The 144,179-nt window shown below is 46.2% G+C and overlaps 2 protein-coding genes across 5 annotated transcripts; one reads left to right on the plus strand and one right to left on the minus strand.

The window, feature by feature from the left end:
* Window positions 1-1,760: 1,760 nt before the first annotated feature.
* On the plus strand, window positions 1,761-57,973 carry AFG3L2 (AFG3 like matrix AAA peptidase subunit 2). Of its 4 annotated transcripts, none has more exons than XM_077270165.1 (17): window positions 1,761-1,939; window positions 4,462-4,552; window positions 4,710-4,766; window positions 5,406-5,524; window positions 7,668-7,820; window positions 8,407-8,481; window positions 9,379-9,503; window positions 19,450-19,720; window positions 21,788-21,925; window positions 39,023-39,176; window positions 39,405-39,512; window positions 39,597-39,722; window positions 44,468-44,578; window positions 49,312-49,427; window positions 51,082-51,282; window positions 55,393-55,587; window positions 55,662-57,973. In XM_077270165.1, the coding sequence occupies exons 1-17, from the start codon at window positions 1,796-1,798 to the stop codon at window positions 55,902-55,904; spliced, it is 2,427 nt and encodes an 808-aa protein (XP_077126280.1). In that variant the 5' UTR covers window positions 1,761-1,795; the 3' UTR covers window positions 55,905-57,973. The 4 variants fall into 4 exon arrangements, with proteins under 4 accessions (XP_077126280.1, XP_077126281.1, XP_077126283.1 ...); XM_077270166.1 differs by having other exon boundaries at window positions 5,409-5,524; XM_077270168.1 differs by lacking the exon at window positions 1,761-1,939 and adding an exon at window positions 2,014-2,238.
* Window positions 57,974-59,293: 1,320 nt separating this feature from the next.
* On the minus strand, window positions 59,294-80,688 carry TUBB6 (tubulin beta 6 class V). Its single transcript, XM_077270170.1, has 4 exons — window positions 80,533-80,688; window positions 70,694-70,802; window positions 61,673-61,783; window positions 59,294-60,673 (listed from the first exon to the last, which is right to left on the minus strand). The coding sequence occupies exons 1-4, from the start codon at window positions 80,587-80,589 to the stop codon at window positions 59,610-59,612; spliced, it is 1,341 nt and encodes a 446-aa protein (XP_077126285.1). The 5' UTR covers window positions 80,590-80,688; the 3' UTR covers window positions 59,294-59,609.
* Window positions 80,689-144,179: the final 63,491 nt, after the last annotated feature.

Raw genomic sequence — 144,179 nt, forward strand, 5'->3', positions numbered from 1 at the left:
CATTTAAAAATAATGACGTGGGGTTCCCTGTATTTATGATAACCAGCCAGGCAAAACAGACAGCTGCTGGCTGCAACCCTCAGCGATCAGCTTCAGCAAGGCTGTTTATCAAGAATAGTTGGGTCCCCACGCCATATTTTTTTAATTAGTTAATGAAATAATTTTAAAAAAGAAGTGGAGTTCCCCCCCCCCTCCATTTTTGACAACCAGCCAAGCTAAAGCTGACAGCTGGTATTAGGCTGGTAAGTGGCCCTGGATATTGCCACCCAGCCTAAAAATAGTAGCCCAGTCGCCCAGAAATGGCACATCTGTCTTCTCCGCACCTGTGATATGATTCTGTCATGCAAGAGAATCGGATCACAGTAAACTAACACTTGGATGAACCGAGTGTCATTACCATAATCAATGCAATTCTGTTGGAAGAGAGAATCATCGCTTGTGTGGCCCCGGCCTCAGGGCTTGTATACATGGCCGTATTGTCGGTCGGAGCAATGTTATTCCATGGGGCTGTGCACATCTCCGGTATTTTCCCTTGGACAGTGGCTGTCTGATAAAAAAAATCACAGCATGCCCAACTCTGATCCAATATTCAGATCGCGTGTGGAAACCATCAGCCTGCACTCCGATAACATGTGACTGTAGTCCAATCTTCACGGAATGACCAAATGGAGAAGATGGAGACATTTGTTTCTACACCTCCTCATCCAAGAAAATCAGAGCACACAATGATCCCATGATCACACCCAGTCTCTCGGATGAGAGAATACACGCTGGTGTGCTCAGGCCTAATGAGAAATCACTTAAAGACAGCAAGATTTTTGCTTAGGGCAAATACTTGCCCATAAGCTCGGGAGCCAGTAATGACAGCCCCGGGGCCCACAGGACAAGACGGTCTAATCAAGACAATTTGCTTCTTGCAAGTGTCTATAGTCCACACTGTACACCAGGGGCACAAGCTGCTGACTGACAGCACTGATCACAGGGGCAGCTGACACATAAGACAATAGGAAGTGGGCGGGATTAGGGGCAGCTGTCACATAAGACAATAGGAAGTGGGTAGGATCAGGGGCAGCTGTCACATAAGACAATAGGAAGTGGGCGGGATCAGGGGCAGCTGACACATAAGACAATAGAAAGTGGGTGGTGATCAGGGGCAGCTGACACATAAGACAATAGGAAGTGGGCGGGATCAGGGGCAGCTGTCACATAAGACAATAGGAAGTGGGCGGGATCAGGGGCAGCTGACACATAAGACAATAGGAAGTGGGCGGTGATCAGGGGCAGCTTTCACATAAGACAATAGGAAGTGGGCGGTGATCAGGGGCAGCTGTCACATAAGACAATAGGAAGCGGGCGGGATCAGGGGCAGCTGTCACATAAGACAATAGGAAGTGGGCGGGATCAGGGGCAGCTGACACATGAGACAATAGGAAGTGGGCGGGATCAGGGGCAGCAGTCACATAAGACAATAGGAAGTGGGCGGTGATCAGTGGCAGCTGTCACATAAGACAATAGGAAGTGGGCGGGATCAGGGGCAGCAGTCACATAAGACAATAGGAAGTGGGCAGTGATCAGGGGCAGCTGACACATACGACAATAGGAAGTGGGCGGTGATCAGGGGCAGCTGTCACATAAGACAATAGGAAGTGGGCGGGATCAGGGGCAGCTGACACATAATACAATAGGAAGTGGGTGGTGATCAGGGGCAGCAGTCACATAAGACAATAGGAAGTGGGCGGGATCAGGGGCAGCAGCAGTCCCCCTGACCGCACTCTGCAGTGGTCAGTGCTGTACGATGCCGGTGCGGGCCTGTATAGACAGGCTATTACTACGATGCACACCGATCACCCCGGTAATACACGTGACTTCCGGCACGCAACTAAGCCTTGTGGTTAGTGGTTACAACAATCATGACGTCACGCCAAGGAGAGATCACATGGTCAGTACTGTCACCAGACGGCACGCCCACGTCCCGGAATGTCATCAAGCCACGACCGGTAACACAGGTCTGTGATTGGCTGCTGGCGGTGACGTCAGTGGTCCGCGCCAGTAGGAGCCCGTGGAGGTCGTATTGGGAGAAGTGATGGTGCTGACATAACGTGACGGCTGCTCGGCGTCTACAGACGGGTCATGGCTCACCGCTGCCTGCTGGTGCACGGGCTCTGCCGTCCTCTCACCGGGGCGCTGCTTCCCGTGCTACCGCACAGCCGGCGGGTGGGGGCCTGCTGCTTGAGGAGAGTGAGTCCCATTCCTACTCTTTCCTATAGCGCTACGAGACATGTCAATGGGTTGATAGTGGCGCCCCCTGGTGCTCGTTAGAGCGGCCATTGTGGTCTACACTTTACACTTCTCTCTGCTGCTCTTGAGCTCTGGGGGTCTCATGCACCCACTCCTCAGTGACTGTGGGAGATTGGGGCACACCTGAGCCTCAGGAGTCAGCCACTAACACTACAGTCTGGGCACACAAGCCTCTGTTCTGTTCCATTACAGCCTACCCTCTCCTGGGCCTTGGATCTGGGTGTAAGGTGTCAGCTCTGTGTCTCAGGAGGGTCGGGGAGGACACGGTGTACGGCACCACGCCCTCGTGGGCGGGCGTCCCCTCTGGTAGTGGGCGGGCGTCCCCTCTGGTAGTGGGCGGGCGTCCCCTCTGGTAGTGGGCGGGCGTCCCCTCTGGTAGTGGGCGGTCGTCCCCTCTGGTAGTGGGCGGGCGACCCCTCTGGTAGTGGGCGGGCGTCCCCTCTGGCTGGTGCCATCCACAGTGCGATACAGTAACAGCCACAGTGAAAGGTTAGTGGGCCATGGGGCCACAGCAGTAAACGATCACTGCAGCCCCTACATTCTCCGGATTGGCAGCAGTCAGGGCCACTGACAGATCAGTGTTCTGCCCTTTTCTAGTGTAATACTCAGAGATGGTAATACCCCTGTGTGCGAGCAGGACCTGATGTTGCAGATCTCTCCAGTGCTCTTCTGCTTTGTGACATGTTGATTTCCTGATGGAAATGACAAGAGTTATTAGTTGTAGCTGCTCTACTAACTACTAGTATATCGGTATTCTTGGAGGGTATAGATCTGTTGTGATGTCATTGGATGTATATATGATTTAGACCTAGGATTTCAGAGATGAATTTATAACTCTGGTGGTTACTTTTGGAACACAGCATTTGGCTGGTTGAGAGTCGTCTCCCTCGCGTGGGATTTTGGAATGCAATACATGAGCTTTCCTAAATGTGATGTGGAAACCTGTATGGAAAGCTTTAGGAGAAACTCCAAAAGGTTTCACACGTTTTCCTGTTTTGATCAAATCAGGGAGTCAATTGATCGGAGGCAAGGGCGCACAAGCAGGGTCTGTTAGTGTACGGGCTTGTCTGAATCTCAGATGCCCAGTCATACGTCTATATTACAACCACCAATATAAGGGAAGTGGGAATGGATTAATACATTACATTGCCTAAGAAAGAAGATATTTAATTTGGCATTAACAATGTTGTAAATTATGGATTCTGCTGAATTCCTTTCAGACTGGCCCTGTCCAGTTTACTACACTTTTAGAAACAAAGGAAGCTTAACACAAAGATACCTTTACAAGGCCCTGTGTTATTGCTTTTATGAATAACACTTATAAAGCTAATACTAAAATACAAAATTAACAAATATATATTCAATAGTTTAAATAATAATCAAAGAAAAGTAGAAATTAATTACCATAACAAATTAAAGTTCAGTTCCTGAAGTAAGGCTACGTTCACATTTGCGTTGTGCGCCGCTGCGTCGGCGACGCAACGCACAACGCAAACAAAAACGCAACAAAACGCACGCTAAAACGCTGCGTTTTGCGACACATGCGTCCTTTTTCGCCGAAAGTTGGACGCAAAAAAAATGCAACTTGCTGCGTTCTCTGCGCCCAACGCTTGAGGCCAAAAAAACGCATGCGTCGCAAAACACTGCCCAACGCATGTCCATGCGCCCCCATGTTAAATATAGGGGCGCATGACGCATGCGGCGACGCTGCGGCGCCGAGCGCTAATGTGAACGTAGACTAAGGCTTCGTACAGACAGTGTGTCTGAAAACGGAGGCAATTTGGGACACATTACACTTCTTGTTTAAAAAAAAAAAATAGTTAAAAACTATGTCTGCTTAAGATGAAAACTTACCATGAGAAAAATTTTGAGAAGTATATTAGCCTACAGTCTGTAAGGAAAATTATTATATAATTAGTAGGGTTAAAAAAAGACACATGCTCATGAAGTTCAACCAAGGGATGGGAAGGAATATATAGAATAGGGCTTAGACATAGCCGTAGTGCATGATCGAGTCTGCCCTAAAGAGCTAGTTTTTTTTTTTTCCTGCTGACCCCGAGTGTCGATTGAATGGATAAAGTAAGTGGGTAAACAGCTCTGTTATCTGTCTGTAGTAATCAGCTGTCTCTAGGAGAATTGACATGAACTGTCTTTGTTTTTCAGATTCAGACTCAAGCCAGGGATGTCCGAAAGAACGCCTTCCTGGCCAATGTTCTAGCTGCATACCAACGCCTGTGCTCTCAGCCCCCTAAAGGTTTGTTCTATTGGTCTATGTGCTGGAGGGAGCACAGCAATCACTACATTCATCATTGATGAGCGATTGCCCAGTCAGAGCTGGAATATAGTATTACGTTATTCGTAATCCGATTTATTAAATTGTTTGTGCTTCACTCGGTTTTTACTTCTTTCAGGTTTTGAGAAATACTTCCCAAATGGCAAAAACGGCAAGAATGCAAATGATACAAAAGGTAAATGCTCCAGTGTTATTATGGATCATCTGTTTTTGTAGGTTATATCAATACCTGAAGGAAAAATATATATGTATACAATACGGCATGATACAAATATATGACCATCTTTGTAACAAAGCTCTTGAAACTCATATTGCGGAGAAACCCTAAGATTCTACAAGGAGCACAACTGTGTATCTACAGGATAAATCATAAGTGTCTGTGTGAATGGAGATTAGTGTTTATTTCTAGTTTTCTGTGTAGTTTTTCATACACAAAGTGAGACATTTCTCAAGAAAAATGCCCCTGAATTCTGGCATAATTTGTGCCAAAAACTGACTTTCATGACGTGCGCCGTATTTGATATGTTTTAAACCCTTTTTCCAACTTGAACGCCTAGGGGTGTGTGGATTCTGAATGTGTGATACTTTGTGCCAAAATTGTACCATATCTTTCTGCCACAAAGTAAGCCAACTAATAGTCAATGTCAAGTTAGACCAGGCAGTCTTAAAATTATCTAACAGCATAAAACACTTTGATCACTTTTGTGAATTTTAAGACTGTCTAGTCTGTTTGCAGTGTCTAAATACTATACATCTTTGATAAATATGCTCTAATAAGTTATTACTATTATTCCTTTTTTTTCTTTATATGAAGTAGGTGCTAAAGAAAATGAGAAGACTTCCTCAGGTGGAGGTGGTGAGTCAGGTGGAGGTGGCAATAAAGGTGGAAAGAAGAGTGGGAAATCGGATGATTGGTGGTCAAGAGTGCAAAAGGTGAGCTCCTTTTCAGCTTTATCAATTTTGAAAAGCGCAGAACGTAGAAATTAATGATTTAGTTTCCTAGGGATTAGTGATGAGCGAGTATAATCGTTGCTCGGGTTTTCCTGAGCATGCTCTGTTGATCTCCGAGTATTTGTAAGTGCTCGGAGATTTAGTTTTTGTTGCCTCAGCTGCATGATTTACAGCTGATAGACAGCTTGAGTACATGTGGGGATTCCCTAGCAACCAGGCAACCCCCACATGTACTCAGGCTGGCTAGCAGCTGTAAATCATGCAGCTGTGTCAACAAAAACTAGATCTCCGAGCGCTAACAAATACTCGGAGACCACCTGAGCATGCTCAGGAAACCCGAGCAACGAATATATTCACTCATCACTACTAGGGATTCTTCTGCAGTCACTGTGTGTGTGAATGTGACTGCAGATTACAGAATTGTGAGTGTTCAATGCCTGAGTTCCCCTTGCAAATAGGAGGTTACATTACCACAAGTATGCGATTTGCATAGTTGTGGTCACATGCTGACTACATTCTCATCTGCTTCTCTCAATGTTTGATTCAGCTCTAAATGTTTTTTTTTTGCCTTTTCCTTTGCACATCACTATATTGGAAGGGGATTTTCTGGGACTTTGATATTGTTTGCCAATCCTTGGGAAAGGTCATTAATCAGATATGGTGGCTGTAAGTTCTTGCTGTCATAGACTTGCATTGAATAATGACTTCTGGCTCGCCCAACCAACACTGTAGCGATCTAGCAGGTCACAAACAGAAGCCTGGTAAAGAGTACATAATGCCAAAAGTTAGGCCATTGATGTTGATGGCTTTTCCTAAAGAATGATGTTTAACCCCTTAGTGACGGAGCCAAATTTTTGAAATCTGACCAGTGTCACTTTATGTGGTAATAACTCTGCAATGCTTCAACAAATCACAGTGATTCTGAGATGGTTTTTTTCGTGACACATTATACTTTATGATAATGGCAAATTTCGGTCGATATGTTGTTTTTTTTTAAAAAAATATCAAAAATTTGAGAAAAATGTAAAAAAAATTAGCAATTTTCAAAATTTGAATGATTATCCCTTTAATCCAGATGGTCATACCACAGCAAAACATTAATAAATAACATTTCCCACATGTCGGCTTTACATCAGCACCATTTGTAAAACGTTATTTTATTTTGTTAGCATTTTAGGAGGTTTAAAAATGTAGCAGTAAATTTTCATTTTTACAAGGAAATTTACAACATTTATTTTTTAAGGAACTATCCATGTTTGAAGTGCCTTTAGGGGTCTCGTATATTGAGAAACCCCCAAACGTGATACCATTTTAAAAACCGCACCCCCTGACACATTGAAAACTGCAGTCAGGTAGTTTATTAACCCTTCAGGTGCTTTACAGGAATTAATGCAAAGTGGTATGATATAAATGAAAATGTGTATTTTTACCACCTAAATGTCTGTAACTTCTGAACAGATTACTATAGCTGTCAGACTCTAAGGCCGCTATTTGGTCGTGAATTGCCATCGCAAACATCAGAACCACGCAATCATGATCTGAGCGCACCAGTTGGGATAAAGACGGAGCCCCCACACACTGTTAACCATTTATAATGATGTAGTCACTATTGACAGCAACATCTAAGAGGTTAAACAGATCTGGACGGTGACAACACTGATCGTGGCTGCAGCAAGTTGTCAGCTATAGTGTACAAACGACAGCTGCTGGATTGTCACCTGTATGGGGATGTTATTCTATTATATCTCTGGTCAGTTAAAAGACGTATTGGCAGTCATTAAGGGGTTAATGTCAAAATCCCAGGAAACCCCTTTAACCACTGCTGTTTCTGCCAACAGCCAATGTCATTGATGTACAGTTATTTATAGGGGTGCAAAGGAAAAGTGGAGCAGTTTCCCATACTTAGTATTTAAATTGCTGATTTAATTTGCCAAAAAAACTCTTAACAATTAGTTCTGCAATCTTGTTGGTTTCTGTTGATGACATTATTTTTCTTGCACTAGCTTTGACATATTTTTTCTACTGTCTATATAAGGTTTGCAAAACGACACCTTAGTAAAAAAAAATTTTGTTTACTGTTTGCTCAAATAAGGATTTTTATGACCTTTTAATCTCTGATTTACAGGGTGAATTTCCTTGGGATGATAACCAGTTCCGATACTACTTTCTAGCATGTACTGGATTTTGGGCTTTTGCTACTTACTACATCTTCTTCAGGAAGGTTCCCGTAGAAATCACATGGAAAGACTTTATAAATAACTACTTATCGCAAGGCCTGGTGAGTGTGGAGAGCCTCACCTCTGCAGGGGTCAGACTAGAAAGAACTTACTGGCATCTTCATAGTCAGCACACAGTCTACAAGCTAAACATGAGATCATCAGAACATGTATCATTCATACATCCAGGTAGATTCTGTTTCCAAAGTGCAATGATACGAAGTTTGGTGGGTTAAGTTTCCTGCCAAATATTGTGTCCGTACATCTCCGTAGAATGTGTGCTGCAAATAGATATGAGGGTCGCTTGTCATGTTTTTTTTTTTTTTTTTTTGTTATGGCATAAGCTATCAAGCATACCGCAGCCTTTCAAATTTGGCAGAGAGGTTAAACCGTATATGGGCATTTTCTAGCCGCTTACTAATTCCTGCTATTCACACTGTGCTGTGAAATGTATTAATTACATGAGGAACACCAGGAATGGCTCAATGCCTAGTGCTTACAAATGATGCTCCAGGATTTTTTTCCCATGAGAAACACAAGTATTTACTAAAGGAGACAAGTCGGGGATCTGACAGTTGGGGAAACCAATTATTTGTCATTTCCTTTAATACCACAACAGAGTATATCACTGTTCACTTTCTTTCTTAGGTGGACCGTCTGCAAGTTGTAAATAAACGTTTCGTAAGGGTTGTGCTTATTCCAGGAAAGTCTAGTATGGAAGGGGTAAGAGATTTGTGATTTATTATAGGAATGTGTCTAAGTAACTTCCGTTACTTAATTTGTAGTATTGGGTGCTTGTTTTCTCCCAATATGTTTTTTTTTTTTGTTTGTTGTTCTTTTAAACATTTAACTATTTCTTGCCTGGTCGTTGAGTATGTAATCCAGGATGGGCATAAGTTAAAGGAGATCTACCAAATTACATTAGTAAAATTTAGTTTCTGAATATCTCATAATTTGCGTTATAGTTGGTCAAGTCAAGAAGGCTGTAGCTCACATTGGTCTCTATTAAAAAAAAAAAAAAAAAAAAAGGTATACCCTTTAGGGTATGTGCCCACGATCCGTAATAGCAGCATTTTGGACACAGCTCACCAGCGCTGCATCCAGAACGCTGCGTTCTAGGTTACAAGCACAATGGATTTGATTCATAGAAATCCCATGGCCACTCTGCTTCTATTTAACGCTGCGTAACCTCATCCACAGTGTGGGTTTAAGAGCCGCAGCATGTCAGTTATCTGCAGTGGAGACACTAGTCTCTGCTGCGTAGTCTCACCCCTAGCCATTATTTATATGCGGTAAATCTGCATGGTTCAGTTAACACATGCGGATTTACCTCTCTGATTAGAACATAGCGTTTTGGATGCAACAAAAATATGCTGTGTCCAAAACGCTGCTAAATCCTGATCATGGGGACATATCCTTAATGGCGGGGCATGCAACTAACTATATAGCCATAACACTATAAGACGTGTAAACATGTGCAGACGGGTTCCGCTGAACTTGTCTGGAGATATTTTACAGCCTTCTTGTTAGGAATACGATCAGTATGTTTGGTAACCACAGTTTCTTGAGCAGTTCAGTTTGTGATCTGTTGTATTTTTTTTTCTCTGTTTTTACATGTAGAAATATGTCTGGTTTAATATTGGCAGTGTGGACACATTTGAAAGGAATTTGGAAACGGCACAGCAGGAGTATGGTATAGAGCCAGAGAATAGAGTGCCTGTGGTGTACACAGTGGAAGGTGATGGGTAAGTTTAAGTTCCCTGTCTGGTTTTGGACTCCTCATATTTAACACTTCAATTTTTCCTCATTTAATGGATGAAAAATGTCTAGCTATATTTTGTGATATAATGAATTATTCCCAATGCACACATTTGTTATGTATCTAAAAAAAAAAAAGCGTGCCTGCTCTTTGGATGCTAAGAATCATAGTTTTTAATACCTATGGAACAAAACACATAGGGAATGGAACAAAACACATAGGGAAGATTTATTAAGTAACTTGTTGTTAAAATTCCATTGGCGAAGAGTCATCATGTACAGTGCTCATCATAAATGAGTACAGCACAACAGACTTGTCAGAAAACCTTTAGCTTCCTGTCAGAATCAACTTTTTTTTTTTTTATGGGATACCAAACTACAAAATACACCCACAATTGTGGGCAAACAAAAATTGTTATTTTGTGCACCAAAAAAGTAATCTTCCTAACATATTCCAAGACTATGTTGCAAAATTGAGTATATCCCAATGAAAGTCATAGGACCAAAACAAAGGTTTAGGCAACGTGCACACGTTGCGGATTACTCTGCGGATTTTCTCCTTCGCCTCATTGGGGGACACAGACCATGGTGTATGCTGCTGCCACCAGGAGGCTGACACTAAGTATTACAAAGAAAGTTAGCTCCTCCCCTGCAGTATACACCCCTCTGCTGGCTCCCAGCTAACCAGTTCTTGCTTAGTGTCCGTAGGAGGCACACGGACGGGTCTGCTATTCAGACCCAAAGAACTCTTTTTTTCCGTTTTTTTACTTTTTACTACGGTCGAATGGGGCGACGGATTCTTTCATGTTCCGATCTCCTCGAACCATCAACAGGCGAGCACGGGAGTTTTACCTCTCCGTATCCTCTCCTGCGACGTGGGAAGCCACTGCCTGAGCTGATTCTAGGGGCGACGGGCCCCTTCAAGGGCACCGATCTCCCCCCTCCCTTATCAGACGAGCACTGGAGTTTTACCTTCAGTATCCTCTTCTGCAGCCAGGCCTATTGCCGGACATTCAGCCCTGTCCACCAGGTTTTACCCTCGGCTGTACAGAGGCACCTTCCAGCGTGGCGTCCGAGCAGCCCCCACTGCATCACCACTGAAAAAGCGGATGATGGAAGGAGGCAGACGGTTCCTCTCCACCCCTCTTCTGCAGGGATGGTGGATGGAGGCTCCCCAACCCTGCATCGGCCTATCTACCCGGGCACAGCTCCTACCTGCAGCATCTGCCATGGTCCCCCTCCATATTGGGGTAAGTGCTCCGTGAGATTTGGGTGTTCCGAAGGTCAGAGGAGGGCTCCATAGCGACTGGGTCCCCACAGAGCTTCGCGGCACTTTTCCCCCTCAGTCTGCGGGTGCGCGCCGGCCGAAGCCATAACTTTAGTCCCCGGCTTCGGCCCTGTTTAGGCCGCAGCCCGGGAGGCCCCGCCCACCGCTTGCTCCCTTCTAGCGGCTCCGCCCCCCTATTCAGGCGCTTCTCGTTCCAGACGAGATCTCGGCGGCCATCTTCCTCCTCCTCCATTGCGGTCACTATTTCTTCTGGAGGGGGCTGCGGCCGGCGGTTTTTCAGCGCTGAAGTCAGCGCTATTCCAGTCGGGGGGACTCAGAACCTGAGTAAGGTGAATCGCCCCCCCCCCCCCCCCCCCTTATATACTTAAGGCTGCAATTTTCTGGTGCTCCTGCACACTACAGAATGTATAGTACAGTATGCTGGCTTGCAAACGGAGAGCTGTGAGTTCCCAGCACGGAAGCTCTCATGACTCATTCCCTGGTGACTCATTCCCTGGTGACTCATTCCCTGGTGACTCATTCCCTGGTGACTCATTCCCTGGTGACTCATTCCCTGGTGACTCATTCCCTGGTGACTCATTCCCTGGTATTTGCTACTCTGCCTCGGTAGTCGCTGGGCCCATAGGTGCATCCCCAGCTTTCCATGCCTTTTTATTAAACCCAGGACCAGCATTCCCTGGTCTTAAGGGTCCCCTAGTTTTAAAAGGGTCACATCCCCAGCATTCTCTGCTCTGCCAGAAGCCGGTCTCTTTTTCCTTAGTACTTAATCAGGCCAGTATGCCCTGGTCTTAAAGGCACAGGGCCAGTAGGCACTGGTCTTAAAGGCACATGGCAAGTGTGCCCTCGTCTTAAAGACACATGACCAGCATCCCTGGTCTTAAAGGAGCATGACCAGCTTTTTTTGTTCTTAAAGGCACATTACCAGCTTTGCTGGTCTTTAAGGCACTTGTTCCTACATTCCTCTCATGACCAGTATTCCTGGTCTTAAAGGCACGTGACCAGCATGCCCTGGTCTTATAGACTCGTGACCAGTATTCCCTGGTCTTAAAGACACGTGTCCAGTATACCCTGGTCTTAAAAGCACATGACCAGTATGCCCTGGTCTTAAAGGCACGTGACCAGTATCCCCTGGTCTTAAACGCTATAATCAGTATGCCCCGGTCTTAAAGGCACATGACTAGTACGTCCTGGTTTTTCAAGGCCATGACCAGTATGCCCTGGTCTTAAGGGCACGTGACCAGTATCCCCTGGTCTTAAACGCAATAACCAGTATGCCCTGGTCTTAAAGGCACATAACTAGTACGTCCTGGTTTTCAAGGCACATGACCAGTATGCCCTGGTCTTAAAGGCACGTGACCAGTATCCCCTGGTCTTAAACGCAATATCCAGTATGCCCTGGTCTTAAAGGCACATGACTAGTACGTCCTGGTTTTCTAGGCACATGACCAGTATGCCCTGGTCTTAAAGGCTCATGTCCAGTACGCCCTGGCTTTTAAAGGCACACGACCAGTATGCCCAGGTCTTTAAGGCACGTGACCATTATGCCCTGGACTTAAAGGCTCAGGACCAGTACGCCCTGGTCTTAAACGCAAATGACCAGCATACCCTGGTTTTAAGGGCACATGACCATTATCTCCTGGATTTCAGCATGCCCTGCTTTTAAAGGCACATGAACAGTATTTCATCTTACAAAAGGCACAAGACCAGTATTCCCTGGTCTTAAAGGCTCATGGCCAGTAACCCCTAGCCTTAAAAGCGCATGACCAGTATTTACTGGTCTTAAGGGCACATCATCTATCCTAAGCTGGTCACCCTAACTGAGCTCTGGAGCACTCACATGCTCCCTCTCCTACAATGGGAGCCGTCGGCTAGCAGGGGCCGCAAGTATTCTAGAAAAACGTACAGGTTCTAGAAAATCTCCATCAACATTTGACGGTGATGCACTGGAAGACCTCTAAGTAGGATACCATACCTGGTCGGAATTTTATGGGCGACGGGTCCCTTTAAGGGCTCCGATTTCCCCCCACACCTTCAACAGACGAGCACACGGAGTGTCGCCTCCATGTAGCTTCTTCTGCATCCAGGTCTATCGCCACAACCTGCCCTGTCCACTCGGAAACCTCAATTCTGAGGATGTACTGAGGCACACATTTGTGGCGTCCCAACAAGGAGGTTTTTCCCCCCTTTGTATCAGATGCAAGAAAGTGGACGATTCCTCTCCACTTCCCTGTTAAGAGATGGTGGATCGAGGTTTTTTATTTATTTTTATTTTTTTCCTTATTTTCTTCTCTGCACGATGGCAGAGACCTGCTGGTCACAGTCCCGCATTCTGTCACTTGACAGACTCGCCGGGCAGAATTTCTTGCGGTATTCCTACCAGTATCCTGACCGGTGTATCATCAATTACGATTCCACAGACGGTCGGATAGCAGGTCTAGTTAGTTCCGTCCTGTGGTTTCGGGTTTAGCGCTCTACCCTTCCTTAGCCGCCACATGGGTTGCTTGACCAAAGGGAGAGAATGAAAGTCTCCGGGTCCCAGACCTTATCTACTTCGTTCCACAGTATAGCTGGCCAATCAAATCTTCTGAGCGGGAGACTAGCAAGGGATCGTATCTCTTCTTCAAGCTCAACCAGCAGTGGAAGCATTGGCCAGGACAGTCTAGATCTAAGGGATCTTGGTTCCAAAATGGAGGGAATGAAAAGTATCTCCATTTCTGGACCCCAAACTTCTAACAACCTTTGACAGGGCCCTCTCTTTTTTCGGATGGAGTTCCTCCGCTCAGCCACTACTTCAACAGAGAACCGTGGTTGTTTTCTGGCATCCATCGTCATCCGGGATTCTTCCCTCACATACCTATTTCTCCTCTCTACTATAATCTCTTCGCCTTTCCATTCGCGAACAATATTTTCACGACCTGGCCCTTCTGCCTGGCTACCACACCAGAGTGGTCGCAAGGGTCATGACGGTTGTCATGCGCTTCTTGCACCTTAGAAACATGGTCGTCCTGCCCTACTCGGTCGACTCTCTAGCCGCTCTACAAGGACTACGCTAAGTCGTCTATATCACTTGCAATACCCTCTCTCATGGGCTAGCAGCTAAACTTAGACAAGTTTTTTCCTCATTCCCAGCCCAGCAGATCCTCTTTGACGATGATCCTGCACAAGAAGGATGGTAATTCTCTCTCTCGAGTCAAGGTCGTGGCCCTTCAACACGGAGCTTGTGCACTTGATCACTCATTCCCTCGGTTCATTCAATTAGCTAGGAGGGTTCCGAGCAATAAGATGAAAACGGAAGTAGTTTTCTTTTGCTCCGCTCGTTTTCAGCAAGTCAATCAGGCTTTCAAAAGGTAGTTTCTAAGCTCCTTCCTCATCCAGAGCCTTCTTCTGGTCCAATGGTTATTAGGGATACCAATGCCCGTCTTCTTCTCCCGATCATTTCTCTGGGGATCTGAACAGTACGGCCAATCCCACAGCAGGTCCACTGCCCTTAGGCGGGTCAACCATCCGTCTTCAATTTGGATAATGCCACGGCTGTGCCATACGTCAATCATCTCGCAGGTACCCACAGTCAAGCGCCATGGCCGAGGTACCTCGCACTCTCTGATGGGCCGAGATCTATCATTCGGTGATCTCAACAGTACATGTCCCTGGAGTAGAACACTGGGCGGCTGACATATTCAGCCGTCAGGGTTTTCTCCTCAAGTGAGTGGGAACTTCACTCGGAAGTCTTCCTTCACATCTGCCTTCACTGGAGTACTCCAGATGTAGGTCGGATGGCGTCCAAGCTGAACGCCTATGTACTCCAGTTCATGGTTTGGCTGCAAGATCCAAGTCCATCGCAGTGCATACTCCGTTTCTTCCACGGTACCAATTTCCATAACTCCTCTTCCACTACGTCTGAGACCTTTTTGGAAGCGGAAAAGGCCCCCAGTGATCCTGGGAGACCCGCACTGACCATGTCAGGTTTTCTCGCTTGCGGTACTAGTATTTCTCCGTCTTATTTCGTCAAAATTGGAAATATGGACCTTCTCGCAGGGAGTCTCCACCTGTAGTTCTTCCCTACCGCGTACCGTTAGATCTGGGGGACCTTAATGGTCCTGGGGATCTTACAGTACACTCCTTTTTCGATCCAGAAAGACTTTACGATAAGGGAACGTCACTCCCCTTTCTTCTATGCGTTCTTGTCATCCTGATGAGTCTTCAGAGCTTCCCACTCTGTTCCTTTCAGTCTTTTTTCCTTATTACCATCTATGCATCGTTGCCCTCAAGCCATCCCATTCCCTCGTTGCCAAGGTGGTTTTGTATTCCCACTGTTGCAGGGGCATCGTCCTCTCATCTTTCGGCTCCAGTCCACACAACGGAATGGGTTCTCCATAATCTGGAAGAAGTGAGTGCTCCAAGTGGGTACGTATCGAGGACGGCGTCCTTCCAAAGGTTGGACACTTTGCTTGGGCTTCTCGATGGTAAGTAGGCTTCCCGATGGTCACCGGAAGGGTTTAGCCGGGTTCATCGGCCACGTTAGCCTGGTGGATTCTTTTCACCATCCAGGAGTCCTTCCGTGCTAGATGTCAGCCTATCTCCCTGTCTCAGGTCCGCATGCATTCTTGAAGCACTATAATTCACACACTTCCTCAGATGTGAGTCTGGGCAGGCGGACTTTGCAGGCCGCCTTGGCGCACTTGTAAGTAGCGGTTACACGGCCTGATCTGATGTTGTCCCCACCCAGGGACTGCTTTGGGACGTCCCATGGTCTGTGTCCCCCAATGAGGCGAAGGAGAAATAGGGATTTTTGTGTACTTACCGTAAAATCCTTTTCTCCGAGCCATTCATTGGGGGACACAGACCATGGTGTATGCTGCTGCCACCAGGAGGCTGACACTAAGTATTACAAAGAAAGTTAGCTCCTCCCCTGCAGTATACACCCCTCTGCTGGCTCCCAGCTAACCAGTTCGGTGCAAAAGCAGTAGGAGATCAATAACATATAAGCGTATAGCATGTCACATTATATATGAGAGTATAACATATCAAATGATAAAAACAAATACAACTAATAATAGGGAGGGAGCTGTGTCCCCCAATTATTAGTTGTATTTGTTTTTATCATTTGATATGTTATACTCTCATATATAATGTGACATGCTATACGCTTATATGTTATTGATCTCCTACTGCTTTTGCACCGAACTGGTTAGCTGGGAGCCAGCAGAGGGGTGTATACTGCAGGGGAGGAGCTAACTTTCTTTGTAATACTTAGTGTCAGCCTCCTGGTGGCAGCAGCATACACCATGGTCTGTGTCCCCCAATGAATGGCTCGGAGAAAAGGATTTTACGGTAAGTACACAAAAATCCCTATTTTTCGGACTGATTTTGGTAAATCCACAGATAAGGCTGCTTTCACACTAGCGTCGGCACGGGGCCGTCGCTATGCATCGGCCCGACGTGCCGACGCGCGTTGTAAGTGATGCCCGACGTGGGCAGCGGAAGCAGTCTTATGACGCTTCTGCTGCCCCATGGTAAGGTCCGGGGAGGAGGGGGCGGAGTTTCGGCCGCGCATGCGCAGTCGAAAATGGCGGACACGATACGCAAAAAAAAGTTACATGTAACGTTTTTTTGTGCCGACGGTCCGCCAAAGCACGACGGTTGCGACGTGTGGGCATACGTCGCAATGCGTCGCTAATGTAAATCTATGGGGAAAAAACGCATCCTGCGGACAACTTTGCAGGATGCGTTTTTTCTCATAAACGACGCATTGCGACATATGCAAAATAACGCTACTGTGAAAGTAGCCTAAGCCACACTGCGGATTTTGTGCGGATTCCACCTGCGGTTTTACACCTGCGGATTCCTTTTATGGAGCAGGTGTAAACCGCTGCGGAATCTGCACAAAGAATTGACATGCTGCGGAATAAACAGTGCTACGTTTCCGCTTGTTTTTTTCCTTGTGCGCTGCAGATTTTGTTTTCCATAGTTTTACATGGTACTGTAAACTCAGGGAAAACTGCTGCGAATCCTCAGCGGCAAATCTGCTGCAGATCCACAGCAAAATCCGCAACGTGCGCACATACCCTTAGACTACAAAATTTTAAATAACAAGAGTCAATAAGTTTTCCCAGTTTTTTGTGGTAAAATTAGGTGCCTCGGCTTATACTTGAGTATATACGGTATGTGTATATATGCATTTATATATTACATACATACATACATACATACATACATACATACATACATACATACATACATACATACATACATACATTATATTTGAAATCGCCCAATTTTCCCCCGTTACAAAATTCTTGTTTGCAGTTAGAAGTGATCAAAATATGGTATCTGTCCCAAAAATGGAGTCGATAAAAACATCATCTGCTCTCCGTGCAATAAAATAGGCCCTAACTGCTCGATCGACAAAAAAATGAAACCGTTATGGGTCTTGGAGAATGATTACAGCATTAAGGCTTTATTTATTTTTTTTTATTTTTTTTTATTTTTTACTACTAAAGTAATAAAAAACAAATCTGGGCAAGCTTGGTATTGCTGTAATTGTACTGACTAAGACAGTTGTGATGCAAGGTCGTTTTTACCACAGAATGTACACTGTAAAAACAATTTGCTAATCTACAATGTCATAATTGCATTTTTTTACAGTTTATACACACTTGGAATTTTCAGATTTTAATTAATAAAAAAAAAAAAAGTTGCAGAGTTGCTTCTTTCATCGACCATTCACTGTCTGTGCAGCTGATGGAGGCATCCGAGTACTGCTCTCATGTGTTTCTTTGTGCCCCATAGCCATCATATAAGACCTTATCACATGTGCTCAATTGCTGTTTTGACAACACTTCTCCACACTGCAGTTGTTTGGTTATTGGGGTGTAATATGCGGTCTGAGACCCCTGTGATTGGTGGGAGTCTTAGCGAGGCCCTTAATATACAGTTGTGGCCAAAAGTATTGACACCCCTGCAATTCTGTCAGATAATACTCAGTTTCTTCCTGAAAATGATTGCAGTCACAAATTCTTTGGTATTATTATCTTCATTTAATTTGTCTTAAATGAAAAAACACAAAAGAGAATGAAGCAAAAAGCAAAACCTTGATCATTTCACACAACTCCAAAAATGGGCCAGACAAAAGTATTGGCACCCTCAGCCTAATACTTGGTTGCACAACCTTTAGCCAAAATAACTGCGACCAACCGCTTCCGGTAACCATCAATGAGTTTCTTACAATGCTCTGTTGGAATTTTAGACCATTCTTCTTTGGCAAACTGCTCCAGGTCCCTGATATTTGAAGGGTGCCTTCTCCAAACTGCCATTTTTAGATCTCTCCACAGGTGTTCTATGGGATTCAGGTCTGGACTCATTGCTGGCCACCTTAGAAGTCTCCAGTGCTTTCTCTCAAACCATTGAGGAGACCCAGCTTTCTCACACTGGGCCCTACATTATGCTGCAAAATTTGTTGGTAGTCTTCAGACTTCATAATGCCATGCACACGGTCAAGCAGTCCAGTGCCAGAGGCAGCAAAGCAACCCCAAAACATCAGGGAACCTCCGCCATGTTTGACTGTAGGGACCGTGTTTTTTTCTTTGAATGCCTCTTTTTTTCTCCTGTAAACTCTATGTTGATGCCTTTGCCTAAAAAGCTCTACTTTTGTCTCATCTGACCAGAGAACATTCTTCCAAAACGTTTTAGGCTTTTTCAGGTAAGTTTTGGCAAACTCCAGCCTGGCTTTTTTATGTCTCGTGGTAAGAAGTGGGGTCTTCCTGGGTCTCCTACCATACAGTCACTTTTCATTCAGACGCCGATGGATAGTACAGGTTGACACTGTTGTACCCTCGGACTGCAGGGCAGCTTGAACTTGTTTGGATGTTAGTCGAGGTTCTTTATCCAACATCCGCACAATCTTGCATTGAAATCTCTTGTCAATTTTTCTTTTCCGTCCACATCTAGGGAGGTTAGCCACAGTGCCATGGGCTCTAAACTTCTTGATGACACTGCGCATGGCAGACACAGGAACATTCAGGTCTTTGGAGATGGACTTGTAGCCTTGAGATTGCTCATGCTTCCTCACAATTTGGTTTCTCAAGTCCTCAGACAGTTCTTTGGTCTTCTTTCTTTTCTCCATGCTCAATGTGGTACACACAAGGACACAGGACAGTGGTTGAGTCAACTTTAATCCATGTTAGCTGGCTGCAAGTGTGATTTAGTTATTGCCAACACCTGTTAGGTGCCACAGGTAAGTTTCAGGTACTGTTAATTACACAAATTAGAGAAGCATCACATGATTTTTCGAACAGTGCCAATACTTTTGTCAACCACCTTTTTTATGTTTGGTGTGGAATCATATCCAATTTGGCTTTAGGACAATTCTTTTTGTGTTTTTTCATTGAAGACAAATTAAGTGAAGATAATAATACCAAAGAATTTGTGTTTGCAATAATTTTCAGGAAGAAACTGAGTATTATCTGACAGAATTTGCAGGGGTGTCAATACTTTTGGCCACAACTGTATCTACCACCAGTCCAGTCGGCAGATGATAAAGGTTTCTTCCACAATTGACATTTTACTATAGCAAGAGATTTAATCTTTCTTACAAAGACTGTAATGTATATGATGGGTGTTAACCTAAATATTCATTCTGTCCATAGGTCCTTTTTTCTGAACATCCTTCCAACATTCCTTATTCTTGCTTTCCTTGTGTACACTCTGAGGAGAGGTCCTACTGGAGGAAGGACGGGCCGCGGTATGGGAGGGCTCTTCAGTGTCGGAGAGACAACTGCCAAAGTGCTGAAGGATGAGATCGATGTCAAGTTCAAGGATGTGGCTGGATGTGAAGAGGCCAAGCTTGAGATTATGGAGTTTGTCAACTTCCTAAAGAATCCAAAGCAATACCAAGATTTAGGAGCAAAAATTCCAAAGGTGAATGCATTGGGTTTATATGAGAGAGAATTTTTTTTAAGGCTGGAGTCACGGACGATATTCGCAGAAATGTTCCCAAACAGTGATCCGTATGTCATCCATGTGCAACGCGAGGATGCGTTTTAGTTTTTTTTCTCTCATCAAAGTATGCGTGTGACAACCATATGGCAAGATTCTCTCACCGGCTTGCAAAGTGGACATATAATGCATCCATGGCCTCAAATATTCTTGAAAAAAAATAAATATATATAATATATTTATTTCATGCAGAGCTAGATAGCAGAATAGCCTATAATTCAATTGTTCGGTTCTGTAAAATCACTACCGAACCCGACAGGATATGAGGCATGGTTTACATACTGTAAACCATTGCATATCCGTTAGATTTTTATGTGTCCCTCACTAATAATGTTAGGTGTGTGTGTGTAAAAATTTTCCAGCTGTAGGTGTTAAATTAAAGGATTAATTAACAGAAAAAACTGGCGTGGGCTCCCACGCAATTTTCTCCGCCAGAGTGGGAAAGCCAGTGACTGAGGGCAGATATTAATAGCCTAGAGAGGGACCATGGATATTGCCTCCCCCCCCCCCCGGCTAAAAACATCTGCCCCCAGCCACCCCAGAAAAGGCACATCTGTAATATCTTTATTGCACTCTCAATTCAAGGGAAGCCCTCGTTCTTCTGGAAAAAAAATTCAAAATAAAAAAGCAACAATATCCCATACCTGTCTATCATACAGTCAAGTTCCACGCTGCAATCCATCTCAAGTGGTTAAATAGTTTACAACCGGGAGCGGTAATGCTACCGGCCGGGCTGTAAACCACTGTGTAATAAATGAAAAGCTGCCTGCGCAGCCTCCCTGCCTGACCGGACATGAACGCATTAGCGTGGGAAAATTTCAGAACATTTTCCCACGCTGTCAAGTTCACCGCGTCAGGCGGGGACTCTGCGCAGCCTCCGTGACGTCAATGGTAGTATATACTATGTGTAGACATTTATTTTATCTATTCTATTCTAACCTGTCAGTGTGATTTTACTGTACACTGCACTGAATTGCCGGCTTTTCTATAGGACACCGCTGCGTATTTCTCGCAAGTCACACTGATGGTCCGTGTGGTGTGTGAGTTTTTCTCGCACCCATAGACTTTCATTGGTGAGTCTCGGTCGATATACGGTGCAAATCACAGCATGCTGCGATTTCCCTTGCATGTAGAATACAGCCGAGAAAACTACGGGTGATGGGAGCTGCCCCGTAGATTAACATTGGGCTGAGTGCTATGCGATTTTTTTTTTTATTTTTTTTTTATATAATTTATCGCATAGCACTCGTCCGTATTCCTCTCTAGTGTGACTCCAGCCAAAGAGCACAACTTTGTAGCCTTTGTTACTTGTGGCATTGTGCTCTTGTTACCTGTTAATAGCTAAAAAAGTAGTAAGTTGTACCAAAGGGTTTCTCAAGACTTTAATATTGATGGCCAGTCCTTTAAAATAAGATATCAGTATTTGGGAAATCAAGACCATCTCCCAGTCCCCCTGCCAATAAACTTCATAAAGGAGCTGGGGGGCTCGAAAAAGCTTATCCTCTTGTTCATACAGTTATGAATAGGACGTAGATGCTTGTGACTGCAGCTCTGCCTGGTAATCTAGCTATTAAAACCTCTATAAGCTATAGTGATACGCATGATGTTGGGTCATATAAGGCATCTAAACATATTTGGTTCCTCCCATATTAGAGAATCGCAGTATATTATGTCATACACAAGATAGGGGAGGCGATGAATGTGCTTCCATTTATTTTAGATCCTTTCCTGACTTTCAGTGAATACCACATTGACCACATAATGGTAATACTGACATCCAAATGCAATGCCACATTTGACCACCAGGAGTCCCCATGAACAGTATTCAGCCTTGTAGATGTAGGGCCTTGCCATATTTGCCTCTGTAATCATTAACAATTCTCCTACATGCTTAACAATTTTTTTTGTTTGTTTTTTTTTCCGCACTTACATGACTGTTTCACATTAACCTATGGTGATTTGTAGAATGACATCCAGAATTTTTTTCAGGGCGCTATTCTGACAGGTCCCCCTGGCACAGGAAAAACATTATTGGCAAAAGCCACAGCCGGAGAAGCCAGTGTTCCTTTTATTACAGTCAATGGCTCGGAGTTCCTAGAGATGTTTGTTGGTGTCGGACCTGCCAGAGTAAGTTTTTATTTTCACCTTCATGACTATCATGTTCACAATGTGACAGACAACCTTTAAAATACTATCCATTCCAGCAAAAAAAAAAAAAATCCAATTAATATATAATTATAAATTATTATAATTTTTTGCTCTGTTTGGTTTTTCGTCACTTTACTGTAAAAATACAGATCAGCTGGTGTGCAGGAGGATGGGAAGAACAATTGTGGATTTTCCTGACTGGGTGCAACTTTCTAATATACCGTATGTCCAATCACTGTGGGAAGATGAGCCCAAAATCCTTGTCTGGGAATATACTGCTGATTGCCCTATGATCAGTGCAGGGATGCAGAATCTGGGCAGGAGGAATGTTAGAAATTTGCTGCTATTTATATTATATTTACATGCAATGAGTGAGACTTATAAATGCCTTGCAAAATGTGTCATTGCACATGTAGATCAATTATGTGTTATAGATTACTTGTGAATATAACCTTAAGGTGAAGTTTCCACAATGAGGTTTTGACATTGCATATTGTTGCTGCCCAAAAAAACGCAGTTTCTTACAGTTCTAGCAAAGTGGGTGGCATTTATAGAAATCTCATGCCCACTGTCCTTTTTTTTTTTTTTTTTTTCACCCCACATAAACTGACCTGCGGTGTTTGAAGTCTGAATAAAAAGCAATCAAAAAAAATGTTATGCAGCCCAAAATTGGACCGAAAAACTCTCCAACTCATCATGCAAAAATTAAGCCCTTATGCAGCTCTGTTCGTCAAATGATTAAAAAAAATAGAATAGAATATGGTGACGGAATGGCAATTATTTTTTTATTTATTTTTTTTTACAAAAAAGCATTTTTAGTATGTGATGGCAGCAAAACATAAAAAAAAAATACAAATCTGGTATCACTGGAATTGTACGCCCCTGAAAAATAAAGCGATCTAATCCCTTATACCACATGGTGAACTGCACAAAATAAAAATAAGAACTATTCTTGTACTGCTGTCTATTTGTTCATTCTACCTCCCAAAAATCGGAACAAGGTTCGGCTCACATTTATCCTGCGCTCTCCGCTGAGGGCTTATGTCTTGGTTTATGTGTAAATCCCCAAAACTGTAATTCACATAATGCCGATGGAACTACTCACTTAAGAGGCAGATAGATCCACTTTGGACTGGTCTGTGTTCCAATGGTGTCCCATCATTTTAGTCCTCTTTTTAGCGCACAAGTGTGGGCAACCACAGATCTGTGCATGCATAAAAAGATGGATACTACCTTAGCAGATGCTGAATGGAGTCCAAAGTGTCTCCATCTGCCTCTATATGCTGGGTAGTTCTGTTGATAGTTTCGTATGAACGGCATTTATGTGATATTTACATGGAAACCCGGACGTAAGTGCTCAGCGTAGAACACAAGAATGTGGGCCAACCTCATACTGGAAGCGATCGAAAAATATTATGTACCCCAAAATTTTACCAATAAAAAACGTAATTTTTCACAAAACCAGACCCCACTCCGGTCCATCGTCTGTCTCTGGAACTTAAGGGGGTTGCCACGTTACTAGTAGAATAAAGGCATAAAATCCAGTGAAATCTGTGCTCCTGAATTCAAATGCCCCTCTCCTCCTTCTGAGCCTCATTGTAGCTAAACCACAGTAAGCTGCCACATGTTTGCTGTTATTGTAGCAGGGAGCGAGAAATTAACAATTACGGGGTGCATGTCTTATGAAGCATAAGCTGGGCACAATGTATGGGGCACTACAATATATGAGAGCTCTACACTGTAAGGGGGAACACTATATGGGCACTAAATAGGCATATTTGTAATTCTACAGAATAAAGCATGACGTGGATGTTACAAAATAGTCACTTCAGCTATAGATTAATTCATTGAGCAGTACAATTTCTAAAATAGGGTCACTTTTGGGGTTTCTCTGCTGTGCTGACACCTTCAGGGGCTCTGCAAATGTTGATTCTAGCAAAATCTGTTCTCCTAAAGCCAAATGGCATTCTTTCCTTCTCAGCCCTGACGTGTGGCCTAACAGTAATTTTTGACAACATATGGGGCAGCACCTCGTTTGGGAAAAATTGTGCAATAAATAATGGGGTCCGTTTCACCTTCTATCCCTCATGTACCTGATAAATTTGCAAATCCAAAACTAACATTTTTGCCACTAAAATGTTATATTTCCACATGATGATTTTATAAATGTGTTTCCCCTCTGGGTTCAAAATCCTCACGACACCCCCAGATGAAGCAGTGAAGTTTCCAATTTGGGGTCACAGGTTTATGTGGGGTTTTGCTGTTCTGCCACTTCAGGGGCTCCACTAATGGAGCCCATAGTCTATTAAAAACGGAATCTGCATTCTAAAAGCCAAGTAGTACTTCCCATCCGTTCCCCGCTATGTACTCAAACAGTAGTGTACAACCACATATGGGGTACTGCCACGTTCGGTAAAAATTGCATAACAAATTATTGGGTCCATTTTCTCCTATTACCCTTTGTGAAAATTATAAATTTGGTGCTAAAACCATATTTTAGTGGAAAAAAATAAATTTTTTATTCTTCACATTATAATACAAAATGTTCTAAAATGTAATGAATCACCTGTAGGTTAAAAATGCTCAGTGCACCCCTGGATGAATTCCTTGAAGGGGTCTAGTTTCTAAAATTTGGTCACTTGTGGGGGATTTCTGTTGTTTTGGCATGTCGGGGGCTCTGCAAATGCGACATGGCTATTCCAGACAAATGGCGCTCTTTCCTTTCTGAGCCCTGACATGTACACAAACAGCAGTTTTTTTTATCCCATATGTGATATCTTTCTGTTCGGAAGAAGTTGCGTAACAAACTATGAGGTCTGTGTTTTTCCTATTATCCATTGTGAAAACTACAAATTTGGAATTAAAACATATCATCAAAAAACACATAATTTTCGTTTTTACATCCAGATTTTAAAAAGTTCTACTTGTTCAACAAGCTCATCCTCCTAGATTAATTTCTGCTGTTTTGGTACCTCAGGCGTTCTGCAAATCACACATAGTGTCTGCAGTCTGTTTCAGACAATATTTACATTCCAAATGCCAAATGTTGCTTCTTTTCTTCTGAGCCCTGCTGTGTGTCCAAACAGAACTTTTTGACTACATTTGGGGTATCGCCACGCTCAGGAGAAAGTGGGTAACAAACTTTGTGGTCCACTTTCATGTTAGCTCTTGCAGTAGTGAAATATTTATGGTTACAGCTAGATTTTCATTATTTTTTTTTCTCTATCGCTTCATTGGGGGACACAGGAACCATGAGTGTATGCTGCTGCCACTAGGAGGCTGACACTGTGCACAAAAAAATTACAGTAGCTCCTCCTCTGCAGTATACACCCTACCGACTGGCACTAGGTTAATCCGTTTTAGCTTAGTGTCAGTAGGAGGTGGACACGGGTCTTTTATTAGACCCATATCTACCTCAGTGTGCTTAGTTCCTTTTCAGGTACCACGGAGGAATACAGCATGAACAGTCACTGCTGTACTCCCACAAAGAGACTGAGTATGGCATGTACTGCCACCCTGTATCCTCATATGTCTACTCGGCAGGACCCCAGCCCCTAACACAGAAGCATATTTAGGTGATCCGATCGTCGGTCCTACCTCTGTCTCCCACCCACTTGCCCACCAGAGCCTGTCGGTTTGAGCAGATGTGGATGTCCCACAATGTTAGATCTTCCTTTGTTAGGGAGGTACTTTCTCTTCCCCCCCCCCCCCCCCAGGTACGGCGTAGAAGATCAAAGAAAATAAAATAAAAATTTTATTTTAATAGTAGTCCCCTTAATTCAGGTTACTTTTGCGGCATTTTAGGGCCCTCCACGCAGCTACCCTGTGCTCCGGCGGTCATCAGATGTAATCTAGGTCCCGGCTTCTCCTGTACCTAGCTGCAGAGTGGGGCATCAGGTGCCTTTTCCCCTGTAATTTCGGGGGTATTGGGGGCTCCAGGCGATCTTTTGCGGAGTTTTCCGATCCTCCGCGTTGCTCCTCCATGCTCCGGCGGTCACCAGCTGTAATCTAGGTCCAGGCTTCACTCGGGCCTAGCTGCAGCGCTGGCTCCGCCGCTCTTCCTGCTCTTCTGGCAGGCTTTTCTCCCGCCCATCTCTTGCTCATCTACCTCCTGTCGGCGCTTAGCTCCGCCCCCCTCGGCTTCATCTCTCTGTATGGAGTCGGTGCCAACTTACTTCTCCTGGACCCAGTGCTTGCCCCCCCCAGCTTGATGGGCCTTTCTGTGTGCGCTCCTGCAGCGCACGCTTTTTTTTTGCCCTCCTGGACCTGGGCCACCTCTTGTGGTGGATCCAGATAGTGTCTACTCCCTGCGGAGCCTTCTCCTTCCTAGCACAGCAGCCTGACAGCCTGGAAGCTGATTACATGACGACTACGTAATGTGAGTATCTGCTCTGCAGACTGACACTCTCCGCTGCATCTCTCTGTCCCCTAACCTTTCTGGCATCAGTTTTTGTGTCTGCTCATCATGCCTAATTCTTAGGGAGAGCGCTCTCGTCCTCCCACCTCCTCTTCTTTTTCTTCTTCTGCTCTTGTCAAACACTGTGTGCTCTTCGTGCAAATGCAAGCTCCCTTCAGGTCAGTTCTCTCCCCCTCTGTCAGGACTTCAGCAACCCCATTGTGCCTTCTGCCCAGGAGTCCCCTTCTGCCCCACGTGAGAGCGAGGCCCCTATTCCAGGGTGGGCTTCCTCTCTGTCACAGTCCGTGGCAGATCTCACCAAGATGTCCCAGACCCTGGTGTCCGTACCTAACAGGTTGCCCCCCCAACTTTCGTAGTTGCTAGTGGGTCACAGGAATCTATGTCTCGGCCCTCAAACACAGGCTGCAAGAGATCCTGACAGAAGCGCCGTTCTAACTCCTCTTCCTGCTCCATCTCACCCCCCAGTCTTTCCCGGCGGTCTGCCTCTTCATGATCGTCCTCTCCCAAGTCAGGCAACGCGTTTTCAAATGCACCATCAGAGGATGATTCGGACCTGAATTCGGAACAAACCTCCAACATGAGGGATATGGTCCAGAGCCTCATTGTTGCTGTCAACCAGAGCTTTAGCATCAAGGACACCTCTATGGAACCCGCAGATCAGGCAGTTTCGTTTAGACGGTCTAAACCACATTCCAAGGTCTTTGCTCCTCATAAAGAATTTGAGGAGTTACTTGCCAGGGAAAGGGAGAACCCGACCAGACACTTTCAAAGAGGGAAGCGCCTCAGCATCCTGTATCCCTTTTCTCCCGAGCTCACCGCCAACTGGACAGCTTCTCCGGCCGTGGACCCACCAGTTTCCAGACAGTCCACCCACATGGTCCTCCCGCTTACTAATTGAGCATCCCTCAAGGATGCCAATGACAGAATTATAGAATTCTTTGCAAAATCAGCCTTCGAAGTGACCGCTTCTACATTATGTCCGGCTTTTGCCTCTACTTGGGTCTCAAAATCCATAGCCAGATGGACCAAGCAACTCCGTGAGGGCATTCTTGCTGGAGCTCGACCGGAGGATCTGGCGGATCTTGCCGACCAGATTTCTCATGCAGGGAAGTACTTGGTCACTGCCTCTATGGATGCCGGGTCTTGCGCAGCTCAGTGTCCAGCAATATCGTGGCTATTTGACGGACTATTTGGCTTAAGGCCTGGCAGGCAGACTTACCGTCAAAGTCCCTTACCAGCCTGCCTTTCCAGGGGTCATGTCTTTTCGGCTCCGTGTTAGACCAAATTATTAAGGGCGACATCGGGGGCTCGAGTTCCTTTCTCCCCCAATCCAAACTTCGCTGTCCTCCGACGAGCAGCAGTTTAGGTCCTTTCATCCCTTTTACCGTTTTGTGGCGACAGAGGTTTCCCACCAGCAGAGGCCGCAGTCTCGCCAGGTTAGGAAGAAGGTTTCCGTTAAACCCACACCTCCCTGGTGTTCCCGTAACTCCCAAGGTAGATCCGCCAGGTCTGGACAGGGCAGATCTTCCTCGGAATGACTCATATCGAGACCCCAGTGTATCTCCCAGGCTGGGCGGTCGTCTCCTTTTTTTTTTTTTTTTTCCAGAGACGTTTGGCCCGCCTAAGTGGAGGACTCGTGGGTCAGGGAGGTTGTATCCTCAGGATACAAAATAAAGTTTGCTTCTTTACCCCGAGATGAAATCTTCGAATCCCGTCCCCCAAGAGAACCTTCTCTGGTTCCGGGTTTCTTTGCATCCATTGCCTCCCTTCTCAGTTTGGGGGTAATCGTTCCCGTCCCAGACCCGGAACGTTTCACAGATTTCTATTCAAGCCCGTTTGTGGTGCCGAAAAAATACAGCGCGGTTTGGCCCATCCTGGATCTCAAGTTACTGAACAAAGGGGTCCACCTGCGGCATTTCACAATGGAATCCCTTCGTTCATAATTGCTTCCATGGATTCCTGTGCTCCTTAGACATCCAAGATGCTTATCTCCATGTTCCTATTTTCGTTGGGCATCAGAGATACCTGTGTTTTGCGGTACATCACGACCATTTCCAGTTTGTCGCCCTGCCGTTCGGACTCGCAACCACCCCCTGGGTTTTCACAAAAATCATGGCAGTGTTGATGGCCATTTTGAGGATCAGAGGTTTAGTGCTCTTGCCATATCTCAGCGATATCCTCATAAAGGCTCCAACTTTTTCTCAGGCCCAGGAAAGCCTGGCTATCATTCTCAACACCCTGTCCCGTTTTGGGTGGCTTGTCAACAGGAAAAAGTCCTGCCTTATTCCGACTCTGCGCCTGATTTTTCTAGGCATGCTGTTCGACATCCGTCAGACAAGGGTTTTTCTTCCCAAAGAAGCAATCCTCCATCAGTGAGTTCACTCTCTATAGGGCTCTCGGCTTCCTTCCACTCAGCCATGAAGGTCCTAGGGAGGATGGTGGCAGCGTCGGAGGCGATCCCTTTCACCCAATTCCACTCAAGACAACTTCAGCAGGCCATCCTTTCACAGTGGGACAGGTCTGTTCTCTCTCTGGATCGTCTGATTCGGCTCTCTTCCCGAGTCAAATGATCTCTCAATTGGTGGCTGTCGTCCCCTCTCATCTTTCAGGGCAGGTCCTCCTTTCCCGTTCACTGGCAGGTGGTGACGACGGCCCCAGCCTTGGTGTCGTATTTCACCATCTGACTGTCCAGGGACGTTGGTTGGCAAATGAATCCTCTCTGCCGATCAACATCCTCGTAATAGGGGCCATTCTTCTGTCCCTCCGTCACTGGGAAAGGCTTCTCCGGGGTCTGCCAATCCAAGTTCAGACGGACAATGCCACGGCGGTAACATATGTCAATCACCAGGGAGGGACTCGAAGTTCCTTGGCGATGGCCGAGGTATCCAAGATCCTTCTCTGGGCCGAGGCGGCTGTTCCGGCGATATCCGCAGTGCATATACCCAGCGTAAACAACTGGGCTGCCGATTTTCTGAGCCGCGACGGTCTCGCGGCAGGAGAGTGGTCCCTACATCAAGAGGTCTTTCATCAATTTGCCTTAGATAGGGAAATCCGTACGTTGACCTCATGGCGTCCTGGCTGAACAGAAAGTTTCCAGGGCCCGCGATCCTCTCGCGGTTGGCGCCGATGCTCTGGCCATTCTCTGGTCGCAGTTCGTGCTTCCTTATCTGTTTCCTCCCCTTCCCCCTTCTTCCCAGGCTGTTGAAGATCAAGGCGGAGGGGGTGCCAGTCATTCTGATCTCACCGGATTGGCCCAGAAGGTCTTGGTTCGAAGAGATAGTCAATCTTCTCGCGGACGCCCCCTGTAGACTCCCAGACAGGCCAAATCTTCTGTCCCAAGGACCGATCTGCCACCAAAATTCTCAGTTGCTCAATTTAACGGCGTGGCTGATGAAACCGTGGTTCTGAGAGCATCTGGATTTTCTGATCGGGTGATTCACACCATGATCCTGGCTAGGAAGCCGTCGTCTTCCAGGGTCTATTATCGGACCTGGAAAGCCTATTTCTGCTGGTGCGAGTCTAATGATATTCCGCCGATGTCCTTTTCTCTCCCTTCCATTCTGGCATTTCTCCAGGCAGGACTTGACGCTGGCCTTGCCCTTAGTTCGCTAAAGGGTCAGGAATCAGCCCTTTCTATTCTCTTCCAGAAGACCTTAGCCTCCCGCTCTCAGGTCAGAACCTTTCTTCAAGAAGTTGCGCATGTGGCACCGGACTCCTGTGGACCCCTGGGACCGCAATCTTGTTCTTTGAACCTCTCCGAGAGGTTTCCCTGTCCGTTCTGTCCTGGAAGGTGGCGTTTCTGGTGGCCATCACCTCCATTAGGTGTGTCTCGGAGTTGGCGGCTTTCCTGTCGCCCCCCTTTCTTGGTTCTTCACCAGGATAAGGTGGTTTTGCGACCTTCGCCTTCCTTCCTTCCCAAGGTGGTGTTCACCTTTCAGCTGAATGAGGATATTGTCCTCCCTTCCTTTTGTCCTGCTCAGACTCATTCTCTGGAGCGTTCACTGAACAGGTTAGACCTGGTCAGGGTGGTGAGGATCTATCTGGCTAGGACCGCCCCCTTTAGGGAGATGGACTCTCTATTCGTCATTCCAGATGGTGCGCAAAGAGGCCTGCCGGCCTCAAAGGCTACGATTGCTCGCTGGATCAGAACTGCAATTTCGGAGGCTTACCGGGTCAAGAACAGAGTGCCTCCCCCTGGGATTAAGGCTCACTCTCCCCGGGCAGTAGGCACCTACTGGGTGGTACACCATGGGGCATCTGTCCTACAACTTGGCAAAGCGGCAACCTGGTCTTCCATTCAGACGTTTGCCAAATTTTATAAGGTCCATACCTACGCTTCGGCAGACGCCAGCCTAGGCAGAAGGATCTTGCAGACTGCAGTGGTGAGTTCTCCGACCTGAATGGAGTTTTCTGCTGTTCCATCCCCAGGTACTGCTTTGAGACGTCCCATGGTTCCTGTGTCCCCCAATGAAGCGATAGAGAAAACAGGATTTTTGGTTGCTTACTGTAAAATCTGTTTCTCAGAGCCTTCATTGGGGACACAGCACCCTCCCATGTTTATCAACTCCTTTTCTGTTTTCTATTGTTATAGTTTGAGTTGTCTGTTTTATTTTCTTTGTATCTTGTTGCTCCTCCTACTGCTTTCTTACTAACTGATTAACCTAGTGCCAGTTGGTGGGGTGTATACTGCAGAGGAGCTAACCTTTTTTGTGCCTCCTAGTGGCAGCAGCATACACGCATGGTTCCTGTGTCCCCAATGAAGGCTCCGAGAAACAGATTTTACGGTAAGCAACCAAAAATCCTGTTTTTTTTGTGTTTTTTTTTTAATTTTCAATATGATGAGCTAATGTTATCTAATTCTCTGTTCTACATGTGAGTTCAAAATCCTCACTATACCCCTGGATAAAATCTTTGAGGGGTATAGTTTCCAAAAGGGGGTCACTTGTTTGAGTTTTCTGCTGTTTGGACGTCTTGGGGGCCCTGCAAATGCGAAATTGCGCCCACAATCTATTTGACAAATTTGTTTTCCAAAATTCAAATGGTGCTCCTTCCCTTCCGAACTCTGCTATTTGTATAAGTGGAGGTTTCTAGCCACATGTTGCATATCGACGCGCTCATAAGAAACTTGGTAACAAATTGTGGTGTCCATTTTCTTGTGCTATTCCTTGTAAAAGTGAAAAAAAAATGGGGCTAAAGCAATATTTTGAGTAAAAATTGCAATTTTTTTTTTCATTCCACTTGGCATTAATTTCTATGTAACTCCTGAAATGTTCAATTTTATTCCTGATGAAGTTTTTAACCCCTTCACCCCCAAGGGTGGTTTGCACGTTATGGACCGGGCCAATTTTTACAATTCTGACCACTGTCCCTTTATGAGGTTATAACTCTGGAACGCTTCAACGGATCCCGGTGATTCTGACACTGTTTTCTCGTGACATATTGTACTTCATGATAGTGGTAAAATTTCTTTGATATTACCTGCGTTTATTTGTGAAAAAAATGGAAATTTGGCGAAAATTTTGAAAATTTCGCAATTTTTCAACTTTGAATTTTTATGCAAATAAATCACAGTGATATGTCACACAAAATACTTAATAAGTAACATTTCCCACATGTCTACTTTACATCAGCACAATTTTGGAACCAAAATTTTTTTTTTGTTAGGGAGTTATAAGGGTTAAAATTTGACCAGCAATTTCTCATTTTCACAACACCATTTTTTTTTTAGGGACCACATCTCATTTGAAGTAATTTTGAGGGGTCTATATGATAGAAAATACCCAAGTGTGACACCATTCTAAAAACTGCACCCCTCAAGGTGCTCAAAACCACATTCAAGAAGTTTATTAACCCTTTAGGTGTTTCACAGGAATTTTTGGAATGTTTAAATAAAAATGAGCATTTAACTTTTTTTTCACACAAAATTTACTTCAGCTCCAATTTGTTTTATTTTACCAAGGGTAACAGGAGAAAATGGACCCCAAAAAATGTTGTACAATTTGTCCTGAGTACGCCGATACCCCATATGTGGGGGTAAACCACTGTTTGGGGGCATGACAGAGCTCGGAAGCGAAAGAGCGTCATTTGACTTTTCAATGCAAAATTGACTGGAATTGAGATGGGACGCCATGTTGCGTTTGGAGAGCCCCTGATATGCCTAAACATTGAAACCCCCCACAAGTGACACCATTTTGGAAAGTAGACCCCCTAAGGAGCTTATCTAGAGGTGTGGTGAGCACTTTGACTCACCAAGTGCTTCACAGAAGTTTATAATGCAGAACCGTAAAAATAAAAATCATATTTTTTCACAAAAATGATCTTTTCGCCCCCAATTTTTTATTTTCCCAAGGGTAAGAGAAGAAATTGGACCCCAAAAGATGTTTTACAATTTGTCCTGAGTACGCTGATACCCCATATGTGGGGGTAAACCACTGTTTGGGCGCATGGGAGAGCTCGGAAGGGAAGGAGCGCCGTTTGACTTTTCACTGCAAAATTGACAGGAATTGAGATGGGACGCCATGTTGCGTTTGGAGAGCCACTGATGTGCCTAAACATTGAAACCCCCCCCACAAGTGACACCATTTTGGAAAGTAGACCCCCTAAGGAACTTATCTAGAGGTGTAGTGAGCACTTTGACCCACCAACTGCTTCACAGAAGTTTATAATGCAGAGCCGTAAAAATTAAACAAACATTTTTTCCCACAAAAATTATTTTTAAGCCCCCAGTTTTGTATTTTCCTGAGGGTAACAGGAGAAATTGGACCCCAAAAGTTGTTCTCCAATTTGTCCTGAGTATGCTGATACCCCATATGTGGGGGGGAACCACTGTTTGGGCGCATGGGAGGGCTCGGAAGGGATGGAGCGCCATTTTGAATGCAGACTTAGATGGAATGGTCTGCAGGCGTCACATTGCGTTTGCAGAGCCCTAATGTACCTAAACAGTAAAAAAAAAACCACAAGTTACACCATTTTGGAAAGTAGACCCCCTAAGAAACTCATCTAGATGTGTTGTGAGAGTTTTGAACCCTCAAGTGTTTCACTACAGTTTATAACGCATAGCCGTGAAAAAAAAAAAAATAAAATTATTTTTTAGCCCCCAGTTTTGTATTTTCCCAAGGGTAACAGGAGAAATTGGACCCCAAAAGTTGTTGTCCAATTTGTCTTGAGTACGCTGATACCCCATATGTGGGGGGGAACCACCGTTTGGGCGCATGGGAGGGCTCGGAAGGGAAGGAGCGCCATTTGGAATGCAGACTTAGATGGAATGGTCTGCGGGCGTCACATTGCGTCTGCAGAGGCCCTAATGTACCTAAACAGTAGAAACCCCCCACAAGTGACACCATTTTGGAAAGTAGACCCCCTAATGAACTCATCTAGATGTGTTGTGAGAGCTTTGAACCCCCAATTGTTTCACTACAGTTTATAACGCAGAGCCATGCAAATAAAAAATATTATTTTTCCACAAAAATTATTTTTTAGCCCCCAGTTTTGTATTTTCCCAAGGGTAAAAGGAGAAATTGGACCCCAAAAGTTGTTCTCCAATGTGTTCCGAGTACGCTGATGCCCCATATGTTGGGGGTAAACCCCTGTTTGGGCGCACGGGAGAGCTCGGAAGGGAAGGAGCACTGTTTTACTTTTTCAACGCAGAATTGGCTGAAATTGAGATCGGACGCCATGTCGCGTTTGGAGAGCCCCTGATGTGCCTAAACAGTGGAAACCCCCCAATTATAACTGAAACCCTAATCCAAACACACCCCTAACCGTAATCCCAACGGTAACCCTAACCACACCTCTAACCCAGACACACCCCTAACCCTAATCCCAACCCTATTCCCAACCGTAGATGTAATCCAAACCCTAACTTTAGCCCCAACCCTAACCCTAACTTTAACACTAACCCTAACTTTAGCCCCAAACCCTAACCCTAGCCCCAACCCTAACCCTAGCCCCAACCCTAGCCCCAACCCTAGCCCCAACCCTAACCCTAGCCCCAACCCTAACCCTAGCCCTAACCCTAGCCCCAACCCTAACCCTAGCCCCAACCCTAGCCCCAACCCTAACCCTAGCCCTAACCCTAATGGTAAAATGGAAATAAATACATTTTTTTAATTTTTTTATTTTTCCCTAACTAAGGGGGTGATGAAGGGGGGTTTGATTTACTTTTATAGCGGGTTTTTTAGCGGATTTTTATGATTGGCAGCTGTCACACACTGAAAGAAGCTTTTTATTGCAAAAAATATTTTTTTGCGTTACCACATTTTGAGAGCTATAATTTTTCCATATTTGAGTCCACAGAGTCATGTGAGGTCTTGTTTTTTGCGGAACGAGTTGACGTTTTTATTGGTAACATGTTCGGGCACGGGAGATTTTTTGATCGCTTTTTATTCCGATTTTTGTGAGGCAGAATGACCAAAAACCAGCTATTCATGAATTTCTTTTGGGGGAGTCGTTTATACCGTTCCGCGTTTGGTAAAATTGATAAAGCAGTTTTATTCTTCGGGTCAGTACGATTAGAGCGATATCTCATTTCTATCATTTTTTTATGTTTTGGCGCTTTTATACGATAAAAACTATTTTATAGAAAAAATAATAATTTGGGCATCGCTTTATTCTGAGGACTATAACTTTTTTATTTTTTCGCTGATGATGCTATGTGGCGGCTCGTTTTTTGCGGGACAAGATGACGTTTGCAGTGGTACCATGGTTATTTATATCCGTCTTTTTGATCGCGTGTTATTGCACTTTTTGTTTGGCGGTGTGAGAATAAAGCGTTGTTTTTTTGCCTCGTTTTTTTTTTTTTTTTTACGGTGTTCACTGAAGGGGTTAACTAGTGATATAGTTTTATAGGTGGGGTCGTTACGGACGCGGCGATACTAAATATGTGTACTTTTATTGTTTGATTTTTTTTTTTTAGATAAAGGAATGTATTTATGGGAATAATATATATATTTTTTTTTATTTTTTTTTTTTTACACATGTGGGAATTTTTTTTTTTTACTTTGTCCCAGGGGGGGACATTACAGATCGGTGATCTGACAGGGTGCACAGCACTCTGTGAGATCACCGATCTCACTTACAGCCGTGCAGGCTGCAGCTTTCATCTGCAGCCTGCTCTGCACCCGGAAGTACTCCCTGCAGGACCCGGATGCAGCCCCGCGGCCATTTTGGATCCGGGGCCTGCAGGGATAGGAGGGAGGAGACCCTCGCAGCAACGCGATCACATCGCGTTGCTCCGGGGGTCTCGGGGAAGCACGCAGGGAGCCCCCTCCCTGCGCGATGCTTCCCTGTACCGCCGGCACACCGCGATCATGTTTGATCGCGGTGTGCCGGGGGTTAATGTGCCGGGGGCGGTCCGTGACCGCTCCTGGCACATAGTGCCGGATGTCAGCTGCGATAGGCAGGTGACACCCGGCCGCGATCGGCCGCGCTCCCCCCGAGAGCGCGGCCGATCGTGCTGGACGTACTATTCCGTCCTTGGGAATTAGGGCCCACCCCACATGGACGGAATAGTACGTCCAATGGCAGAAAGGGGTTAAAATTGTATAACTTTTGGGGAGTTTCCAATATATAGGCCCATCAAAGTTACGGTAATTTAAATCTGAATCTTCCGAAAGAAACCGGTTTTGGAAATTTCTTGAAAAAATTAGAAATTGCTGCTAAACTTTTAACCCTTCTAACAAAATAAAATGAAGTTTGAAAAGTGATGCAGATGTAAAGTAGACATGTGGGAAATATTTATCAATTATTCTGTGCAGAATGACTAACTGGTTTAAGGATATAAAAATTGAAAATATTGCCAAAATTCTGATATTTTTACAAATAAACAATATCTATTGATTTATATTTACCACTAACCTAAAGTATATCATGTCAAGAAATAAACATTCTCAGAATCACTGGGATATGCTGAAGCGTTCGAGTTATTGCCACATGAAGTAACACTGGTCAAATTTTAAAAATGAGTTTTCCCATGAACAAAGTTAATTTTAATAAATAGATCTTGGAATAATAATAAGTTGCACAATTGGATGTGTTAAAAAAAAAAAAAATTAAAAAAAATGTTCCTTACCCCAAACTCAACCTCTAGTTAGTCACTGTTGGATAAATCAATCAACAAAAATATTTCTTTAAAAAGCCTCATTGTAGCCCATTTATTAGACAATAACCTGCCCCTTCCAAAGTCCCCAACTATGGTTGTCTCAATGCATGCTTGGAAATCACCATTTAAAGCATTTAAAACTATCCCCATCAGAATTTGATAAAAACATACCGATTTGAAGTCTTGGAAATAATTATCTCCCATCTCAATCTAAAACCCTGGAAAGAAAAGGGGTATAAAATATATCTCAGATTTATTCCTTGACAAGGATTAGTATTTCTCTCCATTTTATCTTTAGGAAAAATTCAAACTTGATGGTATACATTTTGCCTCATACCTTGATATTAAGAGATACATTACGAACTTCAATAAAATGAAGAACTTTCAGAAGGTACCAATCCCAACAAAGATCTCCACTTTACTTAGAGAACCCCAGAACTCCTCCATTTGGAGTACTAGAAATCTTTATAAACACCTTAATAATGACCTAGAATTATTGAAATCCAACAATATAAATTGGGAGAAAGATCTTAAAATTAACTTTCTAATACAGGACTGGGAAAAAGTTATAAAAATTTCATACAAGTTGAATCTTTGCGCTACTCTCCTTGAAACGTACTACAAATTACTAACCAGGTGGTACCTCATTCCTCAAATAATGCATAAAATTTCTTCATCTCACTCTGCACTTTGCTGGAGAGAATGTGGCTTCAATGGACACTTGAAGCATCTTTTTTGGGATTGTATAAATATCAAAAGTCTTTGAAGGAAAGTGGAATCTTTAATTCATAATATCAGTGGTAGTCATCTTAGGGTACCGTCACACTCAGCGACGCTGCAGCGATATAGACAACGAGCCGATCGCTGCAGCGTCGCTGTTTAGGTCGCTGGGGAGCTGTCACACAGACCGCTCTCTCCAGCGACCAACGATCAGGGGAACGACTTCGGCATCGTTGAAACTGTCTTCAACGATGCCGAAGTCCCCCTGCAGCAGCCGGGTAACCAGGGTAAACATCAGGTTACTAAGTGCAGGGCCGCGCTTAGTAACCCGATATTTACCCTGGTTACCATTGTAAAAGTAAAAAAAAAACACTACATACTCACCTTCTGATGTCTGTCATGTCCCCCACCGGCGGCTTCCCTGCACTGAATGTGTCAGCGGCTCCGGCAGTAACAGCGGTGACGTCACCGCTGTGCTCTGCTTTACGGCCGGCCGGCGCTGACACATTCAGTGCAGGGAAGCCGCCGGCGGGGGACGTGACAGACATCAGAAGGTGAGTATGTAGTGTTTTTTCTTTTTACTTTTACAATGGTAACCAGGGTAAATATCGGGTTACTAAGCGCGGCCCTGCGCTTAGTAACCTGATATTTACCCTGGTTACCATTGTAAAACATTGCAGGCATCGTTGCTTTTGCTGTCAAACACAACGATACACGCCGACCTAACGACGAAATAAGGTGCTGGCCTTCTAACTCCGACCAACGATATCACAGCGGGATCGAGATCGCTGCTGCGTGTCAAACACAACGATATCGCTATCCAGGACGCTGCAACGTCATGGATCGTTGTCGTTCTCGTTGGAAAGTTGTTCAGTGTGAAGGTACCTTTACACTAGCTCCACTAGCATTACTCTCTTTGGACATGGATAATCTTTTAAAAAACCATCATGATATTGTCTGTCATGTACTTATTACTACCAACCATCTGATAGCTACCTTTTGGAAGTGCAAACATCCCCCACAATAGAAGATATTATTTAAAGGATTGTGGCCCATAAGATTTATGAACAAAATTATTCTCTTAAAAATGATGTTTTATCTCCAAAGAAAGAGAATCATTTGCAATCCCATGCTGTAATGTCTCTTACTTCCTCCCCTGGCCAGGAGCGGTAGTATGATCAGACCATGTACCTGCACGGTCAGACACAGCCATTACACAGTACACAGCAGGGTACGTTTATATGATTATCTCAGCACATGAACATTTTTTAAACACATCCAATTGTGGAAATTCTTATTATACCAAGGAATATTGATTAAAAGGGGTTAAAACATGACATACCAGAGTGTCAAAAATGTAATAAAACAACAATGCAACATTCAAAAGGTCATTTGGAAACTTAACCTAAAGCGGGCCATACACTTTAGATAGTTGTTGGTCAAATGTTCAACCATGCATGCCTCTCTCCTGAGTGAGAAGAGGGGAGCAGGCCACTGAATGGCACCCCTGGTGGTGGTTTCTTTCCGTAGAACAAAAGGATCGAGCATTTTGAAATCTAGAATGGTCAGTTGCTGAAAGTTGAAGCACATCTATTCACATTGGATGCTTGGCTGCTCCTCTCGAAATCAAGACGTTCGACTGAAGTTCTTATAATGTGTATGGCCAATTTAAGAAATTGACCCTAATGGCAAGTGAATGGCTGCAAATGGGGCAATCTTGTGCTGGACTTAGAGACCATTATATCTTCTAATATCTTATGATCAACCAGTTCTTCTTCTATACTTGAGTCTGTTGCTAATATGTGAACTATCCAGATGGCTCATAGATCATCTCTTGTAGGTACGAGATCTGTTTAGCATGGCCAGAAAGCATGCACCCTGCATCCTCTTCATCGATGAGATTGATGCCGTTGGACGGAAGAGGGGACGCGGCAACTTTGGTGGTCAAAATGAGCAAGAAAATACACTGAATCAGCTCTTAGTAGAAATGGATGGTAATGTACTCCTACATATATCTGTGCCTGTCCATTTCCTATCTGTAAATCTACAAAGACCTAATGTGACTGACACACACAGAGCCTGGCATGCCATGGTAAATGGCAATATTACAGCAGAGCAATTTCCATGATGTGTGTTCTGACTATAGGCTGCAGAAGTATATAGCAGCAACTCTCTGCTCACTGACAGGTGATAATGCTTCCATTTGCTTTATGTGATTACAGGTTTTAATACCACAACAAATGTAGTTGTTTTGGCTGGGACTAATAGACCCGACATCTTGGATCCAGCTCTCATGAGACCTGGCCGGTTCGATAGGCAGATTTATATAGGTAAGATATTACTTTCATGACTGAGACGTCCATGTATGTATCTGATTCCAACCAACATCTTGTTTGTTTTCCTTCCGCACACAGGCCCTCCAGACATAAAAGGCAGAGCGTCTATATTTAAAGTTCATCTTAGACCTTTGAAATTAGATAGTACATTAGATAAAGATGTCCTGTCTAGGAAAATGGCAGCTTTAACTCCCGGATTTTCAGGTGAGAAGAGATATGTAAAATGTGTAATAAATTCGGTCTCAAATTCTGTGTCTTTCAGTAACAGACTAGTCGAGTTAGGCCCCTTTCAAGCATCAGTTTTTTTGCTATCAGTCGCAATCCGTCGTATTTTGAGAAAACTAATCCGGCTACTGATGCCGACAGATCCTTTTTTTTTTTTTTCTCATAGACTTGTATTAGCGACGGATTGTGATGGATGGCCTCACGTTTCATCCGTCGATCGCCGTCGAAAATTGTTTGTCCGGCAGCCGGAGACGACGGACAAAGTAACGTTTTTTGTGTATGTCAAAAAATCGGACAGCGACAGATCCATCACCATCCGTCGTTTGCTCGAATGGAAGCTTATGGGCGCCGGATCCATCAAATGACTGATTCCGTTTTGTCTTGTTTTTCTTTTGTTTTTTTAACTGAGCATGCTCTGATTTATTTAGGATCCAATTAGCCAGATCCGCTAGTCAGATCCATCGAAAAAACGAATCCGTCGCATCAGTTTTTCACATTCTGCGACCAATCCGTCGAGCCAATGGATTGTGACTGATGGCAAAAAACTGATGTGTGAAAGGGGCCTTAAAGAGAACCTGTCAGCAGATTTTGCCGATATAAGATGCGGCCACTTCCTTTCAGGGCTTATATGCAGCATTCTATAATGCTGTAGATAAGCCCCTGGTCCGACCTGCAAGTGAAGAAAAATAAGTTATATTATACTCATCGCTCCACGGCATCGGCGCTCCTGCGAAGGCATACTTCTCTGCCCTGTTGAGGGCAGAGTAAAGTACTGCGGTGCTCAGGCACCGAGAAGGAACAGAGAGGCCTGGCACCTGGCAGAATGCTGTAGATAAGCCCCTGATGCCAGTAGCTTTAAGGTACCTTCACACGAAACGACATCGCTAGCGATCCGTGACGTTGCAGCGTCCTCGCTAGCGATATCGTTTAGTTTGACACGCAGCAGCGATCAGGATCCTGCTGTGATGTCGCTGGTCGCTGAATAAAGTCCAGAACTTTATTTGGTCGTCCGATCACCGTGTATCGTTGTGTTTGAAAGCAAAAGCAACGATACCAGCGATGTTTTACACTGGTAACCAGGGTAAACATCGGGTTACCAAGCGCAGGGCCGTGCTTAGTAACCCGATGTTTACCCTGGTTACCAGCGTGAAAGTAAAAAAACAAACAGTACATGCTCACCTGCGCGTCCCCCAGCGTCTGCTTCCTGACACTTACTGAGCGCCGGCCCTAAAGTGAAAGTGAAAGCACAGCGGTGACGTCACCGCTGTGCTGTTAGGGCCGGAGCTCAGTCAGTGTCAGGAAGCAGACGCTGGGGGACGCGCAGGTGAGCATGTACTGTTTGTTTTTTTTACATTTTACGCTGGTAACCAGGGTAAACATCGGGTTACTAAGCGCGGCCCTGCGCTTAGCAACCCGATGTTTACCCTGGTTACCCGGGGACCTCGGCATCGTTGGTCGCTGGAGAGCGGTCTGTGTGACAGCTCTCCAGCGATCAAACAGCGACGCTGCAGCGATCGGCATCGTTGTCGCTATCGCTGCAGCGTCGCTTCGTGTGAAGGTACCTTTAGTTTATAGGCCATTTTCGGGGTGACAGATTCCCTTTAATCTATTTGTAATCCTGCCTGAAGAAGGAGCCTTTGTGCTCTGAAAGCTTGCAAACATATTATTTTCTGGTTAGCCAATAAAGGTATCAGGTGTCACTCCGAGAATACTTTTGTCATTATTGGGCAGAAAAGTATTCACATCGATTTTTCTGGCTAACATGGTACCACAATACAATTTGTTATTGTACATCATAATCTTTCCAGCGAAATTTACAAAATCATTTTTTTTTTTTTTGGACCACATCACATTTAAAGTGACTTTGAGGGGTCTATATGATAGAAAATACCCAAAAGTGACACCATTCTAAAAACTGCACCCCTCGAGTTGCTCAAAACCACCTTCAAGAAGATTATTAACCCTTTAGTTGCTTCACTAGAACTGAAGCAATGTGGAAGGAAAAAAATGAACATTTTTTTTTTTTTTTTTAACTTTAGACCCAAACTTTTTTTGTCACAAGGGTAACATTAGAAAATGGGCCATAAAATGTGTTATGTAATTTCTGCTGAGTATGCCAGTACCACACATGTGGGGAAAATCTAGCAGCACTTTTTGAAGGCAAACTTGGCTGGAATCGACAGTGGACGCCAAGTAGTGTTTGGAGAGTCCTTGATGTGCTTAAACTGTGGAAACCCCCCACAAGTGACACCATTTTGGGAACTACACCCCTCAAGGATTTTATCCAGGGGTATAGTGAGCATTTTGAACTCACAGGTGCAACACAGAATTTGATAACCGCTTGTTATATTGAATATGTCGTCATTAGTTTTGAGCGCGAGTGCTCGCTACTCGAGTTTGCATCGGGGTGCTTGAGTGACATGCTCAAGTCCCTGCCCCGCATGTTTCACAGCTGTTAGACACCCCCCAAAAAAATATGCTGGGATCTTCAATACTCCATGCATACCTGAGCACCCAATGCAAACTCGAGTAGTGAGCACTTGCTCTCAATACTATATTATTTTTTTTTCTACTTTTGGAAAAAAAACAACCAGCTCTAACTCCAACTCCAACCCTAACTGCAAAGAATGGAAAGAAAAATGTACTTTATAATTTTCAGCTAAGAGGGAGACTAAATGTAATTTGATTTACTATATATGTATGTATGTGTGTGTATATGTATATGTGTGTATGTATATATATATATTCCCTATTGTTGCTGGGTACCTGCCGCAGATCTCCGTGGGTGCACTGCGCATGCACCCTCCATTTTTTTTTTCCCAGATGACATGGAGGGCCAGGGGACAGATGGCAAAGGTATAGGGTGGGCTGGGGGAACCCAGTTCTATTTTCTCTGATATATTAGCTCATATCAGAGGAGAGAGAAATTAATTGTAAATCTGCCTATTTATTTATTTGGGATCACCGTTATTCGGTGAATAATGGCAATCACATGAAAGGAGACCATAAACGCTGGCCCTGATCATGTTGCCCGGGTAGCTGAGATCCCGGAGATTTTCCGACTATGGGGGGCGCGATACCCTTATTTCTCAGTTTTGTTAAAAAGTGGCGGTGAGGAATAGTGTTATGATCCGGTGACCTTGGAACCGCATGAGATACTTTCTCAGGAGTAGGTGGTACCTGTACTGACCGCAAACCCTAAACTAACACCGCAACTAGAAGTAGCCGTGGGATGTACCTAACACGTCCCAGACACCTCGACAGAGCCGGAGGACTAAATACCCCTATAGATGGAAATGGGAATTCTACAGTATCTTGCCTCAGAGCAGAACCCCAAAGGATAGGCAGCCCCCCACAAATATTGACTGAGTATAAGAGGAAAGACACACGCAGGCAGAAAAACAGGATTTAGCAAAAGAGGCACTTATAGCTAAATAGAAAAGGATAGGACAGAATTCTAAGCGGTCAGTATTAAAATCCTAAAAATATCCACAGCAGATAATACAAATATTCTACATCTAACTAAAGACATAGAAAGTATATCTGCATCTCCTGAGAATCCAGCATGACTGAAAAATCCAAACAAAGTCTAAGCTGGACAAAAACACAATGAATTGCACTGAATTGCAAAGCACACTGCATGTGTGCACAGAGACAAAAAACCAGACACTTATCTTAGCTGAATTGGCAGCAGGGCATGAGGAACCAGAGAGATGCAATCCCTCCAAGAACAATGGACAACTGGCAAGGACTCATGGATCCTGCACACCTAAATACCTAATAGAGCTGCAATCAGCAGAAACACCTGCCCTGGATTACAACCCCAAGACAACTGCACTACCACCAACAACCACCGGAGGGAGCCCAAGAGCAGAATTCATAACAGAATAGGGTACCTTAACTGCCACCGTTAAAAGGTGTATCGACAGTCGTTAAGGGGTTAATGCATTTCCATAGAGGACAAGCACGTTTAGTGAGCATGTGATTATAAGTATGCAATTCACATACTGCCAGTCATATGACAACCCGCTTGTGCTGGCAATACTGGAGAACCTGACTGCATGGAGTGCGCTCGCTGTCGGGATTGAGTCTGCAGTAGCTTTCGTACGGAGCATGGAGAGTCCCTTTAATATAGGCTAGCCTATATGTGATAGATTCTGCTGTGAGGCTTCAGTGAAATGTTACATCATGAGTAGTGATGAGCGAATATGCTCATACAAGGTGTTTTCTGCCATGCTCGTGTGCTAACCAAGTGACTTCGTTGTGCTTGAAAAATATTTTCGAGTCCCCGCGGCTGCTGGTTTCTTTACGCTGCAGATAGTTCTTAATGACATTGGCTGTATATTTGGGGTCATTGTCCTGCTGTAAAATACACTTGTAGCCAATCAGATGCCTCCCTGACGATATTGCATGATGGAAAAGTATCTGCCTGTATTTATCTTGTGTGCAAATGCAAAAGGATTGATGCCTTTTTGAAGGCGAAGGCTGGTCACATCAAATATTGATACTAGTTAAATTTCTTTTTTTTTTTGTTCACTTACGTAATAATTTATTTGATCAAATAACAAAGTACAAAAACACCTCTATATTTTTTTATTTTTTACTTTGCATCATTTTTTTTAATACCTGCTGAATACTTTCCACAGCACTTATGATCTTATTTGACTATCTCTTCTGTTTTTATTTCTGTTTCTTTCATTTTTTGTGCTGTTTTTTTGTTACAGGGGCAGATATTGCAAATGTGTGTAATGAAGCTGCTCTCATCGCTGCGAGACATCTCTCTGATGCCATAAACCAGAAGCATTTTGAACAAGCGATTGAAAGAGTAATAGGAGGTAAGATGTCAGAAGTGTGATGTTCTTTTATATATAAGGTAGAAATATGTGAATATATCACACAGTTCTCCATCATAAATTGTATTGATTCATTAGTGCAATCTAATATCTGTAGTTTCGGCAAGTGTTCATTAAAGGGATGGTCCACTACTGAATGTCAATCTCTGACAGCGGGATTTAACATGTGCCGGGCGGAAGCGCGTCATTTCGGCTGCCCATCTGCAGAAGATCCCTGTGCCTGTCATTATGATACTTCTGTGCATGCCGGCTTGTTTGGTATCTACGTACTCTTACTGACCTGGGGAAGCCTATTGCTAGGTCAGTTTTACCATATAGTGAATATGGTAAATAAAAAAACAATTGTGGTAAAGTCAGTGGTGCCATTCAAAAGTACAACTCGTCCAGCACAAAACAACCCCTTAGGCTAAGTTCACATTTGCGTTGTGCGGTGCTGCGTCGGCGACGCAACGCACAACGCAAATGTAAACGCATGCACAACGCAGCGTTTTGTGATGCATGCGTCCACTTTTGCATGGTTTTTGGCGCAGAAAAAACTGCATCTTGCTGCGTTCCCTGCGCCCTGACGCATGCACCACAGTGACGCATGCGTCACAAAACGCAAGTGCAACGCATGTCCATGCGCCCCCCATGTTAAATATAGGGGCGCATGACGCATGCGTCGCCGCGGCTGCGCCCGACGCAACGCAAATGTGAACGTAGCCTTAGATGGCCATATTGATGGGAATATGAAAAAGTTCTGGCTCTTGGAAGAAGGGGAGGAGAAACCGCAAAATGGCTTTGAGTTAACCCCTTCATGACCCAGCCTATTTTGACCTTAATGACCTGGCCATTTTTTGCCATCCTGACCAGTGTCCCTTTATGAGGTAATAACTCAGGAACGCTTCAAAGGATCCTAGCGATTCTGAGACTGTTTATTTGTGACGTATTGGGCTTCATGTTAGTGGTAAATTTAGGTCGATAATTTCTGCATGTATTTGTGAAAAAAAAATGGAAATTTGGCGAAAATTTAGAAAATTTCGCAATTTTCACATTTTTAATTTTTATTCTGTTAAATCAGAGAGTTAGGCTACGTTCACATTAGCGGCATGCGTCATGCGCCCCTATATTTAACATGGGGGCGCATGGACATGCGTCGCACTTGCGTTTTGCGCCGCATGCGTCGCTGCGGCGCCCGCGTCCGGGCGCAGAGGACGCAGCAAGTTGCATTTTTGCTGCATCCAAAATCAATTAAAAAAAGGACGCATGCGGCGCAAAACGCAGCGTTGTGCATGCGTTTTGCTGCGTTTTTGTTTGCGTTGTGCGCTGCGGCGCCGACGCTGCGGCGCACAACGCAAATTTGAACGTAGCCTTATGTGACACAAAATAGTAAATAACATTTCCCACATGTCTACTTTACATCAGCACAATTTTGGAAACAAAATTTTTTTTTGCTAGGAAGTTATAAGGGTTAAAATTTGACCAGTGATTTCTCATTTTTACAACAAAATTTACAAAACCATTTTTTTTTAGGGACCACCTCACATTTGAAGTTTGAGGGTTCTATATGGCTGAAAATAGCCAAAAGTGACACCATTCTAAAAACTAAACCCCTCAAGGTGCTCAAAACCACATTCAAGAAGTTTGTTAACCCTTCAGGTGTTTCACAGCAGCAGAAGCAACATGGAAGGAAAAAATGAACATTTAACTTTTTAGTCACAAAAATGATCTTTTAGCAACATTTTTTTTTATTTTCCAAAGGGTAAAAGGAGAAACTGGACCACAAAAGTTGTTGTCCAATTTGTCCTGAGTACGCTGATACCTCATATGTGGGGGTACACCACTGTTAAGGCGCACGGCAGGGCTCGGAACGGAAGGAGCGCCATTTGACTTTTTGAATGAAAATTTGGCTCCAATCTTTAACGGACACCATGTCGCGTTTGGAGAGCCCCTGTGTGCCTAAACATTGGAGCTCCCCCACAAGTGACCCCATTTTGGAAACTAGACCTCCCAAGGAACTAATCTAGATGTGTGGTGAGCACTTTGAACCCCAAAGTGCTTCACAGAAGTTTATAACGCAGAGCCATGAAAATAAAAAATAATTTTTCTTTTCTCAAAAATGATTTTTTAGCCCGCAATTTTTTATTTTCCCAAGGGTAACAGGAGAAATTTGACCCCAAAAGTTGGTGTCCAGTTTCTCCTGAGTATGCTGATACCCCATATGTGGGGGTAAACCACTGTTTGGGCACACGTCAGGGTTCGGAAGGGAAGTAGTGACGTTTTGAAATGCAGACTTTGATGGAATGCTCTGCGGGCGTCACGTTGTGTTTGCAGAGCCCCTGATGTGCCTAAACAGTAGAAACCCCCCACAAGTGACCCCATTTTGGAAACTAGACCCCCAAAGGAACTTATCTAGATGTGTGGTGAGCACTTTGAACCCCCAAGTGCTTCACAGATGTTTATAACGCAGAGCCGTGAAAATAAAAAAATCATTTTTCTTTCCTCAAAAATAGCTTTTTAGCCCGCAATTTTTTATTTTCCCAAGGGTAACAGGAGAAATTTGACCCCAAAAGTTGTTGTCCAGTTTCTCCTGAGTACGCTGGTACCCCATATGTGGGGGTAAACCACGGTTTGGGCACACGTCGGGGCTCGGAAGGGAGAGAGCACCATTTGACTTTTTAAACGCAAGATTGGCTGGAATCAATGGTGGCGCCATGTCGCGTTTGGAGACCCCCTGATGTGCCTAAACAGTGGAAACCCCTCAATTCTAACTCCAACACTAACCCCAACACACCCCTAACCCTAATCCCAACCCTAACCACAACCCTAACCCCAACACACCCTTAACCCTAGTCTTAACCCTAATTCCAACCCTAACCCTAAGGCTATGTGCCCACGTTGCGGATTTGTGTGCGGATTTTTCCGCACCGTTTTTGAAAAATCTGCAGGTAAAACGCACTGCGCTTTACCTGCGGATTTCCAGTGTTTTTTGTGTGGATTTCACCTGCGGATTCCTATTATGGAGCAGGTGTAAAACGCTGCGGAATCCGCACAAAGAATTGACATGCTGCGGAGAATACAAAGCAGCGTTTCCGTGCTGTATTTTCCGCACCATGGGCCCAGCGGATTTGGTTTTCCATAGGTTTACGTGGTACTGTAAATGTGATGGAAAACTGCTACGAATCCGCAGCGACCAATCCGCTGCGGATCCACAGCCAAATCCGCACTGTGTTCACATAACCTAATTCTAACCCTAATTCCAACCCTAGTCCTAATTCTAACCCTAATTGTAACCCTAACCCTAATTGCAACCCTATTTCTAACCCTAATTCTAGCCCTAAGTGCAGCCCTAGCCCTAAGTGCAGCCCTAGCCCTAAGTGCAGCCCTAGCCCTAAGTGCAGCCCTAGCCCTAAGTGCAGCCCTAGCCCTAAGTGCAGCCCTAGCCCTAAGTGCAGCCCTAGCCCTAAGTGCAGCCCTAGCCCTAAGTGCAGCCCTAGCCCTAAGTGCAGCCCTAGCCCTAAGTGCAGCCCTAGCCCTAAGTGCAACAAATAAATATATTTTCTGTATTTTATTATTGTCCCTACCTATGGGGGTGATAAAGGGGGGGATTATTTACTATTTTTTTTATTTTGATCGCTGTGATAGAACCCATCACAGCGATCAAAATGTACAGGGAACGAATCTGCCGGCCGGCAGATTCGGCAGGCGCACTGCGCATGCTCCCGTCATTTTCCAAGATGGCGGCGCCCATGCGAGAAGACCGAGGACACCGAGAGGGACACCGGGACTAGGTAAGTATGGGGGGGTGCGATCGGACAGCGGAGGGGGGCGGAGGGGAGGACGGGGGAGGGGAGAGGAAGGCGCTTGGGACAGGACGGAGGGGTAGGGAACACTGACGGCGGCTGCAGATCGCCGCCGTCAGTCGGTGGGGGGGCCAGATCGGGGTCTCCATATATATATTACAATCCAGCCATGGCCGATGCTGCAATAGCATCGGCCATGGCTGGATTGTAATATTTCACCAATTTTCATAGGTGAAATATTACAGATTGGCTGTTTCACTTTCAACAGCCAATCAGAGCGATCGTAGCCACAGGGGTGAAGCCACCCCCCCTAGGCTAAAGTACCACTCCCCCTTTTCCTGTAGGTCGGGTGAAATTGGAGTTAACCCTTTCACCCGGCCTGCAGGAACGCGATCATTCTGTGACACAGCATATGCGTCACAGGTCGGATTGGCACCGGCTTTCATGACGCATACGCTGTGTCACAGGTCGGGAAGGGGTTAAAAGGTTAAAAACAGTTGCTGATTTTTTTTTTATTTTTTTTTTGTATTTTCCTTGCATTTGGAATTTTTTCCCTTCATTTTCCAGTGAATAAAAAAAAATGGTAAAATGAATGGTATAATTCTAAACTATAATTCATCCCACAGGAAACAAGACTGAAAAATTAAAATTTGTCATCGCTCTTGGAAGAAAGGGAGGAATAAAAATGAAAGTGCAAAAAAATAATAATTGTTTGGTAATGACATAGGAAATCACTTTTAGCAAAATGTCACATAGATGTTACTCATAGTTTTTGTCTATCGGATCATTCATTGAACTATGAGTGAACTTTCTTTTTCTGCCATCAAAACATTTACCAAACTTTCTACAGAATAAAGAAAATTAATTTCTTATTAAATTATATATGCACTTTCAGTAGAATTTTGATGTTCTTGTATACCCTTCACTTTACAGGCTTAGAAAAGAAAACCCAAGTTCTCCATCCAGAGGAAAAAAAGACAGTGGCTTACCATGAGGCTGGGCATGCTGTGGCGGGGTGGTTTTTGGAACATGCTGATCCTCTTTTAAAGGTTGGATACACACTTTGATCTTTATAGTCCACTTACAGTATATGTTGTATACGCTGAATCCTTACTTGGCAAAATTATTGGGTTTGCTTGACATTAATGTATATGGCCAATGAGTAGATACTAGTGATGAGCGAACGTGCATGTATAAGGTGTTATCTGAGCATGCTTGTGTGCTTAAGAGTGTCTTCGGCGTGCTTGAATACTATGTTCGAGTCCCCGCGGCTGCATGTCTCATTGCTGTATAACAGTCACAACACATGCAGGGATTGTCCAACAGACAGGCAATCTCTGCATGTGTTACCGCTGTCTAACAGCCGCGAGACATGGAGCCAAGGGGACTGAAACATAGTATTCAAGCACGCCGAAGACACTCTGTTAGCACACAAGCATGCTCAGATAACACCTTATACATGCATGTTCACTCATCACTAGTAGATAGACCTTTGGGGACAAATATTATTAGATTTTTTGTTTTCCTTAAATTCATCTATTTGTGGCTTAAAATTTGGTTTTTGTTAAAAATGTTTTGACATTTATATGCTTTTCATGGCACTGCATTTTCACCTTTGATGTGATCAGTGAGCATAAATAAGCTGAGAAGCGCTCATAAAATGACAAGTTACAATTTGCCATCAGACCGTCATACTAGGCTGACTGACGGATTCTCATCTAGTTCATTCTGCAGCCAGCAGTAGACTGAGAAACACAGGAGCCACAGAAGGTAAAAGGTGCAGAATTGTTAATGAAACCCAATTGCAAAAATTATTTTTAGCCCCAGTTACATGCATTTAAGGAAAGAAAAAAAGGTCCTGAAAGGTGGACGACCCCGTTATCCAACTTAATCTGATAGCCTGTGAGGCAGGTCCGACAAGAATGTCCTTATCACTGTGGTCCTGGTGCCGGACCTGGGATAGCATCAGCCAAGTTCTCATTTCATTTATGACCATTAAAATCAGCAGTCTGTCTAATACACAAATGTGTCAGGGTCCCATAGGCCTACTTTTCCTAAGGAACAGCAACACCCCCATCCCCGATCGCAGCCATATACCTGAAACCAGACAACCTCCTTGTTTTGATATTTTTGACAAATTTTTTATATTTACGGTAGTTAAAACAATTGCTATATATATATATATATATATATATATATATATATATATATATATATATATATATATATATATATATATATATATACATACATGTGAAATAATAATATGACATGGTTTGGGTTATAGCATAATTTAGCAAAATTGATTAATTGTATTGCTGATTCGTAGATTGCAGCATGAAACTATAGCTGATGGAATAATTAGTTAGGAATGTATGATTGCATGGATTTATGACCGACTGTAGACCTATTGCTATATTTACAAGATGTAAGTTAGAACAATATTGTTTTTTTTATATAAAGCATTAAATTAATGAATACACATGTATAAAGATATAAAACAAATGTCTCAGTTCATCACTATATACGTTAAATCCTTAGCAGCTTACAGTCTACACTTGTCGGAATACCATTTAATACAAACACACGTAGGGTCACACGTCTGCTGCAGTGATTGTGGTTTCCTGATTATCTGTTCCTTTTTGTTAGAATTTATTCATATTTTTATAATTTCACATTGTGAACTTTGCCTTTACCTTCCAGGTTTCTATCATACCACGAGGGAAGGGCCTTGGATATGCTCAGTATTTACCTAAAGAACAATATCTATATACAAAGGAGCAACTGCTGGATAGGATGTGCATGACTCTGGGCGGCAGGGTCTCTGAAGAAATATTCTTTGGGAGAATTACAACTGGAGCTCAGGATGATCTGAAGAAGGTGACACAAAGTGCCTATGCACAGGTGGGTCATTGTATGGAAGTGACACTGCTCCTTTCACACCCCTTAACACAGTCCCGTAAGGAGAAACAAAGGACTCTGGATCTCCATTCTAGTTTATCGGAGATTATGGTTAAAGGAGTTCTCCAGTATATATTTAAACTTTTTACAGGGGAAGGACAGCCTGGAGAAAGAAGACATACTGACCCATAGAATCTGTTCCGAGGCTGCCTGCAATGTTGCAATTTTTAATTTGTGTGTCCTCAAACCAGAGAGATGTTACACAAAATAGTTCATAAATAACATTTCCCATATGTCCACTTTACAGCAGCACAATTTTTAACACATAATTTTTTTTTTTGTTAGGAAATTAGAAGGGTTGAAAGTTGGCCAGCGATTTCTCATTTGTACAACAAAATTTACAAGATCTTTTTTTTATTTTATTTTTTTTAATGTAGGACCACATCACATTTTAAGTGACTTTGAGGGGTCCATATGACAAAAAATACTCAAGTGACACCATTCTAAAAACTGCACCCTTCAATGTGTTCAAAACCATATTCAAGAGATTATTAACACTTCAGGTGCTTCACAGGAATTGAAGCAATGTGGAAGGAAAAAATGAACGTTTAACTTTTTTCTCCAAATTTTACTTTGGACCCAAATTTTTTTATTTTCACAAGGGTAACAGGAGAAAATGTACCCCAAAATTTGTTGTGCAATTTCTCCTATGCATGCCGATACCCAATATGTGGGGGAAAACTACTGTTTGCACTTACAGCAGGGCTCAGAATGGAAGGATCGTCATTTCACTTTTGTAATGCAAAATTTGCCATGTCGCATTTGGAGAGCCCCTGATGTGCCTAAACAGTGGGAAAAAAACCCACAAGTGACACCATTTTACAAACTAGATCCCTTAATTAACTTATCTAGATGTATGGTGAAATTTATAATGTTAAGCCGTGAAAATAAAAAATCTAATTTTTCCCACAAAAAAATTTTTAGCTCCAAATTTTGCATTTTCACAAGGGTAATAGGAGAAAATAGAACTCAAACTCTGCAATTTCTCCTGCATTTGGGCACTCAGAAAGGAAGGAGTTAGGTTTTGGATTGCAGACTTTGATGGAATGGTCTGCTGGTGTTTTGTCGCCTTTGGAGAGCCCCTGATGTGTCTAAACAGTGTAAACCCCCACAAGTGACCCCATTTTGGAAACTAGACCTCTCAAGGAATGTACACTGCTCAAAAAAATAAAGGGAACACTTAAACAACAGAATATAACTCCAAGTAAATCAAACTTCTGTGAAATCAAACTGTCTACTTAGGAAGTAACACTGTTTGACAATCAATTTCACATGCTGTTGTGCAAATGGAATAAAAAACAGATGGAAATTATTGGCAATTATCAAGACACACTCAATAAAGGAGTGGTTCTGCAGGTGGGGACCACAAACCACATCTCAATACCAATGCTTTCTGGCTGATGTTTTGGTCACTTTTAAATGTTGGTTGTGTTTTCACACTAGTGGTAGCATCAGATGGACTCTACAACCCACATAAGTGGATCAGGTAGTGCAGCTCATCCTGGATGGCACATCAATGCGAGCTGTGGAAAAAAGGTTTGCTGTGTCTGTCAGCGTAGTGTCCAGAGGCTGGAGGCGCTATCAGGAGACAGGCCAGTACACCAGGAGACGTGGAGGGGGCTGTAGGAGGATAACAACCCAGCAGCAGGACTGCTACCTCAGCCTTTGTGCAAGGAGGAACAGGTGGAGCACTGCCAGAGCCCTGCAAAATGACCTCCAGCAGGCCACAAATGTGCATGTGTCCGACATCCACAGATGGGGGTTGTGCTCACAGCCCAACACCGTGCAGGACGCTTGGCATTTGCCACACAACACCAGGATTGGCAAATTTGCCACTAGCGCCCTGTGCTCTTCACAGATGAAAGCAGGTTCACAATGAGCACATGTGACAGAGTCTGGAGATGCCGTGGAGAGCGATCTGCTGCCTGCAACATCCTTCAGCATGATCGGTTTGGCAGTGGGTTAGTAATAGTGTGGGGTGGCATTTCTTTGGCCATACAGCCCTCCATGTGCTCGCCAGAGGTAGCCTGACTGCCATTAGGTACCGAGATGAGATGCTCAGACCTCTTGTGAGACCATATGCTGGTGCGGTTGGCCCTGGGTTCCTCCTAATGCAGGACAATGCCAGACCTGTGGTTGGAGTGTCAGCAGTTCCTGCAAGATGAAGGCATTGAAGCTATGGACTGGCCCGCCTTTTCCCCAGACCTGAATCCGATTGAACACATCTCGGACAGCATGTCTCGCACCATCCACCAACGTTACGTTGCACCACAGACAGTCCAGGAGTTGGCGGATGCTTTAATCCAGGTCTGGGAGGAGATCTCTCAGGAAACCATCCGCCGCCTCATCAGGGGCATGCCCAGGCGTTGTAGGGAGGTCATACAGGCACGTGGAGGCCACACACAACTGAGCATCATTTCCTTGTCTTGAGGCATTTTCACTGAAGTTGGATCAGCCTGTAACTTCATTTTCCACTTTGATTTTGAGCATAATTCCAACTCCAGACCTCTGTGGGATATTAGTTGTGATTTACGTTGATCATTTTTAGGTTGTATTGTTCTCAACACATTCCACTATGTAATGAATAAAGATTTACAACTGGAATATTTTATTTAGTGATATCTAGGATGTGGGATTTTAGTGTTCCCTTTATTTTTTGAATCCGTGTATGTAGATGTGTGGTTGATCTGTGAAAATGAAGAAAAAAATATTTTTCCCACAAAAATGTTAAAGCTACAAATTTTTTCGTTTTCACAAGGGTAGCAAAGCTTAGTAGGGATGGAGCGTCATATTGGAGTTCAGATTTTGCTGTACTGTTTGATGGCGCCATGTCACATTGGTAGAGCCCCTGAGGAGCCAGAACAGCAGAGCCCACCCTCCCCCATAAGTGACCCAATTTTACAAACTACACCACTCAATGTATTCATCTAGCTGTGCAGTGATCATATTGACAGTACGGGTTTGTCACAGCATTTTATAAAATTGGACAGTGAAGAAAAGCTAATTACATTTTTACCACAAAAGATTAGTTTTAGTTCCAGATTTTACACTTTCACACTGGGAAATATGTAAAAATGGCACCAAATTTTGGGAGGTAGGATGAACAAATCAGTAGTAGTTCAACCATTGGTTTTTATTTACTTTTTACACCATTCCTGTTGCGATATAAGTCATTAGGCGACGTTATTCTTTGGGTCGGTGCGATTACAGTGATACCAGATTTATATCCGGTTTTTATGTTTGGCTGCTGTCACACACTAAGACGCTTTTTATTGCAAAAACAAGTTTTTGCATCTCCATATGTCGATAGCTAGAATTTTTCCATATTTCTGCCGACAGAGTCATGTGAGGACTTGTTTTTTTGCGGGACTAGTTGCCTTTTTTTATTCGTACAATTTTCGGTCACATGACTTTTTTAAAAAAAAAAATTTAATTTATTTATTTCTATTCTGATTTTTGGGAGGCAGAGTGAACAAAAAACAGCAATTCATAATTTTTTTTATTTCTATTTCTTTCATTTTTTGCAATTGTTTTTTTTTCTTATACTTGGTCCCTTTATGGGACTTTCACTTTGACAGCACTGATCGCTTATAAAGCATAGCAATGCACAAACATTGCTATGCTTTATAAACTGCCAGTGCTGCACTGACATTCAAGCTTGATACACCATGTTCTGAGCATGGTGTAACACGTTTGTTAGGTCTGGTGACCCTAATGTCGTGATGATGACATCGGGTCACCATGGCAACGATCAGTCCCTCGTGATAATGTCTATATCGATTGCAGCATTTAGCGAATAAAACTGCCGGGAGTGGTGCTGGCAATAAATTCCAGGTGAAAGCTGTCATATCAGTTGAACACCCAGTGGCGATTGCCCATGCACAGCCTCTAGTACGTGGGTGATTGCCATGATGTGTATATGTACCTCATCGGTCAGGAAGTCCTTCCCAAGCATGTATATACTGCAAATGTTGGAAAGGGGTTAATACCTGATGTAAACATTTTATCTATTAATATACTTTCTACACTAAAGTCCATTTTTGTATTTTGTAGATTGTCCAGTTTGGCATGAGTGACAAAGTTGGTCAAGTTTCATTTGACCTTCCTCGTCAAGGGGAAATGGTGTTAGAAAAGCCTTACAGTGAGGCCACCGCGAGACTCATTGATGATGAAGTTCGAGTACTGATTAACTCTGCGTATGAAAGAACTGTGAAACTACTTAAGGAGAAGAAATCTGATATAGAGAAGGTAGGTCACCTCATTGTAAACAGTTTAGCTGTTCATTTAAAACTATAGTTTCATGTTCAAATTTTTTTTTTTAGGTTGCGCTTCGCCTTCTAGAAAAGGAGGTGCTGGATAAGAGTGATATGGTTGAACTTTTGGGGCCAAGACCATTTGCTGAAAAATCTACATATGAGGAATTTGTAGAAGGTACTGGAAGCATTGAAGAGGATACAACACTTCCTGAAGGCCTGAAGGACTGGAACAAGGATCGCGAAAAGGAAAAGGGGGAGTTAAATGATGAGCAGATAGCCCGCCATATCAGTGGAGGAATGCCCTTTTGATTTTTTGTACAACTCCTGGGTTTTAAGACATGGACATTGTTTGTTTGTTTTTTTTCTCTTAAACAGAATTTAAAGTAGTCACTCCTCTGGAAAACGTTTAGCAATGAATGGCTTAAAATCATCATTCGCACTTGCCTACTGTCACACAAGTGGATCCAGTCATTGATATCCCTCTGATGTGGAAACTTTAAGAGTCCCTTAACTGCTGCAGTCCCAGAATAGATCACAGTTGATGGATCCATGGGGGGGAGGGACAGCAGGTGAATGACTGTTTTTATTACTTTTAAGCCATTCTTGCCGCTTGTAAATTTTGTCTAGAGGCTAGACCTCTCCCTTCCCCTCAAATCACATATAAGGGTGCCCAGGTCTTTAGGAGCTAAATTCATCGACATATATATATACCGTATTTTCTGGTGTATAAGACGACTGGGCGTATAAGACGACCTCCAACTTTTCCATATAAAATATGGAATTTGGGATATACCCGCCGTATAAGACGGCGTATAAGACATCTTATACGCCCAGTCATCTTATACGGCATGTGGTTCCCAGGGTCTGGAGGAGAGGAGACTCTCCTTCAGGCCCTGGGATCCATATTCATGTAAAAAATAAAGAATAAAAATAAAAAATATGGATATACTCACCCCTCCAACGGACCCTGGACCTCAGCGGTGCAAGCGTCTGCCTCCGTTCCTAAGAATGCAGTGAGTGAAGGACGTGACCGCTCATGTGACCGCGACGTCATCGAAGGTCCTTCACTCACTGCATTCTTAGGAACGGAGGCAGACGCTTGCACCGCTGAGGTCCAGGGTCCGTTGGAGGGGTGAATATATCCATATTTTTTTTTTTTTATTCTTTATTTTTTACATGAATATGGATCCCAGAGCCTGAAGGAGAGTGTCCTCTCCTTCAGACGCTGAGAACCATCCAGGATCGCTCTGTGCACCCGTACCTGGCGTATAAGACGACCCCCGACTTTTGGGACAATTTTTAGGGGTTAAAAAGTCGTCTTATACGCCGGAAAATACGGGTATATTGTTTATGCTGCTTCATTCTCAAGAAAGCAGAGTTTTAAAAATTCATATGCAAGTCATCCATTAAGTGCTCTAGGTTTGACCGAGCACTTAAGGAGTCTTTTGGGGTGTTTTCCCACCCAGCTTTTTTAGCTTGATTGATAGTTCACGATCTGTGTGATGTCCGATAAAAGGCATGGAAATCAGACGCTGAGCTTACATTCAAGCTATAGAGGTGGGGGAGGCGGAGCTCATTAAGTGCTCTGTCATGCCCAGAGTGCTTAAGGCAACATTTGCATATGAATTAAACCTGCTTTATCGGTAATGCAGCAACATAAAGAAGATATAAAGGTGTTAATGGATTTAGCTTTCGAAGACCTGCATGCCCATAAATGCTATTTGAGGGGGTTTATCTTACTGTCAGATGAAAAAAAAAAATAGTACTGTGCAGACATCACACTTGTCCTACTATGAGCAAACACTGTCCTAAATTATTGACAGTCGGAGATTTAATGCTGAAAGTATAGTTATTTATTGGTTGGACTGATCGGTGAGAGAAGAAAATCTACTTGCGGATAAGAATATCTGAATTATCTGATCTTTGGACTACATTGTGCTATAAAAGCAACTAAATCTAATGTGAGATATGAAGTGAAGGTTTTACAGACATATTATTACCATAAGGCACATATTTCTCAGGTCTGCATTGCTTGTGTGGACAAATATAACTCATAAGCTGACTTCAGTCTGGAAAAATGACCTTCATCAAATGATAGCCATGTGTGACATAATGGTGATATTTTTTATTGTACTTGATGCAGAAAGAACTCTCTGCAGATGGGGCCGTGCCATAGATTATTCACATTGCCCCAACAAGAAGAAAGCAATGATTGAATCCCAAAAAATAATTGTAAGAGTGGCTTGTACATAGATGTGAATGTAATTCCTGCTGTATAAATGTTTCATGCATTCAGATAAAATATAAAAATTACAGTATGGCGGATGTCTTGATGCAGTTTTTTTATCTTGGAAAATAAATACACAGTGAATATGTAACTAGTCATTTCTTTTTTTGTCCCTTTTATAGAAGACTCCCTGTAATATAACAAAAACAATGGAGGGGGGTATGATTTCTATTGGGCTGTTGCACTTTCACAAGTGTGGCCTGCACTGAGCAGCACAACGTCACTCTCTCAAATAAGGACAAACAATCTTCTGCTGCTTCATCTACTTTTTTCCTTTCCGGGTTTCTGACTTTGGCTGAAAGGAAAAGCTTTTTTTGTATTCTCATGCAACTATTTCTTTGTAGTGTTTCTTTAGGCTACATTAGAAATGGATTTTAAGGCACGGAGTTGAGGTTCACACAGCTAGAATGTGCATGTGTTTAAAATTGTGAGCCGGCAATGAGCAAAGCAGCACCCATCCCAAATCTGCGTTCAGTGCTGAAAATGATGTGGGCTCTAAATAAGCAATGTACTAAATGTACCGTATATGCCATGTGCAGTGATGCACACAGTTGTATTGGAGCACAGGGGCGGAGGTAGTTAAGAACTCTCTCAGTATTCTGTGGTTTATTTCTTTTTCTTATGCATTTTGAATGTATTATGCATTTTCAAAATAATGCAGGTTTTTACCTTATTGTTTGGAGCACCATTAAGACAAGAATCATTGTGCTATACGAAAGCCAAATACAAAAACTCTTGCTCTTGGGAGGTTCCATTATGACAGAAATGTTTGTGGATGTGGTAACAATTGAATCAATTCAGGGGCTTCATTTACTAACTTAAGTTTCTGTAAAAGTCACCTTGAAGGGCAGGTACAAACAGTTGTGTGTATGTGAGAAGTTACAATATTTCTGGACTTTATAGGGCTTGTTTCCATTATGTTTCACCCCTTTCTCTCTCTTTTCAGTTGTCTGAGCTAGCTCTTATGGTGTCTCACATGCACAGCAGAGAGACAGAGGGATACCTGCTCCTTTAGCAGTAGCACTCGACAAAAGCAGCAACAGCATGGAGGACATTATATACTAGTACTAAGCAATGTAGCTGTTACTCCAGCTCTGGGATAAGCTAACACTAAAAAGCTGCAGTAGCATGTTTCTATGTCTGTTCTTTCACTGTGAAAAGACTGTCGATCAAGATGGAGTGAGTGAATGATGAGATCAGGGGAAGAAGTAGTGGCACATGTGATTATGAAAACATAATTTTTTTTAAGTTTCTCTGCATATGACATGTTGCAATGTTTCGTATATTTATTTGTAATATTGATTCTTGCCAGGTTTGTAAATCAAAGCTGCATATTTAATGTGTAGACATTGAAAGCACAAAATGTAAACTGTTTCCATGGTTGACCGCAGGCATTTAAGCTTCTTAATGTGGATTTAAATCAGAATTCACACCTGAATTGCTGGGATTATTTTTTTTTTTATTATTAAACCAGATTACTTTTGCAAAGTACAATACTTTGTATTAAAATGCTTAAGCTGAGGAAACCTATGCAGACTTTTTTTTTTTTTTTTTTTTTTTTTTAGACCATTAAAGCACAGTACCAAACCTTATCCTGACATTGGCCTGATTGTACGACCTTGTCCATTCAAATAAGTGGCTCTCCACACTCGCCTTCACAGCACATGGAAACTAGACATATATTTACTGCTGGATTCAATAAAATAAAAAAAATGATTTTTTTTGTTTTATTCATGGATTTCTTCCTCATCTTCTTCAAACGCTTCCTCTCCATCATTGGCGGTAGCTTCCTGATACTGTTGATACTCTGATACTAGGTCATTCATGTTGCTCTCAGCCTCTGTGAATTCCATCTCATCCATACCTTCCCCAGTGAACCAATGTAGGAAAGCCTTCCTTCTAAACATGGCAGAAAACTGTTCAGAGATTCTCTTAAATAATTCTTGAATTGCTGTGCTGTTCCCGATGAATGTGGAAGCCATTTTCAGGCCTCTAGGTGCAATGTCACACACGGCCACCTTGACATTGTTGGGAATCCATTCTACAAAGTAACTGCTGTTTTTGTTTTGGACTGCAAGCATCTGCTCATCCACTTCCTTCATGGACATTGGCCCTCTGAAGACTGTAGCCACAGTTAAGTATCTACCATGCCGTGGATCACAAGCTGCCATCATGTTCTTGGCATCAAACATCTGCTGGGTAAGTTCCGGTACAGTGAGTGCTCGATATTGTTGGCTTCCTCTAGCAGTTAGTGGCGCAAATCCAGGCATGAAGAAATGAAGACGTGGGAATGGCACCATGTTCACAGCTAGCTTTCGAAGATCTGCATTGAGCTGACCTGGGAATCGTAATGAAGTGGTTACTCCACTCATTGTGGCAGACACTAGATGATTCAGATCACCATATGTGGGTGTAGTTAGCTTCAGCGTACGGAAGCAAATGTCATACAAGGCTTCATTGTCAATACAATATGTTTCATCTGTGTTTTCAACCAGTTGATGGACAGACAAGGTGGCATTATATGGCTCCACAACTGTGTCTGAAACTTTGGGTGAGGGCATGACACTGAATGTATTCATTATTCTGTCTGGATATTCTTCCCTTATCTTGCTGATGAGTAGTGTGCCCATGCCAGAGCCCGTTCCTCCTCCAAGAGAATGCGTAAGCTGAAATCCTTGCAGACAGTCACAATGTTCACATTCCTTTCTGACAATATCCAGGACCGAATCCACCAGCTCTGCACCTTCTGTATAATGTCCTTTGGCCCAGTTATTCCCTGCTCCAGTTTGTCCTGTAACCAAAGCATAGTATTTCAGAAAAGAACTCCTGATGACGTGGAGAATAGAAAAGTAAATTTTACTTTGATAACTCTAATGACATAAAGCACAAAAAGCCACATAATACATAATCATACATCAAACAAGTCCACTAGTGTTTTTTTTTTCTCCAAATTTTTGTTAATGTTATGAAAGGTGGTTAATGGATGAATCATAAGAAGTTGAGTATTGCACATTTTAAAATTAAATAGAAACTGTACTTTCTACAAACTTTGCAGAAATCAATAGAATGTATATCATTCTCCATTTATGAGCAATTTTTCCTGCCTCCTTAACTCGCCATCCACTTTAAAAAAAAAAAATCAAACCGCTCTGTATTGGACTGCCAGTACTGTGAGGTATCAGATTTCATCTCCTACTGTAAGGGGAGGGAAGGGCGGGGGAGTGAGAAGGAGTGCACACCGAGGCCTGACGAAGCCTCTGGGTGAAACGTGCGTTGGGGCTGGTGGACCCACGACGCATGTACAAGAACCCCCCTTTTCACTGATATACCATCTTGTGTGTAAGTACTTACCTTATGCATTTTTTCACAAAGCTATTTAGTACTAGTCATGACACTTGTTAGTTGACTTGAATTATTACATATATGCGGTTCTTTGTCCTATTTGGAATCTGTCGTGTTACTTTACATCTCTCACTTTGTACATGTTACCGGTGCCACTAGGAACATTCTGCTTTGGTATATGTACGTCTTTTGTATTTAAATCTTTAAGTATATTTAATAAACTGTTATTTTTTTATGAGAGCTTTGTGTGCACTTGTTTTCAGATGTAGGTTGGTTAGTTTGAGTGTGTATCTTTAATATTTTCCCCCTGTTTGCTCAGTCTTTTGTGTTGGTATTCAGGATACACATAATGGCCAGATATAATGTTGTTCCTCATGTATACAAACAAGACGGTTTATTCTAAAAAAGTTACTTGAAAGTATAGCTACCTTTTTAAATAAATACTTACCAAAAACAAAATTATCGGGTCTAAAAAGTTGTCCAAATGGGCCAGACCTAACGCTATCCATGGTACCTGGTTCCAGGTCAACTAGAACTGCTCTGGGCACGTATTTCTGAGCTGTTGAGACAATAGGAGAACACAATTAGGTTGCAATTCTTAATATCACTTTGGCATTTCCTTTATTACTATCAATTAGATCCTCAGGCTCTGTTCACATTAGCATCATATCGTGGCTTTGAATATTATTGCAGTTCTGAAACACCAGTCTTAATGCTACAGAAATAATGAGCAGAGATAAGTGGCAGGAGGCAGGAATGGCAATTAATGCTGCAGGCTTTTCTTTTACCATCAATGCCACCATTTGTAATGCATTAAATGGACAATAAATATGCCGAGTTTCTGCAATAAAATCAGCTAGAAAATTCTGTAACATCATGATCGATAAGAATTTTTTGTGGCGTCTGATGTGTTCAGCTCACAGATTGTCTATAATGGATAAAATCATATCTATTTAGTTTGCAGCAAGAATAGATCTGTAATTATCAGCTCCAGACTATAAACGAGAACGTTCCCATCCACGGAAAGCAAACCGAGATCTTGGAAATGGCAAAGAATGACAAGATCATGTATTTTTTGCACACCTTTTCTATAATTCATGCTTCATTTAAAGACAACCAGAAAACGTCTTTACATTGGCATCAGTTCAAAACCCTATTAGACATAACACGTGTCTGCCTACTTCAGCATGTGACCTCCATGTACTTACCGTACATATAACGTATATGATGTCCATGTACTTGTCATGATTAAGGGAGCGTATCTCCAGAAACGCGTTGAGATTCACTCCCTTATGGTTTGTGCTGAGGTTTGTGAATAAAGAAACCTTTTTTTTTCAGGGATTCGGTGAAGCTGGACATTTTCTTCACTTACATATAATACCTATTGTTTCAGTGAGACAGGAAAACAGCGGACTCCTGCTGTCTTTATATTAAACTTTTCTCAAATGTTTCCTTTTATCTTATGTTGGATTGTATCCATTGGTGTAGAAAATATGGGACAAGTCCTTAGTTGAGTTCACTTCTGTCTAAGGTTCTGTTTACACGGGCCGACCAAGGGCACTAAATGACCGCCGACCTAAGACCCTAAATGCCTGCCAACCTAGGACACTAAATGACCCCTGACCTAGGGCACTAAATGACTGCGGACCTAAGGCATTAAATGACCACCAGCGTAGAGCACTAAATGACTCCTATCAGCTGCCTATTTCCTGATCGGCAGATGTTTAATGGCCTCTTTACCTAGGCCAACCAGCTTCATAAGCATAGTGAACAACTTGTAATAGATCTTTCACTGCCCATAGGCTGCCATTGCTCTCAGCAGCATAAGTACTGTTTACACAGGCCGATGTGCTGCCGAGAACAATGATCTTTTGTGCAGGACAAAAGATCATTTAACCTGAAAGATGAGCATTTTGCTCATTTGTCAAGTGATCAACAAATGTGTTTTGACTATAAGATTATCATGAATGCACGTCCTTGGGTTCACAATAATCTGGCAGTGTAAATACACCTTAAAGTGGTTGTCCAGGTCTGAATTATTTTGTTTATTATGAGCCAAAAAAGAACCTGTTCGATCCAGAGTCGGCTCAGAGTGGTCACTGATTACTCTTGTGAGCAATTCAACTGCTCAGCATCAATAGAGCAGCTCTTCTTCTTTCGGGCTGCTCTATGGACAGGGCGTGACTACCGATGTCATGCTATCAATAGCCTGCAGTTAGCCAACAGGGAGGCGGCTGTCAATCAGCATAACATCGGCAGTCATGCCCTGTCAACAGAGCAGAGTGGAAGAAAAGCCACTGCAGTGTCAACATGACGTCAGCGTAAGATGCAGAACTGGCGCCGGTGACCGCTCTGTGCTGCCAGAGATCTCTGCTTGGCAGAACAGGCAGGTAGTTAGCAACTACCTGCCTGTTATTTCTTAGGCCACAAAGTAAAAAATTAATATAACCCTGGATAACCCCTTTAAGAGTGCATTTACACTAAGTGATTACTCTGGCTGTTGATTCATCATTCTAGATTAACAGGCTGCCGATCACTTATTGGGTGAAATTAGTTTTAAGCTCCATAAAAATCATTATCATCAGTACATCATCCTGTGTAAACAGAACTTGAGCTGCCGAGAACACTAATGGTCTGTACCCAAAGAATTATTAATGATTGTTCTGTGCCCATCGGAAGTGCGGTCTGCCTTTCTAAACAGACTATAAAACACAATATAAACGCAAATATATAGCCAATCAATGGCCATCTAATGGAAATGTGCTTTAAATGAATGGTTTTGTTACACCAAAGTTGCGTTTACACTGGCCAATTATCATGATCGAGCTAGGAACACTGGTTTCCCGATAATCATTCATTGTAGTCCGGTTGCCAATTGCTCAACTAAAAAGCACAATGCTCGTTCTATGGAAGAAATGATTTTTAGGATTGCTTAAAAAACCTTGTTCTCAGCAGCACATTGTTGTGTGCTGCCGAGAACAATGACAGCCTGTGCAGAATGATCTGCTGCTGATCGTCCTGTGTACTCTGGAAGTGGGGTTGACCTGTCTAAACGATCATCGGCTGGTGGTTGTTTAACTACCATGATCATGTAGTGTAAGCGCACCTTAACTGTTATTTTATGCCCAAGAAACGGGAACCTCTATATATTGTCTCATGAGCGCATACTTACTACTTCCAGATGTCTATTCCAAATAAAATATGGTTTTTTTTATTTTTTTACAAGCGGTTTCATCTGATATCTCATTACAAAGCTGCAAGGCTTTATGAATTGTCAGTTCATTGTGATGACATACAGTGTGTGCTATATAGCACACCGCCTGCCTCCGGGATAGTAAAAACACGTCCATTTTTAGGCTTGAAGCTGACATTTTACGCATACCAGCATTCCCCGTCCACCACATGTAAACAGATCTGTTTTACTCGCAGGGCAGTAACATAGACAAAACTGTATATCTTAGGCTGGCACCATTTACATGTATGAAATATTGCACAGATAAAAGTACTGTCTACCGTGAATATACCGCAAATGTTTTACTATGAGTGTGATCAGAGAAATGCGGTGAAATTGCATTTATATATTACCGGTGTCTGGTAAATGCAAGACTGCTCTGATCTTACCACTTGTGTGGTATCTACAACCTAATGTAAGCATAAGGCGTAAAGCCGTCCAGAAGCATTAATCCTCAGCACTGTCAATGTGTATTCCGATATCTCATCATTATCACGATACATTGTCTTCCCATGTAAAGCATTCTCTAAAGCTATATTTTTAATATGCCTCTTTTCTCAATAATAAAACTAATACTGCAAACTAAGAACCATTGAAGACAATATCTGTGGGGCTCATGGACAAAGTTAATTAGTACTCAGTAGTACCCTAAGAAGTTTAGGTGAATATAGAGTTAAATGGAGATCTTTTTGTCGCCACTAGGGGGAGCTCTCTGTATACACATTTATTATTGCATGTACAGAGGACCTGTCATCAGGTCAAAAGTGGAATGACTTTATTCTTGTTTTAACCCCTCTTCACCAAAGTATTTAATTATTTATTTATTTTAATCTGCCATACAATTCCATAGATCTGAACCTTTATATTCACTGCTAATTTTTACTGGGTGTTACCAAGTGAGTGTGGCTCACAGGGTAATAATGCAGAGCAGCCTAAAGACAGGTCCCCAGAGAATCTCGTGAGCCACGCCCCGTTAGAAAAGACCATAAAAATTAGCCCTAAATAAAGACTGTCAGTACGTGTTGTAAGAATACCCGATGCGGAGAGACCAAGTGACGTCACTTGCGGAGGCGTCACTGGTCTCTGCACGCCGGCTATTCTGACTCTGTTGACGGCTCGTTACTACTGATCTGAGCTGGCGACAGAGCGCACTGTCATTGTGCACATCGCACAGTGACAGAGCAGGGAGTAGCCGTGACCCTGATACGAGCATCACTGCCTCTGCTCCCTGATGACACTTTGAGTATCTGAGCATGAATTCTCTAACAAGGTGTCATCAAATAGGAAGTTGTAAAAAAAAAAGAATAGCAGTTAGATAGTGTAGTAAGGGAATTTTTAATTAAAGTATATTTGATAATAGATTAGATTATGGCATTAAATAATTAGGCATTTAGGATGACAATTCAATTGTATTTCGGAGCAACCCTTTAAATAATAGATGTATTGGCATCCTCTAGTCTGGACCATCCATGGTAAACCCCTTCACCATCCTAAACTATATAAAACTAAATTATGCATTATTATTATTATCATTATTATTAACCCATAGCCATCCTGGAGTTTTGGTATCAATATCAACCCTTTATGAAAAGGTATTAAGACACTCTAGACCACCAGGGATATAATAGGAATACACTAACCATTAAAACACTGTATGAAAAAATTGTGATGTATGCATGATAAGATGGTAAAGTGGAAATAATTGTTATATCTTCAAATCCACTTTAAGAGCCTTATAACTGCCTTTGACTGTAAGTGCTGCAGTTATCCAAGCATTTGTCATTTACATTTCGGCGATGATACTCATTATGTCTGTGCTACTAAGCAGAGTGCCAATCTTAATATTCTTTTTTCTCGAAAACTTATTAAAAAAATCATGGTGTCACGATCCATTTTTGGATGCGTGGCAGCTCCGGTTCCACTATGCTTTAAATGTAGCTTTTTTCCTTTCAGGCCAGCAGGGGTTAATGTCAGTTTCCCTTGCTGGCTGTGTACTGCAATTGCAAAGTTGCTAGGTCAGCTGATGCGGGTGGTGACCACTCCCACCATCCCTTAGGTAGTCACCCGATGCATCAGCTGACTGTCGGTGATAGAGCAATCTATTTTGACCAAGCCTGGGGTAAAGAGCTCTCTGGCTGCAGTGGTGAATCTGCTGGTTTCATGGAGTTGGTCTAGGTGCCTTTCTTCTGTTGTATGGTGCTTTGCAGTAGAGAACGTTGTTAAGCTAAGTCTGGTGTTTTTATTTACCTCGTCTGTCTCGTGTTTGTCACTGTCCCCTGTGTTGTACCATCTGCAGTTGTGAGGCTAGTGTCCTTGCCAGCCAGTGCACTAGCCAGGGCAGTGCGAGGTGACAGTGAGGGATGAGGTTCCTGAAGGCGGTGGGGGGAAGGACCCGCTTAGAGCGTTAGGGGAGTGCAGGGACAGGCTCAGGTTGGAGTTCAGGAGGTGTCCATCCCTCATTCCCTATTGGTAGGGCCGTTCTCTCCCCTTTATCATCCTGTTGTGTATGTGTTGTGCCGTCCGCTGACCAACCCCCTGCTGAGTCAGTACATATCGTGACACATAAACAGCCAAAACTATTTATGGACAAATTGGAAATCTAATAAATAATATGGGTCCGCAGGTCAGAATATTACTGACCACACTAGCAGAATTCTCTGTGATCTGTAAAACGAGAATAATCACATAATCTGCACTGTAATAAAAATAATTCAGATAATACACAAAAATTAATGATGTTTCCCAAACCAGAGTTTGATAGAACTGGTAATGTGAACGGGTGGTGTCCCAACTCTTCTTACAATCAGTACAAGATTAAGAATTATACACAGTAGGCAACGACCTCTAGGTCCCGCATCTTTGGGCAACGACCCATGGGTCCCTCATCTTTGGGCAACGACCTCTGGGTCCCGCATCTATGGGCAACGACCTCTGGGTCCCGCATCTTTTGGCAACGACCTCTGGGTCCCGCATCTTTGGGCAACGACCTATGGGTCTGTCATCTTTTGGCAATGACCCATGGGTCCTGTATATTTGGCAACGACCTATGGTCTCACGTCTTTTGGCCACCACTCGTCAAAAATAATATTGATTTGTTATTGAAGGCAATTTTCAATCAGCGTGCTGACCCAACTTGCTGACATTGGTTGTCAGCGGGAGCAACAGAGCTTTGATGTGAACATAACAAGAAGAGGCAGTGAAATGACGGTTCAGCTGTTGTTGAGTAAGATCTTATTCATGAGTAGTTTAGGAGAGTCATTAACTGTGGGATGGCCCAGAGTGGGAATGGATGAGTAGTAATTGGCCGGAAGTTTTCAACGACTGTAGATCATAGTCTTCAAATAGAGGCTGGACAGACATCTATTTGAGATGGTTTAGTGAATCCTCCATTGAGCAGGGGATGGGACACGATGATCATCTCTAATATTCTATAATTCTATGATAATAGAACATTCATGAGCAGAAGCTTCGGGAACACAGAGTTCGACGTTAATTACCTTTTCTGGGTTATAATGAAGTTTAATTATCTTAGTTTTTAATCTTTTCAATATAATTTAAGGTGTCTTAAAATTGTTAGTAAATTTATAAACATTAGGAAATAATTTTCCAGAGTGGCCCCAAGATTTTGTTTGCCTAGGGACCTCCACTGGGTTTAATCTGGCACTGCTTTCAATGGCATTTTTTGGGGGAGAAAAGGTTGGACTTTTGAATTTCACCATACCATTTCCTTGTGTCCTCAGGGAAGATAAGCCATGGCAAGAGGTATCTGCCCAGGACTTACACCTCTCTTCCTTTAGCATGTGCACCCTTCAGGGATCGGCTGATAGATAAGCTGGCCTTATAGCTTACATAGCTATGTGTTACACAAGTACCTCTAGCACCATTACAACACCGGCAAGGCTTCATTGCATTGTTAGCAGGAATGTCACTTCTGGTTCTTTATTCCATTATTTTGGACTAAACTGGAACTGTATTACAATAATTTTGGTCATTTTGCCAACATGTATGATGGCACTGAGGTGTGTAATGCACAGGTCAGAACTGTGTAACTGGTGTATTCAGAGCCGAGTGCTTCACATAGAGCAGAGGAGAGAGGGGAATGTGCCAAGACAGCAGAGCTCAGTGCTGGGCCAGTGGGACGGCAGCCAACCTAAATATTGCTGAGTGGAACTCTATTCACTTGGAGACAAGTACAAGAGTCGGAGCATTTTTTGAAAATTCATCCTATAAAGGAATTATTGCAGCTCGCAGCCTGAATGAACGTTATTCCATGTGTAAACAGCTTTCATAGCCGCATTATGCTCGGCAGGAATGATGGATGCTGCGAGAAGCTCTGCATATCCGAGGACACTGTACAGACTGTGTATATGGAGAATCGGCAATATACGTAATGTTATCGCGCTGTGAGCACACAGCAGCTCTGGGACTTTATCAGAAGAGTAGACCCCTGTTCTTGTAAGGCTGATGGGGGGTACGGCATGTGTAAGTCAAGTCCGGGCTTTCACCTCTCAGGCTACGACATACAACTATTTTATTACATCAGTAGCTGTCTGTGCACATAGTATGACCTCTACAATCGCCCAAACTTCAAGTGGAAATAGCTCACTTGCCTCCTCCTGTCATATTTTCATTGATCAAAAAACCAAGATATGAAAGTTGTTTGGTGGCATCTACGTGCTTCAATAGTGATTCAATATCTACCTATGACCATAAAAGATAGGAGCCGTGGAGCCACTATTCGGTGAGAATACCATGGGTGACTCACAGTCCCAGTGGCTGCCACAGACAGAAGAGGACCCCTGTGCCAGTATAGTATACGGGCCCTATGCAGTCTCACCATAATGCACAATTCCACCTGCTCTTGAGGTAGATGTGGCTCAGCTCTTGGAAATCCCACCCAAACATCTCACCTTCCAAGACCAATGCAAGTGTGATATGGTGGCTAAATTGGAATATTGCGATTATCGGCAATCATGACATCAATTCTCTAGAGCCATGACTCCTATTGTCATCTACATTATTTAAGGGGCTCTCTTTTGTTCAGAAGTCTGATCATTTTTTACTATGTGATGTAACTAACACTTGATCTGATATTCAGTCATTTTCGTGCAAACACTATATGGGTATCATACGTTAGTGTATGGCAGAATTATATTATTTAACATTGATGTTTCTGAACTTTCATTCCAAGAAATTACAATTGGATTTTTTTGGAGGTTTGGAAGCACCAGGAAGTGAGTGTTATTTCCAAATTGCTGGATAACAGTGAAGGCTGGAAATGATTTGCAGTTTTTGTTGTCTAGAAATACCTTCACATGGTCAGTCCATCAGTGGTTGAATTGATATGCAAATGAGGCTGTAGAGCTATACGCCTCTGTCACTCCAGATCTGTTCCCAGGCAGTGCCACCTCCTCCTGCATGACTGACAGCCTTTATTCTTTGTGACTTCAGGCAAAGAAGCCTTCAGTCAAGCAGGAGGAGGCGGCGCTGAGCATCCCACAAGCACATTTGCTCAGATGACCGTGTGTGTAAGGATTAGAATTGAGGCATAATCTACTCTCAGACATCCTAGCCGCAGACTGGCTATCAGGCACAATCCAAGGAAGAGAGGTGGCTTCAGCATCCAGTAATGATCGTCTTGCTATGGAAACAAGAGCAACATTTAACCCCCTATAGATCTGGGCCTTCATCTTCCTGTTTATGGATTGGTGATGACGTAATGAAGCTGGGCGATCACTACTGGATACTTTCACCACCTTAATTCTTTTGGGTTTTGTATTAGAAAGGGGTCATCCCACATTTGGCGTTCGTCCATCCTTACGGTGCTGAAACTTCATGCGGTCTCATCATCACTACGATTTGTCCCTCAGGACAGTCAGGCTGTCCTATACATATTGATTGTAAAAATTTAAAAAAAAATTGGATTCTGTCCATAGTGTAATACATGGCAAATGTTTGGTTGGGTTTATAGAAAATTGTGTTAGCTAAGGAGAGATCTGAGTAGTTATTCTTCTGCATGGACCTTCCACTCACTAAAAATCTGTTCCATTGGTTGGGAAATATATCTGATCACGTGTCACATCCTGTGGGGATCTACATGGCCGGTACGGTGTGTGTTCTCTTACTATCCAGTGTGGTGTTTAGTGGTAAATGGCCACTTCAGGGGGATATAGAAGGTCATAGGGGATGTAAGGGTCCAGCTCACATCCGGACTATGCCTGTCGGTGACACACTCACAGGATGATTCATTGTAGTACACGTTAATCCTCTCAAGCTGCAGGGCTGAATCACCGACGTAGCCTCCTGCTGGATCGATGCCATGCTCGTCACTGATCACCTCCCAAAACTTGGGAAGAAGAACAAAAAGAAGAGAGAAACAAAGAATCCATGTTAGAGTAAGAGCAAACAATAAGTACACCAAACATTACAATGATCTCATCAGTTGTTTAAATATTATCATAAACAAATACCAAGATGACAATACATAAGAGATAAATCGAAGCAGCTCATGCAGTGTTTAGTCTGAGCCACCAAAAGCCACGGTCAGTATTTGGTCAGTATTTTACATCGGTATCTGTAAGCCAAAAATTAGGAGAGGAACAATCAGAGGGAAAGTATAACAGAAAGGTGTGCACAAATACTGATGTAAAACGCTGACCAAATACTGAACGTGTGAACGTGGACCGAGACAGGAATCAAACAACATTTCCTACATCCCAGCTGTTCCCAATGACAGTGACACCCCAATTTATCCAGAAATAAATGCAACTTAACTACTACCCATGATCACTACACTTAAAGGGAATCAAATCGACAATAGTTTAGATTTGTTTTTTATGCTTATTAATGTAACTTTTTCTAATTTTCCATAGAATTATCTACAAAAATATCCTGAATTCTTTCACTGTTCACAAAATGTAAGATTAGATTTATTCTCCTGTTCTGTACAGATCAGCAGCGATCTTATTGGCACCATAGGATTACAATGAAAGATGTTCCAATGCTACAAATAAACAGGCTAATACAAAGAAAGTCACAAAAGTTTACAGGATACAAACTAAAGAGATCTGAGATAATGTTATAATTGGGGAGGAAGGCATTTTTCCGCCCACAGCAAATTTCCTGGCCAGTAACCATATTCTAGAACCAACAGGGTGAATAGGGAGTCTTTAGTGGGAAAATGATACAATTTTGTAGTGTAGACAGTCTCCAGTAAAATAATAAAAAATCAGATAAAGAGACAAAAAGTGGCAAAAATGATGATAATAAAAAATTTACTTTATTGAATCTTCATTTAAAATATGCAGAAAATAGGATAGCGGCAAATTCATTGACACATTCCAATCGCTCAGTGGTCTTAATTATACAACGCAGAGTGGTCGAAACGCGTCAATGAGCTCGCTGACAACCTGTACATTCAGGGAACATTCAATAAAGTAAGTTTTTAATTTAGCAATATTTTTGCCACTTTTTATCTGCTTTTTGAATATTTTAGCAGCCCAGCAAGAAATGTGATTGGCATCTGACAACTACAGATATCGCACAGCGCCATTTCCAGAAAAATACTCATACAGTCACATGAGTCTATTGGCCTAGTATTATCAGGACGTCACTGCCATTCATGATGACCAGTGGGAAGCTGTAATAGTGCAGGATCTCCGCCATTGCTCACCTGCTGGATAATCCATGAGTAACTAACCTAATCTCCAGAGTTATGTGTAAAGGATATAGGATATTACCAACAAGTGCAGTAATGTAACTCAGGACATAGTGATGGCTACTCACTGTAGTTTCACTTGTCATCGTTGGCAACATGAAAGTTCTAAACATTATTTTTTTTACATAACTTGCATTAGGTCGAAAGATCGGGAGTGGAAATAACATTGGTGCAACCAATGCATCCGCACAGGGGCCTAAAGGTGTGAGGGGGCCACATCTACCACCAAAGCTGCAAGCAGCCTGTGTCACAGACACATAACCAGGTGCATCATGGTTGAAAAGGGCCTATATACTGTGATTGCACAGTGGACCCCTTATATGTGTGTCCACCCCTGCAGAAGACAGTATATAATATGTAATATGACACTATATGTTATATAATATCACACTATGTAATATGGTATATAATATCACACTATATAATATGGTATATAATATCACACTATATAATATCATATATAATATCACACTATATATTTTTCACACTATATAATATGGTATATAATATCACACTATGTAATATGGTATATAATATCAAACTATGTAATATGGTATATAATATCACACTATATAATATGGTATATAATATCACACTATATAATCTACTATATAATTGTCTAAGGGTCACTTCCGTCCTTCTGTCTGTCGGCAACTTCCGTCACGGATAATCATTCGCTGATTGGTCTCGCCAGCTGCCTGTCATGGCTGCCGCGACCAATCAGCGACAGCCACAGTCCTATTAGTCCCTCCCTACTCCCCTGCAGTCAGTGCCCGGCGCCCGCTCCATACTCCCCGCAGTCACCGCTCACACGCTCACACAGGGTTAATGCCAGCGGTAACGGATCGCGTTATGCCGCGGGTAACTCACTCCGTTACCGCCTATGCAGCGTCAATAGTAAAAGGATCTAATGTTAAAAAAAATTTAAAAAAATAAAAAATCATTATATACTCACCTTCCGCCGCCTTTCCTGCTCCTCGCGACCCTCCGGTAACCTCTCCGTGCAAGCGGCAGGTTACGGTAGCAAGGATCGTATGGGAGAAGGACCTGCCATGACGTCACGGTCATGTGACCGCGACGTCATCACAGGCCCTGCGCGCCTGCGCGAGAAGGACCTGCCATGACGTCACGGTCATGTGACCGCGACGTCATCACACCCTGGGACCGGATGGTGAGTATGTTAGAACTACAAGGGGCCCTCGGATCAGAAAATGATTATGTTTATTTGTTATTTTTTAACCTGTGACATACGTGGCTGGGCAATATACTACGTAGCTGGGCAATATACTACGTGGCTCTGTGCTGTATACTACGTCACTGTGCAATATACTACGTCACTGGGCAATATACTACGTGGCTGGGCAATATACTACGTGATTGGGCAATATACTACGTGGCTGTGCAATATACTACGTGGCTCTGTGCTGTATACTACGTCACTGGGCAATATACTACGTCACTGGGCAATATACTACGTGGCTGGGCAATATACTACGTCGCTGTGCAATACACTACGTGGCTCTGTGCTGTATACTACGTCACTGTGCAATATACTACGTCACTGGGCAATATACTACGTGGCTGGGCAATATACTATGTCGCTGTGCAATATACTACGTCGCTCTGTGCTGTATACTACGTCACTGGGCAATATACTACGTCACTGGGCAATATACTACGTGGCTGGTCAATATACTATGTCGCTGTGCAATATACTACGTGGCTCTGTGCTGTATACTATGTCACTGGGCAATATACTACGTCACTGGGCAATATACTACGTGGCTGGGCAATATACTACGTCGCTGTGCAATATACTACGTGGCTCTGTGCTGTATACTACGTCACTGGGCAATAAACTACGTCACTGGGCAATATACTACGTGGCTGGGCAATATACTACGTCGCTGTGCAATATACTACGTGGCTCTGTGCTGTATACTACGTCACTGGACAATATACTACGTGACTGGGCAATACACTACGTGGCTCTGTGCTGTATACTACGTCACTGTGCAATATACTACGTCACTGGGCAATATACTACGTGGCTGGGCAATATACTACGTCGCTGTGCAATACACTACGTGGCTCTGTGCTGTATACTACGTCACTGTGCAATATACTACGTCACTGGGCAATATACTACGTGGCTGGGCAATATACTACGTGGCTGGGCAATATACTACGTCGCTGTGCAATATACTACGTCGCTCTGTGCTGTATACTACGTCACTGGGCAATATACTACGTCACTGGGCAATATACTACCTGGCTCTGTGCTGTATACTATGTCACTCTGGGCAATATACTACGTCACTGGGCAATATACTACGTGGCTGGGCAATATACTACGTCGCTGTGCAATATACTACGTGGCTCTGTGCTGTATACTACGTCACTGGGCAATAAACTACGTCACTGGGCAATATACTACGTGGCTGGGCAATATACTACGTCGCTGTGCAATATACTACGTGGCTCTGTGCTGTATACTACGTCACTGGACAATATACTACGTGACTGGGCAATATACTACGTGGCTGGGCAATATACTACGTGACTGGGCAATATACTACGTGACTGGGCAATATACTACGTGGCTGGGCAATATACTACGTCGCTGTGCAATATACTACGTGGCTCTGTGCTGTATACTACGTCACTGTGCAATATACTACGTCACTGGGCAATATACTACGTGGCTGGGCAATATACTACGTGGCTGGGCAATATACTACGTCGCTGTGCAATATACTACGTCGCTCTGTGCTGTATACTACGTCACTGGGCAATATACTACGTCACTGGGCAATATACTACGTGGCTGGTCAATATACTACGTCGCTGTGCAATATACTACCTGGCTCTGTGCTGTATACTATGTCACTGGGCAATATACTACGTCACTGGGCAATATACTACGTGGCTGGGCAATATACTACGTCGCTGTGCAATATACTACGTGGCTCTGTGCTGTATACTACGTCACTGGGCAATATACTACGTCACTGGGCAATATACTATGTGGCTGGGCAATATACTACGTCGCTGTGCAATATACTACGTGGCTCTGTGCTGTATACTACGTCACTGGACAATATACTACGTGACTGGGCAATATACTACGTGGCTGGGCAATACACTACGTGACTGGGCAATATACTACGTGACTGGGCAATATACTACGTGGCTGGGCAATATACTACGTCGCTGTGCAATATACTACGTGGCTCTGTGCTGTATACTACGTCGCTGTGCAATATACTACGTGGCTCTGTGCTGTATACTACGTCACTGGACAATATACTACGTGACTGGGCAATATACTACGTGGCTGGGCAATATACTACGTGACTGGGCAATATACTACGTGACTGGGCAATATACTACGTGGCTGGGCAATATATTACGTCGCTGTGCAATATACTACGTGGCTCTGTGCTGTATACTACGTCGCTGTGCAATATACTACGTGGCTCTGTGCTGCATACTACGTCACTGGGCAATGTACTACGTGACTGGGCAATATACTACGTGGCTGGGCAATATACTACGTGACTGGGCAATATACTACGTGACTGGGCAATATACTACGTGGCTGGGCAATATACTACGTCGCTGTGCAATACACTACGTGGCTCTGTGCTGTATACTACGTCACTGTGCAATATACTACGTCACTGGGCAATATACTACGTGGCTGGGCAATATACTACGTCGTTGTGCAATACACTACGTGGCTCTGTGCTGTATACTACGTCACTGTGCAATATACTACGTCACTGGGCAATATACTACGTGGCTGGGCAATATACTACGTCGCTGTGCAATATACTACGTCGCTCTGTGCTGTATACTACGTCACTGGGCAATATACTACGTCACTGGGCAATATACTACGTGGCTGGTCAATATACTACGTCGCTGTGCAATATACTACCTGGCTCTGTGCTGTATACTATGTCACTGGGCAATATACTACGTCACTGGGCAATATACTACGTGGCTGGGCAATATACTACGTCGCTGTGCAATATACTACGTGGCTCTGTGCTGTATACTACGTCACTGGGCAATAAACTACGTCACTGGGCAATATACTACGTGGCTGGGCAATATACTACGTCGCTGTGCAATATACTACGTGGCTCTGTGCTGTATACTACGTCACTGGACAATATACTACGTGACTGGGCAATATACTACGTGGCTGGGCAATATACTACGTGACTGGGCAATATACTACGTGACTGGGCAATATACTACGTGGCTGGGCAATATACTACGTCGCTGTGCAATATACTACGTGGCTCTGTGCTGTATACTACGTCACTGTGCAATATACTACGTCACTGGGCAATATACTACGTGGCTGGGCAATATACTACGTGGCTGGGCAATATACTACGTCGCTGTGCAATATACTACGTCGCTCTGTGCTGTATACTACGTCACTGGGCAATATACTACGTCACTGGGCAATATACTACGTGGCTGGTCAATATACTACGTCGCTGTGCAATATACTACCTGGCTCTGTGCTGTATACTATGTCACTGGGCAATATACTACGTCACTGGGCAATATACTACGTGGCTGGGCAATATACTACGTCGCTGTGCAATATACTACGTGGCTCTGTGCTTTATACTACGTCACTGGGCAATATACTACGTCACTGGGCAATATACTATGTGGCTGGGCAATATACTACGTCGCTGTGCAATATACTACGTGGCTCTGTGCTGTATACTACGTCACTGGACAATATACTACGTGACTGGGCAATATACTACGTGGCTGGGCAATACACTACGTGACTGGGCAATATACTACGTGACTGGGCAATATACTACGTGGCTGGGCAATATACTACGTCGCTGTGCAATATACTACGTGGCTCTGTGCTGTATACTACGTCGCTGTGCAATATACTACGTGGCTCTGTGCTGTATACTACGTCACTGGACAATATACTACGTGACTGGGCAATATACTACGTGGCTGGGCAATATACTACGTGACTGGGCAATATACTACGTGACTGGGCAATATACTACGTGGCTGGGCAATATACTACGTCGCTGTGCAATATACTACGTGGCTCTGTGCTGTATACTACGTCGCTGTGCAATATACTACGTGGCTCTGTGCTGCATACTACGTCACTGGGCAATGTACTACGTGACTGGGCAATATACTACGTGGCTGGGCAATATACTACGTGACTGGGCAATATACTACGTGACTGGGCAATATACTACGTGGCTGGGCAATATACTACGTCGCTGTGCAATATACTACGTGACTGGGCAATATACTACGTGGCTGGGCAATATACTACGTGGCTGGGCAATATACTACGTGGCTGGGCAATATACTACGTCGCTGGCCAATATACTATGTGGCTGGGCAATACACTACGTGGGCTGTGCAATATACTACGTGGCTGGCCAATATACTACGTGGACATGCATATTCTAGAATACCCGATGCGTTAGAATCGGGCCACCATCTAGTGTTATATAATATCACACTATATAATATCACACTTTATAAAATGACTCTGAAGATTATTAATCTAATTAATAATAGAATGTAACCGTATGGAGCCCTGTTACCCTCTGGTACTTTAGGACTCCTCTTACTCATTATATGAATGTGATATCTAGCACCACAACAAATGTGATGGCTGTGACATGGCAGATAGTGTGATGTGGGTGCACAGCAGCTGGCAGCATTCCTGGCATAATAGAGGCACCCATGACACTCCCTGCTGCGGAGAGGGGAGATTGTGGGGGCTTTTCAGAATTCCAAGAGGATGAGAGAGCCATTTGCCTGAAACAAGCCCCCTTGCCTGACGCCGCTGTGAGCTTCACCCACAGCTGGAGCCTGGAGGTCTTCACTGGTAACCTGTGCTGCTTGTATCTATAGGGGTTTTTTGTCAGTGTCTCCCCCTGCAGCCTTCCTCACATGACCCCTAACTTCTGCTTCTCCTTATCTGGAATTTAGAATATCACAGATGGGAATTGCCCTGAAGTATTTCTGTAGTCTCCGCACTATTCTAAATCTGAGAAACTTCTAGAAAAGAGAAGTAACACGAGGTAAAGCCACAAATGTCTGCACTTTAACACAAAAACACTGCAAACTGAGAGCCGTGTAATGGGAGACAAGGACCCTTCTCCCCTGTTCTGCCCCTCTCTCAGCTATGCCCAGGGGAGGGGAGAAATTGCCAGTAGATGGTCGCCTACTTTACAAGGGTCTACCCTTAATTGAAACATCTCCTATTTAAAGGGTAAGTGTCTCATCGCTGAGGGACCCACAACTGGGACTGCGACCGGTCATGAAAAGAAAGTGTCCCGTTTGGATGGAGGGTGGTGAAGCATAGATACCCCTCACCATTCATTGTCTATGGGACTGGCGGAGATAGCTGAGCACTTCATGTGCTATTTTTTGCCATAAATATTTGATTCTGGGGGCTAATTCCCTCACTGCTCCTTATAATGGTGTCTACTCCCCCCAGTCTGTAGAGAAAAAGCAACGACTGCACGTGTAGACATTCTCCATTATTCTCCATGGGCTGTTCCCCCCCAGATACCCCTGTATTGCAACTAGGAACCTCGGCTCCGGGGACCAAAAGGGGCTTATAGTGGAGAAACACAACAAAAAGACATGGAGAAAAGAAATCACTTCTTTATATTTTTTACCAAAGTTTCCAAAAGCAGAGCAGCAACTACAGCTGGTCAGACAGAGGCAAAGGTCGGACCCCGAAACGCTACATGTTATGTTACAGACTGACATACACATACTACTTCTATTCCTACTCCCATCATCCACAGTGCTTTATCTCATACAGTCTGACATACTACTTCTATTCCTACTCCCATCATCCACAGTGCTTTATCTCATACAGTCTGACATACTACTTCTATTCCTACTCCCATCATCCACAGTGATGTATCTCATACAGTCTGACATACTACTTCTATTCCTACTCCCACCATCCAGTGATGTATCTCATACAGTCTGACATACTACTTCTATTCCCACTCCCATCATCCAGTGATGTATCTCATACAGTCTGACATACTACTTCTATTCCTACTCCCATCATTCACAGTGATGTATCTCATACAGTCTGACATACTACTTCTATTCCCACTCCCATCATCCACAGTGATGTATCTCATACAGTCTGACATACTACTTCTATTCCCACTCCCATCATCCAGTGATGTATCTCATACAGTCTGACATACTACTTCTATTCCTACTCCCATCATCCACAGTGATGTATCTGATACAGTCTGACATACTACTTCTGTTCCTACTCCCATCATCCAGTGATGTATCTCATACAGTCTGACATACTACTTCTATTCCTACTCCCATCATCCAGTGATGTATCTCATACAGTCTGACATACTACTTCTATTCCTACTCCCACCATCCAGTGATGTATCTCATACAGTCTGACATACTACTTCTGTTCCTACTCCCATCATCCAGTGATGTATCTCATACAGTCTGACATACTACTTCTATTCCTACTCCCATCATCCAGTGATGTATCTCATACAGTCTGACATACTACTTCTGTTCCTACTCCCATCATTCACAGTGATGTATCTCATACAGTCTGACATACTACTTCTATTCCCACTCCCATCATCCAGTGATGTATCTCATACAGTCTGACATACTACTTCTATTCCTACTCCCATCATCCACAGTGATGTATCTGATACAGTCTGACATACTACTTCTGTTCCTACTCCCATCATCCAGTGATGTATCTCATACAGTCTGACATACTACTTCTATTCCTACTCCCATCATCCAGTGATGTATCTCATACAGTCTGACATACTACTTCTATTCCTACTCCCACCATCCAGTGATGTATCTCATACAGTCTGACATACTACTTCTGTTCCTACTCCCACCATCCAGTGATGTATCTCATACAGTCTGACATACTACTTCTATTCCTACTCCCATCATCCAGTGACTCATCCCATACAGTAACACATAGGCATCCGCTGATTCACACACTGTCTGTTCCCTGTTAGGACGAAGCTCATTTCCATCATTCTGCATCAGGAAAGGGAAACACTTTTTAGGCAATGAAATGGAGTTTGTGCTGTCAGACACACCCAGACCAGTGCAAAAGTTCTCTGTGCCTCATAGAAGGCGCTGACCGTGCGCCCATTCATCACTGCAGACAATGGAGAGCCACTTGGACGATATTAATTGAACGATCTAATCGGAAGAGGAGACTATTGTGACAGTGTAGGGACTTGTCCCATGGATTCTTTCACACTGTTAGATGACAGCTAGGGTCAGTAGTAATTACCTTGGTCCCGATCTGGTTGCCGCACTGGCCGGCCTGGATGTGGACGATCTCCCTCATGGTCGGTGTCGCTCCGTTACTCTGCTGTGCTGTGGATGACTGAGCCTCTGTGCCTGCAGCCTGCACACTCACACTGCCTGGAGACTGCCTACATGGGCTGGGGCTGACAGGCAGTGGCCCTGGAGTCACAACAATGGGTGGGGATTTGGGCAGTCTTTTCCATAGAGGGAAGTCAACTGATCCAACTTTTGTCAGCTTTTCACAGCAGATACTGAGTTATTACATAGCAGCAGCCAGTACATGGAGTTATTACATAGCAGCAGCCAGGACATGGGGTTATTACATAGCAGCAGCCAGGACATGGAGTTATTACATAGCAGCAGCCAGGACATGGGGTTATTACGTACCAGCAGCCAGAGCATGGAGTTATTACATAGCAGCAGCCAGGACATGGGGTTATTACGTAGCAGCAGCCAGGACATGGGGTTATTACATAGCAGCAGCCAGGACGTGGGGTTATTACATAGCAGCAGCCAGGACATGGGGTTATTACATAGCAGCAGCCAGGACGTGGAGTTATTACATAGCAGCAGCCAGGACATGGGGTTATTACATAGCAGCAGCCAGGACGTGGAGTTATTACATAGCAGCAGCCAGGACATGGGGTTATTACATAGCAGCAGCCAGGACATGGAGTTATTACATAGCAGCAGCCAGGACATGGGGTTATTACATAGCAGCAGCCAGGACGTGGAGTTATTACATAGCAGCAGCCAGGACATGGGGTTATTACATAGCAGCAGCCAGAGCATGGAGTTATTACATAGCAGCAGCCAGTACATGGAGTTATTACATAGCAGCAGCCAGAGCATGGAGTTATTACATAGCAGCAGCCAGTACATGGAGTTATTACATAGCAGCAGCCAGTACATGGGGTTATTACATAGCAGCAGCCAGGACATGGAGTTATTACATAGCAGCAGCCAGGACATGGAGTTATTACGTAGCAGCAGCCAGGACATTGAGTTATTACATAGCAGCAGCCAGGACATGGGGTTATTACATAGCAGCAGCCAGGACATGGGGTTATTACATAGCAGCAGCCAGGACATGGAGTTATTACATAGCAGCAGCCAGGACATGGGGTTATTATATAGCAGCAGCCAGGACATGGAGTTATTACATAGCAGCAGCCAGGACATGGGGTTATTACATAGCAGCAGCCGGCGCATGGAGTTATTACATAGCAGCAGCCAGGACATGGGGTTATTACATAGCAGCAGCCAGGACATGGAGTTATTACATAGCAGCAGCCAGGACATGGGGTTATTACATAGCAGCAGCCAGAGCATGGAGTTATTACATAGCAGCAGCCAGTACATGGAGTTATTACATAGCAGCAGCCAGTACATGGGGTTATTACATAGCAGCAGCCAGGACATTAAGTTATTACATAGCAGCAGTCAGGACATGAAGTTATTACATAACAGCAGCCAGGACATGGGGTTATTACATAGCAGCAGCCAGGGCATGGAGTTTTTACATAGCGGCAGCCAGACCATGGAGTTATTATATAGCAGCAGCCAGCGCATGGAGTTATTACATAGCAGCAGCCAGGACATGGAGTTATTACATAGCAGCAGCCAGGACATGGAGTTATTACATAGCAGCAGCCAGGACTTGGAGTTATTACATAGCAGCAGCCAGGACATGGGGTTATTACATAGCAGCAGCCAGGACATGGAGTTATTACATAGCAGCAGCCAGGACTTGGAGTTATTACATAGCAGCAGCCAGGACTTGGAGTTATTACATAGCAGCAGCCAGGACATGTGATGCAAGTGCAGGAAGCAGAGTTTAGTATGAGAGCAGATACCTCACAGGCAAGGGGCTGTATGAGCTGAAGGCGCCACCCTTACCTAATAGTGCTACACCCCATCCTTTATAAGTATCCAGATAGACCACCTTCCCACTTATAAGGGAACGTAGACATCTAGCATAGCCCATTGATGTTTGGCGTGATTAATGGGGTATTCCAGTAAGGCTCAGGTCACAAGAGCGTATGTTCTCCATCTTAAAAAAATGGTCAAAGTATGCTGAGAATAGGATCCGTTTTTCGCGGATGTGGAGAATAATAAAAAAAAGTTTCCCTGATTTTTGACAGGGACCCATATACTTCAATTGAGTGTGATCTGATCCGAAACAAATCATGCATGATTCAATGTTTTTCCTCGAACTGAGGACATGTACATGGCCTCATTGAATAATACTGGTCCAGGTGTGATCCGATGTCTTGACAGATCGCACTTGGATTGAAACTACACTTGTCTGCACAGGACCTAAGAACAAGTGCAATCAATCCATAGATTAGGTGACAACTTGCTTATCATTGGCGATGCCAAGGGCTCTTCAGTGCCCCATCAGAATGGAGTGGTGGTCTCTGATGAGCATCGCTGCTTTATTTATTGTTGGCCACGTTCACACGTTCAGTATTTGGTCAGTATTTTACCTCAGTATCTGTAAGTCAAAACCAGGAGTTGGTGATAAATACAGAAGTGGTGACGTGTTTCTATGATACTTTTCCTCTGATTGCCCCACTCCTGGTTTTGGCTAATACTAAGGTATAAAACTCAACAAATACTAACAGTATGCACGTGGCCTTTATGGTACAGTGACCACCGATGCATATCAATGTATGATAATTCAGGGCATATGAGGCCATGTGATGACATGAAGATAACTCTAAAGGCTACTTTCCATTTCAATATACTTTGGACCTGCCATAATTAAGTTCAATTCAAATTAAAGGGAACCTGTCACCCAAAAAATGGAAGTTGAGCTAAGCCCACCAGCATCAGGGGCTTATCTACAGCATTCTGGAATGCAGTAGATAAGCCCCCGATGTATCCTGTAAGATAAGAAAAAGAGGTTAGATTATACTCACCCAGGGGTGGTCCCGGTATGATGGGCGACGCGGTCCGTTCCGGGGCCTCCCATCTTCATACGATGACGTCCTCTTCTTGTCTTCAGGCTGCGGCTCCGGCGCAGGAGTACTGATTTTCCCTGTTGAGGGCAGAGCAAAGTACTGCAGTGCGCAGGTGCCGGGCCTCTCTGACCTTTCCCAGCGCCTGCGCACTGCAGTACTTTGCTCTGCCCTCAACAGGGAAAATCAGTACTCCTGCGCCGGAGCCGCAGCCTGAAGACAAGAAGAGGACGTCATCGTAAGAAGATGGGAGGCCCCGGAACGGACTGCGACGCCCATCGTACCGGGACCACCCCTGGGCGAGTATAATCTAACCTCTTTTTCTCATCTTTTAGGATACATCGGGGCTTATCTACAGCATTCCAGAATGCTGTAGATAAGCCCCTGATGCTGGTGGGCTTAGCTCACCTTCCATTTTGGGGGTAACAGGTTCCCTTTAAGGGGTCTGTGTTTACCAACTCCCATATACATTAGAGAAACGTCGGCCAACTATCTGATGTGTATGGGGGTCTTCTGGCTCTTTCTAGATACACAAATCAGGGGAGAGAGGAATCGGGCTGTTGGAATTTAAAAACACATGGACGTTTCGCTAAACTGAGCCCTCCAGTGTATGAAGGAGTCAGGAAAAACATCTGACTACTGAAGAAATGTGTTTATGGCCAACTTTAGATAACAGCACAGGGTGGCTAGGGGTGTCAGTGCCAAGGGGACTATGTGAAGTATAGGGTTATTCCTGTTTATGTCATTTATGGCACAGTTCCCCTTTGGATTCTGCACTTATTCATAGGATTCCCCAACTTCCACCTTGTGGGTGTCATGAATGTGCATGCACCAGATGAAATGGAGAAATTGCATAAAAGTGAAAAGAGTGAGACAGTAATGTGCGGCCAACTCATCATTGAAAAGACGCCCTTTCTTAGGATAGGTGATGGCCTTGGAGGTGGGTCCTACATCTATCAAACATTTAGGGCATATTTTGTGGATATGTCACAAAAATCATATATAGGAACCCTCCCCACCCCCAACAATATTAGCAGCAGCTCTTAACCGATCTTCATTCATGGGATTGAAATCCAAGCAATATCATGGGATACCTTTTAAAATATATTTTCCGTGCATTTGTAGATAATATTTTCTACATAAGGCACTCTATGTGGATAATATATCCCAGCAAGATGAGGAGTAAGGCCTTATTCACATGTCTGATTTTCACATAGGAGTGATATCATTGATTTTCATGGACAGTATTCACACCTGTGATAGTCTATGGGGCTATTCGCGTTTGTGATTTTTCGCGGTTCGTGACGTCCACTTAAAATCACGGAGACATGCCTGATTTTGATCCAAGGGTTGGGTCTGTGGAAAAAAATCAGACTGCACTCAGATGACATTTCCGAGTGCAGTCCAATTGTCACGGACTGTCAGAATGGAGAAGGTGGAGATTTTTTTTTTTATTTCTCGGACCACATTCTGATCAAACTTTGATCAGTCTGATCAAAATAATCTGTCCGTTTTTATCATAAGGGAAAAAATCATGAACGTGGCCTAAAAGTCACTGAAACGTTTGTTATCTTCGAAACATGCAACTAAGAGACAAAAACACAATTCTCTAAAAATAAGAAAATTGTGACATACTTCGTGAAAAGGGCAACCCTATCAGCCTAGACTAACAGGATGCTACACCCGTAGTTGGGAACTGTGCAAGGAGGACAATCATGGGCAAATAATTATGCAGTTTTTACATGAATACATCCATTTTCTTTGAAGAAATAATAAGACTATGTAAGTCTGATAATTACTGTTGCTTTACGAGCACCGAGCTTTGCACTATAAACAATGACTCTCCCTGTTTAAGGCTGATACCCTGATATAAGCTCACTGAACAATCATGGCACATAATAAGGACATTATACTGGAAGTGGGAGCTTCTGCCTGCGGAGGGAGTTTCACTAGTGGGTGTACATGACATCATGAGCCGTGTAATGACATACAAGTATGAATAGCATTATTAATAACATGACTCCCGTTCTCTGCTAATATTGTCTACATGAAGGGTAAGCACCATAAATCACAAGTTTTCTGCTACCACACTGGTGATAGTGAACAGAAGGGAGACATCAATGACAAACAGGTGGGTGTAATAGTGCCCCAGATATGCCAGGGTGTGAAATATCTGGAAAATGATATACTATGTCGTCGTAGGGTTGTATTTAAGTTAACAGGACTGAAACCGATGTAGATAAAAACGTAAAAGTAAGCAGTCACTCTAAAGGTACCTTCACACGAAACGACGCTGCAGCGATAGCGACAACGATGCCGATCGCTGCAGCGTCGCTGTTTGATCGCTGGAGAGCTGTCACACAGACCGCTCTCCAGCAACCAACGATGCCGAGGTCCCCGGGTAACCAGGGTAAACATCGGGTTGCTAAGCGCAGGGCCGCGCTTAGTAACCCGATGTTTACCCTGGTTACCAGCGTAAAATGTAAAAAAAACAAACAGTACATACTTACATTCGCGTCCCCCGGCGTCCGCTTCCTGCACTGACTGACTGAGCGCCGGCAGTAGCAGGGCACAGCGGTGACGTGTCCGCTGTGCTGTGCGTTCACTTTCACTTTGCGGCGCTCAGTCAGTGTGGGAAGCAGACGCCGGGGGACGCGAATGTAAGTATGTACTGTTTGTTTTTTTTACATTTTACACTGGTAACCAGGGTAAACATCGGGTTACTAAGCGCGGCCCTGCGCTTAGTAACCCGATGTTTACCCTGGTTACCAGTGTAAAATATCGCTGGTATCGTTGCTTTTGCTGTCAAACACAACGATACACGGCGATCGGACGACCAAATAAAGTTCTGAACTTTATTCAGCGACATCACACCAGGATCCTGATCGCTGCTGCGTGTCAAACTAAACGATATCGCTATCCAGGACGCTGCAACGTCACGGATCGCTAGCGATATCGTTACAAAGTCGTTTCGTGTGAAGGTACCTTAACTAAATGCATTGATACAATCTAATAATATAGTACATTAGCAATTCACACTGGAAGATAGGACCAGTTGTCCAGAGCAATCAGTAAGGATGTTGCTGTTCACACTTTCCTAGTCGCTGTGAATTCTTTCACTTTTCTCTTACACTAACTTTGATAAAGCTTCCCTATTGTCTCTATCAGGTGTAAGTGCAGCGCCCCAGAGTCCTGGTCGTTGCAGTAATGTCGTTTTTCCACCAGGGGGAGTGATATTACGTCTGATGGCAATAAAGGAGATCTTACTACCAGGTATCACAAATAGTGTTGAGCATTCCGATACAGCAAATATCGGCCGATACCCGATATTTGCAGTATCGGAATTCCAATACCGAGTTCCGATATTTTTGCGATATCGGAAATCGGAAGTGTGCGGTGCGTATGGTTCCCAGGGTCTGGAGTAGAGAAGACTCTCCTTCAGGCCCTGGGATCCATATTCATGTAAAAAAATAAATACTAAAAATAAAAAATATGGATATACTCACCCGTCCGGCGGACCCTGGACCTTAGTGGTGTAACCGGCAGCCTCCGTTTCTAAGAATGCAGGGAGTGAAGGACCTTCGATGACGTCGCGGCTTGTGATTGGTCGCGTGAGCGGTCACATGAGCGGTCACGCGACCAATCACAAGCCGCAACGTCATCGAAGGTCCTTGACTGTGCATTCTTAGGAACGGAGGCTGCCGGTTACAGCGCTAAGGTCCAGGGGCCGCCGGAGGGGTGAGTATATCAATATTTTTTATTTTTATTCTTTATTTTATACATGAATATGGATCCCAGGGCCTGAAGGAGAGTTTCCTCTCCTTCAGACCCTGGGAACCATTCCGATATTTTGTGTCCCATTGATATGCATTGGTATCGGGTATCGGTATCGGTGATATCCGATATTTTTTTGATATCGGCCGATCCAATCCGATACCGATACCTTTGCATATCGGAAGGTATCGCTCAACACTAGTGTTGAGCATTCCGATACTGCAAGTATCGGGTATCGGCCGATACTTGCTGTATCGGAATTCCGATACCGAGATCCGATATTTTTGTGGTATCGGGTATCGGTATCGAAACAACATTAATGTAAAAATGTGTAAAAGAAAGAATTAAAATAAAAAATATTGCTATACTCACCTCTCCGACGCAGCCTGCACCTTACCGAGGGAAGCGGCAGCGTTCTTTGTTTAAAATTCGCGCTTTTCTTTCCTTTACTGAAGTCCCGGCTTGTGATTGGTCGCGTGCTGACCATGTGGCCGGGACGCAACCAATCACAGCAAGCCGTGACGTAATTTCAGGTCCTTCAGGATTTTAAAATTACGTTCCGGCGTTGTGATTGGTTGCGTCGCAGTCACATGGGCAACGCAACCAATCACAGCAAGCCGTGACGTAATTTCAGGTCCTTAAGGATTTTAAAATTACGTCCCGGCTTTGTGATTGGTTGCGTCGCAGTCACATGGGAGACGCAACCAATCACAAGCCGTGACGTCACGGGAGGCTGGACACGCGCGCATTTTAAAATGGGCGCGTGTCCAGCCTCCCGTGACGTCCCGGCTTGTGATTGGTTGCGTCGCGGTCAACCAATCACAAGCCGGGAGGCTGGACACGCGCGCATTTTAAAATTTAAAATTTTAAAATTTTAAAATGCGCGCGTGTCCAGCCTCCCGGCTTGTGATTGGTTGATCGCGACGCAACCAATCACAAGCCGGGACGTCACGGGAGGCTGGACATGCGCCCATTTTAAAATGTGCGCGTGTCCAGCCTCCCGTGACGTCACGGCTTGTGATTGGTTGCGTCTCCCATGTGACTGCGACGCAACCAATCACAAAGCCGGGACGTAATTTTAAAATCCTTAAGGACCTGAAATTACGTCACGGCTTGCTGTGATTGGTTGCGTTGCCCATGTGACTGCGACGCAACCAATCACAACGCCGGAACGTAATTTTAAAATCCTGAAGGACCTGAAATTACGTCACGGCTTGCTGTGATTGGTTGCGTCCCGGCCACATGGTCGGCACGCGACCAATCACAAGCCGGGACTTCAGTAAAGGAAAGAAAAGCGCGAATTTTAAACAAAGAACGCTGCCGCTTCCCTCGGTAAGGTGCAGGCTGCGTCGGAGAGGTGAGTATAGCAATATTTTTTATTTTAATTCTTTCTTTTACACATTAATATGGTTCCCAGGGCCTGAAGGAGAGTTTCCTCTCCTTCAGACCCTGGGAACCATCAGGAATACCGTCCGATACATGAGTCCCATTGACTTGTATTGGTATCGAGTATCGGTATCGGATTGGATCCGATACTTTGCCGGTATCGGCCGATACTTTCCGATACCGATACTTTCAAGTATCGGACGGTATCGCTCAACACTACTCAACACTAATCACAAACCCTACACCACACTTCACACTCCAGTCCACCAGGGGGAGCCTTGCTCCTATCTATTAGGGCACTCCTCAGAGAAGGGAAAAACTGGTGGGCTGGGTAGAAAGTTAGAGAGAAGCTGGCTGGGCTTTGCCCAGGCAACACCTGTCAGGCAGACAGGGGGAAAGGAGGAACATCGGAGCTGCAGACAGAGGGTCCCTGGCAGGGGTGGGATCCTGTCAGAGGCCTAGCAAGACAGAAAGACACGGAGCTGCGCCTGCCCCACGTGCGGCAGCATCCTAAGAAAGGACACAAAGAGAATCGTGTTGTAGAGGGTGAGAAACAAAGTCATAGCACAAGGAGATAACACCAGGAGTTCTGCCCTGTAATAGGCTGCCTCCTTCTGTGGCGCGTAGCCAGTGGCCAGAACACCGAGGGAGCAACAGTCTCCAAGCCTTGCTCCAGAGACCGTCAGGACAGTCAATTCCAAGTTGGCTGCCTGACCTTAATACCTAAGAAGACACGGTGGCAACTTGTGGGGGTCGGGGCGTCTCTAGGGTCCCTATAAACGAGCCTCAGGCCATACGGGTTTGTCCTATCTACACCATCTGGGGGACAGAGAGGAAGAAATAACATCTAGAACATCTACAAGAGTTGTGAGGACCTTACCGAGAAGCTCAGCAGGGAGGTACTACAACACACAGGCGCTAGAAGGAAGGCTACTGATTTCCAACTGGATAAGGGGACTCTGGATTTGCCTTCAGACCGGCCGGACTCTGCCTACCCTGTGGTCTGTACCCTGGACTGTGGATGCTGAAGTCTTCAGTAAAATGTAAGGAGACTGCAACCTTGTGTCCTCGTTCTTCACTGCGCCTTACATCATCCACCATCACCACCTAAACTTCTGGGAAGCCCTGGAGATACACTTCACCTGTGGGAAGGTATACCATCTTGCTGCCATAAAATCACCCCAGCGGACCCCTAAGCAGCGTCGGTCACCCTGACCGAATACCACAGGTGGCGTCACAAACTTCCCCTTTAAAGACCTTTCCCAAAACCATAAAAACTCCTTTCTTTATTGGACGTCCCTCAAAGGGCCACGGACCAGGTCAGGCCACCGTGACATCCCCGCAGAACACTGAAGGACCCGGTACCGAGTACCCCATTGCCCTTAACGTGGGGGCGATCCATAACCTTTTTACCTCCTGAGATAAAGTCCATATGGTATTGTTATGGTTACAGATTCAGTTCTGAAATTACATTACTGGTGTCCCCACCTATAACAGTGCCAGAATACTGTAGTGTGGTGTCCCCACCTATAATAATGCCTGAATACTGTAGTCTGGTGTCCCCACCTATAATAATGCCTGAATGCTGTAGTCTGGTGTCCCCACCTATAATAATGCCAGAATACTATAGTCTGGTGTCCCCACCTATAGTAATGCTGGAATACTGTAGTCTGGTGTCCCCACCTATAATAATGCCAGAATACTGTAGTCTGGTGTCCTCACATATAATAATGCCTGAATACTGTAGTCTGGTGTCCCCACCTATAATAATGCCATAATACTGTAGTCTGGTGTCCCCACCTATAATAATGCCAGAATACTATAGTCTGGTGTCCCCACCTATAATAATGCCTGAATACTGTAGTCTGGTGTCCCCACCTATACTAATGCCAGAATACTGTAGTCTGGTGTCCCCACCTATAATAATGCCGGAATATTGTAGTCTGGTGTCCCCACCTATAATAATGCCTGAATACTGCAGTCTGGTGTCCCCACCTGTAATAATGCCGGAATACTGCAGTCTGGTGTCCCCACCTATCATAATGCCAGAATACTATAGTCTGGTGTCCCCACCTATAATAATGCCAGAATACTGTAGTCTGGTGTCCCCACCTATAATAATGCCGGAATATTGTAGTCTGGTGTCCCCACCTATAATAATGCCTGAATACTGCAGTCTGGTGTCCCCACCTATCATAATGCCGTAATACTGTAGTCTGGTGTCCCCACCTATGATAATGCCGTAATACTGTAGTCTGGTGTCCCCACCTGTAATAATGCCGGAATACTGCAGACTGGTGTCGCCACCTACAATAATTCCGGAATACTGTAGTCTGGTATCCCCACCCAGGGAAGAGGGGGCGCTACTGTGAACCGTAGTACACCAACTCGACAAACAAGGCAACACAAACAAGGATTAACAGAAAACTCCAGGCACACATAATATTCACTCACATGTAACAGAGGAATGCAACGGGGTGTGAAGGTTGTGGAATAAACCAAAACAGAGAAGGATACGGAATTACCACACATGCAAACCGAGCAACAGTCACTAATAACTCCTTCAACTCTCCTTCTCATATGTTCTCCTCTCCCACCAATAGCCATGCAGCAAACCGGGATTAGTAACAGAGCCCAGATTATAAAGGGAAAAGGAGTGGCTAACTAACCACAGCTGTGAGCACAGGAGTTTCCAACATGGCCAATTAACCTCTGTTCTGCCAGAAGAAATAAACACATTTAAAATGAAGGAGAAGTGCTTCTTCTCAGCGCCAGAGTAGGAGCAATCAGATACTGTGGTCTTCTGGCTCCACACTGTAGCAGTAAGGCCATGTGCACACATTCAGAATTTTTAGCGTTTTTTTCGCGTTTTTTCGCTATAAAAACGTGATAAAAACGCGAAAAAAGCGCTAACATATGCCTCCTATTATTTACAGTGTATTCCGCATTTTTTGTGCAAATGTTGCGATTTTTTTCCGCGAAAAAATCGCATCGCGGAAAAAAAAGCAACATGTTCATTAAAAATGCGGAATTGCGGGGATTCCGCACACCTAGGAGTCCATTGATCTGCTTACTTCCCGCACGGGGCTGTGCACACCATGCGGGAAGTAAGCAGATTATGTGCGGTTGGTACCCAGGGTGGAGGAGAGGAGACTCTCCTCCACGCACTGGGCACCATATAATTGGTCAAAAATAAAAGAATTAAAATAAAAAATAGTCCTATACTCACCTTCGATGTCCCCCGCAGTGTTCCCGCCTCACCGCTGCATGCTGCCGCTTCGGTTCCTATAGCTGGTGTGCGGTGAAGGACCTGTGATGGCGTCACTGTCTTGTGATTGGTCGTGAGCGGTCATGTGACCGCTCACGTGACCGCTCACATGACCGCGACGTCATGGAAGGTCCTGCGCGCACACACCAGCTATAGGAAGAGAGGAACGGACGCCGCTGAGGAGATCGTCTGGGTGAGTATAAGCATTTTTTTTATTTTTTTTAAACATTCTATCTTTTACTATAGATGCTGCATAAGCTGCATCTATAGTAAAAAGTTGGTCACACTTGTCAAACAGTATGTTTGACAAGTGTGACCAACCTGTCAGTCAGTTTTCCAAGCGATGCTACAGATCGCTTGGAAAACTTTAGCATTCTGCAAGCTAATTACGCTTGCAGAATGCTAAAAAAACCGCGAAAAAACGGAAAAAAAACGCAAAAAAAAAATGCGGATTTCTTGCAGAAAATTTCCGGTTTTCTTCAGGAAATTTCTGCAAGAAATCCGGACGTGTGCACATACCCTAACCCCGTGAAAGTACCCCCTCTTCTACGAGGGATCTGCGGAACCTCAGAACCAGTCTTATCAGGGTGAGCCACATGAAAAGCCTGGACCAGTCTGGCATCATGAACATCAGAGGATGGTAACCATATCCTCTCCTCAGGACAATAACCCTTACAATGTACCAGATACTGAAGCGACTGACAAACAAGACGAGAGTCCAAAATCTTCATAATCTGAAGCTCTAAATTACCTTCGACAATGACAGGAGATGATGGTAGAGGTGATGGTACAGAAGATACCATGTGTTTTTGAGGAGAGAACAATGAATTAGATTATGGATCCTACAGGTAGGCGTTAAAGCAAGGCGAAATGCTACAGGATTGACGATGGCTATGATCTTATAAGGACCAATAAACCTGGGACCCAGTTTCCAAGATGGAACCTTCAATTTAATATTCCTAGAGGGCAACCACCCCAAGTCACCAACACACAGGTCCAGACCCACAGAAATGTCTCCAATTGGCCAGACTCTTATATTTGGAACCTATCTCCCTCAAATTATTATTATGACATATGGTAGAAATGGAAGATGGAAACCGTTCTTCCTCCGGTAATCTAGAAGGGCAATTACCATTAAAACAACTAAACTGAGGATGGAACCCATATGCCCCGAAAAATGGGGACTTACTGGTCAATTCCCGAAAATTATTATTTACAGCAAATTCTTCTAACGGTAAATAGGTAACCCAGTCCTCCTGATTTTCAAAAGCGAAACACCTGAGATACGGCTCTAGATTCTGTTTAACCTGTTCAGTGGACTGCAGGTGAAAAGCGGAAGAAAATGACAAATGGATCCCCAGACGGGTGCAAAATGCCCTCCAAAACTTGGAGACAAACTGAACCCCCTGTTCAGAAACAATATCGGTCGGGATCCCATGCAATCTAATTATATCCCTGACGAGACTTGCACCAAGGATTTGGAGTTTGGCAAAGCTGGTAAAGTGATAAAATGAGACATTGTACTAAATCTATCTACCACCACCAGAATTAGGGTACCGTCTCACAGTGGCACTTTTGTCGCTACGACGGTACGATCCGTGACGTTCCAGCGATATCCATACGATATCGCTGTGTCTGACACGCAGCAGCGATCAGGGACCCTGCTGAGAATCGTACGTCGTAGCAGATCGTTTGGAACTTTATTTCGTCGCTGGATCTCCCGCTGTCATCGCTGGATCGGTGTGTGTGACACCGATCCAGCGATGCATTCGGTTGTAACCAGGGTAAACATCGGGTTACTAAGCGCAGGGCCGCGCTTAGTAACCCGATGTTTACCCTGGTTACCATCGTAAATGTAAAAAAAAAAAAAACGTACATACTCACATTCCGGAAAGTAAAAGCAGAGCACAGCGGTGACGTCACCGCTGTGGTCTGCTTTCACTTTACGGCCGGCACTCAGTCAGTGCGGGAAGCAGACGGCTAGGGACCTGACGGACACCGGAATGTGAGTATGTACGTTTTTTTTTTTTTTACATTTACGATGGTACCCAGGGTAAACATCGGGTTACTAAGCGCGGCCCTGCGCTTAGTAACCCGATGTTTACCCTGGTTACCCGGGGACTTTGGCATCGTTGGTCGCTGGAGAGCTGTCTGTGTGACAGCTCCCCAGCGACCACACAACGACTTACCAACAATCACGGCCAGGTCGTATCGCTGGTCGTGATCGTTGGTAAATCGTTTTGTGTAACGGTACCCTTACAGTATTCCCCCCTGACACGGGTAGATCCATTTTAAAATCGACAGACAAGTGAGTCCAAGGTCTGCTAGGAATCTAGGAATCTCTAATGGTTGGAGAGACTCTGACAGGTGAGCATGAGATATCTTTGAACGTGCTGTAGTGCGGCGGGGTTGGTGCAATGCGACAGATAGGCAGGGACCACAGGAAAGTTCAAAGTAAAGTGTCTTTAATGTGCAAAAGAAAACTTACAAATGGAAAGTAAATGGTATCCTCCGGATCGCAGCCGGGGCGTCAAAAACAGTCAGTATCCGAGATCGATTGCCGTGGGCAACTGCACCGTGTCATGCTGATGGGGCGCCAGGCGTTCGGTTCCCTTGGCTCTGTGTTGACTGCACACCTAAGCCGGATGTTGCAGATCCACCTGCTCTGCAGTGTCCAAACGCTGACACACCCAATTCTTTGCTGCAGGCTTTTTAAATAAAATCTGTGGCCATGGGCCACTTGTAGGACAAGGCTGGAGGGAGCGAACCGCACCACTACCATCCTATAGTTCGCTCCAAAAAAAAACCCCATGCCGGGTTTTCTTAAATATACCGTGGGTAAATAACTTGTCCAAGACCAAACTTACTTTTATTCTGCACTGCAACCACAGCTATATCTGTGACTGCAATGCACTTCAGTGGGTTTAATAAGACTCCGTTTGCATCCAGGGGGACACATATCAACACTCGCATAAGATCCTCCTCACTGCCTCACAGCGCGCTGACACTGCAGGCGGCTACATACTCTCGGACATCTTGATGAGCACCTGGCCACCAAAGACGCTAAGTAAGCAGATCAGCGGTGGATTTATTACTAGGGTGTCTGGCCAACACTGAATTGTGATGTTCTTCAAGGACTCCAAGATGGAGATTTAACGGAACAAACAGTTTACCAAGTTGGATAGGCAGCAGGGGAATCCCCCTGAGCGTCAACAACCTCTTTTTCCAAATCGGAGCATATAGACGCCATAACCACCCTTTTTTGAAGAATAGGTACCGGTTCACACTTATCTCCTCCCCAGGAAAGCAACGGGATAAGGCATCTGCCTTACCGTTTTTGTTTCCCGGGCTATAAGTGACAAAAAAGTTAAACCTGGTAAAGAACAATGCCAATCTGGCCTGTTAGACGTTTTGCCGATTCTAAATATACCAGGTTCTTATGATCCGTGATTACCATCACTGGGTGAACCGCTCACTCCAAAAAATGACGCCACTCCTCAAAAGCCAATTTTATAGCTAAAAGTTCCCTGTTACCAATGTCATAATTTTACTCAGCCAGTGACAGTTTTTTAGAAAAATAAGCACATGGTTGCCATATACCAGGAGACGCACCCTGCGACAATACAGCCCCCACTCCCACCTTAAACGCATCAACCTCAACGATAAAAGGCTGAGAGATGTCAGGCTGAAAAAGATTTGGCACAGAAGAAAAATGCCTCTTCAACGTATCAAATGCCTCCCTCGCAGGACTGGACCATCTGGAGAAGTCCATCCTCTTTCTGGTCATATCCGTAAGAGGTTTGGCTACTACCGAAAAGTTTTTTATGAACTTACAGTAGTAGTAAGTGAAACCTAAAAACCTTTTGTAACTCCTTCAAATCCTCAGAATGATCCCAATCCAACACCACCCGGACTTTCGCCTAATTCATGCGAAAACCGGTGGAAGACAACACATATCCTAGGAACGGGATGTCATCAAAGAGAACATACATTTATCGGGTTTTGACATACAATTTATTGTGTCGGAGTATATGCAAGATGTGCCAGACATGTCAGGTAAATAAATTAGTATGTCATCCAGATAGATAACAACAAATCTGCCTACCACGTGACTAAAGAGGTCATTTATAAACTGTTCGAAGATTCGTCAACCCAAAAGGCATCACCAGATTCTCATAGTGTCCTTCAGGTGTATTGAATGGACAGTGATTGTACTGAGTTCCCGGAAATCCAGGCAAGGGCATAACCCATCTTTTTTCTTTACAAAAAAAGAACCCCGCGGTAATGGGGGATGAGGATGGTCTGATATGACCCTTAGCCAGGCTTTTCGTGATGTAGTCCTTCATGGCCTGTATCAATGGACCAAAGTTATTATAGAGTCTGCTCTTGGGCAGCATGGCACAGGAACGGGATTAATGGCGCAATCATAAGGATGATGGGGAGGTAGTTCTTGGCTGCCCTGCTCAGAAAACACTTCCCCAAAATCCGACAGGTAATTAGGGACAGACTGGGTATCCACCCGTGTCCTTGACAATACCCACTCCATTTTACTACTTCCTGAGTCCACCAATCTATTACAGGATTGTGCAGAACGAGCCAAGGAAATCCCAGTACCACAGATGAGGGCAGACTCTCTAGTACATAACAGTCTAACACCTCAGTGTGCATGGCCCCCACCTGAAGCCGCAAGTCTTGGACAACTTGAGCAAAGTTCCCCTGTCTCAAAGGGGCGGAGTCAATAGCAATTATGGGTATGGGTCTGGACAGAGTATGAAGGATGAGGCCTTGGACCTGGACAACCCTAGCGTTGATCAAATTAAACCCTGCCCCATTGTCCAGAAATGCAGACACGTCCACTTTAATTCCACCCACGTGGATTACGGCAAGTAGAAAAAACAGCGTGAAACCCACAGAGGTGATAAGTACACCAGGGTTGCAAACCGGGTCATCTAGTTTTCCGGCTGTTGTTTTAATAAGTGGTCAGGAAGTACACATGCCCACAAAGTGTCCCTTTTTACCACAAAAGAAACACACTCCCCCCTTACGCCCGACAACAGACAATTTACCAGGATGTAATGCCGCACCCACCTGCATGGGTTCCTCAGTAGGGTCAGTGCTGACCTCCCTCGACCCTGGACCTCCCACACACAGATGTGACCTAGTTTCTCCATGTGTAATAATGCCTTAATCCTGTAGTCTGGTGTCCCCCATTTAATAATGCCATAATGTTGTAGCCTAGTGTCCCCATCTGTAATAATGCCTGAATCCTGTAGTCTGTTGTCCCCCCATGTAATAATGACAAAATGCTGTAGTCTGATAATAAAGATCCTCAGACTGATCAACTTTAATAATGTCAGAATGCTGTAGTCTGGTTGTCCCCGTCTGTAATAATGCCAGGATGCTGTAGTCTGGTTGTCCCCACATGTACTAATGCCAGGATGCTGTAGTCTGGTGTCCCCACCTGTAGTATTGCCAGGATGGTGTAGTCTGATGTCCCCACCTGTAGTAATGCCAGGATGCTGGAGTCTGGTGTCCCCACCTGTAGTAATGCCAGAAAGCTGTAGTCTGGTGTCCCCACCTGTAGTAATGCCAGAATGCTGTAGTCTGGTGTCCCCACCTGTAGTAATGCCAGGATGCTGTAGTCTGATGTCCCCACCTGAAGTAATGCCAGGATGCTGTAGTCTGGTGTCCCCACCTGTAGTAATGCCAGGATGCTGTAGTCTGATGTCCCCACCTGTAGTAATGCCAGGATGCTGTAGTCTGGTTGTCCCCACCTGTAGTAATGCCAGGATGCTGTAGTCTGGTGTCCCCACCTGTAGTAATGCCAGGATGCTGTAGTCATATAGTTATTTACTATCTTTCGTGGTTCCGAGGTTCATTCTTGTTCTGGCGGCCGTAGCTCCGCAGGTAGCAATGGCCAAGGCCATCCGCCCGGATACCTGCGGCTACCAGGTGTCGTGCCAGGAGCTCCCTCGCTCCAAACAGGAGTCTGGGTACCCACAGTTTTTGATCCTGAGATGGCCTGGGCACTAGCCATCACTGAGGTTAACTCTTTAGCCACAACAGTGGTGGTAGTGGCAACGGTACAGGTCGTGGTTTTGACAATGGTGTACGTCGGAGTGACGACGGTAGTTTTTGTAGTGACGGTAGCCTGACCACGAGGGGGCATCACTGCCAAGGGAAACAATTTTACTGGCGCTTTGGTTGGAGGTGCTACAAGGTCTTGCTTTTTGTGCACGTTCAGGGCAAACCAGCCCTTTTCCCCGAAGTGCCTGGTATAGGTGACTATGTCTCCCGGGTAAAGATCTCGATCTGGGTGGCCTTCTCTGAGGTGGGACTCCACATCTCTCCGATTTACAAAGACCTCGGCATACAGGCCTGGCTCCTTAATGAAGCCCCAACCCCCACGGAGTCTAAAGGCTATGATGGTGCCTTGCCTACGCAGGGCCTGGTGGGTGGAGTGGTCCTTTCGGGCTTGGGCCTTGACCGATAGGTCACGCTGGTGATGGGCCTCGCGTCGGGCCTGGTATCTCTCATCCGCCTCCTTCCACTGTTGGTCAAGCTGGGCCTGGTACTCTTTCCAGCTAAGGGCTTCCACCATCTCCCCTTCATGCGACTTCACCCCGGGGAACCCCATGAAGTCCGACCCTGGTTTCACCCAGCGGCACACAGTCCGCTCTGCGTAGACCTCACCTGGCAAGGTGGTTGGTGAAATCGGGGCCTTTAGGAACTGCTCCATACCCGTGGCCTGGTCCCAGGGTGCAAGGCGCTGGAGTCTGTGGGTCCCAGGGGAAGGTGGCGCTGCGATGGGGCCTATCAGCAGGTCCTCTGCTGGCGGGGCAGGGTCGGCGTGCTTACCGGCCGGCGCGGTGTCCTCCTCAGAGACAGCCTCTGCTGGCGGCGTCGTCGGTGGAGGCATCGGCAGCAGCTCGGGTAGCGGTACAGGAACCGATGTCGGGGGGTCCTCCGCCGGTGCTACCTGGTACGGGGCCTTGGTCTTTACCCGTAGTTGAAGGAGCTGATCAATCAATTCCTCCATCTCGATCTGCAGGAGGTCGGTGCCAACTGTGAAGGTTTGACTGCTGTGCTCTTCCGGGTAGCTGGGGGAGTTGTTGTGAACTCTGTTTTTGGGCTCCCTCTTGTGGTCACAACTGGTACTGTGTGAGTGCTGTCTTTGGGCTCCCTCTGGTGGTTCTTTGTGTCATTCTGCAAGTCTGAGGCAGGATCAGCTGTCTCGTTATCTCTTAGCTGGTTTCCTATTTAGTTCACCTGGACTCTCAGTTGTTGCCTGCTGTCAATGTCTTCAGTGCTATTTTGGAGCTCTCCTGCAGTCCTTCGTTATCAGTCTCTTCAAGAGAAGCTAAGTTTTGCTTGGTTCATTTTTTGACCATCAGTGGTCACATGTTTCTTGGTTTATTTTTCTCCAGCTTGTTAATATGTGATTTCCTTGCTTGCTGGTAGCTCTAGGGGGCTGAGTTTCTCCCCTCACACCGTTAGTTGGTGTTGGGGTTCTTGTGTTCTCAGCGTGGATATTTTGCATAGGGTTTTTTACTGACCGCACAGTTCCCTATCTGTCTTCTGCTATCTAGTATTAGCGGGCCTCATTTGCTTAATCTGTTTTCATTTCTACGTTTGTGTTTTCCCCTTACCTCACCGTTATTATTTGTTGGGGGCTTCCTATATCTTTGGGGTGATTTCTCTTGAGGCAAGTGAGGTCTTACTTTCCCTCCAGGAGTAGATAGTTTCTCAGGCTGCGTCGAGACGTCCAGGATTTTAGGCACGTTCACCGGCTTCCTTTAGTGTGTTGGTTAGGATCAGGTTTGCGGTCAGTCCAGTTACCACCTCCCTAGAGCTCGTGTCTATGTTCATAAACTTAGCTAGTCCATTTTGTGATCCTCAGCCACTAGGATCATAACAGGGAGTCCTCTGCTTCAACCCCGCATTCTGGTTCTGAGCGGCTGGCCATGGCATCCTCCACGTGGCTCGCTTCCTGGTCCTTTTCCCGCTCTCTCCTTCGTGGGCGTTTTCGCTTTCTTTGTCTCCGCCCTCCGTTGACAATCAGGAGGCGGATCTCGGCTGCTGACGGACACGTCCTCAAGATACAGAAATACTTAGACTGGGCGGCCATTGTTCTTCGCGCTCTTCAGTCTGTTCACGCCCACAACTCCACGCCCTTCTTCTTCTCCTGCGCTCCTCGTGGCGCTGTAATCGCGGCGGTTTTGGCGGGAACTTTTGGCGGCAAATAGCAATACACAGTCTTTGCAATAAATCACGTTTCAAGCACAATTCAGTCACAGTTCCAAGGCACACATCTGATTCTTCAGGCTTAAGTAGATCCTGTTCGTGACGCCAAGTTTGGAGCGGCCCCCAAACGCAGGGCAGTGGGGTACTCGGTACCGAGTCCCTTCTGTCTCGGTTCTGGGGATGTCACGGTGGCCCGACCCGGTCCGTGGCCCTGCTAAGGGGCGCCCAATTAAAGGTGTAGGTGAGAGTTTGTCAAGTGTTCGTGATGCCACCTGTGGTGTTCAGTCAGGGTGACCGACGCTGCTAGGGCACCGCTGGGGTGATGGAATGGCAGCTAGATGGTGTAACTTCCCACAGGTGAAGTATGTCCCCAGGGCTTCCCTTGATGAGTAGATGGTGATGGTGTAGGTTGCAGTAAATGACGAGGACACAGGGTTGCAGTCTCTTTACCTTTTTACTTGAAGGCTTCGGCATCCACAATCCAGAGCACTGCTAACAGGGCTGGCTGAGACCGGCTGGTCCGAAGGCACATCCAGAGTTCCCTTTGCAGGTGGAAATCAGTAGCCTTCCTACTAGCGCCTGGGTGTTGTAGTACCTCCCTGCTGAGCACCACGGGATAGTCCTCACAACTGTCGTGTATGTTTCTGTTCTCTCTCTCTCCGTCCCCCAGATGGTTTGGATAGGATGCACCCGTATGACGGGGTAGGCCTGGAGTTATTTTATAGGGACCCTAGAGACGCCCCTCTCCCACAATTGTCTCCGTTGTCTTCATTAGGTGTAAAGGTGAGACAGCCAACCTAGAGTTAACTGCCCTGCCATAGTTCAGAGTAATGCGTAGAGCCTATTACTCCCTCGGCGTTCCGGCCGCCGGCTACGCGCCTCAGAAGGATGTTGCCGATCTTGGGGCCCAACTCCTCCTGGTTCTATCTCCTTTGTGCTGTGATCTCGTTTCTCACTTCTCCACAAAATACTTTGCTTCTTGTCCTTTCTTAGTATGCTGCCGCAAGGAAGTGCAGGCGCAGCTCCGTAACGATCTCTCCCGTGCTAGGCCACTGTCAGGATCCCACCCCTGACAGGGACCTCCCTGAGTCTTCCCAAGCAATGCTCTCCTCTCACTAGATGTTACCTGGGCAAGACCCAGTCAGCTTCTCCCTAACTTCCTATCCGACCCCCAGTTTTACTAGAGTGTGAGGAGTGGCCTAATACATAGAACCTTTTGCTCCCCCTGGTGGCCGGAGTGTGAAGTGTAATGTGTGACTGTGATACCTGGTCAGGTGAACTTCTTTAGTGCCATCAGACGTACCATCACTCCACCTTGTGGAAGAGCGACAATACTGCAACGACCAGGACTCTGGGGCGCTGCACTGTAATGCCAGGATGCTGTAGTCTGGTGTCCCCACCTGTAGTAATGCCAGGATGCTGTAGTCTGGTGTCCCCACCTGTAGTAATGCCAGGATGCTGTAGTCTGGTGTCCCCACCTGTAGTAATGCCAGGATGCTGTAGTCTGGTGTCCCCACCTGTAGTAATGCCAGGATGCTGTAGTCTGGTGTCCCCACCTGTAGTAATGCCAGGATGCTGTAGTCTGGTGTCCCCACCTGTAGTAATGTCAGGATGCTGTAGTCTGGTTGTCCCCACCTATAGTAATGTCAGGATGCAGTAGTCTGGTGTCCCCACCTGTAGTAATGTCAGGATGCTGTAGTCTGGTTGTCCCCACCTATAGTAATGTCAGGATGCAGTAGTCTGGTGTCCCCACCTGTAGTAATGTCAGGATGCTGTAGTCTGGTGTCCCCACCTGTAGTAATGTCAGGATGCTGTAGTCTGGTGTCCCCACCTGTAGTAATGTCAGGATGCTGTAGTCTGGTGTCCCCACCTGTAGTAATGTCAGGATGCTGTAGTCTGGTGTCCCCACCTGTAGTAATGACAGGATGCAGTAGTCTGGTGTCCCCACCTATAGTAATGTCAGGATGCAGTAGTCTGGTGTCCCCACCTGTAGTAATGTCAGGATGCAGTAGTCTGGTGTCCCCACCTGTAGTAATGTCAGGATGCTGTAGTCTGGTGTCCCCACCTGTAGTAATGTCAGGATGCAGTAGTCTGGTGTCCCCACCTGTAGTAATGTCAGGATGCTGTAGTCTGATGTCCCCACCTGTAGTAATGTCAGGATGCAGTAGTCTGATGTCCCCACCTGTAGTAATGCCAGGATGCTGTAGTCTGGTGTCCCCACCTGTAGTAATGTCAGGATGCAGTAGTCTGGTGTCCCCACCTGTAGTAATGTCAGGATGCTGTAGTCTGGTGTCCCCACCTGTAGTAATGTCAGGATGCTGTAGTCTGGTGTCCCCACCTGTAGTAATGTCAGGATGCTGTAGTCTGGTTGTCCCCACCTGTAGTAATGTCAGGATGCAGTAGTCTGGTGTCCCCACCGGTAGTAATGTCAGGATGCTGTAGTCTGGTGTCCCCACCTGTAGTAATGTCAGGATGCAGTAGTCTGGTGTCCCCACCTGTAGTAATGTCAGGATGCAGTAGTCTGGTTGTCCCCACCTATAGTAATGTCAGGATGCTGTAGTCTGGTGTCCCCACCTGTAGTAATGACAGGATGCAGTAGTCTGGTGTCCCCACCTATAGTAATGTCAGGATGCAGTAGTCTGGTGTCCCCACCTGTAGTAATGTCAGGATGCAGTAGTCTGGTGTCCCCACCTGTAGTAATGTCAGGATGCTGTAGTCTGGTGTCCCCACCTGTAGTAATGTCAGGATGCAGTAGTCTGGTGTCCCCACCTGTAGTAATGTCAGGATGCTGTAGTCTGATGTCCCCACCTGTAGTAATGTCAGGATGCAGTAGTCTGATGTCCCCACCTGTAGTAATGCCAGGATGCTGTAGTCTGGTGTCCCCACCTGTAGTAATGTCAGGATGCAGTAGTCTGGTGTCCCCACCTGTAGTAATGTCAGGATGCTGTAGTCTGGTGTCCCCACCTGTAGTAATGTCAGGATGCTGTAGTCTGGTGTCCCCACCTGTAGTAATGTCAGGATGCTGTAGTCTGGTTGTCCCCACCTGTAGTAATGTCAGGATGCTGTAGTCTGGTGTCCCCACCTGTAGTAATGTCAGGATGCTGTAGTCTGATGTCCCCACCTGTAGTAATGTCAGGATGCTGTAGTCTGGTGTCCCCACCTGTAGTAATGCCAGGATGCTGTAGTCTGGTTGTCCCCACCTATAGTAATGTCAAGATGCTGTAGTCTGGTGTCCCCACCTGTAGTAATGTCAGGATGCTGTAGTCTGGTGTCCCCACCTGTAGTAATGTCAGGATGCAGTAGTCTGGTGTCCCCACCTGTAGTAATGCCAGGATGCTGTAGTCTGGTTGTCCCCACCTGTAGTAATGCCAGGATGCTGTAGTCTGGTGTCCCCACCTGTAGTAATGCCAGGATGCTGTAGTCTGATGTCCCCACCTGTAGTAATGTCAGGATGCTGTAGTCTGGTGTCCCCACCTGTAGTAATGCCAGGATGCTGTAGTCTGGTTGTCCCCACCTGTAGTAATGTCAGGATGCAGTAGTCTGGTGTCCCCACCTGTAGTAATGTCAGGATGCTGTAGTCTGATGTCCCCACCTGTAGTAATGTCAGGATGCAGTAGTCTGGTTGTCCCCACCTGTAGTAATGCCAGGATGCTGTAGTCTGGTGTCCCCACCTGTAGTAATGCCAGGATGCTGTAGTCTGGTTGTCCCCACCTGTAGTAATGTCAGGATGCTGTAGTCTGGTTGTCCCCACCTATAGTAATGTCAGGATGCAGTAGTCTGGTTGTCCCCACCTGTAGTAATGTCAAGATGCTGTAGTCTGGTGTCCCCACCTGTAGTAATGTCAGGATGCTGTAGTCTGGTGTCCCCACCTGTAGTAATGTCAGGATGCAGTAGTCTGGTGTCCCCACCTGTAGTAATGCCAGGATGCTGAAGTCTGGTTGTCCCCACCTATAGTAATGCCAGGATGCTGTAGTCTGGTGTCCCCACCTGTAGTAATGTCAGGATGCTGTAGTCTGGTGTCCCCACCTGTAGTAATGACAGGATGCAGTAGTCTGGTGTCCCCACCTATAGTAATGTCAGGATGCAGTAGTCTGGTGTCCCCACCTGTAGTAATGTCAGGATGCAGTAGTCTGGTGTCCCCACCTGTAGTAATGTCAGGATGCTGTAGTCTGGTGTCCCCACCTGTAGTAATGTCAGGATGCTGTAGTCTGGTGTCCCCACCTGTAGTAATGTCAGGATGCTGTAGTCTGGTGTCCCCACCTGTAGTAATGTCAGGATGCTGTAGTCTGATGTCCCCACCTGTAGTAATGCCAGGATGCTGTAGTCTGGTTGTCCCCACCTATAGTAATGTCAAGATGCTGTAGTCTGGTGTCCCCACCTGTAGTAATGTCAGGATGCTGTAGTCTGGTGTCCCCACCTGTAGTAATGTCAGGATGCAGTAGTCTGGTGTCCCCACCTGTAGTAATGTCAGGATGCTGTAGTCTGGTTGTCCCCACCTGTAGTAATGTCAGGATGCTGTAATCTGGTTGTCCCCACCTGTAGTAATGTCAGGATGCTGTAGTCTGGTGTCCCCACCTGTAGTAATGTCAGGATGCTGTAGTCTGATGTCCCCACCTGTAGTAATGTCAGGATGCTGTAGTCTGGTGTCCCCACCTGTAGTAATGCCAGGATGCTGTAGTCTGGTTGTCCCCACCTATAGTAATGCCAGGATGCTGTAGTCTGGTGTCCCCACCTGTAGTAATGTCAGGATGCTGTAGTCTGGTGTCCCCACCTGTAGTAATGCCAGGATGCTGTAGTCTGGTGTCCCCACCTGTAGTAATGTCAGGATGCTGTAGTCTGGTTGTCCCCACCTATAGTAATGTCAGGATGCAGTAGTCTGGTGTCCCCACCTGTAGTAATGTCAGGATGCTGTAGTCTGGTTGTCCCCACCTATAGTAATGTCAGGATGCAGTAGTCTGGTGTCCCCACCTGTAGTAATGCCAGGATGCTGTAGTCTGGTGTCCCCACCTGTAGTAATGTCAGGATGCAGTAGTCTGGTGTCCCCACCTATAGTAATGTCAGGATGCAGTAGTCTGGTGTCCCCACCTATAGTAATGTCAGGATGCAGTAGTCTGGTGTCCCCACCTGTAGTAATGTCAGGATGCTGTAGTCTGGTGTCCCCACCTGTAGTAATGTCAGGATGCTGTAGTCTGGTGTCCCCACCTGTAGTAATGTCAGGATGCTGTAGTCTGGTGTCCCCACCTGTAGTAATGACAGGATGCAGTAGTCTGGTGTCCCCACCTATAGTAATGTCAGGATGCAGTAGTCTGGTGTCCCCACCTGTAGTAATGTCAGGATGCTGTAGTCTGGTTGTCCCCACCTATAGTAATGTCAGGATGCAGTAGTCTGGTGTCCCCACCTGTAGTAATGTCAGGATGCAGTAGTCTGGTGTCCCCACCTGTAGTAATGTCAGGATGCTGTAGTCTGGTGTCCCCACCTGTAGTAATGTCAGGATGCTGTAGTCTGGTGTCCCCACCTGTAGTAATGTCAGGATGCTGTAATCTGGTGTCCCCACCTGTAGTAATGTCAGGATGCTGTAGTCTGGTTGTCCCCACCTATAGTAATGTCAGGATGCTGTAGTCTGGTGTCCCCACCTGTAGTAATGACAGGATGCAGTAGTCTGGTGTCCCCACCTATAGTAATGTCAGGATGCTGTAGTCTGATGTCCCCACCTGTAGTAATGTCAGGATGCTGTAGTCTGGTGTCCCCACCTGTAGTAATGTCAGGATGCTGTAGTCTGGTTGTCCCCACCTATAGTAATGTCAGGATGCTGTAGTCTGGTGTCCCCACCTGTAGTAATGTCAGGATGCTGTAGTCTGGTGTCCCCACCTGTAGTAATGTCAGGATGCTGTAGTCTGGTGTCCCCACCTGTAGTAATGTCAGGATGCTGTAGTCTGGTGTCCCCACCTGTAGTAATGTCAGGATGCTGTAGTCTGGTTGTCCCCACCTATAGTAATGTCAGGATGCAGTAGTCTGGTGTCCCCACCTGTAGTAATGTCAGGATGCTGTAGTCTGGTGTCCCCACCTGTAGTAATGTCAGGATGCTGTAGTCTGGTTGTCCCCACCTGTAGTAATGTCAGGATGCAGTAGTCTGGTTGTCCCCACCTATAGTAATGTCAGGATGCAGTAGTCTGGTGTCCCCACCTGTAGTAATGTCAGGATGCTGTAGTCTGGTGTCCCCACCTGTAGTAATGTCAGGATGCTGTAGTCTGGTTGTCCCCACCTGTAGTAATGTCAGGATGCTGTAGTCTGGTTGTCCCCACCTGTAGTAATGTCAGGATGCAGTAGTCTGGTGTCCCCACCTGTAGTAATGCCAGGATGCAGTAGTCTGGTGTCCCCACCTGTAGTAATGTCAGGATGCAGTAGTCTGGTGTCCCCACCTGTAGTAATGTCAGGATGCAGTAGTCTGGTGTCCCCACCTGTAGTAATGCCAGGATGCAGTAGTCTGGTGTCCCCACCTGTAGTAATGTCAGGATGCTGTAGTCTGATGTCCCCACCTGTAGTAATGCCAGGATGCTGTAGTCTGGTGTCCCCACCTGTAGTAATGTCAGGATGCAGTAGTCTGGTGTCCCCACCTGTAGTAATGTCAGGATGCTGTAGTCTGGTGTCCCCACCTGTAGTAATGTCAGGATGCTGTAGTCTGATGTCCCCACCTATAGTAATGTCAGGATGCAGTAGTCTGGTGTCCCCACCTGTAGTAATGTCAGGATGCTGTAGTCTGGTGTCCCCACCTGTAGTAATGTCAGGATGCTGTAGTCTGATGTCCCCACCTGTAGTAATGTCAGGATGCTGTAGTCTGGTGTCCCCACCTGTAGTAATGTCAGGATGCAGTAGTCTGGTGTCCCCACCTGTAGTAATGCCAGGATGCTGAAGTCTGGTTGTCCCCACCTATAGTAATGCCAGGATGCTGTAGTCTGGTGTCCCCACCTGTAGTAATGTCAGGATGCTGTAGTCTGGTGTCCCCACCTGTAGTAATGACAGGATGCAGTAGTCTGGTGTCCCCACCTATAGTAATGTCAGGATGCAGTAGTCTGGTGTCCCCACCTGTAGTAATGTCAGGATGCTGTAGTCTGGTGTCCCCACCTGTAGTAATGTCAGGATGCTGTAGTCTGATGTCCCCACCTGTAGTAATGCCAGGATGCTGTAGTCTGGTTGTCCCCACCTATAGTAATGTCAAGATGCTGTAGTCTGGTGTCCCCACCTGTAGTAATGTCAGGATGCTGTAGTCTGGTGTCCCCACCTGTAGTAATGTCAGGATGCAGTAGTCTGGTGTCCCCACCTGTAGTAATGTCAGGATGCTGTAGTCTGGTTGTCCCCACCTGTAGTAATGTCAGGATGCTGTAATCTGGTTGTCCCCACCTGTAGTAATGTCAGGATGCTGTAGTCTGATGTCCCCACCTGTAGTAATGTCAGGATGCTGTAGTCTGGTGTCCCCACCTGTAGTAATGCCAGGATGCTGTAGTCTGGTGTCCCCACCTGTAGTAATGTCAGGATGCTGTAGTCTGGTGTCCCCACCTGTAGTAATGACAGGATGCAGTAGTCTGGTGTCCCCACCTATAGTAATGTCAGGATGCAGTAGTCTGGTGTCCCCACCTGTAGTAATGTCAGGATGCTGTAGTCTGGTGTCCCCACCTGTAGTAATGCCAGGATGCTGTAGTCTGATGTCCCCACCTGTAGTAATGTCAGGATGCAGTAGTCTGGTGTCCCCACCTGTAGTAATGTCAGGATGCTGTAGTCTGGTGTCCCCACCTGTAGTAATGTCAGGATGCTGTAGTCTGGTGTCCCCACCTGTAGTAATGTCAGGATGCTGTAGTCTGGTGTCCCCACCTGTAGTAATGTCAGGATGCTGTAGTGTGGTGTCCCCACCTGTAGTAATGTCAGGATGCTGTAGTCTGGTGTCCCCACCTGTAGTAATGTCAGGATGCTGTAGTCTGGTGTCCCCACCTGTAGTAATGTCAGGATGCTGTAGTCTGGTGTCCCCACCTGTAGTAATGTCAGGATGCTGTAGTCTGATGTCTCCACCTGTAGTAATGTCAGGATGCAGTAGTCTGGTGTCCCCACCTGTAGTAATGTCAGGATGCTGTAGTCTGGTGTCCCCACCTGTAGTAATGTCAGGATGCTGTAGTCTGGTTGTCCCCACCTGTAGAAATGCCAGGATGCTGTAGTCTGGTGTCCCCACCTGTAGTAATGTCAGGATGCTGTAGTCTGGTGTCCCCACCTGTAGTAATGTCAGGATGCTGTAGTCTGGTGTCCCCACCTGTAGTAATGTCAGGATGGTGTAGTCTGGTTGTCCCCACCTGTAGTAATGTCAGGATGCTGTAGTCTGGTGTCCCCACCTGTAGTAATGTCAAGATGCTGTAGTCTGGTGTCCCCACCTGTAGTAATGTCAGGATGCTGTAGTCTGATGTCCCCACCTGTAGTAATGTCAGGATGCTGTAGTCTGGTGTCCCCACCTGTAGTAATGCCAGGATGCTGTAGTCTGGTTGTCCCCACCTATAGTAATGCCAGGATGCTGTAGTCTGGTGTCCCCACCTGTAGTAATGTCAGGATGCTGTAGTCTGGTGTCCCCACCTGTAGTAATGTCAGGATGCTGTAGTCTGGTGTCCCCACCTGTAGTAATGCCAGGATGCTGTAGTCTGGTGTCCCCACCTGTAGTAATGTCAGGATGCAGTAGTCTGGTGTCCCAACCTGTAGTAATGTCAGGATGCTGTAGTCTGATGTCCCCACCTGTAGTAATGTCAGGATGCAGTAGTCTGGTGTCCCCACATGTAGTAATGTCAGGATGCTGTAGTCTGATGTCCCCACCTGTAGTAATGTCAGGATGCAGTAGTCTGGTGTCCCCACCTGTAGTAATGTCAGGATGCTGTAGTCTGGTGTCCCCACCTGTAGTAATGTCAGGATGCTGTAGTCTGGTGTCCCCACCTGTAGTAATGTCAGGATGCTGTAGTCTGGTGTCCCCACCTGTAGTAATGTCAGGATGCTGTAGTCTGATGTCCCCACCTGTAGTAATGCCAGGATGCTGTAGTCTGGTTGTCCCCACCTATAGTAATGTCAAGATGCTGTAGTCTGGTGTCCCCACCTGTAGTAATGTCAGGATGCTGTAGTCTGGTGTCCCCACCTGTAGTAATGTCAGGATGCAGTAGTCTGGTGTCCCCACCTGTAGTAATGTCAGGATGCTGTAGTCTGGTTGTCCCCACCTGTAGTAATGTCAGGATGCTGTAATCTGGTTGTCCCCACCTGTAGTAATGTCAGGATGCTGTAGTCTGGTGTCCCCACCTGTAGTAATGTCAGGATGCTGTAGTCTGGTGTCCCCACCTGTAGTAATGTCAGGATGCTGTAGTCTGGTTGTCCCCACCTGTAGTAATGTCAGGATGCTGTAGTCTGGTGTCCCCACCTGTAGTAATGTCAGGATGCTGTAATCTGGTTGTCCCCACCTGTAGTAATGTCAGGATGCTGTAGTCTGATGTCCCCACCTGTAGTAATGTCAGGATGCTGTAGTCTGGTGTCCCCACCTGTAGTAATGTCAGGATGCTGTAGTCTGGTGTCCCCACCTGTAGTAATGTCAGGATGCAGTAGTCTGGTGTCCCCACCTGTAGTAATGTCAGGATGCTGTAGTCTGGTGTCCCCACCTGTAGTAATGTCAGGATGCTGTAGTCTGGTGTCCCCACCTGTAGTAATGCCAGGATGCAGTAGTCTGGTGTCCCCACCTGTAGTAATGTCAGGATGCTGTAATCTGGTTGTCCCCACCTGTAGTAATGTCAGGATGCTGTAGTCTGGTGTCCCCACCTGTAGTAATGCCAGGATGCAGTAGTCTGATGTCCCCACCTGTAGTAATGTCAGGATGCAGTAGTCTGATGTCCCCACCTGTAGTAATGTCAGGATGCTGTAGTCTGGTGTCCCCACCTGTAGTAATGTCAGGATGCAGTAGTCTGGTGTCCCCACATGTAGTAATGTCAGGATGCTGTAGTCTGATGTCCCCACCTGTAGTAATGTCAGGATGCAGTAGTCTGGTGTCCCCACCTGTAGTAATGTCAGGATGCTGTAGTCTGGTTGTCCCCACCTGTAGTAATGTCAGGATGCAGTAGTCTGGTGTCCCCACCTGTAGTAATGTCAGGATGCTGTAGTCTGGTGTCCCCACCTGTAGTAATGTCAGGATGCTGTAGTCTGGTGTCCCCACCTGTAGTAATGTCAGGATGCTGTAGTGTGGTGTCCCCACCTGTAGTAATGTCAGGATGCTGTAGTCTGGTGTCCCCACCTGTAGTAATGTCAGGATGCTGTAGTCTGGTGTCCCCACCTGTAGTAATGTCAGGATGCTGTAGTCTGGTGTCCCCACCTGTAGTAATGTCAGGATGCTGTAGTCTGATGTCCCCACCTGTAGTAATGTCAGGATGCAGTAGTCTGGTGTCCCCACCTGTAGTAATGTCAGGATGCTGTAGTCTGGTGTCCCCACCTGTAGTAATGTCAGGATGCTGTAGTCTGGTTGTCCCCACCTGTAGAAATGCCAGGATGCTGTAGTCTGGTGTCCCCACCTGTAGTAATGTCAGGATGCTGTAGTCTGGTGTCCCCACCTGTAGTAATGTCAGGATGCTGTAGTCTGGTGTCCCCACCTGTAGTAATGTCAGGATGGTGTAGTCTGGTTGTCCCCACCTGTAGTAATGTCAGGATGCTGTAGTCTGGTGTCCCCACCTGTAGTAATGTCAAGATGCTGTAGTCTGGTGTCCCCACCTGTAGTAATGTCAGGATGCTGTAGTCTGATGTCCCCACCTGTAGTAATGTCAGGATGCTGTAGTCTGGTGTCCCCACCTGTAGTAATGCCAGGATGCTGTAGTCTGGTTGTCCCCACCTATAGTAATGCCAGGATGCTGTAGTCTGGTGTCCCCACCTGTAGTAATGTCAGGATGCTGTAGTCTGGTGTCCCCACCTGTAGTAATGTCAGGATGCTGTAGTCTGGTGTCCCCACCTGTAGTAATGCCAGGATGCTGTAGTCTGGTGTCCCCACCTGTAGTAATGTCAGGATGCAGTAGTCTGGTGTCCCAACCTGTAGTAATGTCAGGATGCTGTAGTCTGATGTCCCCACCTGTAGTAATGTCAGGATGCAGTAGTCTGGTGTCCCCACATGTAGTAATGTCAGGATGCTGTAGTCTGATGTCCCCACCTGTAGTAATGTCAGGATGCAGTAGTCTGGTGTCCCCACCTGTAGTAATGTCAGGATGCTGTAGTCTGGTGTCCCCACCTGTAGTAATGTCAGGATGCTGTAGTCTGATGTCCCCACCTGTAGTAATGCCAGGATGCTGTAGTCTGGTTGTCCCCACCTATAGTAATGTCAAGATGCTGTAGTCTGGTGTCCCCACCTGTAGTAATGTCAGGATGCTGTAGTCTGGTGTCCCCACCTGTAGTAATGTCAGGATGCAGTAGTCTGGTGTCCCCACCTGTAGTAATGTCAGGATGCTGTAGTCTGGTTGTCCCCACCTGTAGTAATGTCAGGATGCTGTAATCTGGTTGTCCCCACCTGTAGTAATGTCAGGATGCTGTAGTCTGGTGTCCCCACCTGTAGTAATGTCAGGATGCTGTAGTCTGGTTGTCCCCACCTGTAGTAATGCCAGGATGCTGTAGTCTGGTGTCCCCACCTGTAGTAATGTCAGGATGCTGTAATCTGGTTGTCCCCACCTGTAGTAATGTCAGGATGCTGTAGTCTGATGTCCCCACCTGTAGTAATGTCAGGATGCTGTAGTCTGGTGTCCTCACCTGTAGTAATGTCAGGATGCTGTAGTCTGGTGTCCCCACCTGTAGTAATGTCAGGATGCTGTAATCTGGTTGTCCCCACCTATAGTAATGTCAGGATGCTGTAGTCTGGTGTCCCCACCTGTAGTAATGCCAGGATGCTGTAGTCTGGTGTCCCCACCTGTAGTAATGTCAGGATGCTGTAGTCTGGTGTCCCCACCTGTAGTAATGTCAGGATGCAGTAGTCTGGTGTCCCCACCTGTAGTAATGTCAGGATGCAGTAGTCTGGTGTCCCCACCTGTAGTAATGTCAGGATGCTGTAGTCTGGTGTCCCCACCTGTAGTAATGTCAGGATGCTGTAGTCTGGTGTCCCCACCTGTAGTAATGCCAGGATGCTGTAGTCTGGTGTCCCCACCTGTAGTAATGTCAGGATGCTGTAATCTGGTTGTCCCCACCTGTAGTAATGTCAGGATGCTGTAGTCTGGTGTCCCCACCTGTAGTAATGCCAGGATGCAGTAGTCTGATGTCCCCACCTGTAGTAATGTCAGGATGCAGTATTCTGATGTCCCCACCTGTAGTAATGTCAGGATGCTGTAGTCTGGTGTCCCCACCTGTAGTAATGTCAGGATGCAGTAGTCTGGTGTCCCCACCTGTAGTAATGTCAGGATGCTGTAGTCTGATGTCCCCACCTGTAGTAATGTCAGGATGCAGTAGTCTGGTGTCCCCACCTGTAGTAATGTCAGGATGCTGTAGTCTGGTTGTCCCCACCTGTAGTAATGTCAGGATGCAGTAGTCTGGTGTCCCCACCTGTAGTAATGTCAGGATGCTGTAGTCTGGTTGTCCCCACCTGTAGAAATGCCAGGATGCTGTAGTCTGGTGTCCCCACCTGCAGTAATGTCAGGATGCTGTAGTCTGATGTCCCCACCTGTAGTAATGTCAGGATGCTGTAGTCTGGTTGTCCCCACCTGTAGAAATGCCAGGATGCTGTAGTCTGGTGTCCCCACCTGTAGTAATGCCAGGATGCTGTAGTCTGATGTCCCCACCTGTAGTAATGCCAGGATGCTGTAGTCTGGTTGTCCCCACCTGTAGAAATGCCAGGATGCTGTAGTCTGGTGTCCCCACCTGCAGTAATGTCAGGATGCTGTAGTCTGGTGTCCCCACCTGTAGTAATGCCAGGATGCTGTAGTCTGATGTCCCCACCTGTAGTAATGTCAGGATGCTGTAGTCTGGTTGTCCCCACCTGTAGTAATGTCAGGATGCTGTAGTCTGATGTCCCCACCTGTAGTAATGTCAGAATGCTGTAGTCTGATGTCCCCACCTGTAGTAATGTCAGGATGCAGTAGTCTGATGTCCCCACCTGTAGTAATGTCAGGATGCAGTAGTCTGGTGTCCCCACCTGTAGTAATGTCAGGATGCTGTAGTCTGATGTCCCCACCTGTAGTAATGTCAGGATGCAGTAGTCTGGTGTCCCCACCTGTAGTAATGTCAGGATGCTGTAGTCTGGTGTCCCCACCTGTAGTAATGTCAGGATGCTGTAGTCTGATGTCCCCACCTGTAGTAATGTCAGGATGCTGTAGTCTGGTGTCCCCACCTGTAGTAATGTCAGGATGCTGTAGTCTGGTGTCCCCACCTGTAGTAATGTCAGGATGCTGTAGTCTGGTGTCCCCACCTGTAGTAATGCCAGGATGCTGTAATCTGGTTGTCCCCACCTGTAGTAATGTCAGGATGCAGTAGTCTGGTGTCCCCACCTATAGTAATGTCAGGATGCAGTAGTCTGGTGTCCCCACCTGTAGTAATGTCAGGATGCAGTAGTCTGGTGTCCCCACCTGTAGTAATGTCAGGATGCAGTAGTCTGGTGTCCCCACCTGTAGTAATGTCAGGATGCTGTAGTCTGGTGTCCCCACCTATAGTAATGTCAGGATGCAGTAGTCTGGTGTCCCCACCTGTAGTAATGTCAGGATGCAGTAGTCTGGTGTCCCCACCTGTAGTAATGTCAGGATGCAGTAGTCTGGTGTCCCCACCTATAGTAATGTCAGGATGCAGTAGTCTGGTGTCCCCACCTGTAGTAATGTCAGGATGCAGTAGTCTGGTGTCCCCACCTGTAGTAATGTCAGGATGCAGTAGTCTGGTGTCCCCACCTGTAGTAATGTCAGGATGCTGTAGTCTGGTGTCCCCACCTGTAGTAATGTCAGGATGCAGTAGTCTGGTGTCCCCACCTGTAGTAATGTCAGGATGCTGTAGTCTGGTGTCCCCACCTGTAGTAATGTCAGGATGCTGTAGTCTGATGTCCCCACCTGTAGTAATGTCAGGATGCTGTAGTCTGGTGTCCCCACCTGTTAATGCCAGGATGCTGTAGTCTGGTGTCCCCACCTGTAGTAATGTCAGGATGCTGTAGTCTGGTGTCCCCACCTGTAGTAATGTCAGGATGCTGTAGTCTGGTGTCCCCACCTGTAGTAATGTCAGGATGCAGTAGTCTGGTGTCCCCACCTGTAGTAATGTCAGGATGCTGTAGTCTGGTGTCCCCACCTGTAGTAATGCCAGGATGCAGTAGTCTGGTGTCCCCACCTGTAGTAATGTCAGGATGCTGTAGTCTGGTGTCCCCACCTGTAGTAATGTCAGGATGCTGTAGTCTGATGTCCCCACCTGTAGTAATGTCAGGATGCAGTAGTCTGGTGTCCCCACCTGTAGTAATGTCAGGATGCTGTAGTCTGGTGTCCCCACCTGTAGTAATGTCAGGATGCTGTAGTCTGGTGTCCCCACCTGTAGTAATGTCAGGATGCAGTAGTCTGGTTGTCCCCACCTGTAGTAATGTCAGGATGCAGTAGTCTGGTGTCCCCACCTGTAGTAATGTCAGGATGCTGTAGTCTGGTGTCCCCACCTGTAGTAATGCCAGGATGCAGTAGTCTGGTTGTCCCCACCTGTAGTAATGTCAGGATGCTGTAGTCTGGTGTCCCCACCTGTAGTAATGTCAGGATGCTGTAGTCTGGTGTCCCCACCTGTAGTAATGCCAGGATGCAGTAGTCTGGTGTCCCCACCTGTAGTAATGTCAGGATGCTGTAGTCTGATGTCCCCACCTGTAGTAATGTCAGGATGCAGTAGTCTGGTGTCCCCACCGGTAGTAATGTCAGGATGCTGTAGTCTGGTGTCCCCACCTGTAGTAATGTCAGGATGCTGTAGTCTGGTGTCCCCACCTGTAGTAATGTCAGGATGCAGTAGTCTGGTTGTCCCCACCTGTAGTAATGTCAGGATGCTGTAGTCTGGTGTCCCCACCTGTAGTAATGCCAGGATGCAGTAGTCTGGTTGTCCCCACCTGTAGTAATGTCAGGATGCTGTAGTCTGGTGTCCCCACCTGTAGTAATGCCAGGATGCTGTAGTCTGGTGTCCCCACCTGTAGTAATGCCAGGATGCTGTAATCTGGTGTCCCCACCTGTAGTAATGCCAGGATGCTATAGTCTGATGTCCCCACCTGTAGTAATGTCAGGATGCAGTAGTCTGGTGTCCCCACCTGTAGTAATGTCAGGATGCAGTAGTCTGGTGTCCCCACCTGTAGTAATGTCAGGATGCTGTAGTCTGGTGTCCCCACCTGTAGTAATGCCAGGATGCAGTAGTCTGGTTGTCCCCACCTGTAGTAATGTCAGGATGCTGTAGTCTGGTGTCCCCACCTGTAGTAATGTCAGGATGCTGTAGTCTGGTGTCCCCACCTGTAGTAATGCCAGGATGCAGTAGTCTGATGTCCCCACCTGTATTAATGTCAGGATGCAGTAGTCTGGTGTCCCCACCTGTAGTAATGCCAGGATGCTGTAGTCTGGTGTCCCCACCTGTAGTAATGTCAGGATGCAGTAGTCTGGTGTCCCCACCTGTAGTAATGTCAGGATGCTGTAGTCTGGTGTCCCCACCTGTAGTAATGTCAGGATGCTGTAGTCTGGTGTCCCCACCTGTAGTAATGTCAGGATGCAGTAGTCTGGTTGTCCCCACCTGTAGTAATGTCAGGATGCAGTAGTCTGGTGTCCCCACCTGTAGTAATGTCAGGATGCTGTAGTCTGGTGTCCCCACCTGTAGTAATGCCAGGATGCAGTAGTCTGGTTGTCCCCACCTGTAGTAATGTCAGGATGCTGTAGTCTGGTGTCCCCACCTGTAGTAATGTCAGGATGCTGTAGTCTGGTGTCCCCACCTGTAGTAATGCCAGGATGCAGTAGTCTGGTGTCCCCACCTGTAGTAATGTCAGGATGCTGTAGTCTGATGTCCCCACCTGTAGTAATGTCAGGATGCAGTAGTCTGGTGTCCCCACCTGTAGTAATGTCAGGATGCTGTAGTCTGGTGTCCCCACCTGTAGTAATGTCAGGATGCTGTAGTCTGGTGTCCCCACCTGTAGTAATGTCAGGATGCAGTAGTCTGGTTGTCCCCACCTGTAGTAATGTCAGGATGCTGTAGTCTGGTGTCCCCACCTGTAGTAATGCCAGGATGCAGTAGTCTGGTTGTCCCCACCTGTAGTAATGTCAGGATGCTGTAGTCTGGTGTCCCCACCTGTAGTAATGCCAGGATGCTGTAGTCTGGTGTCCCCACCTGTAGTAATGCCAGGATGCTGTAATCTGGTGTCCCCACCTGTAGTAATGCCAGGATGCTATAGTCTGATGTCCCCACCTGTAGTAATGTCAGGATGCAGTAGTCTGGTGTCCCCACCTGTAGTAATGTCAGGATGCTGTAGTCTGGTGTCCCCACCTGTAGTAATGCCAGGATGCAGTAGTCTGATGTCCCCACCTGTATTAATGTCAGGATGCAGTAGTCTGGTGTCCCCACCTGTAGTAATGCCAGGATGCTGTAGTCTGGTGTCCCCACCTGTAGTAATGCCAGGATGCTGTAATCTGGTGTCCCCACCTGTAGTAATGTCAGGATGCAGTAGTCTGGCGTCCCCACCTGTAGTAATGCCAGGATGCTATAGTCTGATGTCCCCACCTGTAGTTATGTCAGGATGCAGTAGTCTGATGTCCCCACCTGTAGTAATGTCAGGATGCAGTAGTCTGGTGTCCCCACCTGTAGTAATGTCAGGATGCTGTAGTCTGGTGTCCCCACCTGTAGTAATGTCAGGATGCAGTAGTCTGATGTCCCCACCTGTAGTAATGTCAGGATGCTGTAGTCTGGTGTCCCCACCTGTAGTAATGCCAGGATGCTGTAGTCTGGTGTCCCTACCTGTAGTAATGCCAGGATGCTGTAATCTGGTGTCCCCACCTTAAGTAATGTCAGGATGCAGTAGTCTGATGTCCCCACCTGTAGTAATGTCAGGATGCTGTAGTCTGGTGTCCCCACCTGTAGTAATGTCAGGATGCTGTAATCTGGTTGTCCCCACCTGTAGTAATGTCAGGATGCTGTAGTCTGGTTGTCCCCACCTGTAGTAATGCCAGGATGCTGTAGTCTGATGTCCCCACCTGTAGTAATGTCAGGATGCAGTAGTCTGGTGTCCCCACCTGTAGTAATGTCAGGATGCTGTAGTCTGGTTGTCCCCACCTGTAGTAATGCCAGGATGCTGTAGTCTGATGTCCCCACCTGTAGTAATGTCAGGATGCAGTAGTCTGGTGTCCCCACCTGTAGTAATGTCAGGATGCAGTAGTCTGGTGTCCCCACCTGTAGTAATGTCAGGATGCTGTAGTCTGGTGTCCCCACCTGTAGTAATGTCAGGATGCTGTAGTCTGGTGTCCCCACCTGTAGTAATGTCAGGATGCTGTAGTCTGGTGTCCCCACCTGTAGTAATGTCAGGATGCTGTAGTCTGGTGTCCCCACCTGTAGTAATGACAGGATGCAGTAGTCTGTTGTCCCCACCTGTAGTAATGTCAGGATGCTGTAGTCTGGTGTCCCCACCTGTAGTAATGACAGGATGTAGTAGTCTGGTGTCCCCACCTATAGTAATGCCAGGATGCTGTAGTCTGGTGTCCCCACCTGTAGTAATGTCAGGATGCTGTAGTCTGGTTGTCCCCACCTGTAGTAATGACAGGATGCAGTAGTCTGGTGTCCCCACCTATAGTAATGACAGGATGCTGTAGTCTGTTGTCCCCACCTGTAGTAATGTCAGGATGCTGTAGTCTGGTGTCCCCACCTGTAGTAATGTCAGGATGCAGTAGTCTGGTGTCCCCACCTGTAGTAATGTCAGGATGCTGTAGTCTGGTGTCCCCACCTGTAGTAATGTCAGGATGCTGTAGTCTGATGTCCCCACCTGTAGTAATGTCAGGATGCAGTAGTCTGGTGTCCCCACCTGTAGTAATGTCAGGATGCAGTAGTCTGGTGTCCCCACCTGTAGTAATGTCAGGATGCTGTAGTCTGGTTGTCCCCACCTGTAGTAATGTCAGGATGCTGTAGTCTGGTTGTCCCCACCTGTAGTAATGTCAGGATGCTGTAGTCTGATGTCCCCACCTGTAGTAATGTCAGGATGCTGTAGTCTGGTGTCCCCACCTGTAGTAATGTCAGGATGCAGTAGTCTGGTGTCCCCACCTGTAGTATTGTCAGGATGCTGTAGTCTGGTGTCCCCACCTGTAGTAATGTCAGGATGCAGTAGTCTGGTTGTCCCCACCTGTAGTAATGTCAGGATGCAGTAGTCTGGTGTCCCCACCTGTAGTAATGTCAGGATGCTGTAGTCTGGTGTCCCCACCTGTAGTAATGCCAGGATGCAGTAGTCTGGTTGTCCCCACCTGTAGTAATGTCAGGATGCTGTAGTCTGGTGTCCCCACCTGTAGTAATGTCAGGATGCTGTAGTCTGGTGTCCCCACCTGTAGTAATGCCAGGATGCAGTAGTCTGATGTCCCCACCTGTATTTATGTCAGGATGCAGTAGTCTGGTGTCCCCACCTGTAGTAATGCCAGGATGCTGTAGTCTGGTGTCCCCACCTGTAGTAATGCCAGGATGCTGTAATCTGGTGTCCCCACCTGTAGTAATGCCAGGATGCTATAGTCTGATGTCCCCACCTGTAGTAATGTCAGGATGCTGTAGTCTGGTGTCCCCACCTGTAGTAATGTCAGGATGCTGTAGTCTGGTTGTCCCCACCTATAGTAATGTCAGGATGCTGTAGTCTGGTGTCCCCACCTGTAGTAATGCCAGGATGCTATAGTCTGATGTCCCCACCTGTAGTAATGTCAGGATGCTGTAGTCTGATGTCCCCACCTGTAGTAATGTCAGGATGCTGTAGTCTGGTGTCCCCACCTGTAGTAATGTCAGGATGCAGTAGTCTGGTGTCCCCACCTGTAGTAATGCCAGGATGCAGTAGTCTGGTGTCCCCACCTGTAGTAATGTCAGGATGCAGTAGTCTGGTGTCCCCACCTGTAGTAATGTCAGGATGCAGTAGTCTGGTGTCCCCACCTGTAGTAATGCCAGGATGCAGTAGTCTGGTGTCCCCACCTGTAGTAATGTCAGGATGCTGTAGTCTGATGTCCCCACCTGTAGTAATGCCAGGATGCTGTAGTCTGGTGTCCCCACCTGTAGTAATGTCAGGATGTAGTAGTCTGGTGTCCCCACCTGTAGTAATGCCAGGATGCTGTAGTCTGGTTGTCCCCACCTGTAGTAATGTCAGGATGCTGTAGTCTGGTTGTCCCCACCTATAGTAATGTCAGGATGCAGTAGTCTGGTTGTCCCCACCTGTAGTAATGTCAAGATGCTGTAGTCTGGTGTCCCCACCTGTAGTAATGTCAGGATGCAGTAGTCTGGTGTCCCCACCTGTAGTAATGCCAGGATGCTGAAGTCTGGTTGTCCCCACCTATAGTAATGCCAGGATGCTGTAGTCTGGTGTCCCCACCTGTAGTAATGTCAGGATGCTGTAGTCTGGTGTCCCCACCTGTAGTAATGACAGGATGCAGTAGTCTGGTTGTCCCCACCTGTAGTAATGTCAGGATGCTGTAATCTGGTGTCCCCACCTATAGTAATGCCAGGATGCTGTAGTCTGGTGTCCCCACCTGTAGTAATGTCAGGATGCTGTAGTCTGGTGTCCCCACCTGTAGTAATGACAGGATGCAGTAGTCTGGTGTCCCCACCTGTAGTAATGTCAGGATGCTGTAGTCTGATGTCCCCACCTGTAGTAATGTCAGGATGCTGTAGTCTGGTGTCCCCACCTGTAGTAATGTCAGGATGCAGTAGTCTGGTGTCCCCACCTGTAGTATTGTCAGGATGCTGTAGTCTGGTTGTCCCCACCTGTAGTAATGTCAGGATGCTGTAGTCTGGTTGTCCCCACCTATAGTAATGTCAGGATGCAGTAGTCTGGTTGTCCCCACCTGTAGTAATGTCAAGATGCTGTAGTCTGGTGTCCCCACCTGTAGTAATGTCAGGATGCAGTAGTCTGGTGTCCCCACCTGTAGTAATGCCAGGATGCTGTAGTCTGGTGTCCCCACCTGTAGTAATGCCAGGATGCTGTAGTCTGGTGTCCCCACCTGTAGTAATGTCAGGATGCTGTAGTCTGGTGTCCCCACCTGTAGTAATGACAGGATGCAGTAGTCTGGTTGTCCCCACCTGTAGTAATGTCAGGATGCTGTAATCTGGTGTCCCCACCTATAGTAATGCCAGGATGCTGTAGTCTGGTCTCCCCACCTGTAGTAATGTCAGGATGCTGTAGTCTGGTGTCCCCACCTGTAGTAATGACAGGATGCAGTAGTCTGGTGTCCCCACCTGTAGTAATGTCAGGATGCTGTAGTCTGATGTCCCCACCTGTAGTAATGTCAGGATGCTGTAGTCTGGTGTCCCCACCTGTAGTAATGTCAGGATGCAGTAGTCTGGTGTCCCCACCTGTAGTATTGTCAGGATGCTGTAGTCTGGTGTCCCCACCTGTAGTAATGTCAGGATGCAGTAGTCTGGTTGTCCCCACCTGTAGTAATGTCAGGATGCAGTAGTCTGGTGTCCCCACCTGTAGTAATGTCAGGATGCTGTAGTCTGGTGTCCCCACCTGTAGTAATGCCAGGATGCAGTAGTCTGGTTGTCCCCACCTGTAGTAATGTCAGGATGCTGTAGTCTGGTGTCCCCACCTGTAGTAATGTCAGGATGCTGTAGTCTGGTGTCCCCACCTGTAGTAATGCCAGGATGCAGTAGTCTGATGTCCCCACCTGTATTTATGTCAGGATGCAGTAGTCTGGTGTCCCCACCTGTAGTAATGCCAGGATGCTGTAGTCTGGTGTCCCCACCTGTAGTAATGCCAGGATGCTGTAATCTGGTGTCCCCACCTGTAGTAATGCCAGGATGCTATAGTCTGATGTCCCCACCTGTAGTAATGTCAGGATGCTGTAGTCTGGTGTCCCCACCTGTAGTAATGTCAGGATGCTGTAGTCTGGTTGTCCCCACCTATAGTAATGTCAGGATGCTGTAGTCTGGTGTCCCCACCTGTAGTAATGCCAGGATGCTATAGTCTGATGTCCCCACCTGTAGTAATGTCAGGATGCTGTAGTCTGATGTCCCCACCTGTAGTAATGTCAGGATGCTGTAGTCTGGTGTCCCCACCTGTAGTAATGTCAGGATGCAGTAGTCTGGTGTCCCCACCTGTAGTAATGCCAGGATGCAGTAGTCTGGTGTCCCCACCTGTAGTAATGTCAGGATGCAGTAGTCTGGTGTCCCCACCTGTAGTAATGTCAGGATGCAGTAGTCTGGTGTCCCCACCTGTAGTAATGCCAGGATGCAGTAGTCTGGTGTCCCCACCTGTAGTAATGTCAGGATGCTGTAGTCTGATGTCCCCACCTGTAGTAATGCCAGGATGCTGTAGTCTGGTGTCCCCACCTGTAGTAATGTCAGGATGCAGTAGTCTGGTGTCCCCACCTGTAGTAATGTCAGGATGCAGTAGTCTGGTGTCCCCACCTGTAGTAATGTCAGGATGCTGTAGTCTGGTTGTCCCCACCTGTAGTAATGTCAGGATGCTGTAGTCTGATGTCCCCACCTGTAGTAATGTCAGGATGCTGTAGTCTGGTGTCCCCACCTGTAGTAATGTCAGGATGCTGTAGTCTGGTGTCCCCACCTGTAGTAATGTCAGGATGCAGTAGTCTGGTGTCCCCACCTGTAGTAATGTCAGGATGCTGTAGTCTGGTGTCCCCACCTGTAGTAATGCCAGGATGCAGTAGTCTGGTGTCCCCACCTGTAGTAATGTCAGGATGCTGTAGTCTGGTGTCCCCACCTGTAGTAATGTCAGGATGCTGTAGTCTGGTGTCCCCACCTGTAGTAATGTCAGGATGCAGTAGTCTGGTGTCCCCACCTGTAGTAATGTCAGGAAGCTGTAGTCTGGTGTCCCCACCTGTAGTAATGTCAGGATGCTGTAGTCTGGTGTCCCCACCTGTAGTAATGTCAGGATGCTGTAGTCTGGTGTCCCCACCTGTAGTAATGTCAGGATGCTGTAGTCTGGTGTCCCCACCTGTAGTAATGCCAGGATGCAGTAGTCTGGTGTCCCCACCTGTAGTAATGTCAGGATGCTGTAGTCTGGTTGTCCCCACCTGTAGTAATGTCAGGATGCTGTAGTCTGGTGTCCCCACCTGTAGTAATGCCAGGATGCAGTAGTCTGGTGTCCCCACCTGTAGTAATGTCAGGATGCTGTAGTCTGGTGTCCCCACCTGTAGTAATGTCAGGATGCTGTAGTCTGGTGTCCCCACCTGTAGTAATGCCAGGATGCACTAGTCTGGTGTCCCCACCTATAGTAATGTCAGAATGCTGTAGTCTGGTGTCCCCACCTGTAGTAATGTCAGGATGCAGTAGTCTGGTGTCCCCACCTGTAGTAATGTCAGGATGCTGTAGTCTGATGTCCCCACCTGTAGTAATGTCAGGATGCTGTAGTTTGGTGTCCCCACCTGTAGTAATGTCAGGATGCTGTAGTCTGGTTGTCCCCACCTGTAGTAATGCCAGGATGCTGTAGTCTGGTGTCCCCACCTGTAGTAATGCCAGGATGCTGTAGTCTGGTGTCCCCACCTGTAGTAATGTCAGGATGCTGTAGTCTGGTGTCCCCACCTGTAGTAATGCCAGGATGCAGTAGTCTGGTGTCCCCACCTGTAGTAATGTCAGGATGCTGTAGTCTGGTGTCCCCACCTGTAGTAATGCCAGGATGCAGTAGTCTGGTGTCCCCACCTGTAGTAATGCCAGGATGCAGTAGTCTGGTGTCCCCACCTGTAGTAATGTCAGGATGCTGTGGTCTGGTGTCCCCACCTGTAGTAATGTCAGGATGCTGTAGTCTGGTGTCCCCACCTGTAGTAATGCCAGGATGCTGTAGTCTGGTGTCCCCACCTGTAGTAATGTCAGGATGCTGTGGTCTGGTGTCCCCACCTGTAGTAATGTCAGGATGCTGTAGTCTGGTGTCCCCACCTGTAGTAATGCCAGGATGCAGTAGTCTGGTGTCCCCACCTGTAGTAATGTCAGGATGCTGTAGTCTGGTGTCCCCACCTGTAGTAATGTCAGGATGCTGTAGTTTGGTGTCCCCACCTGTAGTAATGTCAGGATGCTGTAGTCTGGTTGTCCCCACCTGTAGTAATGCCAGGATGCAGTAGTCTGGTGTCCCCACCTGTAGTAATGCCAGGATGCTGTAGTCTGGTGTCCCCACCTGTAGTAATGTCAGGATGCTGTAGTCTGGTGTCCCCACCTGTAGTAATGCCAGGATGCAGTAGTCTGGTGTCCCCACCTGTAGTAATGCCAGGATGCAGTAGTCTGGTGTCCCCACCTGTAGTAATGCCAGGATGCAGTAGTCTGGTGTCCCCACCTGTAGTAATGTCAGGATGCAGTAGTCTGGTGTCCCCACCTGTAGTAATGTCAGGATGCTGTAGTCTGGTGTCCCCACCTGTAGTAATGCCAGGATGCAGTAGTCTGGTGTCCCCACCTGTAGTAATGTCAGGATGCAGTAGTCTGGTGTCCCCACCTGTAGTAATGTCAGGATGCTGTAGTCTGGTGTCCCCACCTGTAGTAATGCCAGGATGCAGTAGTCTGGTGTCCCCACCTGTAGTAATGTCAGGATGCTGTAGTCTGGTGTCCCCACCTGTAGTAATGTCAGGATGCTGTTGCAGCACCCCAGAGTCCTGGTTGTTGCAGTACTGTGGCTCCGCCACTATGGGGAGCTATGGTACGTCTGATTGCACTAAAGGAGTTTCTCTGACCAGGTAACACCTCACTACACTTCACACTCCGGCCACCAGGGGGGGTGGTCCTATCTAGTAGGCCACTCCTCACACTCTGGTAAAACTGGGGGTTGGACAGGAAGACAGGGAGAAGTAGCTGGGAAGAGCTAGTGAGAGGACCTGTCAGGGATGGGATCCTGGCAGACTCCTCAGAGCAGAACTAACCAGTGCACAACGGGAATACAGTAAAGAAGTATTGGGACCAGAAGGAGTCGTGCTGTTAGACCGAGGCAACATCCTTCTGAGGCGCAAACAGTCGGTGGCCGGAACGCCGAGCAAGTAAGAGACTTTAAGTACACTGCAAACCACGGCCGGACAGCTAATTACAGGTTGGCTGTCCCACTTAACACCTAAGCAGACAACGGAGGCAGCTGTGGGAGAGGGGCGACTCTAGGGTCCCGGAAGAACTCCAGGCCTACCCCGTCATACGGGTGCGTCCTACCATATCACCTGGAGGACGAAGAGAACGAACAAATAGAGACAGACAGAAACAGTTGTGAGGACTATCCCGGGAGCTCAGCAGGGAAGAACTACAACACCCAGCGCTAGAAGGTAGACACTGATTCCCACCTGTAAAGAGGACTCCTGATGTGCCTTTGGACCGGCCGGTCTCTGACAACCCAGTTAACAGCGCTCTGGACTGAGGTCTCCAAAACCTTCAGTAAAGAGGTAAAGAGACTGCAACCTGGTTTCCTCGTTATTTACCGCGACTTGCACCCCACAACTGCACCATCATCACCGCTTATTGCACCGGACGTCCCCCCACTGACACACAGGGCCACGGACCGGGTCTAGCCACCGTGACAACCCCAGGACTGAGACCTAGTAGCCCGGCTCCGGGTACCCCTAGGCCCTGCGGCGGTGTGGGGGCGCTCCAAACTTTGGCATCACGAACAGGATCTACTTAAGCCTGAAGAATCAGGTCATGTATGCCTTGGAACTGTGATTTATTGTGCTTGGACTGTACTTTATTGAAAAGACTGTGTGCTGTGCCATTTGCCGCCAAAATTTGCCATTGCCGCGCACGGAGGGAGGAGCCTTAGCTACGTGGGCGGAACCAGCCAAAAGAAGCGCGGAACGGAAAGCGCGGTAAGGTGCCAATCCCGGAAGAGGAACTCCGACCTCCGGCAGGTTAGTGGGAGGAAGGTACAGCCATGTCCGAGTCGGGAGGAGAGGAGGTGGCAGCCGCGGATGCAGGGGCAGCTCCGGTCCACGCAGCGGGCGAAGCCGCGGCCCTAATACCACCACCGGTTGCCGCAGAACCCGCTGTTCCCCTCAGCCAGCCGGACACTGCCGCTAGCACAAAAGCCATAATGCCCTTTTCTATGCCGTACCTGCCCGGAGCGGCCTGGCTCCCACGATACTCTGGGGAGTCGCATACATTCACTGACTTTAAGGAAGGGCTCTGCAGCCTGCTCGAGTTCTATCCCCTGACAGAGCCCCAGAAGGTTCATATGATAATCGGCCAACTCTTTGGGGCGGCTCTGAGAGAATTGAAATCCTGGCCCGCTGTGGATAAAGGAACTGCACAACAGATTTTTGCCAAGCTTAAAGCCACCTTTGATACTCGCACTGCTACGGAAATTAAACTGACTTTTTATGGATGCAAACAGAGGCCACAGGATAGCTTGCGGGACTATGCCCTTAATCTCCAGGAGGCGATGCGGGCCATTAAGCAGAGTGACCCCGGCAGCATGCAGGATGAGGATAAACTTCTGAAGGAGCGGTTCATTGAGGGGCTCCTGTGCAGTCACCAGCGGGGCCAATTGCACTTCCTGGCCATGCAAAATCCAGACTTGACTTTTGCGCAGTTCAAAGATAAAGCTATCCAGGCATTGCAGGAGCGACAGCCCAGCCGCGCAATACCATCCAGGCGCCCCGCTCTCACATACCACCAGGAGGTGGCATCGGATACCCCAGTTGCCGCGGAGGCCGACGCCCAGAGCTTCGAGGACGACTCCCCTGCAGGACTCCGTCTTCAGATGCAGGAGCTGACCAAGAGCGTTGCTGCCCTAGCCCGGACGGTGCAGTCCCTACAGGAGGCCCCCAAGAAAAAGATCCAGCTAGCCTCCGGACCAGAGGATGTTCCCTGGACGCGACAGAAGAGGACCCCACCGACCAGAGGCCGGGACAGCGATCGTTTCCATCAGGACGGACGACCCATCTGCCGCCGATGTCACCAGGTGGGCCATCTTGCAAGGTACTGTCCTTTAAACGAGCAACCCCTGGGGCAAAGGGCCAACCCCCAGGAGTAGGACGGTCAGGCCCGCAGCATTGGAGAACCAAGTATATTGGAGGACGACCAGTTCTCCCTGTAGTGATTGATGGAATCCCCTTGAATGCTTTGCTGGACACCGGTTCTCAGGTGACGACTATACCTTACGTGCTCTACAAACGGTATTGGGAGGACGCTGATATTACTCGTGGCCCTGACGATGATTTCACCATAATCGCCAGTAATGGTCAGCCGTTGCCACAAGTGGGGTATAAGGAGGTCACCATCAAAGTGGGGCGGGTGGAATTGAAAGCCCAAGGGATTGTGATTGTTGATATTGATCGTCGAGAATGTAATCCCATGATGACTCTTGGTACTAATGTTATAGAAAATTGTCTTGCAGAAGTGATTGTTTTGTTGCAACAGGTGGCAGAAACCGCTGGCCACAGTGAGCAACGTGCCCTGCAGAAGGAAATCAGAGCTCTGATGCAGAGACAGCAGGTAGAGCTGACTGGTGGTGAGATTGGTCGTGTCACTGTGAGTGATTCAAACCCCATCGCGATACCCCCCAAGAGTGAAATGTTAATATGGTGTCGAGCAGCCATAGGCCTCAGGGGTAAGGACTACCAGGCCTTGGTAGAACCCGTATATTCAGACAATAGGCCTACTGTTCTGACAGCCCGGGGGGTGGTCGACGTCCGTCAGGGGAGAGTGCCCGTACGTGTCCTCAATTGTGGGGAGGAAGAGGTCTACCTAACCAAGTATACCACGCTCGCCAAACTGTTCACTGTCAATAATAGTGTAATACAGACACCTGAACCCTTGGTCCCGTCAAACGTGGCGGAGGTTCTGCAGAGCACTCGAAAGACTGGTGTCGGGAATTGCATGTGGGCACTGACTCTACCCCATCTCATCAAATACAGGGGGCTTACAGGGTGGTACACGAGTACGAGCAGGTATTCAGCAAACACCCCTCAGATTTTGGGCAGGTGAAAGGGATCCAACATCACATCCCCACGGGAGATCACCGACCCATAAAAGAGAGATATCGCCCTGTACCCCCAGCTCATTACCAGTGTGCCAAGGACATGTTGCGGGAAATGAAGGAGGCTGGGGTGGTGAGAGACAGCTGTAGCCCCTGGGCAGCTCCGTTAGTCCTTGTTAAAAAGAAAGATGGTACAATGAGGATGTGTGTTGATTACAGGCAGTTGAATCGCATTACACATAAGGACGCATACCCACTGCCTAGGATAGAGGAGTCTCTGGCTGCCTTAAAATCTGCTAACTACTTCTCTACCTTAGATCTCACCAGTGGGTACTGGCAGGTTCCTGTAGCGGAGGCGGACAAAGAGAAGACGGCCTTCACGACGCCAATGGGTCTCTGTGAGTTCAACTACATGCCCTTCGGATTGTGCAATGCTCCCGGAACGTTCCAGAGGATGATGGAGTGCTGCCTGGGCCACCTGAACTTTGAAACCGTGCTGCTATATCTGGATGACGTCATAGTCTTCTCTAAAACCTACGAAGACCATCTGAAGCACCTGGCCGAGGTGTTTGAAGCCTTGTCCAACTTCGGCCTAAAAGTGAAACCGTCCAAGTGTCATCTGCTGAAACCTAAAGTGCAGTACCTGGGCCATGTGGTGAGCGCTGAAGGAGTGGCCCCAGACCCCGACAAGGTCACAGTGATCAAGGACTGGCCAAAGCCCAGTGACCTCCACGAAGTCCGGCAGTTCCTCGGGCTGGTAGGCTATTACCGGAGGTTCATTAAAGACTTCACCAAGAAGGCCGCACCCTTGCAAAACCTGTTGGTGGGCCAACCAAAGAAGACCAAGGGGAATAACACCCCCTTTGACTGGAACGGGGAGCTGGAGGAGTCCTTCACCTGCTTGAAGTCGGCGCTGACGGGAGAAGAGGTACTGGCTTACCCCGAATACGACCAACCGTTTGTGCTATACACAGATGCCAGTAATGTGGGACTAGGAGCCGTGCTGTCTCAAGTCCAGAAAGGCAAAGAAAGAGTGATCGCTTATGCCAGCAGGAAACTCCGTCCCACGGAAAGGAACCCTGACAACTACAGTTCCTTCAAACTGGAATTCCTTGCCCTTGTCTGGGCAGTGACAGAGAGGTTCAAGCACTACCTGGCCTCCGCGAAATTCACCGTCTTCACGGACAACAATCCGCTAACGCATCTGGATACTGCCAAACTCGGGGCTTTGGAACAGCGGTGGATGGCCCGGCTGTCCAACTATGATTTCACCATCAAATATCGGGCAGGACACCAGAATGCCAATGCCGATGCCCTGTCCCGAATGCCCAATTTACCAGAAGTGGGAGAAGACCCGGAGGTACTTGAAGAGGTGGAGCTGCCTGCCTTCCATCGCCCCAAAGCCACTCAGAACTCCCACCATGTGAAGAACAGGCACAAGAACCAACCGGATGCCACGCTGAATCCCCTGCCCCACCACGGATGGGCAGAAACCCAGGATAGTGACCCCGCGGTCCGTCAGGTGAAGGAGCTCTTGACGCAGGCTGGGTTGCACCCTGGCCCAGATGATCCACAAGAAACCCAACAGCTGTGGAAGGGGAGAAGCAAACTGTTTATCCATGATGGCAAGCTGTGCAGGAGGAGCATCGACCCACGTACTCATGAATTGGTGTGGCAGATAGTGGTGCCAAGGCGAGATGCGCCCATGGTTCTGGGAGCCTACCATGATGGAGCCGGACACTTCGGATGGAGGAAGCTAGAGAAGCTGCTCCGAGGGAGGTTCTATTGGATTGGCATGAAGAGAACCATTGAGAAGTGGTGTCGGGAGTGTGGTCCATGTAGTCTGCGCAGGAAGGACCGTGACAGTCAACGGGCTCCCCTGCGGCCTATCATCACCAAACGGCCGCTCGAATTGGTCGCGCTGGATCATGTGAAGCTGACACCTAGCCGGTCGGGCTATATCTACGCCCTTACCATCGTGGACCACTACTCCAGGTTTTTGGTGGTTGTGCCTGTCAAGGATCTAACGGCTAGGACTGCCGCCAGGGCCTTCCAGCAGCACTTTTGTAGGCCCCATGGCTACCCAGAGAAAGTACTGACCGATCAGGGGCCTGCATTCGAAGCGGAAGTGTTCCAAGAATTCTGCCAGCTGTACGGGTGTAAGAAAATCAGAACCACCCCGTACCACCCTCAAACCAACGGGATGTGCGAGAAGATGAACCAGGTAGTAATCGATTTATTGAAGACCTTGCCTGTGGAGGAACGGAACCTGTGGCCGACAAAGTTGCCTGACCTGGTGGATATGTACAACCACATCCCAGTAAGTTCCACCAACTGTACTCCGGCGTACCTGATGCGAGGAAGATCTAGTCGGTTACCCGTTGATCTGGACATGGGGGTCCTAGTACCCGAAGATACCTCGCCGGAGGCAGATTGGGATACAGAAAGGCAGCGAAGATACCGCGAAGTACAGGAGTGTGTAGAGAGAAGTCTCGCCCAGGCTAGGCAGAAACAGGAAAGGGACTACAATCAACACGCTCCTGCGATTCCCCTGTCACCTGGTGAGCAAGTGCTTAAACGAAAGAGGAGGTTACACAAGCTCGATGACCAATGGGAAGCGGAGCCGTATACCATCTTGCCATCCGACTTCGACAACACTAAGGTCTGTCTCATCAGCAAGGACAGAGGGGAGACCTCGACAGCGGTATCCAGGGATCACCTTAAGGTCTGCCCCGATAAATTGAAAGAGAGGGGCACGGCCCCAGAAATCTCCCCGCCGGTGGAAAAGGAGAAAATGTTCCATACTGTCCTTGGTGACTTTCCCCAGTCCTGGACTCAGATAAACCAAGCCGTTGTGGTACCTGTCGTAATGTTTCAACAGCCGGACCCGCCAGAAACAATGGTGGTACCAGATCATCTGGCTCCACTACCTCAACAAGCCTTACCTGATGAAGCCCTGCCAACCGTTGAACCGACAAATCCTCCCTCTGCTATCGGTGAATCTGCTGTACCCACTGTTGATAGCAGCAGCTCTGAGAGCCCTAACCTGCCAGTGCTACCCCGACTCACTAGAAGTGTAGCTAGAAGACAGTGCACTACACCAGCGGTAGCAAGCATAGCGGGCCCTGTTAGGCCAATAGCAACCCCTGTGCTGCGAAGGTCCACACGCAGCACTCAAAACCAAACTCCCCTCCGCTACAAACCTTGGAGGTATTAATAAGGGCTGCTCTTTAGTTAAGAATGTTTTTTGTGTGTATTTTTGTTACAGGTTTTAAATGGACAATAGAGTAATGGACGGTGAATTGCTCAAAAACTTTCATAAGGGGGGACCCCTTTGTTTACCCGGGGTCCCCGCTGTTTCAACCACTGAACTGAGAGTCATAAACTGTGCATGACCTAACTTTTGCAACGTTCAAGAATCCTCACCTCCTGTAAAGGGAAGCATTGTTATGTTCAATTGTTATGCTATTTCAAAAATTTGTGTGTTTTCTGTTAACATGTATTATTGTTCTTGTTTTCCCAGTCCCGGAGTACTGGATTTAACCGGGGGGGAGTGCAGCACCCCAGAGTCCTGGTTGTTGCAGTACTGTGGCTCCGCCACTATGGGGAGCTATGGTACGTCTGATTGCACTAAAGGAGTTTCTCTGACCAGGTAACACCTCACTACACTTCACACTCCGGCCACCAGGGGGGGTGGTCCTATCTAGTAGGCCACTCCTCACACTCTGGTAAAACTGGGGGTTGGACAGGAAGACAGGGAGAAGTAGCTGGGAAGAGCTAGTGAGAGGACCTGTCAGGGATGGGATCCTGGCAGACTCCTCAGAGCAGAACTAACCAGTGCACAACGGGAATACAGTAAAGAAGTATTGGGACCAGAAGGAGTCGTGCTGTTAGACCGAGGCAACATCCTTCTGAGGCGCAAACAGTCGGTGGCCGGAACGCCGAGCAAGTAAGAGACTTTAAGTACACTGCAAACCACGGCCGGACAGCTAATTACAGGTTGGCTGTCCCACTTAACACCTAAGCAGACAACGGAGGCAGCTGTGGGAGAGGGGCGACTCTAGGGTCCCGGAAGAACTCCAGGCCTACCCCGTCATACGGGTGCGTCCTACCATATCACCTGGAGGACGAAGAGAACGAACAAATAGAGACAGACAGAAACAGTTGTGAGGACTATCCCGGGAGCTCAGCAGGGAAGAACTACAACACCCAGCGCTAGAAGGTAGACACTGATTCCCACCTGTAAAGAGGACTCCTGATGTGCCTTTGGACCGGCCGGTCTCTGACAACCCAGTTAACAGCGCTCTGGACTGAGGTCTCCAAAACCTTCAGTAAAGAGGTAAAGAGACTGCAACCTGGTTTCCTCGTTATTTACCGCGACTTGCACCCCACAACTGCACCATCATCACCGCTTATTGCACCGGACGTCCCCCCACTGACACACAGGGCCACGGACCGGGTCTAGCCACCGTGACAACCCCAGGACTGAGACCTAGTAGCCCGGCTCCGGGTACCCCTAGGCCCTGCGGCGGTGTGGGGGCGCTCCACTGTAGTCTGGTGTCCCCACCTGTAGTAATGTCAGGATGCTGTAGTCTGGTGTCCCCACCTGTAGTAATGTCAGGATGCTGTAGTCTGGTTGTCCCCACCTGTAGTAATGCCAGGATGCAGTAGTCTGGTGTCCCCACCTGTAGTAATGTCAGGATGCTGTAGTCTGGTGTCCCCACCTGTAGTAATGTCAGGATGCTGTAGTCTGGTGTCCCCACCTGTAGTAATGTCAGGATGCTGTAGTCTGGTTGTCCCCACCTGTAGTAATGCCAGGATGCAGTAGTCTGGTTGTCCCCACCTGTAGTAATGCCAGGATGCAGTAGTCTGGTGTCCCCACCTGTAGTAATGTCAGGATGCTGTAGTCTGGTGTCCCCACCTGTAGTAATGTCAGGATGCTGTAGTCTGGTGTCCCCACCTGTAGTAATGTCAGGATGCAGTAGTCTGGTTGTCCCCACCTGTAGTAATGCCAGGATGCAGTAGTCTGGTGTCCCCACCTGTAGTAATGTCAGGATGCAGTAGTCTGGTGTGCTCCCCCGCCCCCATGTTATAATTATAGAATGCATAGTCTTGTGTCCTCGGCTGTAATAATGCTGTAGTTTGATATTCCCACTTGTTACAATGCCAGAATGCTGTAGTTTAATGTCCCTACTTGTAATAATGCCGGAATGCTGTCGTTCAGTCTCCTCACCTGTGGTAAGATCAGAATGCTGTAGTCTGATGTCCTCTCACCTGTAATAATGCTGGAATGCTGTAATCTGGTGCAATAGGGCTAGGGATATATGTGTAAAATACCCTTCATTGGAGCACCACACATATAACACATGCTAATAAATATAGTACAGAAAAGAACAATTATCCGTATAAATGAGATTTTCAGACTGCACATTAACAGCCCCGCTATGTACAACTGAGGCAACTGTCCTTCTCCGATTACTTCTCTGGAAGAAATATCATTCTTCACTGCTCCATCTGGTCTTAGTACAAACATTGTAGAGAAAGCCTGGGCTTTTGGCCGGCCTGTAGCCTATTTTTATAGCTAAGCCTGAAATGCAACAAAAGACTTGTGTGATTTAGAGCAGTGTCAGAATGTTATCCTGATCCCATGTAAACAGCTGAGGTGACTGCTCACTAGATGACATGACTTCCAGGCATTTCAAGTCCACATTTGTGTTTATGTTGAAGGGATGAAGTTAATTTGATTTTAGAGCTCAATGTGAAGATAATGTCTAGTGTAAGAGAATATTTTATGTATGTAGTACTGCAGTTTCTATGGACCACATTTATCCATGTATAGGAATTCTAATGTGTTCTCTGGGACTTGGATGATGTAGTTTGAGAGGATTGTCCTTGCAGACACCAGATCACCCTTCCAGTCTTATAGAACATGCATTCATAACCAGGGATGGGACAAGGTACTTTGGTGCCCTAGGAAGATGAAGTTGATGGGACCCTTCACATATGAACCCTCAGCCCCCATGTAAAGAAATGGGTCAGAAACTAAGGTAACAGGACTCCTAAGGCACCGCCCCCCCCCTCAAATGGGTCAGGTAATAAGTTCTGATCAGTAAAAAAGTTATGTTTCAGCTCACCCCCATCAGCAAATCCATGAGAGTCCACAGGAACATCCGAGCAAGGAAAACGCCACCGCCCAACGTCCTCTGCTGAGTAAGTAAGAAAAAAAAAAAATCCAGCTCCGGAGTAAAAGTCATCAATTTTATTTCCACATATTTAAAATTCGGAAAAAGCTGCTTGCAAGTAACTGCAGAACTATTTCAGAAAAGAAGCCATAAGTTAGCTGAACGCGTTTCGAGCACGCATGGTGCTCTTTGTCGACAGCAAAGACAAAGAGCACCATGCGTGCTCGAAACGCGTTCAGCTAACTTATGGCTTCTTTTCTGAAATAGTTCTGCAGTTATTTGCAAGCAGCTTTTTCCGAATTTTAAATATGTGGAAATAAAATTGATGACTTTTACTCCGGAGCTGGATTTTCTTTTCTTACTTAATAAATTCTGATGACCACTTAAACTAGAATTGTTACCTATTTCACAAAAAAAAGACCAAGTAAAAAAAAGTAAACAAAGTGGTGTACTTTAGAGATGAGGCTCATGAGGGAGTATATTTCATATTTAGATATGGAATCATTCATTGCTTCCAGACCATTTACACAATGACAGGTAAAAATAGTAATATTCATCCCTGATGTTTTATATTTTTTTAAATATCAAAGCCAAGGACAGTCATGGAAACTACTATTACTTAACTATAATGAGGGCCATTTGTTTTACATTAAGGTGTGCAGTATTTAGCGGATGTGCAGCACCCCAGGTGGCTGGTTGCTGCAGTGATGTTGCCTTTCCTTCAGGGAGGTAATGTCATACCGTCGGTACGGGGCCGTCACGAAGCGTCAGCACGACGTACCGACAGAAGTGTTTGCTTTCACATTTCCGTCTGCTTTGCTGAGCAGGAAAGATCATGAGAGCGATATTTCCTGCTGGGCATGCGCAGCGTGAAACATTGGATGCGACGTACAGAAAAACATTCCCTTGAACGTTTTTTCCGAGACGACGGTCTGCCAAAACCCGACGCATCCAGTGGACGACGCATGCATCGTATGGCCATACGTTGCAATGTGTCGCTAATACAAGTCTATAGAGAAAAAATGCATCCTGTGGGCAACTTTGCAGGATGTGTTTTTTCTCCAAAACGACGCATTGCGACGTTGGCCAAATGACGGAAGTGTGAAAGAAGTCTAAGGCACACACATGCAACACATTCTGAATCCAGGCCAGGAGGGGGAGCTCAATACCCGGATTCAGGGGAGTTTCCCTGTATAAAGATCCTGACCTGGAGGAGGAGCTAGTTAGTTGGTCCTGGGAGACCAAGCAGAACAGTTGTTGAGAGACACAGACGTAAAAGGAAGTCTGGAACTGAGTGCAGACAGAGAGGCCTGGCAGCCACAAGGGAGCTGCAGCCTCTGGAAGTAGGACAGATAACCTGGAAGGGTTGTTGTATGTGGAGTAGCTGGAAGGGAAGGAGCACAGGAGAGGAACAGAGCTCAGAGGGGAACTGTGATAGGGCACCCTCAGAGCTGAAGCGCAGTAGCCGGGAACCGGGAGCCCGAGGCTTTTGTGGGACTCTAGGACACAGAGCAGAACTGGAGGGCATGACACTACACGTTACCTGCCCGCACCACGCCTGAGACGCAGCAGCACCTGAGGAGCCCAGGGCATGTTAGAGTCCCTGAAAAAAAGGCTCAAGCTGCCCGTCATGCAGGTACCTGTCTGTTGTGAACTCTGTTTTTGGGCTCCCTCTTGTGGTCACAACTGGTACTGTGTGAGTGCTGTCTTTGGGCTCCCTCTGGTGTTTTTTTGTGTCATTCTGCAGGTCTGAGGCACGATCAGCTGTCTCGTTATCTCTTAGCTGGTTTCCTATTTAGTTCACCTGGACTCTCAGTTGTTGCCTGCTGTCAATGTCTTCAGTGCTATTTTGGAGCTCTCCTGCAGTCCTTCGTTATCAGTCTCTTCAAGAGAAGCTAAGTTTTGCTTGGTTCATTTTTTGACCATCAGTGGTCACATGTTTCTTGGTTAATTTTTGTACAGCTTGCTAATATGTGATTTCCTTGCGTGCTGGTAGCTCTAGGGGGCTGAGTTTCTCCCCTCACACCGTTAGTTGGTGTGGGGGTTCTTGTATTCTCAGCGTGGATATTTTGCATAGGGTTTTTTACTGACCGCACAGTTCCCTATCTGTCTTCTGCTATCTAGTATTAGCGGGCCTCATTTGCTTAATCTGTTTTCATTTCTACGTTTGTGTTTTCCCCTTACCTCACCGTTATTATTTGTTGGGGGCTTCCTATATCTTTGGGGTGATTTCTCTTGAGGCAAGTGAGGTCTTACTTTCCCTCCAGGAGTAGATAGTTTCTCAGGCTGCGTCGAGACGTCCAGGATTTTAGGCACGTTCACCGGCTTCCTTTAGTGTGTTGGTTAGGATCAGGTTTGCGGTCAGTCCAGTTACCACCTCCCTAGTGCTCGTGTCTATGTTCATAAACTTAGCTAGTCCGTTTTGTGATCCTCAGCCACTAGGATCATAACAGTACAGCAGGCCTAAAAAAGTGTTTAATGCATCGCAGAAGTGGGATAAGAGAAGCCCTGAGTACAATTTTTATTTATTTATTTTTCTCTCTATCTTTGCTGCAGTCTGTCCAGCTTCTCTCATCCTGTTAATCTCTGGGTGGTTTTGTGTTCAGCTGCAGACATGGATATTCAGAGTCTGACTTCTAGTGTGGATCATCTTGCTGCAAGGGTGCAAAGCATTCAGGATTTTGTTGTTCATAGCCCTATGTCAGAGCCAAAAATACCTATTCCTGAGTTGTTTTCTGGAGATAGATCTAGGTTTCTGAATTTTAAGAATAATTGTAAATTATTTCTATCTTTGAGACCTCGTTCCTCTGGTGATTCCGCTCAGCAAGTTAAAATTGTTATCTCCTTGTTACGTGGCGACCCTCAAGATTGGGCCTTCTCTCTGGTGCCAGGAGATCCTGCATTGCTGAATATGGATGTGTTTTTTCTGGCGCTTGGACTGCTTTATGAGGAACCTAATCTTGAGAACCAGGCAGAAAAGGCCTTGCTGGCTCTTTCTCAGGGCCAGGATGAAGCTGAGGTGTATTGTCAAAAATTTCGGAAATGGTCGGTGCTTACTCAATGGAATGAGTGTGCCCTGGCTGCAAATTTCAGAGAAGGTCTTTCTGAAGCCATTAAGAATGTTATGGTGGGGTTCCCCACTCCTGCAAGTCTGAATGACTCAATGGCTTTGGCCATTCAGATTGATCGGCGTTTGCGGGAGCGCAAATCTGCGCACCATCTGGCGGTGTTTTCTGAACAGAGACCTGAGTCTATGCAATGTGACCGAGTTCTGACCAGAATTGAGCGGCAAAATCATAGACGTCAAAATGGGTTGTGCTTTTACTGTGGTGATTCAACTCATGTTATCTCAGCATGCTCTAATCGCGTTAAAAAAATCGCTAAACCTGTCACCATTGGTACTATACAGCCTAAATTCATTTTGTCTGTTACTTTAATTTGTTCTTTGTCATCCTACTCGGTTATGGCTTTTGTGGATTCAGGTGCTGCCCTGAATCTGATGGATTTGTCGTTTGCCAGGCGCTGTGGTTTTGTCCTGGAGCCTTTGGAATTCCCTATTCCACTGAGGGGAATTGATGCTACACCATTGGCTGAGAATAAGCCTCAATATTGGACTCAAGTGACCATGCGCATGACTCCTGTACATCAGGAGGTGATTCGCTTTCTTGTGCTGCATAATTTGCATGATGTTGTCGTGTTGGGTCTGCCATGGCTGCAGGCCCATAATCCAGTTCTGGATTGGAAAGCTATGTCTGTGTCAAGTTGGGGTTGCCAGAGGATTCATGGCGATGCTCCTTTGGTATCAATTGCTTCTTCCACTCCTTCTGAGGTCCCTGAGTTTTTGTCAGACTACCAGGATGTATTTGATGAGCCCAGATCCGGTGCCCTGCCTCCTCACAGGGATTGTGATTGTGCTATAAATTTGATTCCTGGTAGTAAGTTCCCTAAGGGACGACTTTTTAATTTGTCTGTACCAGAACATGCCGCAATGCGGAGCTATATAAAGGAGTCTTTAGAGAAGGAACATATTCGCCCGTCCTCCTCCCCTCTTGGTGCAGGATTCTTTTTTGTGGCCAAGAAGGATGGTTCTCTGAGACCTTGTATAGATTATCGTCTTCTAAATAAAATCACGGTCAAATTTCAGTATCCTTTGCCATTGTTGTCTGATCTGTTTGCTCGGATTAAGGGGTCCAGTTGGTTCACCAAGATAGATCTTCGTGGTGCGTATAACCTTGTGCGCATTAAGCAGGGGGATGAATGGAAAACAGCATTTAATATGCCCGAAGGCCATTTTGAGTACTTGGTGATGCCTTTTGGACTCTCTAAATGCTCCTTCTGTGTTCCAGTCCTTCATGCATGACATCTTCCGAGAATATCTGGATAAATTTATGATTGTGTATCTGGATGACATTTTGGTCTTTTCTGAGGACTGGGAGTCTCATGTGAAGCAGGTCAGGATGGTATTTCAGGTCCTGCGTGCTAATGCCTTATTTGTGAAGGGCTCTAAATGTCTCTTCGGAGTACAGAAGGTTTCCTTTTTGGGTTTTATTTTTTTTCCTTCTACTATTGAGATGGATCCAGTCAAGGTCCAGGCTATTCATGACTGGACTCAGCCTACATCTGTTAAGAGTCTTCAGAAGTTCTTGGGTTTTGCTAATTTTTACCGTCGCTTCATTGCTAATTTTTCTGGCGTGGTTAAACCCTTGACGGATTTGACCAAGAAGGGTTCTGATGTGACTAATTGGTCTCCTGCGGCCGTGGAAGCCTTTCGGGAGCTGAAGCGCCGGTTTTCTTCGGCTCCAGTTTTGTGTCACCCTGATGTCTCTCTTCCTTTTCAGGTCGAGGTTGATCCTTCTGAGATTGGAGCAGGGGCTGTTTTGTCGCAGAGAAGCTCTGATTGCTCTGTGATGAAGCCTTGTGCTTTCTTTTCAAGAAAGTTTTCACCTGCCGAGCGAAATTATGATGTTGGTAATCGGGAGTTGTTGGCTATGAAGTGGGCATTTGAGGAGTGGCGACATTGGCTTGAGGGAGCTAAGCATCGTGTAGTGGTCTTAATTGATCACAAAAATCTGATTTATCTCGAGTCTGCCAAGCGGCTGAATCCTAGACAGGCTCGTTGGTCGTTGTTTTTCTCCCGTTTCGATTTCGTGGTCTCGTACCTGCCTGGTTCGAAGAACGTGAAAGCTGATGCTCTTTCTAGGAGTTTTGTGCCTGACTCTCCGGGAGTTTCAGAGCCGGCTGGTATCCTCAGAGAGGGAGTGATTTTGTCTGCCATTTCCCCAGATTTGCAACGAGTGCTGCAGAAATTTCAGGCGGATAGACCTGACCGTTGCCCACCAGAGAGACTGTTTGTCCCAGATAGATGGACCAGCAGAGTTATTTCCGAGGTTCATTCTTCGGTGTTGGCAGGACATCCTGGGATTTTTGGTACCAGAGATTTGGTGGCTAGGTCCTTCTGGTGGCCTTCCTTGTCGCGGGATGTGCGTTCCTTTGTGCAGTCCTGTGGGATTTGTGCTCGGGCTAAGCCTTGCTGTTCTCGTGCCAGCGGTTTGCTTTTGCCTTTGCCTGTCCCGAAGAGGCCTTGGACGCACATTTCCATGGATTTTATTTCGGATCTTCCAGTCTCTCAGAGAATGTCTGTCATCTGGGTGGTGTGTGATCGTTTTTCCAAAATGGTCCATTTGGTGCCCTTGCCTAAGTTGCCTTCCTCCTCCGATTTGGTTCCTCTATTTTTTCAGAATGTGGTTCGCTTGCACGGCATCCCTGAAAATATTGTGTCTGACAGAGGATCCCAGTTTGTGTCCAGATTTTGGCGGATCTTTTGTGCTAAGATGGGCATTGATTTGTCTTTTTCGTCGGCCTTCCATCCTCAGACGAATGGTCAAACCGAGCGAACTAATCAGACCTTGGAAACTTATTTAAGATGTTTTGTTTCTGCTGATCAGGATGATTGGGTGACTTTTTTGCCATTGGCCGAGTTTGCCCTTAATAATCGGGCTAGTTCTGCTACTTTGGTTTCGCCTTTTTTCTGCAATTCTGGTTTTCATCCTCGTTTTTCCTCGGGTCAGGTTGAGCCTTCTGACTGTCCTGGGGTGGATTCTGTGGTGGATAGGTTGCAGCAGATTTGGAACCATGTGGTGGACAATTTGAAGTTGTCACAGGAGAAGGCTCAGCGCTTTGCCAACCGCCGTCGCGGTGTGGGTCCCTGACTTCTTGTTGGGGATTTGGTATGGCTGTCTTCTCGGTATGTTCCTATGAAGGTTTCCTCTCCTAAATTCAAGCCTCGCTTCATCGGTCCTTATAAGATTTTGGAAATCCTTAACCCGGTGTCATTTCGTTTGGACCTCCCAGTGTCGTTTGCCATTCATAACGTGTTCCATAGGCCTTTGTTGCGGAGGTATGTGGTGCCTGTGGTTCCTTCTGTTGAACCCCCTGCTCCGGTGCTGGTTGAGGGCGAATTGGAGTACGTGGTGGAGAAGATCTTGTATTCTCGTATTTCTAGACGGAGGCTTCAGTATTTGGTTAAGTGGAAGGGCTATGGTCAGGAGGATAATTCCTGGGTTGTCACCTCTGATGGTCATGCGGCCGATTTGGTTCATGCCTTCCATGTGGCTCATCCTGATCGCCCTGGGGGTTTTGATGAGGGTTCGGTGACCCCTCCTCAAGGAGGGGGTACTGTTGTGAACTCTGTTTTTGGGCTCCCTCTTGTGGTCACAACTGGTACTGTGTGAGTGCTGTCTTTGGGCTCCCTCTGGTGGTTTTTTGTGTCATTCTGCAGGTCTGAGGCACGATCAGCTGTCTCGTTATCTCTTAGCTGGTTTCCTATTTAGTTCACCTGGACTCTCAGTTGTTGCCTGCTGTCAATGTCTTCAGTGCTATTTTGGAGCTCTCCTGCAGTCCTTCGTTATCAGTCTCTTCAAGAGAAGCTAAGTTTTGCTTGGTTCATTTTTTGACCATCAGTGGTCACATGTTTCTTGGTTCATTTTTGTCCAGCTTGCTAATATGTGATTTCCTTGCTTGCTGGTAGCTCTAGGGGGCTGAGTTTCTCCCCTCTCACCGTTAGTTGGTGTGGGGGTTCTTGTATTCTCAGCGTGGATATTTTGCATAGGGTTTTTTACTGACCGCACAGTTCCCTATCTGTCTTCTGCTATCTAGTATTAGCGGGCCTCATTTGCTTAATCTGTTTTCATTTCTACGTTTGTGTTTTCCCCTTACCTCACCGTTATTATTTGTTGGGGGCTTCCTATATCTTTGGGGTGATTTCTCTTGAGGCAAGTGAGGTCTTACTTTCCCTCCAGGAGTAGATAGTTTCTCAGGCTGCGTCGAGACGTCCAGGATTTTAGGCACGTTCACCGGCTTCCTTTAGTGTGTTGGTTAGGATCAGGTTTGCGGTCAGTCCAGTTACCACCTCCCTAGTGCTCGTGTCTATGTTCATAAACTTAGCTAGTCCGTTTTGTGATCCTCAGCCACTAGGATCAAAACACCTGTCCCAGGACAGGGGGAAACTGGAGGACCCTCCAGGAAGATTCAGGCAGCAGGGACCTCACCTTTAATGGCGCTAGTTGGAAAGGCTCACGGACCTCTACTGGAGAAGGGAACTCTCTATTGCCTCTGTGCCGGCCGGACCACCATCACCTGTGACTGGTACCCTGGACTGTGGCCAGTAACCTGCAGTAAACTAGGTAAAGACTTAAAACTTGTCTCCTCCACTTATTTACCGGCTATATCATCTATGCCACACCATAGGACCACTGGGGACCCCTCTTCACCTGTGGGAAGTGTAACAACTGTGCTGCCGCAATACCCCCCAGGGGACCCCGTTAATGCAGCGTCAGTCCCACTACTGACTGAACTCCACAGGTGGCGTCACAACAAACTTTGAACATTTTCCCCTTTAATGTTGAGACCCAGGGCCACGGACCGGGTCGCTGCAACCGTGACATCTCCCTTGCGACTGGACCCAGTACCAAGTACCCCACTGCCCAGGGGGCGACTCAACTTTGGCGTCACGAACAGGATTTCGAGCCCCTGACATCGCCGGGTACTGTGCGCCATGGATTACAATGGACTGTGTTATACTGTGTGAGATTGAAATATGGCCGCCATTGCTGCACCACGAGGTGGATAAAGCAGGAAGAAGATGTGTTGCTATGGGTGGAGTTCAAGAACCAGCACGAAAGCTGGATCCACCCCCTACAGAGACTGTAATGCGAAACAAAGATGTCCGTCACCAGGACGGGTCCGCCCCCAGAGTGAGCTGGTGGGAAAGTGCGTGAGGCACAGAAGGAGAAAGAAGCACGTGGAACAGCTTGGCAGCAGGATGACTGCACGTAACCTGGTCAAGACCCTGGTAAACAGCGAAGAAGCGCTGCCAGAACTAAGAGAAACCCCAAAAGATGTCCCCTGTCTGCAGCGGCAAGAAACCTCGGACCTGCAACCTACCCTGGACCCGGAGCTCCTTGCTGCAGAGATAGAGGAGCTGGCCCAGCAACTGATGACCCAGATGACAGCAGTGGCCGCCTAGAAAGATTCCCTGGTCTGGAGAATGAAGACCGCCCAGCCGCCACGCCAACACTTACTAGTCGCGTCCCCAGCTCTGGCGGAACCTGCATCATCGACCTCGGTGGAGCCGGAGAGCGACGCGCTGCTGGAGAAAGAGACGCCGCCGACAGGAGATCCGGAGCCCGCTCCTACAGCCCCAACAGAGCCAGAAAGTAAGACCCTGCCGGACCGTGAGACAACACCGCCGACGGAAAACCTGGACCTCACGACTGCCGCCCCGACGGAGCCGGAAAGCGAGACTCTGAACACGGAGATGACCACGCCGCAGCACTAGACCCTGCAGCCCGCAGACCAGGAGCAGCAACAAGTGATCCAGACCCCAGCAGAGACGGAACAAGACACTGGCACCGGCGAGACAGGTATGTTAACTGCCACGGTAGCTGAAGACACCTTAGTGGGACTACTAGCACCCCCGCTAACGCTTAGACAAATAACTACCTGGGACTGCATAACTGATGCATGTGACACATTGACTGAGCCAATGACCCCAGTAGCATCGCCCCTAAAGGCATGTAAGCCCAAAAAGACAGTACACTGGAAACACCCCAGCACATACCTTATGGGATTCCCTATAGAAGCCCAATCTGCAGCTAATAGTGTGAAAGTTACTGAAACAGAGGACTATTGTAAGCAACAAATTTAAAAACTGGCCACTGAAGGACAACAACGTAAAGCTAAATGGGAGGCTATGGAACAGTTGTTGAGAGACACAGAAGTAGAAGGAAGTCTGGAACTGAGTGCAGACAGAGAGGCCTGGCAGCCTCGAGGGAGCTGCAGCCTTTGGAAGTAGGACAGATAACCTGCAAGGGTTGTTGTATGTGGAGTAGCCGGAAGGGAAGGAGCACAGGAGAGGAACAGAGCTCAGAGGGGAACTGTGACAGGGCACCCTCAGAGCTGAAGTGCAGTAGCTGTGAACCGGGAGCTGAGACTTATGTGGGACTCTAGGACACAGAGCAGAACCGGAGGGCACGACACTACACGTTACCGGCCCGCACCACCCCTGAGACGCAGTAGCACCTGAGGAGCCCGGGGCATGTTAGAGTCCCTGTAAAAAGGCTCAAGCTGCCCGCCGTGCAGGTACCTGTCCCAGGACAGGGGGAAACTGGAGGACCCTGTTGGAAGCTTCAGGCAGCAGGGACCTCACCTGTAATGGCGCTAGTTGGAAAGGCTCACGGACCTCTGGAGAAGGAACTCTCTATTGCCTCTGAGCCGGCCGGACCACCATCACCCGTGACTGGTACCCTGGACTATGGCCAGCAACCTGCAGTAAACTAGGTAAAGACTTACAATTTGTCTCCTCCACTTATTTACCGGCTATATCATCTATGCCACACACCATAGGACCCCGGTGGACCCTGCTTCACCTGTGGGAAGTGTAACATCTGTGCTGCTGCAATACCCCCCAGGGGACCCCTTTAATGCAGTGTCGGTCCCACTACTGACTAAACTCCACAGGTGGCGTCACAACAAACCTTGAACATTTTCCCCTTTAACGTTAAGGCCCAGGGCCACGGACTGGGTCACAGCCACCGTGACATCCCCCTTGCGACCGGTACAGAGTACCCCACTGCCCTGAGGGTGACTCAGATACCCCAGTGGAAGCTAAACAGACCCCATTATAAAGGGATACATATGATGGTTTTTAGATCTGTCATGCAACAAATGCATTTTGCAACAAAACTGATGGTGGTCTGATGCCATATTCCTGTATGGATAATGGTTTTGGTGACGTATTCATGTACTGATGGTGGTTCTGGTCTCCTATTCCTGTACTGATGGTGATTGTGATGACATCTTCATGTAATGATGGATGTTCTGGTGCTGTATTCATGTACTATTGATGGCTCTGGTGATGTATTCAATTAGTGATGATGGTTCTGATGCTGAATTCATTACCAGAACCATAATCAGTACATGAATATAAAATCTAAATCACCAGCAGAACACAAATACATCACCTGAGCCATCCAAAGTACATAAAAAAGGTACCAGAACATTCATCAGCAAATTAGTCACCAGAACCACCATCAGTAGATAAATACATTACCAGAAACATTATCAGTACCTTAGTGCATCAATAGAATATCCATCAGTACATGAATACATCACAAGAACCACTGTCAGTAAATAAATACAACACCAGTACCATCATAAGTGCATGAATATGTCACCAGAACACCATCAGTGCTTGAA

This window comes from Ranitomeya variabilis, chromosome 6, assembly GCF_051348905.1.
Source record: "Ranitomeya variabilis isolate aRanVar5 chromosome 6, aRanVar5.hap1, whole genome shotgun sequence".
In the NCBI taxonomy this organism is placed as follows: Eukaryota; Metazoa; Chordata; class Amphibia; order Anura; family Dendrobatidae; genus Ranitomeya; species Ranitomeya variabilis.

What these genes read in the sequence shown, in the direction of transcription:
- AFG3L2 (XM_077270165.1), top strand. Translation starts at nt 1,796, where the DNA reads ATGCCGGTGCGGGCCTGTATAGACAGGCTATTACTACGATGCACACCG. An exon ending in GAAAGTCTAGTATGGAAGGG is followed by an intron (nt 8,482 to 9,378) that starts GTAAGAGATTTG and finishes TTTTACATGTAG; the next exon opens with AAATATGTCTGGTTTAATAT. An exon ending in CACAAAGTGCCTATGCACAG is followed by an intron (nt 51,283 to 55,392) that starts GTGGGTCATTGT and finishes TGTATTTTGTAG; the next exon opens with ATTGTCCAGTTTGGCATGAG.
- TUBB6 (XM_077270170.1), bottom strand. Translation starts at nt 80,589, where the DNA reads ATGAGGGAGATCGTCCACATCCAGGCCGGCCAGTGCGGCAACCAGATC. An exon ending in GCAACCAGATCGGGACCAAG is followed by an intron (nt 70,803 to 80,532) that starts GTAATTACTACT and finishes CTTCTTCCCAAG; the next exon opens with TTTTGGGAGGTGATCAGTGA. An exon ending in ACCCGATAATTTTGTTTTTG is followed by an intron (nt 60,674 to 61,672) that starts GTAAGTATTTAT and finishes CTTTGGTTACAG; the next exon opens with GACAAACTGGAGCAGGGAAT.